Below are 143,512 nucleotides of genomic sequence, written 5' to 3'. Positions count from 1 at the left end.
TGCCCAAGACGGATGTCCCAGTTAGAAGGGAAAAAGCAAACACCATGAATCCATAAGCTCAGACCCCATGACTTGAATATGGTCATGCCCATTGCCTTCTAGAATGCTTTGAGAAGTCCCAGGGACCCTGTTCTTGGCTCTGAAATAAGAACGTGGTATTTTTAAGTGGAGGCTTGAGTGACATTTGGTGCAGCGATTCTCTTTCTGTGGAAGAAACTTCTGCACTGTTTTAAAGTTGGATGTTAGCTAAAAAATGTTAGCTGTGCTGATTGGGGGACCTCGTGACCTATTTTTGTATCCTTTGTCCTAGAGAAGGACTTTGATCCTTGCTTTCTGGGTAAATAACACTTATGTAATTCCCAAACCCTGGCTTCTTGATTCTTTCCCCGTGACCGACCTAAGCATTGACAAATAGAGATGTGTACCCACTAACCTGGAAAACTGTGACCTCCTGACATTTTTCTAGCCTTGTCAGCAGGGCTGAACCTGTCTGAGGGCTGGGTACAGCTGACAGCCAGACTTGGGAGGACCCCAGCTCTCCACACCGAATCTAGAGACTGTGTGTTTTTTATTAGCCTAATGAGCCTCTGCAGTTGGAGGGCCAACAGGCTACTAAATGTCACAGAGCAAAACTAGTCTCTCAGGGCCTCTCTTGAAGTGAAATTAGCTTAACTCCAGTTTGGTCAAAAATGTCCTCCAGGAGACAACTGAGCCTACTAAATTCATATTGGTAAATGCATTCCAAATGGGCTCAAACCAGGGCCTCCTTCATGCTAGGTATGGGCTCACTAAGTTCCATGGCTGCTTACTGGATATGTGTTTTCAAGAGTAAACATGGCAGGTAAGTAGGTAGACTTGACGTTCACTTGAAATCACCTTATTGTGATTTCCTTGTTCAGGTCAAGGCCTGGGATTTTGGTGTCTGAGAGGAAGAGGAAAACTTCACATCTTCTCTGTAATGAAAACATTTTCCACCAGATGAGCTGCATGCTGTACACATCATACTGAAGAGAGAGAGCAAGGAAATGCCTTTTTTCTTTTTCCTCACCATGCACACACAGTCCACCATCTTGACCACTGTCCTGAATGCTGGATTCTGTTTTGGGCAGTAGTCTGTTTACACAATGAGCTAACCTTCTCACAGAGAAGTGCCAGAGTCCACAGTTGTCATAAAAAGTTATCTAGCTGTGTTGTCTCCTGCATTCACAATAAGAATCCTTGCTACTGCCAACAGAGAGAGACAGACAGAGAGAGCCAGCTGGAGCTGGGCATGGTGGCTCATGCCTATCATACCAGAGCTATAGAAGCAGTGCGATCAGGAATTCAAGGTCCTCTTTCACTTCCGGTTGGGTTCAAGGCCAGCAGGTCAAGCATGAGACCCTGTCTCAAAAAAGAAAAGAAAGAGAAAGAGAAGCAAGCCTGGCCCAGGGACACACACACAACACTCAGGAGGTAGAGGCAGGAGGATCAGAAGGTCAGAGTTCGAGGCCAGCCAGTAATATATAAGGCCCTCTCTAGGATAAAAAGTAAAAAGAAGGCCCAGATGTGTGGAACAGGACCTCATAGCTCCCACCTGTAATCCCAGCTCTCAGGAGACCAAGACACGAAGATTTCAACAAGTTTGAATTCCAGGCTAAGCTAGGGTCCAGGGTGAGACCCCATGTCAGAGGGAAGAGCTCTGCCTGGCACCCCAGCTGGTCCTGACTGAAACAGACTTTAGTTTCAAGCTCTTCAGGGTGCTACAATATTGGCCAAGCCTCAAGAATATTTATTTAAACCTCAAGACTAAACTGGTGTCTGCTTCCAGTCAGCCTCTCTCTCTGGCTGTACAAAACTTCCATGATGTCAGCTAAATCATTTAACTTCTGTTTCTTCAGTTATAGATACTGGAGTTTTTTTATTTGTTTTGGTTTGGTTTTTTTGAGACAAGGTTTCTCTGTGTAACAGCCTTCACTGTCCTGGAGCTGAATTTGTAGCCTAGACTGGCCTCAAACTCAACAGAGATCTGCCTGCCTCTGTGTTGGGATTAAAGGCATACACCAGCTGGGCAGTGGTGGCCCATGCCTTTGATCCCAGCACTCGGGAGGCAGAGGCAGGTGGATATCTGTGAGTTTGAGGCCAGCCTGGTCTACAAAGCGAGTTCCAGGACAGCCAGGTCTGTTACACAGAGAAACCTTGTCTTGAACAACTAAAAACAAAATAAAATAAAGGCATACACCACCACACCCCACTAAATACTGTTTGTTTGTTTTTTTAAAGACTTATTTTAAATTATGTTTTGGCATATGTGTTTACATATGGGTATGTACACATGAGTGCAGGTGCCCTTGCAAGTCAGAGGCAGTGGATCCTCTGGAGCTAGAATTAGAAATGGTCCTGACCCAAGTGCTGGGAACATAACTCAGGACCTCTGGAAGAGCAGCAAGTGCTCTTAACCACTGAGCCATCTCTCCAGCCCCTGTATGTTTTGTTTAATCTCATATTTTAGTAACTGCTTACCAAGAGAACTTGGCTTGGGGACTCTTTTTAAGTTTAGTTATTGTGTGTGTGTGTGTCTGTGTCTGTGTCTGTGTCTGTGTGTATTTGTGCACCACGAGCATGCAGAGATCAGGAGAGAGTGGAAGTGTTGGAGCCTGCAGAGACCAGAGGAGGACATTGGAGCCTGCAAAGGTCAGAGGAGGACATCAGGTCCCCGATGCTGTAGTTATAGGTGGTTTTGAGTGTGAGTTACCATAGGGATGCTGGGAACTGAGGAACTAACTGATCCTAGGTCCTCTTCAAGAGTAAGTGCTCTTGAACACCAACTCATCTTTCCAGCCCCATAGAAGTTGATTTTGGTTTTGTTTATTTGTTTTGTTTTTTAAATGATGTAACAAATATATTTTCTTTTGGCTTTTTGAGGCCACAGGTACTCTGAAATGTACCATGTAATACAGGCCAACTTAAACTTTTGGTGATCCTTCTGCCTCTGCCTCCCAAGTGCTGGGATCCCAGAACTATCCTACCATGCCTGGCTACATAACTTGTATTACATGTATAACATAGACCTCCAATCATAGTAAGAGTTGTTTTCAAGAGTACTAAGTTATTAGCAACTAGGTCCAGAAACTCAATCTGCTTGCTGTGCCTTGGATTAATCATACTTGGTTGCTACTGACCCCTAATAATGAAACCTTCAAAAGACTTCTGAAAACAAAAGCCCAAACCCTAGGGTGTCAGAGGGGAAAGTGCTTAAATATGGTGAAGTGTTTTCTATTTTCTCTGGGCATGCTTACTTTGAAAATTGAGTAAAAGACAAAAGACAAGGAGAGAGAAGAGACTAGGGTAAGGGGGGTGGCTTGAAAGACTCGTGGGACATAAGAGCCAAATGAGGTGTTCCTCCTGTTCTGGGACAGGATTTCTGTTCTGGAATTCGTCTGCCTGCTCCCAGATGGAGTCAGTAAAGGTTAACTCCTGGCGAATTTGTCAGGCCCTGGTTCTCTTTGTGTCTCCGTGATTCTCAGTGCACTTTGGAATCAGAGAGTCTGCAAAAGCTGTTTTGCACACATGGTATGAACCCATCTAAGATAAGATAGAAACAGCCAAGCCAGGCATGGTGCTTCACACTTGTAATCCCAGAGCTTGGGAGGCCAAGGCACTAACAGGAAATGTGAGTGGCCATTCCCAAGCCTGGTCTCTGTACTGGTTACACAGGTATGTTCGGCTTTTTCTAATGCCAGTTTTGCTTCCCCTGTGTGCTTTTCTGTAGATAAATTGTATTACCTATAACTGCTAGTGCCATCACTTCTTAAGCAACAGTCATGTATTTTATGACTTAAGTCAGGACCCAGACATGACGTAACTGGGTCCTCTTGCACAGGGCTGCTAGCTAGGCATCAGCAGGGACTGTAGTCCTTTCCGAAAGCTCGGCTAGGGAAGAAGCCATGTGGTGGTTAATTTACGTGTCACTGAGCCACAGGGAGCCCAGACTGAACATCATTTCTGATGTGTCAGTGAATATGTTTCCAGAAGGGATTAGCATCAGAACACAGCCTTCCCTGGTGAAGCTGGGTATCACCTCGTCCTTCAAAGGCCCGATGGGCAAAGAGAGGAGGAATCCACGCTTTTGCTGCTTGCCTGCTGGTTGGAACTGAGATGCCAGGCTTCTTCAGCGCTTGGGCTGGCGTTTACACTAGCTGCTCCCTCCTTGGTTTACAGGCCTTTGCTGTACAAACAGTCCTGGCTTTTCCAAGTCTCCAGCTTGCAGACAGCAAGTCAGGGTTAAGTTTTTGGGGTTTGTTTTGCTTTTGTTTTTTTGAGACAGTGTTTCATTGTGTAACCCTGGCTGTCCTGGAACTCGCTCTCTAGACCAGGCTGGCCTGGAATTACTAGAGATCTACCTACCCCTGCCTCCCGAGTGCTGAGATTAAAAGGATGAGCTAGCTGTCACTACTCTCCGGCAAGGGTGACTTTTTCACCTCAAAATCAAACAAGCTAACTTTTTCTTTAAAAGATTTCGTGTAGGCCAGACTGGCCTCAAATTCCTTATATAGCATAGAATGGCTCCAAACCCCTGAGTCCTCCCGCCTCCACTTCCCAAACTGGGATTGCAGAAGTTCACCACCATGCCCAATTTGTACTGTCTTTGCCATTATCATTATTATTACTGTTTGTACGTGTGCCTGGGTACCATCATGTGGATGTCGAGGTCTGAGGACAATTTCATGGAGTTGGTTCCCTCCAAATAGTATGTGAATTCTGGGAATTGAACTTAGGCTGGCAGTCTTGCTTTATCTGATGAGCCTTATCACCAGCCCCTCTCCCCTCCCACCCACCCACCCCACCCACCCCCGTTTTATCTTTTTGAAACAGTCTCGCTCCATAGCCTAGGCTCAGTATGTAGCCCAGGCTGTCCTCCACCTCTTGGTGATCCTCCTACCTCAGTGTCAGTGCTGGAGATATAGACATGAACCACCAAGCCCAAACCAGTCCCATTCCCCCTGAGAATCCTGACTAATGCAGACACTTGCAAGCTAGCAGGAACACTCACTGCATTCTTTTCTCTGGTGATGCCCAGAGGCAGCTCTCAGCTAATGACCACAGAAGTCTGCCCCACAGGACAGTTTAAAGTGCGAGCTTGCTTCATAAGACCGAGCTGAGAGGGCTAACAAAGAGATGTGAGTAACAGAGAAGCCACACTTTCGTACTCTTGTCTCACAAGCCTGTCACTTTAGTCCCAGAGTCCCAGGAGAGGGGAGATGATCTCACAAGGGACCGTGTGAGAGCACAGGGCAGAGCTCACCAAGATCCCTTCAGAAGCAAATGCTGCCTGGCTTAAAGTCTAAACAACAGGAAGGTTATATCCAGTTCCCTTCCCCCACACAAACCTCTGCAGACCGTTAGGAGCTGCTGCTCCTGAGTGCCCTCTTCCCAAACCTCTGCTTAAGGTAACAGCCCCACTCAGACCAGCAGCTGGAAAGGGGCCAACACAATGCAAAGACTAACCCCACACAAAACTGACAACACTCTCGATAACGAAAGCCACAATTAGTCCAACCTTTTGGTGAACACGTACTGTGGGGTGCCAGGCAGAGGCAGTAGCCAGGTGAGCTTGGGGACTCAAGCACCTTAAACTGTAGGCACTATGCTGAGACATCTTCCTTCATGGTGTGGGTGTTCTTTCCTCCTGCTCTCCCTCCTTGCTTTGCCTGAATGCGCACATGCATGCACACACACCCACATGCATGCACACACACCCACATGCATGCACACACACCCACATACATGTACTTTTGTAATCTCCTGTGTGACTGGGCTCATCTCAAACTTCTGGGTTCAACTAAGCCTGTAGGCATGCGCCACCCAGTGTGACTGCTGTGTCAACATAACTTTTTTAAACACATTTTTTTGGCCAGGCGCTGGTGGCGCACGCCTGTAATCCCAGCACTTGGGAGGCAGAGGCAGGTGGATCTCTGTGAGTTCGAGGCCAGCCTAGTCTACAGAGCTGGTCCAGGACAGGCTACAGAGAAACCCTGTCTTGAAAAACCAAAATAAATAAATAAATAAATAATTTAAAAAACACTTTTGTTTGTGTGTGTGTGCATGTGGGAAGGGGGAGCGGATGTATGCCATGCTACCTGTACAGAGGTCATAGGACAACCTGCAGGATGGTTCTTTCATTCCATCATGTGTTGCATGGGGATTTAACTCAGGCTGAGGCTTGCCGACAGGCACCTTTATGCCCTCTCCTGCAGTTTTTGTTTGCTTGCTTTTAGATTTACCTATTTTTATGTATATGAAGAGTATTTTTTTGCCTACGGATGTTTTTTGTTGTTTGTTTGGTTTTTGTTTGGTTGGTTGGTACAGAGACCAGGCTTGGGAATGGCCACTCACATTTTCCTGTTAGTGCCTTGGCCTCCCAAGCTCTGGGATTACAAGTGTGAAGCACCATGCCTGGCTTTGGCTGTTTCTATCTTATCTTAGATGGGTTCATACCATGTGTGCAAAACAGCTTTTGCAGACTCTCTGATTCCAAAGTGCACTGAGAATCACGGAGACACAAAGAGAACCAGCGCCTGACAAATTCGCCAGGAGTTAACCTTTACTGACTCCATCTGGGAGCAGGCAAGATTAAACAGACAGTCAGACAGATAAATGGAATTGTTGGTGGCCCATGTGTGTGATCCCAGCACTCAGGAAGTAGATGGAGGCAGGAGTTTAAGACTAACCTCAGCTACTTAGTGAGTGTGAGGCCATCCTGGATTAAGTGAGATCCTGTCTCAGAAAAGGAAAGAAATTAAAATAAATAAATAAATAAATAAATAAATAAAAAGCTATATGCAAACAGTTCTACAAAGAACCCTGTGTAGCCAGTAGGGTGGATTACTGGGTGACAGTACTTGCTTCACAAGTCTAAGGACCTGTGTTCCATCCCCAGAAGCCATGGCGGAAGGAGAGATGATAACTGTTATCATCTGACTTACAACATGTATATGCTCATGCATGCATGCATGTGCGTGCGCGCGCGCACACACACACACACACACACACACACACACACAAACTAAATAGAATGAAATTTAGAAAAAAAAAAAAAAAAAAGAGTTCCCTGGAACTTTAAGCATAAACTATAAACTTTATTTAAAGGAAAAAGTCCTGTGAAATCTGTCTTGGTCACCACTGCACCCCTTAGAGGCAGTACAGAGCCTGGCTGGCAAACAGGAAGCTTCTGCAACAAAGCACATTTCTACCATTAACAATTGACTGAATAAATGAATAATTATTTCTAGGTAGTATATCACTGTGGGCTTTCTCTCTCTCCAGGTCCATGTCCCAGTTATCCTAATTTTCTAACTGTTCTCCAGTGAACATGGATTTCTTAGGGAGGAAATATAGAGGAAGCTTGGGGTGTGGCTCTGGGATGGAGAATTTACCTGGTGTGCTTATGACCCTGGGGTCCCTAGGAAGCAAGGCAGGAAAGAAGGGAGAGATGGAGAAAGGAAGAGGGTGAAGGGAAGTTTGGGAGGACAGGAGGAAAAAGTAAAATAAGCGGAGAAAATAGGGCCTGGGCTAGGTTTGGTGGTACATGCCTGAAACCCCAGCACTTGGGAGTTACAAGTAGGAGGATCAAGGCCAGCCCTGGCTACAAGACACCCCGTCTCAAAAACAAAGGTGAGGGATGTGGGGGAGGTGTTGAGGTCAACTATAGCAGGAGGATTCCAAACCTGGTCCCTGAATAAGAAGTACAGAGCTCCAGGTAGGGTGACTGGATTCCCAGAACCTCCTTGATCTGATGGCTGAGAGACATGAGATCCTATCTGAGAAGCCCAGGGCTCCAGCAGCCTGCCATTGCATTTCTGGGGGTCACAATACATTCCCTGCTGTGGTATGTTTGCTGGAGGAAGGAGAGAAGCATGTCCCAGAATAGCTTCGCAAGGACTCTAAATGATTCATAAAGAGCATTTCCCTTCCTGCAGAGGCAAGCCTTGGGTCTTGACTGTCTCTTTCAGGCTGCTGTGGAGACTGCCTCTCTCCTACCCACCAGATCCTTCAGACGAAAAGCCCTTTCTCGAGAAACTGGCCCTTGCATTCTTGTATCAAAATGCATATTCTTTCCAGACAGGGACTAGCCCACCCCAATCCGTGGATGCCGAGGAAGGGCCAGGAACAGACAAGCACATTCAGATGTTTCGTTGACCTTGAGGCAGTTAACTGGGCAGGTCTATCATGGGGAGCATCGCAGAGTTCTGGAATGAAAGAGGCGAGACCTTGGAGAGCTGTTGAAGCGGTACAGCTTTGGTCACCATAGTGACTTCATTCTGAAGCCGCAACCCTGCTGGTATTGCTTCATATTCATTCATAATAAGACCACCCCTGAGTTCTCCGCCCACTGGGGAAGCGAGTACCAGAGGCGGCCTTGGAAGACAGGAGACTGATGCAATGGGGCCTTTAAGCAGTGTGGGTCCAGGAGAATAAGGCGGTCCTCTACTGGGCAGAGGGGAAAAGGTCAGAGCCGGGAGGGAATTCACCTGCCTCTGGGTCCCCCAGCCTCTTCATTTAGAGGAAAAGCAGACTGTTACAAGGCTTTCAGCTCTGGCACAGCCAGGTTTGAAGCAGAAGCCCTGAGCCCTGGCCTACTTCTCATTGCATTTGGTCACCATGGACGCACAGGACCCTATAGATTGCCTGGCTCTTGGCCTTCTGTGCCAAGCTGGGCTCATACTTACCAGGATTATCACTGAAAGTTGGTGGCAATCAGATCACAAGCCCTTCATGAATACACTAGACTAGAACTTCTGTAGCCAAAGACCCACACATCTGACACAAATTTGCAAGTGAATTAGCTCATTTGATCATAAAAATGATAATGTTCTTTTAAAATGAGAAAACTAGGGTTGGGAATTTAGCTCAGTGGTAGAGTGCTTGACTAGCAAGCACAAGGCCCTGGGTTCGGTCCTCAGCTCAAAAAATAAGAAAATAAAAAATAAAAAAGAGAAAACTACCTGTACGTCACAGTAGGTGAAGATGCAGGTCATGATAGTCCAAGCCTGTAATCTCAACATTAGGGAGGTTTAGGAGGATTCGGAATTCAAGGTCATCCTCAGCTACTTCACCCAAGAGGCAGCTTCAGATACAGGAGACCCTGTCTCAGAAGGGGGTGGGTGTGAGGGCTGGAGAGAGAGATGGCTGGGTATTTAAGAGCATAGAGCTGCTGCCCTTCTAGAGGACCTGCATTTGATTCCCAGCAACCATTATCAGGTGACTCACAATTGCTTGTGACTTAAGCTCCAGGAGGCTCAGATCCTTCCAGCCTTCATGAGCATATACACACACACTTAAAAAATAAATCTTAAAATTTTAAATGAAAAGAAAACATATAAACTGAAGCAATGACTTGGCAGTCAAAGCATTTTGCCTGTGAGAGTTTGGATCTCCAGAACCCACTTAAATGCCCACTTAAGGGCTCAGGAGGTAGAGACAAGGATTCCCCAGAGCAAGCTGGCTAGCTAAAGTATCCATATCTGTTGCCCACTTAAGGGTTCAGGGGGCAGAGACAAGGATTCCCCAGAGCAAGCTGGCTAGCTAAAGTATCTATGAGTTCTGGGTTCAACTGAGAGACCTTGTCTTGATGAATAAGGTAGAAAGCAATCAATGAAGACTCCAGAGATCAACCTTGGGCCTCAATAGGCACATGCTCACACATATCTGCACATGTGCCCACATGTAAGAGAACACTCTGAGACACAGCCACAAAAAATCAAAAACAAATAAACAAACAAAAAAGCCCACAAAACAAAACCCGAGATTTGGAGTCAGGAACAAATTGGGATTACAAATCTTCAACACAGACACACACAGAGGAATCACAAATCTTCAACAATACACACAGACACACACACACTTTGGGGGACAAAAAAGAAGTATTGTAAGGCCTTTTCACAATATGTTTTTTTCCTTCCTGACAGTCTTCTTATGTAGGCCAGGCTGGCCTCAAACTTTACATCCTCTTGTCTTGCCTCTACCTCTGGGGTGGTAGGATTACAGGCCATTAGGCCTAGCCCAACGCTATTTTTGTTGTTGTTGTTGTTGCTTTGCTTGTTTGTTCATTTGGTTTTGAGTCAGAGTCTCCGGTAACCCAGGCTGGCCTTGAACTCCTGGTACTTCTTCCTCAGACTCCCACATGCATGATCACAATGGGCTGCAGCGCCAATCTTCACTAATGAGGAGTGTCGCGGTAGCGCCTTCATCCAGGCAGTGACTTTGGATTCTCTAAGCTGATGGGGTTATTTCCTTGCTGTATGACTTTACACAAGTTATTTCACTTCCCAGAGTCCAGCGGAACGAGCTTCCTAAGGCAATGGAGGAGATCACATAAAGATGTGTGTGTGAATCAGCATTGGGAAGTGGATTTAAAGTGGTTTCTATTATTGGAAGAGTTGAAAGTGGTTTCTTTCTGTAACTGCAGGGGAGGGGATGACTGATCTGCATCCTACTCAGCCTATGGTTAGACCAAACCCACCCCAAGGTCTTCCCTTTACGTCAGGACAGCCAGGAACAAACAGAACAACTGAGGGGGTGACAGACACATCTCAAGGAAAAAGAAGTTCAAAGATTCTTTTTTAGAGGTGGATTTTATTTTATTTTATTAATTTAAAAGACTTCGGGGGTTGGGGGGGCCTGATCTGCCATAAGCAGAAGGTAATCCTAGAAGGTAACACATAGACACACACAGAATCACACACACAAAAAGAAGTATGTAAGTGCCAGGAGAATACAAAAGGATACTTGTATCTTTTTTAGCCGTCAGCTAAATACAAATGAAAATTACAAGGACAGTATACCTATTGGATAGCTGTAGAACAACAGCAAAAAAAAAAAAAAAAAAAGACACAATGGATGGGTTGACTGCACCATTCAAATGAATGCTCTGTCTATGTAAATCCACTGAGACGGAAAGCAGTTGGGTGGGGGCCTAAGACTGGGAGAGAGTTGGAGACAGTGAAGAGCAGCCTCTCTGGAGCCAGTCAACTCCTCGCTACATTGCCAGCCACCTTCTTACTTTCTATTTTGAGACAGGGTCTCACTACGTTATCTAGGCAGGCCTTGAACTTGTGGTCCCCTAGCCCCAACTTTCAGAGTAGATATTGCCTACATCATCACATTATTCCTTGCCCATGTGGGCAATTTGTGTAACTTCTTGCTATCTCCTCTTTATCTTTTGGATGGGATGGAGAGTAAATATGGTTTCCCCTCATGGCAATGAAAGCAGTCAATTCATCAGTTGCAGATATTTCTTCATAGAGCCATGAACTAAATAGATAGTTTGGGCCCAAATCCCTGGGAATTTCCCATACAACATTCTATATCTACCTGATTGACAGATGAGAAATGAAATTGCTCATTGATGGGGCTGGAGGGAAGCCAAGCTGCATGTAGAAGGTCCCTTGAGTCTCTTCATAGGTTCATGGCTTTCCCTCTGAGGAACTCCTCAGCAGTGGAGCCAGCAATCAAGGCGACACAGGGGGCTTGGGAACACCCACCTCCCTAGAGCTCACTACCAATCTGAAGGCCACCAGAGGAGGGGATTGTTACTGTCTAGGGGTCTTGATCAGGTTTGTTTTCTCTGTCAGCTAAAGAATTCAAAGGCAGGAAAAATCCCAAGTGTGACAGGTAACAGCAAGGGGGGGGGTGGGGAATCTCAAACACAGTAGACAGCAGCACATTGAATCAGCTGGTATTGTATCTTGTATTGTTGAGTTTAGTTAGAAGCCTGCTCTTTTATGAAGGGAAACCGAGGGGGAATGGATCTGGGGAAGAGGGGGATGGGGTGGGGGGGGGGGGAACGCGGCTGGGAGGAGTGGAAGGAGGGGAATCAGTGGTTGGGATGTATTGTATGAGAGAATAATCTATTTTCTTTCTTTTTTTGGGGGGGATGGAGGACTGGAACTCAAGACAGGGTTTCTTTGCCTTGGCCATTCTGGAACTAGCTCTGTAGACCAACCTGGCTTCAGATTCACAGAGATCTGCCTGCCTCCACCTCCCAAGTGCTGGGATTAAAGGTGTGCACTACCACCACCCATGGGCAGAATCTATTTTCAATAAAAAATAAAAATAAAAACAACCGAGAAGAGTTGGGGATTTAGCTCAGTGGTAGAGCGCTTGCCTAGCAAGCATAAGGTTCTGAGTTCGATCCTCAGCTCAAAAAAAAAGGAAAAAAAAAAAAAAAACAGAAAAAAATTTAAAAGGCTTTTTATTGGGGGTGAGAAAATACACATATACAGCGAACACATGGAGAGAAAGACTGTCCACAAAGTAGAGGGGGGCACTCCAGAAGCTCAAGACCTGCCTCTCCTTGAGGTCTGGGTATTTTAAAGTCTTTGAAGGGTCTTCCTCCCTAATTTTGGGTTTGAAAAGCCCAAATTTACTGATTGGCCTGCCAGCTGTAGTGTAAATATGCCCCGGTCTGGCTTTGAACTTGCTAAGCCAGTTCATTGGCAGGGGCCCCCCGCTGTGGGATGTTCTATATGTTAAATGTGTTGCTCTGATTGATTAATAAATAAAACACTGATTGGCCAGTAGCCAGGCAGGAAGTATAGGCAGGACAAGGAGAGAGGAGAATTCTGGGAAGTGGAAGGCTGAGTCAGGGAGACACTGCCGTGAAGAGAAGCAACATGTTAAGATACCAGTAAGCCACGAGCCACATGGCAAAATATAGATTAATAGAAATGGGTTAATTTAAGATATAAGAACTACATAAGAAGCCTGCTGCAGCCATACAGTTTGTAAGCAATATAAGTCTCTGTGTGTTTACTTGGTTGGGTCTGAGTGGCTGTGGGACTGGCGGGTGAGAGAGATTTGTCCTGACTGTGGGCCAGGCAGAAAAACTCTAGCCACAGGAACCTACTTGGAAAAAAAGCCCACAAAGCCTGTGTTTTAAACTTCTAGGCTTTTGCCTTAGATCAGGAAGGTGGGAAAAGGCAGCAATCTTGGAAGTTCACCATCTTCATTACCTACCTAGTCATGGCCCTCTCCATATCTGTCTGCCTATTAGGGAATCAGTCTAACTCTAATCACTCAGTATGGCTAGGCTTAAGTCAGCTAGCTGCCCAGGATCTGAGTCACACTGAGGTGAATAAAAAGAGGATCACTGCACTGGAGACCTGCATTGGTCCTGGTTCAGCTACCAGACAACTCTGTACTTGGGACCCATCTTTTTTTTTTTTTTTTTTGGTTTTGGTTTTTCTATCTGTGAAGTGAGGCATAGGGATATTCTGAGATCCCTGAAGCATTCTAACACCCATATCCCTGCCATAGTGGGTACCACTTATTGATGCTGTAGCCAGCCTCAGCAACCCTTTGAACTCATGGTTCTCATAGTCTACCACCAACAGATCCAAGGTAGCACTTACAAAGTGGCATCTTCGAGCCATGTGTCTGAATCAGTTTGTTTGTAAGGCCTACCCAACTCTGTTCTGGGTTACTTCTGAACCTCTAGGCTTGTAATCACAATAGAAAGGGGAGTTATAAGAACATGGACATGAGGGCTGGAGAGATGGCTCAGCGGTTAAGGGCACTGGCTGTTTTTCCAGAGATCCTAAGTTCAATTCCCAGCAACCATATGGTGGCTCACAACCATCTAAAATGGGATCTGATGCCCTCTTCTGTCATATAGGCATACATGCAAATAGAGCACTCATATACATAAATAAATAAATCTTAAAAAAAAAAAAAAAAGAACATGAGCACTAACCTGACCTGGTGGCACCAACCTGTAATGCCTGCTATTAGGGAGCCTAAAGCCAAAAATCATAGTTCAAATCCTGTCCAGGCTACATGACTTCAAAACCAACCTGGACTACATGAGTAGTCCTTGCCCCATAAGAACAGATTCCTGATTTCAATCCTCAGTGTTGTGCAGTAATCTTTTTGTACACTGTGAAGATGTGTCAATCTGATTGGTTTAATAAAAAGCTGAATGGCCAATAGCTAGACAGGATTTCTGGTCAGAAAGAATGTTGGGAAGAAGAAGGCAGAGATGCAGGAGACTCAGAGCAAGCAGGGTGGGCAGTATAGAGATGAGGGAATAAAGCCACAAGGCAGAAAGTAAATGAACAGAAATGGGTTAATTTAAATTATAAGAGCTAGTCAGAAACAAGCCTAAGCTAAGGCCCAGCTTTCGTAATAAAAGAAGTCTCCATGTCTTTATTTGGGAGCTGGCTGGCGGGTCAGAGAAAAACTTATACCTTAGAACCCAAGTTACAAGAGAAAAAAAAAAAGAGTCAGGTGTAGTGACAGGGGTTTGTAAACCCAGCATGAGGAAGGTAGAGAAAGATGGGTCCTACAACTTGCTAGCCATCCACTCTAGCCTATTTGGTGATTTCTAGGCCACTGAGGGACTCTCTCAAAAATAAATAGATAAGTAAAGGGCTCTAGAGGAGTGACAGAGATACCTGAGTTTGTCCTCTGGCCTCCATGCAGGAGAGAGAGAGAGAGAGAGAGAGAGAGAGAGAGCAAGCGAACACTGGGGATACAGCCCAAGGGTAGAAGATTTGCCTAGCATGTGAAAGCCCTAAATTCAATCTCTAGTTATGCAACCCCACCTCCACCCCATGTGTATGTGCACACACACACACATACACACACACACACAAACACACACACACACACACACACACACAAACACACACAGAAAGAGAGAGAGCCAGGTGTGAAGGCACATGCCTGTAGTCACATGCTCATAATCCAAAATAGAGACAGAAGGAACAGGAGTTCACAGCTAGCCTTTGTCTACATAGCAAGTTTGAGGTTAGCCTGGGCTACATAAGTTCTTGTCTCAAGCAACAACAACAACAAAAACCCACAAACCCCTCAAAATAAGAGAAAAAAGTCAAGGGCTAGAGTATGAGAGGGGCACAATAAAAAAAACTACCAGCAGAGTTTTTATTGTAGACATGAGACAGACAGAGAATGGCCAGAGGCATCTGGAAGAGTCTAGAGCAGAAAGAGAAAGAAACAGCCTGGACATGGAGCAGCCATAGATAGAGAACAGAGAAAGCACAGTGAGAATAGCTAGAGCAGGGGTGGGGTGAGGGGGTGAGAGGAGTGAGGGGGATTGGGGGGGGCAAGGACGGTTAGGGGAGGTGAGAAGGGAACCATTATAATGAAAACAAATTGCTATCTGGGAGGAGAGACTGCCTGGTAAGGAGAGAAGGGCTGGGATGCTAGTGTGGACTTTAAAATGTATCACAGGTATTTGGGATACTGAGGGAGCTTGGAGGCCAGCAAGAGCTTTGGTGTGCCGATAGGTGCCACAGTTCGCCATATGTCCCTTCTGCCAGAGGGAAGGGAAATGACGCCTTGGCAGATGAGAACAGGTTTCACAAGTTCCTGAGGAAGGCTGGCTTTTATGTAACCACCAGAAATCCCCCTATAGTCCAGGTTGAGTTCATTTCTGGTTATATGGACTGCTTTTTGGAGTTTGGGGAACTGGAGTTCCCTTTGGACCTGACAACCAGTTAAGAGAGAGTACTGCTCTTGCAGAAGACCAGAGTTCGATTCCTAGCACTCAGGGAGGAGGAGGACTGAGGCAGAGCTTCCAACGGAACAAGAGGAAAGGAAGGAGGATACAAGGAGGAAGGGTTTGAACCCCAGGAGTACCCCGAACCCCATTGTCATATCCAGCCTGAAATCCCAGCGCGTGGCAGGTGGAGGCAGGAGAATCAGGAGTCAAGGTCATCCTTGGCCAGCCTGAGCTATAGGAGACCCTATGCCAACACAAAACCAAACACAAACAAACCAGCTCTAGTGGGGAGAGGAAACAGGACTGAGCAGAGAGGAAAAAGTTGAATTTCCCTGTAGTTGTAAGAAAGGTCCCTGGGGAGCCTGTGCTGACTTTTCTCCAATTGAAGAACCTCTCTCTCATGAACCGGCATGTCGACTCTGTCCAGTTAAGAGCAAATCCTGCAGAGGGACTCAGTTGAGCTGCCCTCCACAGTGATTCCAGCCGATGATGCTGGAGGAATAAGCGAGTCAGCCCAGGAGCCGTGAGCCAGCTGCACTCCCCACAATCTACTGCTGAGGCCAACACTGCTGATCAATTATAGCATTGTCCCTCCCAGCCAAGTAGGGCTCACAGTTTATCCTCAAGACTGTTCTGGTTGCTTTTAGAAACACTTGATATGTAGTCCAGACTGGCCTCAAACTCGTGATCAGTGTACAGTCACAGGCACGATACCACATGTCCAGCAGGACCCCTCCCAGTACACAGAGCAGCCCTGTGCTTCAGATGCTACCCAAATGTTCACAGTGTCAGGGTAGAGAACCCCTGGGTAGAGCCCGTGATGGCGATCTGCAAGTACCAGGCTTCAGTCTGACCACCATGGAGAGATGAAAGGCAGCGGGAACATGTGAACCATTTTACACGTTTCCTCGAGGCCTTCAGGCAGACACTGAAAATTCTCAATCAAATCAGCAGCAGGGTGGCTGGGTAGGAAGAATAGGCTGGAAAGATACTACTAGATCTGAGACGCATTTGGAGAGGCTCCTGGTGGATGCAGCCTTGGGATTTGAGAGCTGTGGGGGGCAGCTCTAGGGTTTGGTGGTCAGCTGGGGGGGAACCCAGGGAAGATCTAAGGAAGCACTTACCACAGCTATTACTGAATGCCTGTGTGGAGTTAGTCTTTCTTCCCCTCACCTAGACTGTAAATTCTGAAAGGACAGACAGCTGCCCTGCTTCACAGCCCTGCTTTTGGCTTCATTCAGTGCCTAAACCCACAACACTTTGTAGTGTATGAATGGCTTGGGCTTTGGGATGGTGCGCTTCGATTTTGCACTGATATACAAACCAGAGGGGAGAGCCAGGCACTGTGGTGAGTGCCTAGAAACCCAGCACTTGAGAGGAGGAAGATAGAGGGGTCTGGAGCTCAAGGTTATCAGGGTTCATGCTTGTGATTCTAGCAATCCACTTGGAAGGCTGAGGCAGGAGGGTTTTAAGTTTTAGGCTAGCCTGGGATGCATGAGACCTCGTTTCAAAACAAGTAGCAAAACAAAAACAAAACAAAACAAAAAAAACAGGTACTTGCAAGAGGCAGCTTCGCAAGATAGAGTGATAGCCACCAGTAGCTGATTGTACACTAACATGAATGTACCTAGTAGCACTGAATTGTACACTTCAAAATGGTCAAAATGAGACAGGCTGGTGGATCCCAATTACTAGGGACTGATTCAGAAGGATATAAAGTTCAAGGCCTGCCTGGAAAACAGCGTGAGTCCAAAGCTAACCTGAGCAACTTGGTGAGATCTCATCTCAAAATAAAAAGCTAGGGACTGGAGAGATGGCTCAGTGAGTAGGCAGCTGCCCTTCAAGCAGGAGGACCTGAGTTAGAATTTGAATTGCAATTCCCAGAACTCAAGTGAAACCAGGTGAGGGGGAGATGGGAAGCAGATGGAATCGAATAGAAGCTGTGGTCTAGAGGCAGCTGGTGTAGCATACACAGCCCAGCACCATAAACAAGTGATGCTCTACCTCAACAAGGTAGAACACGGGAAATGATTCTCAAAAGTACACACACACACACACACACAGAGAGAGAGAGAGAGAGAGATGAAGTGAAAGAAGGTGGAGAGTACTTACGGTGGAGCACAGGGCTAGCATTCACAAGGCCCTGGGTTCAGTCCCTGGTACCACGTGTCTTAGGGCTTATGTTGCTGGGGAGAGGCACCATGACCACGGCAACTCTTTTTTTTTTTTTTTTTTTTTTAATTTATTTTACGTGCATTGGTGTAAGGTATCAGATCTCCTGGAACTGGAACCGGAGTTACAGACAGTTGTGAGCTGCTGTGTCAGTGCTGGGAATTGAACCCAGGTCCTCTGAAAGAGCAGTCAGTGCTCTTAACTGCCGAGGCATCTCTCCAGCCCCACGGCAACTCTTATGAAGGAAAACATTTCATTGGGGTGGCTCACTTACCAGTTCAGATGTTCAGTCCATTATCGTCGAGGCAAGAAGCATATGGACCTGAAGGCAGACGTGGTGCTGGAGCTGGAACTGAGAATCCTACATCTTGCAGGCAACAGGAAATGGACTGAGACACTGGGAGGTATCCTGAGCCTAGGAAACCTCAAAGCCTGCCCCCACAGTGGCACACTTCTTCCAACAAGACCAAGACTACTCCAACAAAGCCATACCTCCTAATAGTGCCACTCCCTATGAGATTATGAGGCCAATCTACATTCACACTACTACACCCTGAAAAAAGAAAAGGTTAAAATGGTAAATTTTATATCACACCCACTTTGCCACAGTACAAATAAGATGAAATGAGATTAGTTTACAAAACTTCTTAGCACAGAGTCAAATGATCGTCATTATCAATTTTCCTGGGGCTGTGCTCAGTGGGAGGACACTCTAGAAGTGTCTGTCTAGTCAGGAAAAACCAAGAACTAATGGAGCAGCAGAAGCAAGCAGGGTTGCATGTGGTCTGGGTAAGGGGTTGCTCCACTGTGGAGGCAGCATGGGGAGCTCCTGTAGGCCGGAAACCATCTGCCTAGAAACATGTACCCAGCTTGTCGGCTCCATCCACCCACCTGGCTGAGCCTTAACAGCAGGCCTGAGGACCTGCTCTTTGTTTAACACAGGGTGGGGGCGGGGAGATCACTGAGGTATTTGCAGTTGGTATCTTACTATTGACCTATTCCGCAGCTGCTAAACCATGGCTGTGCTTTGTTTGAACCCTGCAGGGCAGACAGAAAGAGAAAAAAAAAAATCAGTGAGCCAGGACTCAGGCCTTAATTAGTGTTTTCTGCCTGTGACAAAAGAGCCCCAGCCCCTGAGCTCAGAGGCGTCTATGTTGCATGTCGCCTCTGTACATTCTGAACATGTTGGATTTTACAAGAATGACCTTTACGAGTCCCTTAGCCCAACCTGTTCATTTCTCAACAAAGCCAACACATAACTGGCTGAGCGCCAGTCCTGTGATTGGGGTAGGTTGCTTAACCTGGGAAGCCTCCATCCCCCAGCAAAAATAAGGTCCCTCTTAGGGAACTTCTGGTGAATGAGGGCCCATGAGATTCTGGTTTGCTTGTTTTGGAGACAGGATGTCACTGTCCCTTACAAGGAGCCGAGCCCTGAAGTTTCAACTGGAACTTGGGCTGGTGATTCCTCAGATCACCTCTATGCCACCAGGACAGACACTGAGCCTTCACTGAAGCTGGTCTGTGTGCATTTGAGTAACAGGCACCTAGAAGCTGCTTCTGCTCCAAAGCTCTAACTTCTCACCTGGGCACAAGAGGTAACAAAAAGCAGGGGTAAAGCCTGCCTCCTCTTAACGTCCCTCTCTCTCACTTTTGGATCTATCACCCGCTCAGTTACACTTGGACATGATAATTATTGTAAGGGTGTCTAAACGCCAGAAACACCTCTTCAAGACTGAGAATGTACCGGTAAAAGTAACCCCACCAAGGCATCTTCCTGTCAGGCCCTACAACGCCCGGTCCAGACTCCTAAAAGGATCCTGAAGGTTTCCAGGCATTATCCTAAGCCAGCAGTCAGCTTGGAGTCTAGCATCCCCAGACTTTCCCACAAGTTCTGCCTCCTAAGCAGGAAGGATCCAGCTGTGGGAATGAACTGGTCCCTTTCAACAATAAGGACTTCTTCAATCTTCTTGAAGAAACAGAACCAAGACAGTATCAACCAGATCACACATCAAGATGGCTTAATTCCCTCCATGGCTCTGGGAATATCAAGGAACAATATAAGAATAGGGTGGGTGAGCTGGGTGGTGGTGGCACATGCCTTTAATCCCAGCACTTGGGAGGAAGAGCCAGGCAGATCTCTGAGTTTGAGGTCAACCTGGTCTACAGAGCGAGATTCAGGACAGGCACCAAAACGACACAGAGAAACCCTTGTCTTGAAAAACCAAAAAAAAAAAAAAAAAAAGGGGTGGGTGGGTGGGTGGCATTACAATTTGGCATAATTAAAAAAATAAATAAATAAGAGTAGCCAGTCAGGATGGTGCAAATCTTTAATCTAGCAGTCAGGGGGCAGAGGCAGGCAGGTGGATCCCTGTGTGTCTCTCCAGTCTCAAGATGTGGCCTTCCCCATTTGAGTCTCTATGATTGGCTAGCTGCTCAAGGTCTTCACAAGACTAGAACCATCAACATACTGTTATGGAAGATGGAGGGACTGAGAAGGGCCTAAACTTGCTTGAGGATCTGTGGATGGTTAATGGTAGCTGGGGGAGGGAGGGTCATTTTGCTCAGTCGCTAGCCACTGGTAAGGTGTCCATGTTCCTGTAAGCAACCCAGTGAAACTCACCGGATCACATACACCAGAAAAGACGTAGAAGGAGAGGTAGTTGTGAAGAGGACGGGATCAGCAGTGAGCAGTGGGAAGGGACACTGAAGGGTAATCAGTGAATATGATCAAAATGCAACATTGGGTCTGTGAGTTCACAGGTAAAGGTGCTTGCCACCAAGCCTGATGACCTGAGTTCCATCACTCCCTGGGCCCATGTGAATAGAAAACCAGCTCCTGAATGTTGTCTTCTCAGTTCCATGTGCAGTCACACCCAGATAAAAAAGTACCATTAGCCAGGCAGTGGTAGTGCACGCCTTTAATCCCAGCACTCAGGAGGCAGAGCCAGGCAGATCTCTGTGAGTTCAAGGCCAGCCTGTGCTACCAAGTGAGTTCCAGGAAAGGCGCAAAGCTACTCAGAGAAACCCTGTCTCAGAAGAAAAAAAAAAAAGGTACAATTAAATCAGGTGACCTTTAGTCACAACATTAGGGAGGCAGAGGCAGGCAGATTTCAATGAATTCAAGGCCAGCCTGATGAACATAATGAGTTCTGGGCTAGCCAAGTCTACACAGTGAGACCCTGTCTCAAAAAAAAAAAAGAAAGAAAAAAAAGAAAAAACAACAACAGAAAGGGAACATCTCCATACAAAGCAATTAGAAATATTTTAAACACATGTATTGAAATAACAAATTGAAGCCCAGTATTATGTGTAATTAATAAATTAATGAAGAATTTTTTGAGAGGTTGAACTCACAGAGATCCATTTGTCTCTACCTCCCAAGAACTGGGATTAAGGACGTGGGATACCTTGCCTGGCTAATGAAAACATTTTTAAAACAATTTATTTTATTTGTGTGTATGCGTGTGCGTGTGCATGTGTGTGTGCGTGTGTGTGATGAATCTGGTCCTCTGGAAGAACAGCATAAAAACATTTAAAGGAAATGTACACCCCTTGCCTCCTGCCCCAGTGTCTTCCTGTATAAGCATAAAGCCCATGCCAACATCACAGAGACGAGCTTGGGGGTCACTAAAGCCCTTCATCTGTATTTCCCAGTGAAGTCCCACTGCTTACATCTCCATTGCTTCTCCTCTCTCTGCTTTTCACCACCCCTCCCCCACCCCCTCTCAGGTTGGCCTGGTCATTCCTGGCCTGTATATATGAGGTTGACCTTGAACTTCTGATCCTCCTGCCTCCGTTTCCTCAGTGCCACCGCTCCTCATTTCTGTGGTCTAGAGACCAAATCCGGACCTCCATGCTCACTAGGCCAGCGCTCCACCGAAGGAGCTTTTGCCCCAGCTCCTACTCATCTCTAACTGGCACGTGAGGTACAGTGGCCAAGGCGAGACTGTTGTAAGTCCCAGAGCTGGGCTTTGGCCTTAAAATTCCAGTAACATTTCTTGTTGGTTTTGTTGCCCTCCTCCCCCTCACTAGAAAGAAGCTTGAGCCCACTCTGCCCAGTAGCTAGACCTGTGGCAGACATACATTGTTGCCATATAATGAATGAAGGTTTGGAGAGTCAGTGGGAGTCTAGAGTCACTCTGGGGTGTGACCAAATCAGTTTTCTGCCCACTGCCATGCAGCTTCCCCTATTAGACGCTCTAGGTAAGAGGCAGTAACAACTATTGAGAATCCACCAGCCTAAGAGAGGGTTTGAGACTATATAAACCAAGGAGGAGTTCATATTCCCAAGGCCGACAGAAGAATAGGAAATAAAGCTTTTTTGTGGTAGTAACAGATTTACTAGAATCAATGCTGGTAACCGAAGAGAAGCCCTGGGTTCTAGAGAAAACCAGCTTCCCCAAGCTATCTTCCAGCTGCCGCTTGGGTGCTGTGGTTCATGTGCGTATGTACACAAGCGTACATGTACAGAATAAATGTAAAAAAAATTGGCTGGGCGGTGGTGGCAGAGCACGCCTTTAATCACAGCACTTGGGAGACAGAGGCAGGAGGGTCTCTGTAAGTTTGAGGCCAGCCTGGGCTACATAGTGAGTTCCAGGACAGCAAGACTACACAAAGAAACCCTGTTTCAAAAAAAAAAAAAAAAAATACCATTAAAAAAAAATAGTAAGAAGCAGCCATCCAATAGTGAAGAAATGCCAGCTGACACTGGCTGTAGTGAAGGAGACCATAAGAGCCTGGAATCCAGTCCCTGTCAACAGGGACCTCTTGTCTTCTAAGTGACTAACATTCAACATTGCCAACCAATGCTGTGTGGATACACAGACCCAATGTTGGCAACTCTTACCATCTTTCTTTCCAGAGAAGCCGTGCTGGTTCCAGAAAAGCCACAGTACTCAATAGGAGGCCAGAGGACCGCTTGCTAGACTTGGTTCTCTCCCTATACAACATAGGTTCTGGGCTCCATCAACTCAGGTAGTCAAGCTTGGTCGCAAATTGTTTATCTGCTGAGCCACCTTACCAGCCCCCTTTTGATAGTTTTAAAGTCAGGTCTCAAAATATATATAACCTAGCGTGCCAAGGAACTCACTATTTCTTTTTTATCTTTTTGTTGTTTCTTCTTTGTCTTCATGTAGCCCAGGCTAGCCTCAAACTCATTATGGAGTCAAGGCTTTGACCTTCTGATCCTCCTCCCTCCTCCTCCCTCCTCCTCCCAAATGCTTTCTTTTTGAGCTGAGGATCGAACCCAGGGCCTTGCGCTTGCTAGGCAAGCGCTCTACCACTGAGCTAAATCCCCAACCCCCAAATGCTTTCTTATTTATTTGTTTTGCTGTTGTTTCTGAGGAAGGGTCAGCTCAGGCTGACCATGTATGTAATTGCTAAATAGTCAAAGCTGGCCTTGAATTCCTGATCCTCTTGCTTCTTTTTCCAGAGAGCTAGGATTTCAGGTGTGCACCAACCATGCCCGGTCTTATATGTTTTGTTGTTTGGTTTTCTGGTTTTGTTTGTTAGGGTTTGTTTGTTTGTTTTTATACTTCATGTGTATGAGTCTTTTGCCTGCATGTATGCTGTGCAAAGGCATGCAGTGCCCTTGAAGGCCAGAAAAGGGGTCAGATCCCCCTTGGAACTGGAGTTACTGACTTGTTTGCAGCCATGTGGGTTCTGGGAATCAGTCTTAGCCCTCTGGAAGAACAGGCAATACTCTTTACCACAGAACCATGTCTCCAGCCCTTATTCCTGTTTTTTGTTTGTTTGTTCGTTTGTTTGAGACAGGGTCCTCTGCTGATCTGAAACCTATTACAGAGCTGAGGTTGGCTTTGAACAGACCTGTGGGCTACACCCAGCTTATTTTCTTAAAACATTGTAGCCCAAGCTGGGCTGAGGTTCACTATGTAGCCCAGACTGCACTTTAACTTCCCAAGTGCTTGGGTTTACAGGTGTACCCCTTCTCCCAGTTCTCAAACCAACCTTTCTTCCTTTGCTTTTGTTCCCTATTCCTTTAAAAATATTATGATAATTGTGTGTATGATGCATGTGTGCATATACGTCAGAGAAGAACTCTACGTAATGCAACTTCTATCTCTTGGGATTCTGGGGCTCGTCAAGATTGTGCAAGCATTTTACCCAAAGAACCTGTGAGGTCCAACAGAGACTCCAATGCCCCAAACTCCAAAAGGCAGTCCAAATATCCAGAAATGGGCTCAACCTGGACTTTAGGGGGATTTCTGCTGTTCAGATCAAAGCCAGCACTCCTCAGGAACTTGTGAAGACAGTTCTCCTCTACCAAAAAGAGTCGTTTCTCTTACCACTGGCAGAAGGAACAGATGGCTCCAGTTTCCAATATAACAAGTTCCTGTTACACATTTCAAAATCCACACTGGCATCCTAGCCCTTGTCATCTCCTCCCTACCCTAAACTCCATCCAGCTCATAGACTTCCCTCCCCCCAGCTTATAATTCTGTCTCCTTAGAACCCTGTTTCTTCAGCTATACCTTCTCTGTCTATCTCCCTGTCCCTCCCTGTCTCTTCCACCCACACACTGTCTCTCTGTTCTGCTCATGTCTAGGTCCAGTCTGCTGGCCATGTTCAGCTTATTACTTTGTCTCTCTGCTCTACCTCTGACTGTTCTCTCTCTCATATCTACAATATAAACCTTCCCCTTAACTATATCATGGAGCAGTCATGTCGTCAGGTTATACAGAACCATCTTGCCAGCCTATCTCTGTTGTAGAATATTATTGTAAGGTGTATTACTTTTGTTTATGTTGCATTTGTTGAACTCTGTGAAGCTGTGTTACCATGCCTGTCTAAAACACCTGATGGTCTAATAAAGAGCTGAATGGCCAATAGTGAGGCAGGAGAAAGAAATAGGTGGGGCTGGCAGGCAGAGAGAATAAATAGAAGGAGAAATCTGGGAGAGAGAATGTTAGGATCCTGCCCTCACTCCTGCACATGCACAGCTCGGGGTCTTGCATCTTATGTCATCAGAGGGCGTTGGTGACTGCATACATGCGGCATGGTCACAAAATCTGTGCCTTAAAAGCCGGATGCAGACCCCATCATCTCTCTCTGCTCCCCCTGCTCTGCTCTGCCCCCTTCTTCCCCCACCCCACCATCTTTTCCTCTCACCAGGCCTGGCCCCGCCCCTCACCCCCTTTTTCCTGATAATAAAGCTCTGAAAACTAACACTGGGTTCTGTCGTGACAGTGACCTTTCCACACAGTAACCAGCCCCACCACCAGTGCCATGTATCATCCTTTCAGAGAAGAGGTAGCTAGAGAAGGAGGCAGACTCCAGGGGTCAGCCACCCAGCTACACAGCAAGACACTGAGTAATAATAAGATTTACAGAAAAGTAGAGCCGGGCAGTGGTGGCGCACGCCTCTAATCCCAGCACTTGGGAGGCAGAGGCAGGTGGATCTCTGTGAGTTTGAGGCCAGCCTGGGCTACAGAGTGAGTTCCAGGACAGAAAAACCCTGTCTTGAAAAACCAAAAAAGAAAAAAAAAAGAAAAAAAAAAAGAAAGAAAGAAAGAGAAAGATTTACAGAAGTAAGAGAACAGGAAAAGCCCAGAGACAAATGGTAGACAGGATAATTTAAGGAAAGCTGGCATGAAACAAACCAGGCTAAGACCGGGCATTTATAATTAAGAATAAACGTCCCTGTATGATTTATTTGGGAGCTGGGTGGCGGTCTCCCAAAAGAGCAAAAACAAACAAACAACACTCTCTTTTGTTTTGTTTTGCTTTACTTTGTGACAGGCTATCATCTATCCCAAGCAGGCCTGGGATTCACTGTTACAGAGGGTCTTCACCTCCTGAATGCTGGGATCACAGGCCTTCACCACCACACTTGGCTTATGGAGATTGAACCCAGGTTTTGTACCTGTTACGCAAGCACACTACCTTCTGACCTACGGCCCAGGTCCTTAAATTATTTTTAAACAGTAGAAAGGACAAACACACTATGTTCTGGCCACACTATGTTGTTTTGCCTGCATGTGCGTATGTGTGAGGGTGTCTGGTCCCCTAGAACTGGAGTCACAGACAGTTGTGAGCCTTCATGTGGGTGCTGGGAATTGAACCCAGGTCCTCTGGAAGAGCAGTCAGTGCTCTTAACCACTGAGCCATCTATCTAGCCTGTGGATTAGGGTTTTGTTGTTGTTGGGTTTTGTTTGTTTGTTTGTTTGTTTTGTTTTGTTTTGTTTTGTTTTTTTATGTCCTGTAGAGAGAGAATAAGGATGAAAGGGAAAAAGAAAGGAGGCTGGCTGGAGCCCCTGGGAATGCCCCCACAAATTCCTGTTCAGTTCCCACTGAGCATTTGAAAAGAGTGAGGGACTGCAGAGAGAGCTGACTTCCCATTCAAGCAGACGCTTTTTTGAGTTAACTCTTCCTTTCCTAAGGCACAGTGCTCTGGGCTTTAGGAGTGTGCTAGCAGGTCTGAACAGGATGCTGCTGTGTAGGCTGGAAGCTGAGTGGCTCTCCCTCCCAAGTCCAGAGTGGAGGGTGGGGTCTGAGTTGGGGGAGGAGCAGAGACAGCAGAGGGCTGGTGGACCTCAGCCACACAGGAACTGCACTCCCTGATCCTTCTTCCGGCTCCCCAGGAACCCCGGAAGTTGTGACAATCCAGCCTGTGTCAGGGAAAGAGTATGCAGTTGGTGGTTGGTGTCATGCCAACCTGGCCAGTGGCCAGGGCCCAGAGCTTACTGGAAGGAGCATAAACAGGGAGCCTGGTGGCCAGCTGTGATCCAGAATCTTCCAGCAAGAGCACTATGGAGGAACACCAAAGATATCCTCTCTTTGGGCATCAGCCAGGTTGAGGATGGATTTTGGGCCTCCAGAAAAGCTGCGATCATGGGAAAGTCCAGATGAGCCCGATTATGAGGGGCCTTTTAGCTCTTACCATCTGAAACTCTGTGGTTCAGCTTTTCCCTCTGTGGGATTCTCCATGTCAGGCATATGTGGGCTTTCTTTGCCCAGCACCGTCTGCGTTCCTTGGTTAAAAAGCGGTGAGTTAAGCTTTAGAAAGTAATTCCCCCATTTCAGTCCCTGTGCTCAGTAAGAGGCTGCTGACCTTGACTTGCAAATCTTGGGCTCTAGCACAAGCCTGTGTGCCAGGCCCAGCCAATCAGCAGATTATTACTCCCCTCCCCCTCCCCCACACCACCCCAAATCCAATGAGCCCAAGCCCAAGGAATTTTGCTAGAACTCTTGGGAACAATAAAATTGCCTGTAATTACCTTGATGCATACTGGAAGTACTGGAGGCCATTCGACCCTGTCCGGGAAGGAGTATGCCTGAGAATGGAGCCATGCAAGAGAAACTGTCTGCCATGAGTTAGAGGCTAACCTGGGCTACATAGCAAGCCTCTTGTCTCAAAAACACAAAAGTGTGAAGATAGCTCAGTGTTTGATCAGTTCCCAGTAATTCCAGTGCGGGGAGGGGAGGGGAGGGGAGGGAAGGGGAGGGGAGGGAAGTAGTGCCCTCTTTGACCTCCCTGGGCACTAGGTACGAACATGATACACATACTTTCATGCAGGCAAAACACTCAAATCATAAAAATACAATAAATAGCAACAAAACCCAAAAGAGTTGAGGCTGGGGAATATAGGACATTTGGCAAGTGCCGGCCTAGCTTGGATGAAACCCTATGTTTGATGCCCAGCAGCACTTAAACCAGGCATGGTGGCACACACCTGTATTCTCAGAACTTGGGAGAACAAGGCCTGGGGTACATGAGACCTTATCTGGAGAGAAAAAGGGAGAGAGAGAACAAGAGAGAGCCTAGTTTAGTCCCGCATGCCAATAATTTCAGCAGTCAGAAAACCCGGGCAGGAAAAGCATGAGGCTAAGGCCAGCCTGGGTTATGGAAGGAAGTTCCAGGACAGCCTGAACTGTGCGACTTTGTTTCAGTAGGAAAAAAAACAAACAAACGAAAATGGTGGTGTTGAGGAGATTTGAACTGGCTGGAGCTCCTGGAGCATCCGGGCGCTGTAGTCGCTATCTCCAGAACTTCACAGGGGAAGGGTCCAGAGAGCATTACTGTGAAGTGAACATTATTTTGAGCAGAAAGCCTTTGAATTCCTGGGACTGAACCAAGGGCCTTGTGCAGAGGGGGTTTTGTTTGTTCATTTGTTTTTGAGACAGGGTCTCATTAGGCATCCTTGGCTGGCCTGGGACTTCCTATGTAGCCCAGACTGCTTGGAACACACAGAGGTCCAACCACTTCTGTCTCTGTCTCTACCATGCCCCATAAGTTTGGTGCAACATAAGCAAAAGCATTCTATCACCAAGCTACTGAGCTACATCCTGGCCTGAGTTCCTGAAATCGTGTATTGTCTGAAAGCAGAGCCGTCCCTCCAAATCATAATGTCCCAAAGCTCTTCCCAAGAGCAACCAGAGAAAATTGGCTTTGATCTCTGGAGACTGGAACTCATCACATTCAGACAGATATTGTCACAAAATTATCCTCCCTATCTAGTCAGTGAAGGGCCCATTCCTGTTCCTCTAAGTCAGAGGCTCTCAACCTGTGCGTCTGGACCCCCTGGAGGGAGGAATGACTGTTTCACAGGGGTTGAATATCAGATATCCTGCATATCAGATATTTACATTCCAATTCATAACAGTAGCAAAATTACAGTTATGAAGTAACACTGAAAATAATTGTAAGGTTGGGGGTCACCACAATACAAGGAGCTGTATTAAAAGGTTATGCATTAGGAAGGTTGAGAACCACTGCTAAAGTGCTCTTGGCCTTGACCCCTAGCCTGTTAGTTATTTAGGAGGCGCTCTTACCCCTTGAGGAACACGTCCTGAACACGACAAATCCACAGAAGAGCTGTTTATTAATATAGGATAGAAAGAGAATGTGACAGGCCTGTGTGAAGCACACATGTGGGTGAGGAGACAAGACAGAGAGGAGAGAGAGGAGAGACCTGTGCAAAATGGCGCCGGCTTTTTAAAGAGTGGGCCTCGCATGCGTACTGTTCCGCATGTGGCTACTCCACACATGTGCGTAGATTACATGCCCACACATGCTTTATGCAACCATGTAAAGCCACAGAGTCCTAGCCACGCAAGATGTTCTGACCTGGAAATGGCTATTTTGAACCGGAAATAATTAGGCGGTCCACCGGGCAAGCCCAACCTTGTGGACATGTTGTGATTTTCTATCATGGCCTCTATGAGGAGGATATTCTATAGGCCCTGAGCTCTAATTAAGTCTATCATTTTTCTCATTTGAGGTAAGGATTGAACACAGCACCTCATGGATATTAGACAAACTCCACCACTGAGCTACATCTTAATCCCCTAGCTACCCTCTCTCTTTCTCTTTAAGATTTCCGGGAGGCAGAGGCAAGCGGATCTCTGTGAGTTCGAGGGCAGCCTGGTCTACCAAGTGAGTTCCAGGAGAGGCACAAAGCTACACAGAGAAACCGTGTCTCAAAAAACCAAAAAAAAAAAAAAAAAAAAAAAAAAAAAAAAAAAAGATTTATTTCTATCTTAAGTACATGTTTTTTTCTGAATGTGTATATGTATTTCATATACACACAAGTGCCTTTGGAGGCTAGAAGAGGGCACGCACTGGAACTGGGATTCTAGACAGTTGTGAGCCTCCATGTATGAATGCTGGGAACTGAACGTGGGTCCTCGGCAAGAGCAGCTGCTCTTACCCGCTCTCTTAACCCATCTCTCCAGCTCACTAGCTACCCTCTTGAGTCATATTTTTCTGTGAACTTCTGTGGGCACCAGGTTAAACTTGTTTGGTTTGTTTGTTTCTCCTGCCAATCTGTCTTTTGTCAGTTAAATTTGCAGGACCCAAAACACTAAGCCTAAGAGGGTAGAGGCAGCCAGTGGTGGCACACACCTTTAATCCCACACAGGAGGCAGAGACAGGAGAATCTATGAGTTCAAAGCCAGCCTGGTCTACAGAGCGAGTTCTAGGACAGTCACAGTTACACAGAGAAATCCTGTCTTAGAAAAAAAAACGGAGTTGGGGAGGAGAGAGAGAGAAATTAGAGACATAACCTAGAGAGATGGCTCAGCCGCGAGAGCTCTTGTTGCTATGGCAGAGGCCCTGGGTTCAGTTTCCAGCACCCACATGGTGGCACACAACCATCCATAACTCCAGTTCCAGAGGCTCATAGACATACATGTGGTATACATTAGACAACATACTCATAAAAAATAAAAATAAGAGCTGGGCGGTGGTGATGAACGCCTTTAATCCCGGCACTCGGGAGGTAGAGCCAGGTGGATCTCTGTGAGTTCAAGGCCAGCCTGGGCTACCAAGTGAGTTCCAGGAAAGGTGCAAAGCTCCACAGAGAAACCCTGTCTCGAAAAAAACCCAAAATACATACATACATACATACATACATACATACATAAAAATAAAAATAAGTAGAAAGAATGTGAAGGCATTTTTTTCCCCTTTCAACTATATGAACAGAAAATTCCCCTTCTCAGAGAAGTTTCCATGACTGAGACCAGGCTGGCCTCTAACTCAGAGATCTGGCCTCCTCTGTCTCCTCAGTACTGGGATTACAGGTGTGAGCCACAATGACCAGACCATGTTGGGGGCTCGAAAGATAGCTGACCAGAGCACTTGTCACACAATTTTGAAGACTTGAATTCAAATCCCCAGAATGCATATAAAGCCAGAAGTGACAGTTCACACCTGTAACCCCAGTGTTCCAACAGTGAGAGAGGAGGCAGACAGGAGAGTCTATGGAAACCCCAAATGGACCAGCCTGATGTGCACAGGAGCAGAGACTGCCTCCGACAAGGTCAAAGTATACAAGAATGCCATGACATCAGAATACGGCCCCCCTCCCTTTTTTCCCCCCCTCTTAAACTTTTCATTTTGAGACACGATCTTGCTAAGATCTACAGGCTGGCATTGAATTTGTGAACCTCTTGCCTCAGCCTCCAGAGTAGCTGGGAATTCAAGCCTCTGTACCACAAGGCTCAGCTGAAGGTTAATAAATGGCCCTCAGGGTTCTTTACCTTTATCCAAGTCATTTCCTGTCTTCATAGGCTGCAAAGGGTTCACGCACAAGGAAGTGGGGAATATCAATATCAGGGGAGTGTCCTTGGATCACAGGTGTATACCACTCTGTCTTGCTTATTTATTTATTTACCTTTGACAGGGATGGTTTTTTAATTATTATTATTTTAATTATTATTATTATAATCATTATCAATACTATTATGATGATTTTTTTTTTTTTGAGACAAGATCTCACTAAGTAGTTTGGCTGGCCTGAAAAGTCACTGTGTGCACACCGCTTTCCTCAGGTATGTGTCCTAGCAATGACTAAATATGTCTAACACATCTCTCTTCTCCCCTTTCCTTCTCCAAATGGTTCCACCCCCTTTTTCTTTGGCCTACTCAACCAGTGACTGGCTGTGTGTGCTTCCCAGTTTCAAGGATGGCCTGAGGGTGAAGGGTATGTGGATAGATAGGTCAAACCGCCCAGTGTCCCATATGGTGCGTCAGCAGAGATCCTGGCCTGACGACCCAGTATGATTTGGATCAGCCTCTGCAGAAGCTGGAGTCAGACTGACCCAGCTTGAATCCTATCTCTGCTGCTCTGGGGACCTCGGAAAGGTCGCTTTATCTCTCCCAGCTTTTGTTTCCTTGTCTGTGTTACCAAGACAATAATAGCTCAGCTCCCATCTCTCTGAGGGAAGTTTTAAGAATTAAATGAGGGAAACTCCTGATACTAAAATATAAGCATTTCACAATCGCTTAGGCCAGTTGATCTTCATGATGAGCCTGGGCACTCGACACTATTTTGCCTCCTTTATGGATGAGAAAATTGAGACAGAGAGACTGATGTGCTTGGAAGCAGAACCCTGGGTGCCTAGGGATGTAGCTTGTCTAGTATGCAGTAAGCCCAGTGTTCAATCCCCTAAACCATACAAAACTTCCTGTGGTGGCACATACCTATAATTATATGAAGCCTGCTGTATACACTTAAACAGGCTAATCTTTAAAATAAATTATTAATTTCTGTTTGTTTTTGTTTTGTTTTGTTTTTTGTCTCGAGACAGGATTTCATGTGACATAGTCTATCTTCAAACCCATTATGTATCTGAGGATGAATTTGAACTTCTGACCCTCATGCTTCCGTCTTTGGAATGCTGGGATTCCAGGCAGGTGCCAGTATCTCTGATGTTTGCTCTAGTGCTGAGGGTAAAATCCTAGGCTTCATACATACTAGATAAGAACTTGACCAACTGAGCTACATCTCAGCCCTACATAAACTATTAAGTGAAAAAATGCAAGATTAAGAAGAGTATGTTGTAGTCAGTCTTTCTTTTTTTTTTTTTTTTTTTTTTTTCTCGAGACAGGGTTTCTCTCTGTAGCTTTGGTGCTTTTCCTGGAGCTCACTCTGTAGCCCAGGCTGGCTTCGAACTCACAGAGATCCACCTGGCTCTGCCTTCCAAGTGCTGGGATTAAAGGCGTGCGCCACCAACGCCCTGCTATAGTAGTCAGTCTTTCTTGTCTTTCTTTAGACCACAAGTCCGCAAATAATGAATCGGAGATATATTATTAATTATAAAAGCTTGGCCTTTAGCTTAGGCTTGTTCCTAACTAGCTCTTATAACTTAAATTAACCTAAGTTCTGCCACACGGTTTCTTGACCTCTCTTTCATTCTGTAAGTCTGACTTCCTCCCTGTCTCACTGGGCTCTCCTGTGTGTCTAGATTCTAACCCTGAGTTCCTTTCTCTCTCCAGAAGTCCCGCTATTCTTTCCTGCCTAGCTATTGGCCATTCAGCTCTTTATTAAACCAACCAAAAGGTGCCTTTACAGTGGATAAAAAGATTATCCCACAACAGCATGCTTTTTTTTAAAGTGTGTGTGTGTGTGTGTGTGTGTGTGTGTGTGTGTGTGTGTGTGTGTGTCTGTCTGTGTCTGTCTGTGTGTCTGATGGCTCATGTGCCAAGCCCTGACACCCTCAGTTCCATCAAGAGGCACCACATGGTAGAAGAAGAGAGTGACCCCTGTAAGTTGTCCTCTGACCTCCATACATGCAACTTAGTGCGCAGGTATCCACCCAATGCACAATAAACAGACAAACAAACAAATAAATAGTGTTTTAAAAATAATAATAATTCATGAGCAGGAGTTGATGTCCCTGTTAGACCTGAGCAGCTAGGTGGTCAGAGCAATGAAGAGAAGTGGAAATAACATTCTTTCTGGTGCTTGTCTTTGTTTTTTTTTTGTTGTTGTTGTTATTTTTTGTTTGTTTGTTTTTTGTTTGTTTTTGTTTTTGTTTTGAGGCAGGGTTTCTCTGTGTAGCCTAGGCTGTCCTGGAACTCACTATGTAGAACAGTCTGGCCTGTAACTCACAGAGATCTTTCTGCCTCTGCCTCTGCCTCCCGAGCACACACCTTCTGCTGTGCTTCAAGGGGTGTGCAGCCGCTGCCTGGCAGTTGGGTGCTAGCTCATGTTGGCATACTGTCTCTCAGACCCCAGGCAATGAGGAGTGGCCCTTGGAGGCCAATATCATAGGCCACCTGACTGAGTGTGCTAAGTCAGAGATTCGGTCCTGTGAGATGTTGAAAGGACTGCACTGTCAGGTGCCTGGGAGGCCACCACCACCAGGAGGCTAGGGAAGAACTGAACATCTGTTGGAGTTTTATGTTTTATGAGACAAGGTTTCACATAAGGCAGCTGGCTCTCCTGCCTCGGCCTCTCACAGACTGGGATTACAGGCACGAACCATCGAGTGCGAAGACCACAGGCTAAGTGCTGTTATTGTTGGGCTTGCTTGTGGGTTTTACTGCAAGGGCTTATACACTGTACCTCAGCATGGCCTGCTACTGTGCAGCCCAGGCTGGCTTGAACTTTACAGAAGCCCTTCTGCTTCAGCCTCATGATTATAAGTGTGAACCCCCATAGTCTGCTCCACAGTGGTATCTTTAGCCATTAAATTTTGGTTTGGTTGTGTTTGAATGTTTACTTCTATGTTTCCTTTTCCTTTTTTTTTTTTTTTTTGAGCTGAGGATTGAACCCAGGGCCTTGCTAGGCAAGTGCTCTACCACTGAGCTAAACCCCAATCCTATGTTTCCTTTTCAAAATTAAGAGGGTTTTTTTTGTTGTTGTTTTGTTTTTTCGGGACAGGATTTCTCTGCGTAGCTTTATGCCTTTCCTTGGAACTCACTCTGTAGACCAGGCTGGCCTCGAACTCACAGAGATCCGCCTGGCTCTGCCTCCTGAGTGCTGGGATTAAAGGCGTGCGCCACCACTGCCCAGCTAAGAGTTTTTGTTTTTGTTTTGCTTTTTAGTTTTTCGAGACAGGGTTTCTCTGTGTAAACTGTGGCTGCCCTGGAACTCAGGACAACTTGGGAGCTAGGGATGGAATCGAGGTTGCCGGGCTTGAACTTCTCCTCACTGAGCCATCCCCGAGGCTCTAGAGTTGTTTACTTGTTAAGGGTTTCTTACATGCGGAGAGTGGTGCTCAGTGTTCCGTGGGAAATGTCCATTTGTTTCTCACCAGATTCTGATGAGAAATCGGGGGTTTATAGGAGAATCTTTGCTGTCAAAGTTATACAGCTGTAAACCGGGCTTTAGATTCAAGGATTCAAGGTTGTCACTCCTGGGTCCTGTCTCCAGCTCTCCTCTCCTCTTTAGCTTTACCTCCCAGAGGGGGTCAGGATAGGGCCCCGTGGGGGCGGGGTGGGAAATTCAAAGCCTCTGGGGGCTGGGTGTGTAGCAAAGAGAAAGCCAGACCAGGGTTGCTAGATCTTTGGAGCTTGTTTGTTTGTTTTTGAGTGTTTAAAACAGGGTTTCTTTGTGTACGTAGCCTTGGCTGCTCTGGAAGTGGCTCTGCAGATCAGGCTGGCCTTGAACCATATAGATATGCCTACCTCTGCCTCCTGAGTGCTGGGAATAAAGGCATGCGCCACCACCGCCCTGCTCTTCATTCTTTTTAATTAAAAAAAAAAATATGTATGTGGATGTTTTGCTTGTATGTATGTATATGTACTTCATGTGTGCCTGCTATCCTGAGATGTGAGCTACCATGTGGCTGGTGGAAAGAACCTGGGTCCTCTGCAAGAGCAGCAAGTGTTTTGTTTGTTTGTTTTTTTTTAATTATTTTTATTTTATGAGCATTGGTATTTTGCCTGCATGTATGTCTGTGTGAGGGTGTCAGATCTTGGAGTTACAGTTTTAAGCCGCCATATGGGTGCTGGGAATTGAACCCAGGATCCTCTGGAAGAGCAGTCAGGGCTCTTGACTGCTGAACCATCTCTCCAACCCAGAAAAATAATTCTTAAGTGCAATCTATTCCAGTTTCAATGTTGGGAATTACTTTTTTTTTTTTTAGTTGTTCAAATCGAAAAGCAAAACAAAAACAGAAGACGAGAGCTGGACTAGGAAATCTCTGAAGAGCCTGACTGCGGCATCTTGACTTTCAGTAGAACATTTCACAGAGGGAGACAACACAAATTCCTCTCCCTAGAGACTGGGATGGAAAGAAAACCAGGCAAGGCGGAGCTAGGCATGGAGAAGCTCAAGTTCTCCTAGTCCATCCCCACCCGGAAGTGCTGGGGGCAGCCGAGGGTTCGGGAAGCCAGGTCACCAAGTCCGGGTTTGACAAAGCAGAGCCAGCAGCAATAAATCACCTCCACAACCTGCCTCCTTTCCTGGGCTGTCGGCTTGCTCCCGGGAAGGGACGGGGTGGGGGTGCGGTGCAGCTGGCAGAGCACCAGAAGAGACTAAATTTTAATTGCAATAAGAAACCAGCAACTTCCACCTCTACTCCTACCCCCTAGCCATTTTCCTTTTTCTCCTCCCTTCTTTTTCCATAAAAATGCTGCACCGGCCTCCTCTCCTAGTGGGCCTTCCTCAGCTGAGAGGGATCCATTGAGACTTCAGGCCTGCAGTCCTTCTGATCCCTCCCTGCCTCCCTCATAGTGGGTTCGATTCCCTCCAGAGCTCCAGGCCATTCTATCTTCAGCACGCATGGCTTATTCGGAGAGCCAGCCTGGCTGAGTGCAGCTGGATGATTGATGAGACAAGACACTAGGGCTGCCAGGCAAATGGCAGCTAGCCAGAGATAGGACTCTCACGAGATAGCAGAGCCACCCGGGAGAGAACCTACAGCTACCAGAATATGATGTTCCCTGGGTGGGTGCTGCCTGCCCCTGGATATGCGCCCCTCCCTTCACCCCACCCAAGCCCGGGCAGCTGCTGGTGCTGGCAATGCTGGGCAAAACAGAAAACCACAGGGCCCTCTAAGTCCAGTACTTAATGCACAGTCCTCCTGTAGTGTTTCCCTCCTTTCTGAATGCCAGAAGCAGACCCCCAGAAGATGCCACGGAGCTGCTTAGAGTGGGTCGGGTTGTTTATTACAGTGCAGGTGTTTGTAATCTGTCCACTCATTCATCCATGCGTGCAGTGGGAAAGCTCCAGAGCTCAGCTGCCAGCTGTAAGGCTCGTGTGGTCTTAGAGGGGCAGGCTGGTGTGAATACAGGCTCCAGGCCCTCCTGGCTGTGTGACTTTGGCCAGGTCACTACACCTGCATGAAGAACAGTTTATCTCCACAGGCTTCTGTCAGGCGATGCAGGTAAATTGCTTGCAACAGAGCCTGGCTTGTGAAAGGTCTATGCATGCTTTCATTCACCCGACAGCCCATAAGCGTGGGGGGGGGGGGGGGGGAGAGGGCTGTGACGTGCCAGGCTCTGGTGCCAGCGTTGCGAACAAGTCAGAGGGGGTTTGGGTCTCAGGAAGCTTACCTTTGAGAGGGAGAAGGCTGAAGGTAAACACATGACTGAATGAACAAACAGGGAAATGCAGGCGGAGGGAGGAGACTGGAGATGAGAGGTGGTGAGCAATAACCTGGAGGTGCAGACCACCATGTGACTGGAGCAGTAAAGGGCAAGAGAGCTCCGGAGGTTGATAGATAGATAGATAGACCAGAACCCCGATAAGCCAGAGCAGGGCAGCTTGAAGGCAAGGATGAAGATGTTATTTTAAGCACAGTAGGAAGTGAGTGCGCTTTAGTTTTTGTTTTGCTTTTCAGCCTGCACAGTTGAAAAAAAAAAAATGAGTTGCCAATATTTTAAGCAGGGGAGGATAAAAAGAGGGAAGTTGGAAGCAAGTGTCTCAGCAGCTACTGTGGTGGGGTAGGCGAGCGGAAAATGACTTCCCTTCCCTGCTAGTTACCTTGGCAGAGCTGATCATTAAGCTGACACCAGGCAGAGGAACAGGGGAAATGCTACATTTAATTACATATCAGGTAACTGACAGCCTCTGGAACCACAGAGGGGAGCAGGGGTTTCCAGCCTTTGAAGGAGAGAGAGATGGCAAGAAGACAAGGGGATGTGTGAGGAATAAAGGCTGCATTCTCATACAGACGGGTCTTCCATGGAAGAGTCTCGGAGTGGCCTTGAACTGAGCAGGGACTAGGCTGTCTGAGCATGGTGGCAGAGCCAGGGCTGGTGGTACATGCCTACCGTCCCTCAGGAGAGAGAGGTTCCTGAGCTTGAGGCCAGTGGTAAAGATGATTGTCTGAACCCAGAAAAAAAAAAAAAAAAAGAGGTTTCCAGGGAGGAAATTCATGACAACTAAGTTCTATTCAAAGGATCTTACTATGTGTAATATTTATATTAAACACACATATACACACGCCCTTCTTTTATTGAAACAGGATTTCATTATGTAGCACCAGCTGGTCTAAAATGTGTTATATTGATCAGACTGGCCTCAAACTTGCCGCAATCTTCCTGTCTCTGCCTCTTAGGTTCTGGGATTCCATGTCTGCTACCACACCCAACTATTCTGTATTCACTTTTTGTTGTTGTTTTATTATTACATTTATTTATTTGTGGGGGTGGGTTCATGTGTGCCATAGCATACTTGTAAAGGTCAGGGGACATACTTGTAGAAGCTAGTTCTCAGGTGGGTTCTGGAGATTAAACTCAATAGTTCTGGCAACAAGCACCTTTATCTCTTGAGCTAATTCCATGACGTTTTGTTTTTATTTATTTATTTATTTATTTGGTTGGTTGTTTTTTTGTTTGTTTGTTTGTTTGTTTGTTTTTTGAGACAGGGTTTCTCTGTGTAGCTTTTGGTGCCTATCCTGGATCTCCCTCTGTTGACCAGGCTGGCCTCGAACTCACAGAGATCTACCTGGCTCTGCCTCCTGAGTGCTGGGATTAAAGGTGTGTGCCACCACCGCCCAGCCTGATGTTTTGTTTTTAAAGATGGGGTCTCATGTAGTCCAGATTGACCTAAAATTGGATATGTAGCTAGGGATGACCTTGAACTTTGAACCCTCCTGCTGGCCACCTATTGAGTGCGCCTGTGCCATCATGCTCAGCAGTAGTGAACTATTAACAATCAACACGTGAGGACCATACCATCTTTAGGCAAGCATGGCTAGTGTGGGATGCTCATAGCGACCCTCAGCATGCCCTGATTTCCCCCAGATGCCCTTAATTCAGAGGGTCCATGTATCAATATGATTTGGGAGTGGCATGCTCTGATTTCAGTGGTCTGGTCAGGTGGCATCCAAAGCAGATGATTTCACAGTGCCTCAAGAACAAGACAGGGCAGGTATTTTCCTGAGTTCCTGGGAGGAAGGAAATAAGAAGGTGATTCTGCAGTTTTCAGGTGAGCTGCTCTATAGCTGGTAGCACTGTTCACCTCCATGGGTAGACTGTACCAACAGGGTCAGGAGGCTGGTAAGGACAATCAGTACCTTGCTTTTTGTAGGAGATTGAAAATGGAGGGCTCCAAGGTCGAGGATGTTGCTCAGCTGACATTCGCAAAGCCCTAACATGGTCCTCAGTACCACAAAACCAGGCACTATAACACATGCCTGAAATCCCAGGTGCAGGGAAGAGAATTAGAAGCTCAAAGTGGCTCTCAGCTACCTAGTGAGTTTGAGACTAGCCTGGTTCTGTGATATTCTATCTCAAAAAAAAAAAAAAAAAAATTTAAAAAAAAAAGAGGGCTGAATAGTTTGGAGAAAGATGTCTGTGTACACAAAGAAATAAGAAGGCAGTGATCATCCAAAAGGACCAAGGAGCTGTGGTTGGAAAAAAATGGGGGCTATGTGTGCCATGGAGTGGGAAGAAGACATGGTTCCAAAAGAAGGACCTCAGACCCTGAAGCCTCTTCTGCCCTCTTACTCTCTGCTCCAGCCACACTGGTCTTTCTGTTTTTGGTTTTTGGTTTTTGAGACAGGTGCAGAGGTCTGAATAAGAATGGCCCCTATAGGCTCATATATTTGAATGCTTAGTCACTAGGGAGTGGCACTATTTGAAAGGATTGTAAGGTTTAGGAGGTGTGGCTTTGTTGGAGTAGGTGTGGCCTTGCTGGAGGAAGTGTGTCTCTGGGGGTGGGCTTTGAGGTTTCAAAAGCTCCTGCCAGGCCTAGACCTTTCCTCTCTGGGTAGGGATTGGGATGTAGCTCTCAGCTACTATTCTAGTGCCTTCCTGCATGCCACCATGTTCCCTGCCATGATGGTACTGGACTAAACCTCAGAAACTGTAAGCAAGGCCCCCAATTAAATGCTTTCTTTTTTAAGAGTTGCTTTGGTCATGTGTCTCTTCATAGCAACAGAACAGTGGCTAAGACACTGGGTCTCAGAATAACCCTGGCTGTCCTGGAACTCACTATACAGACCAGGGTGACCTGGAACTCACAGACTGCCACCTGCCTCTGTGAGTGCACCACCACACCCAGCTGGATGGTCTGTTTTGAGCAGCCAGCCATTTCCTTCTGTTTTCTGGATGCTTGCGTGCTTTTTGCTACCTCTTAAGTAACGCCCATCTCACCTACCAACAAAGTCCAACTTCTGTGTCTCCTGTGATCACTCTGACGTAATTACCTCTTTTTAAAGTTAAGTTGTCTAATTCACTGTCTCCTCTTATAAGAATCTGTAATCTTTAAGAAAAAAAAAAAAAAAGCAGACAGACTCCTAGAGAGGGCTGGACTAGACTGGACTGCACAGTGAGAAGTGAAACTGGAGGTTTGGTGGGGCTAGATCCTGGACTTTATCCCAGAGACAGTGGTACTGCCCGTATTAGCCATGGTGATATAGATGTGCATAGAAAGCCTGAGGTGTAAGGGGAAGTGTGCACAGAGGGGTGGGTGTGTCTGTCCGGAGGCTGACGATCCAGTGTGGAGAGGGTGGGTGCCTGGAGGCTAGTTCTGTGGAGTTTGCAAAGAGGAGGAGACAATGGCAATTGTTCAGATCTGGGAGCTGGGCCAGCTGGAGGCTTGGTTTCTTACCGGGATGACAAGGCAAGGCTCTGGAGGGGCTGGGAAGATGAGGGTGTGAGGAAGAGAAATCTGGGGAAAGAGATAAAATCTGCTTCGAAAGGGGGTGGGGGACGACGAAACAAAACAGAGTCAACGGGGCTGTTAAGGTAAAGCCCTTGATGTCCTAACAGTTCAAACCTGAGAGCCAGTGGTGGAAGGAGAGGAGTCATTTCCTAAAAGCTGTTCTTTGGCTTCTGAGGAGGGATGACAGGCTCAGAGCTTACAACTCCAAGCCCCAAGAACTGGATATATAACTCCTGGCTTTAGAAGCCAGAGATTTACACCTCTAGGTGGTCAGGTTGGAGGCTTTGATTCTCAGTGAGCCAGCACCCAGCTCCCAGCAGCTAGTCCATTCTGCCTGAGTTTCCTGCAACAGCTTGTGGCAGCAGCTGCCAGTGGCAGCTAGTGTTAGAGTGTGTAACTTCCAGGTGTTAAAACCTTGAAGGCTTGGCTTTTTCCTGTAACTCTTCCAGAATCTGAGGTAGAGTCCTTCACTTTTGCCTCTCCACCATATTCTTCCTTCTCTGTACTGATACTACCCCTTCCTCTCTGCCTGCCCTCCCCACTCTAGCGGCTCTGTGGCATTCTTCAGTCACCTTCTTGATTCTTTTTGTCACAATGTTATTTCCTGTTGGTGTCTGCTCTACACATGATCACAGTGTGGAGCCAAAGAAAGACTATTTAGGAAAAGCCTTTTTGATGGGCACCAGGGGGAGGCCCAGGGCAGTGAGCTGAAGGTAGGCTTGGAGATAAACACCTGCAATCACACCACTTACAAGGTGGAGGCAGGAGAGTCAGGAGTTAAAGATAGCCTGGGCTACATGTGACCTTTTCTCAAAACAAACAAACAAACAAACAAGAACAAAGAAAAGTGAGGTGTGTAGACTGGTTATGTAGAAAGAAAGGGTGTGCAGATGCACTGTGGGATAGATGATGTGATATGCAAATGAAGAATTGTATTTGCACCAATCACAGCATGATTTACCGATCCACCAATCAGAGGCCCTGCATAGGGACCAATCATAAGTCTTACATGTCAATCTCAGATATTTAAAATTTTATTATTATTATTATTATTATTATTATTATTATTATTTGTGTGTGTGTGTGTGTGTGTGTGTGTGTGTGTGTGTGTGAGAATTCAGGTCCTTAGGCTTGTTCCACAAGCATTTTTGCCCACTGCCCCCTGGTTTTATATATATGTACATAATGTACATAAAATTTACATGAAGTCTTATACATTTATATATACTCATAGATATATAACTAAAAAATATGTACACGTACACACACACACACACACACACACACACACACAAATATATATATAGGTCTCATGTAGCCCAGTCTGTCCTGGAATTCAATATGTAACCAAGGATCACCTTGAAGTTTGATCCTCCTACCTCCACTCTGCAATACTGAATACTGGGATTACTGGTGTGAACTGGATTCATACTGGGTGCATACATTGCTTGGATTCAAACCCAGGGCTTCATGAATGCTAGGTGAGAACTCTGTCTATTGAGGCACATCCCCAGCTTGAATCCTGATTGGAGAATCATTGGCTTCTTGCTGAGGCACTGAGGAGATGCCTCTCCCCCATCTTGAGACCCAAAGGTCAAAGCTTACCTAAAGGTCTCCAGGCTTGTCTTGCCTGGAGGGCCTGCATAGCTGTCTGGGGTGGTTGTGACTAGAGCAGTGCCCTCTGGAGCCGGGGGGAGCTTCGATTGCAGGGGTCCCCAAGGCTAGCAGGTACTCAGAGCAATTGAAAGTGACCAACACAGCCAAACTGCCAGTCCAGCCTCCTGCCAGCAAGAGGCTTCTTGACCGACAGCTGCTCACTCTGGGCTTAGTTAGAGTTTCTATTTCATGATAAAACACTGGCCAAAAACAACTTGGGGAGGAAAGGGTTTATGTCATCTGACGCTTCCAGTTGAGGGAAGACAGAGCAGGAATTCAATCACACAGGACTAGAACCTGGAGACAGGAACTGAAGCAGAGGCCATGGAGGAGTGCTGCTTTGCTTCCTGGATGGCTTGTTCAGATGCTTTCTTATACCGGCAAGTGACCCTGGGGTGGTACCACCCACAATGAGTGGGCCCTCTCACATCAATCACTAATGTATGGAAATGTCCCATTGGCTTCCCTGCAGGCCAATCTATGGAGGCGGTGTCCCAACTGTGATTTCCTTTTCTTGGATAACTCTAGATTGTGTCTCCTTAACAAAATACTAGCCTACACAGCTACCATTTGAAGGTCCAAACAACTTGCTTCCAGAGGCATGGCTCATTCACAGAAACAACAAAATCATATGATGTTTGGGATAAGGACTTAAATGTAACATTCTCAACTGCATTTGACGGTGCTTCACGCACATCCCAGGGAGCTGGGTAGAAGGGGGTCCCTCTGATGTGTCTCCCACATCTATTCTGTGCTCATCTAGCTGTCATAGAGGGGAAAAAAAACCATAGTCAAGAGAGGGCAGTCAACAAGAGGCCAGGCTGCTTTGGGAGCAGAGGAAGCTGGTAGCTGGTGATGGGGAAAGCCTTGACCTTTAAGGCGCAAAGAAGGAGTTAAGGTCTAGAGCCTCCCTGGAGGCTGGGGGGCACTTGGTTCTGAAGCACCACAGACATTTTAAGCACAGATCTGGAGGGCACCATCTTTGTCCCCTTTTTAAGACAATGAAATAAAGTGCTTCCCTTGGGCACACACAAAGGAAGTGACCTTGTCTAGCAGATTTTCTTTTGGGCCACCCACCAGCTCCCAAATCACGACATGGAGACTTGTTATTAGTTAAGAATGCTCGGCCTTACCTTAGCTCTTGTTTTAATCTGTTTCTCTTTATCTCTGTTTTGCCTCGGGGCTTTTTACCTTTCGTTCATTCTGCATGTCTTACTTTCCTGTTTCCTCCCTGTCTGTCTGGCTGATGGCTGCCTGGCTTCTGGCCCCAGCATCTCCCCCTTTCCCCACCTTGTTCTCTCTTCTCTCTCATTCTCTGAGCCTAGATTCCTCCTTCTACTTACTCTCTCTGCCTGCCATCTCTGCCTATCCCTCTACTGCCTAGCTATTGGCCAGTTCAGCTTTCTACTAGACCAACCAGGTGCCTTAGGCAGGCAGTGTTAAACAGCAAGATATCTTTACATAATTAAACAAGTGCAGCATAAACAAATGTAACACATCTTTGCATAGTTAAAGTAACATTACTCAACTTAAACAAATGTAACATATCTTTACACAGTTAAAGTAATATTCCACAACATTGAGCTTCCCAGATGGGGAACCAGTAGTACAACAGTCCAGGGGTAGGAAAAAATTTTTTTCCTTTGACATCACCTGGGAGTGAGGGGACTGATGTATTGGGGTTCAGAGCAGGAAGCAGAGATGAGGATCCAAGCAGAGGGAGGGGAGGATCTATGAGCTCCAGAGGACACCCTTGAAGGATGATTTGAGAAGGATGCAGACAGATCTAGCTGGAAATGCTGAGTGACATGGGAACCTCGAGGGGACCAGTTCCCAGCCACTCCCTTAAAAGCAGTTCTGGTTTTGTTTTGTTTTATTCTGAAACAATGTTTTACTGGGTAGCCTACAATTCAGTATGTAGACCAGGCTGTTTTTGCTCATCCTATCTCTGACTCCTTGAGTGTTGGGATCACAAACAAGAGAGCACACACTTGGCTTTTCCAACTTTTTCCATTATCTCCCCAGGCTCCAGAGAGGCAGCCTCCAGAATTCCTCCAGGGTAGCACTCTCCATTCACTCCACAAGGAAACAGTCTGTATGCTGCTGGATCCCCACAGGTGGGGAGCCAGGATGCAGATGAGTGTCCAGGGCTGCCCTCCCTCTGTTTCTCTGCTTTTCTTTATCTACCCAAAGCAGATCAGAAGTTTCTTCAGAGCCCTGGGAAGCAGAGTGTGTCTTTTGTGCTTTGAAGGAGTGTGTGGGGGTGGGGGGAGTGGGGTGGGGAATCTTTGTAAATCCCTGAGGCCAGGTAACAATCAGACTGCGGAAACCAAGGGTTTTTAGCTCCAGAGTCAACATGGGTGCTGTGCCAAGAACCAAAGCATAAAAGGCAGCGAGGCAGATTCTACAGCCACCTCCCCTTTCTCATGGAGAAATCACAGCTGAACAAAAAGAGGCCGCTGGGCTCCAAGGCACAGTTGGACTGCACGTTATGACTCCCTAGGTCTCCCAGTTTATGTGTCTCCCAGCTAAGAGAGAGACCGCTTCCAGAGCTTGCTGTTCACCACCTTCTGTGTGGCCCCTGGAATGCTGCAGCCTTAGCTGTTCTTATTTAAAGGGAGGGGACTGAACTGCGCTTGATTTTATGAAGGTCCCACCAAGTTGAAGCTACCCCATGGTGTCTTTCTTGGTCTGCCTCAGTGACTTCCCTCTTTCAGAGTCTCCAGGGAGGACCCTGGGTCTCCTCAGACAACATTCTTCCCATGGTGGGCAGGTATGGTTTCAGGCAGAGGTCCTTGTTAGGTCTCAAACTCAGGACGAATGATTGACTGAGGTGTCCATTAGCATATCACATTGGACCTGGCTGCCAGGTTCTCCCTGCATCTCTCAGTCTCTACCTGTTACAGGGTATGGTTGGCATATCCCACCCCCTCGCCTAAACTTCTCCAGCCCAGGGGCTGGGCTGCCCTTCCCTATAGAGTCCAGCCATTTTGGTTACTTGGCCTTTTCATTGATTCTTCACCCCCCTGGTCTCGTGGATTGGCTGTCTCCTCCCTGTCCTTCTCACATGGTCCAGCTCAGTCTGGTCATGTCCACTCTGGACTCTGCCAGAGGTTCCTGCCTCTGGCTGTGCTCTCCCTCATATCTACAGTAACCTTTCTCCTCCACCATACTAGGAGCAGTCATGTGCTTTCCTTGTCACTCAGTTCTTCTCACTCATCCCTTTGCTCTCTCTCAGAGGCTGGAGAAGAATGTTTTGAGCTTGTCTTGTTCAAGACCTCTTCATGGTGACTTAGCTCTGCCATTATAACAAAAGCAGCTGGGTAAGGTTTAAATGCGTAAGTGTGGATGTCTCCCCACAAAACTTCGACTATGAAAGCTGAATTTAGATACTTTCAATTGTGACTTAAAATTGTTTTTTAGGTTTATTTTATGTGTGTGAGTGTTTTGTCTGCATATATGTATGTATGTATGCATTTGTGCCTGTTGCCCATGAAGGTCAGAAGAGGGTATCAGACCTTCTGGAACTGGAGTTACAGATGGTTGGGAGCCACCATGTGGTATTTGGAACTGAACCTGGGTCCTCTGCAAGAAAAAGTGCTCTTCTTAACTGCTGAGCCATCTCTCTAGCACCTCCATTAAATTTTTAAAATTTTATTTTATCTGTATGAGTGTTTTGCCTGCATGTATATATCACATACATGCAGTGCCCACTGAAGCCAGAAAAGGGTGTAGACTCCCCTAGAACTGGAGTTTACAGTTCTAAGCAGCCATGTGGGTCTTAGCAATGGAACCAGAGTCCTCTGGAAGAATAGACAGTGCTATTAACCACTGAGCCTTCTTTTCTCTTTCTTTCTTTTCTTTTCTTTTTTTTTCTTTTTCTTTTTTTTTTTTTTGTTTTTGTTTTTGTTTTTTGTTTTTGGTTTTTTGTCTTTTTTGTTTTTTGTTTTTTTGTTTTTCGAGACAGGGTTTCTCTGTGTAGTTTTGGTGCCTGTCCTGGATCTTGCTCTGTAGACCAGGATGGCCTAAAACTCACAGAGATCTGTCTGGCTCTGCCTGCCTAGTGCTGGGATTAAAGGTGTGTGCCACCACGCCCAGCTCTGCCCCTACTTCTTAAATGCTGGAATTATAGTGAGTTCCACCACCCCTGGCAATGCCATCTGATTTCTAAAATGCTCAAATGTCAAGAAATTTTACTGAAAAAACAAAAAGACAAGAAATTTTACTTTTGTTTTAATTTTTATTTTTCCATCCATCTAAAGCCTTAAAAACTTCTAGCTACCAGGTTGTATTAAAACAGGAACATGGCTTTGTGCTATGGACTGCTGGGCTGGTCTCTCAGCCTTCCTGGAACTGGCTATCTATAAGATTCTAACAACTAGCTAGCTGACAACTAGGTGATGGTGGCACCTGCCTGTCATCCCAGCACCCAGGAGACCCAGAACCAAGGAAGATAAGGAGTTCAAAGTCATCTTCTACTCCTTAGGGAATTTGAGGCCAGTCTGGGTATCAGAGACTCTCTCACATAAATAAGCAACAATAATAACAGCAACAAAAACAAAAAAACAATGTAAAAACATCTTCCAAAGATGCTGATATCCTATACGTATATTGGGAGGGATGAAGTCTGACAACAGGTGGATTGGGTACACAATGCTGTTTTGTTGCTGGTTGTGGCTGGTGTACACACAATGCTGTTTTGCTGATTTTTGCTGGTGTACACACAATGCTGTTTTGCTGGTGTACATACAATGCTGTTTTGCTGATTTTTGCTGGTGTACACACAATGCTGTTTTGTTGCTGGTTGTGGCTGGTGTACACACAATGCTGTTTTGCTGGTGTACACACAATGCTGTTTTGTTGCTGGTTGTGGCTGGTGTACACACAATGCTGTTTTGCTGGTGTACACACAATGCTGTTTTGCTGGTTGTGGCTGGTGTACACACATGCTGTTTTGTTGCTGCTTATGGCTGGTGTATATACAATGCTGTTTTGTTGCGGGTTGTTGCTCTGTATATCCTCAGTAGAACACGGCAACTTGGGGGACAGCATGGTGACCTAGGCCCCACATTTACCCTTTCCCTTTTCCTTTTGCTTTGTGCTGAGTTGTTTTTTCAAGATAGGGGTCTTGCTATGCAGTCTAGGCTGGCCTTGACCTGGTGGCAGTCCACCTGCCTCAGCCTTCTGAGTGCTAGGGTTGCAGACAGGCGCTACCACGCCAGTTTTGCCCCATTTCTTAAGTATGTATGATGAGACAGCCACTTGTGCTAGTTCCCATTATGCACTACCTCCGTCATCTTGGGTAAATGAGATAAAAAATGATGTAGTCCTAGCAGGGCAGTGGTGGTGCATGACTTTAATCCCAGCACTCGGGAGACAGAGCCAGGTAGATCTCTGTGAGTTCGAGGCCAGCCTGATCAACAGAGTGAGACCCAGGACAGGCACCAAAACTACACAGAGAAACCCTGTCTCAACCTCAAAAACACCAAAAAAAAATAAAAAATAAAAAAGTGTAGTCCTATTTTATAGGGAAGAAGCTGAGATCAGAACCAAGTGTTTTTATTTGTTGATGTTTTCTCTTTTTAGATTTTTAAAATAGTGTTCTTATCCACTGAGATCTCTCTCCAACACCCCTATCTATCCCTGACCCCCAACATACTTTTTGCAGTTCTGGGAATGGAGCCCAAGACCTCATACATTCTAAGCAAGTTCTCTGACAAGTATTTTGGTATTTCATTCCAAGTTATTCTGATTTTTTTTCTTCTTTCCTTTTTCTTTTTCATCTTTGGTTTTTTTGAGAGAGGGTTTCTCTATGTACCCCTGGCTGTCCTGGAACTCACTCTGTGGCTAGCCTCAAACTCATAGAGATCTGCCTGCCTCTGCCTCCCAAGTGCTGGGATTAAAGGTGTGTGCTACCTGGCCCGTTACTATATTAACTATGCATAACAATGGTTTCATCTTGACATTTTCATATATATATGATGCATTTGGATCATACCCCTCATTCCTTGATCTCCATTTCTCCTTCTTCCCTAGATGCTTCCTGTCTTCTTCCCAATTGTCCCCCTTCTGTTCTCCTCTTTCTTAATTTTTATTTATTTATTTGTTTGTTTATTTTTTGTGACCAATAGTTCCACTAGGGTTATTTACAGGACCCCAAGTAACAGTTTGTTTATAGCTTTAAAAAACACGTATTCATGTATTTGTGTATGTGTATCTGTGCACTGGACTGCATGCCACATGTATGTGGAAGTCAAAGGACGGAGTCAGCTCCCTCTCTCCTCCTTGTGGGTCCCTGGGCTTGAACTCAGGTCATCAGGCTTGAAAACAGGTACCTTTGCTCCATTGTGCCAGTGTTGGTTTTTCTTTTATTCTTTTTCTAATTTTTAAAATTTTATGTGTACAGGTGCTTACATTTATACCTATGGACCACACATGCTTACCTGGTGCCATGGAGGCCAGAAGAAGAAGAAGGCATCTGACCTTCTGGAGCTACAGTTACAGCCAGTGGTCAACGGCCATGCCGATGATGGGAACTGAACCTAGATCCTCTGTGCTCTTCACCATGGAGCCAGCTCTCCAGCTCTCCCAGCTCTGGTTTGTTTCGGCTTTGTTTTGAGATAGGGTCTTAGTATGCAGTCTAGACTTTGAACTCACTGTGTAGGCTACCGTGCTGGTTAATGTTTCATCGCCTTGACGCAAAGGAGAGTCATCAGAGAAGTGAAGACCTCAACTGAGAAAATACCTTCTGTCAGATTAGCCTGTAATCAAGCCAGTAGGGGCTTTTTCTTGATTAATGTTTGATGTGAGAGGACTAACACACTGTGGGTGGTGCCACCCGTGGGCAGGTGGTACTGAGTTGTGTTAAAAAAAAAAAAAAAAAAAAAAGCCAGTAGGCAGTGTTCCTCTGTGCGTTCTGCTTCAGTTCCTGCCTCCGGGCTCTACTCTGGCATCCCTGCCCTGACTATTCTTTTAAGTAGACTGGAAGCTGTGAGATGAAACCATGCCCTCTCCCTGAAGCCCTGTTTGGTCAGTGTTTTATCACAATAACAGAGAGCAAACTAGGGTTTGGCCTCCACCTCCCAAGAACCGAGGTTACAGACATACACCACTGAGTCCAGCTTTTCCTAGCTGATTTGAAATCAAACCCCAGAATGTGCCTTGGGACATTGTGCCACCAACACCTGGCCCCTCACTGGTCTGATTCCCTTGCTCCCCCCACCCCACGCGCACACGTGTTGTCATTTCTGTCTCTCTAATTCCCCAGGGAGCCAGATCCCCTCTCCTCACTTTCGACCCGTCGTCCTTTCCACAGGTCTTCATATGGATGGTAGCTCCAGACACCTTCCTGGCCAGGTTTTCCCGGCATGCCTACCTGCCCTCCTAGCCCACATCCCATCTTGCCATGTTCCCAGCAGTCACCCCCATCTCTAGAATTGTCCTGCACACACTATTTCCCTTCCATCCCCCAGTAGTTCCCCCAAGGATCTCCCACATCTGGCGCACTTCTGTGTGTAACTGACATTGTGCTGAACACATATCTGATGTCCCCTGCCTCTGTTCTCTCCATGACAGACTGTAATTTGGCACAGAGTCATCCAATGGGCATTTTGCCCTATTGTGTGTCTCCAGCTGAGCCAGCCATAGCAGCTCCAGGGACACAGAATCAATCCTGGACTGAGAAACTCTGGGGACAATCATAAACAGTAAGGCCAGACATGGCTTACGGGCCCGGAATCTGCTGAAAGACAATCTGGGGGGCAGAGGGTGGCTATGGCAACACCAACAAACAGCCCCATCAAACAGCCCCATGCTGTTGGTCCCCCAGTTGAACCGCTTTCTCACCTAGGACTCTACTGGCTGAACCACCATCCTCCTTGGCACCTCAACTCCTTTGGAAAAGCAGAATGCTTGACCAGGCCCAGTGCAACTAAGCACATAGTAGGCTTGAGTATGTGTGGACAGAATGAACAAATGTGCAGAGTTCTGAGGTCAGGACAAAGACATGAGAAGCAGAGTACCCCCCCCACACACCCAACCCCCAACCCCCTAGTCCCAGCCCTGTCTCAGTGTATTTGCTGGCCTGGCTACTTCCTAAAGGTTCATGTACCAAGCCCCATAGTGATCCTTTCTCTTGTCACATTTATTTATTTATTTATCTATCTATCTATTTATTTATTTATTTATTATCTATCTATTTATTTATTTATTCATTTTTAATTAGGCTGGTGATGGTGCATATTTCAGGAGGCTCAGAAGGGTGGTTTCTCCTCCTCCTCCTCCTCCTCCTCCTCCTCTTCCTCTTTTTCCTCCTCCTTAGAACAGAGCATGTTTGAAGAAGTCTCCTGGACCGGCCTCCTGTTTGTGGTACTGTATTCACCAAAGGGAGCCCTGCAGCCTAAGTCTCCAGGCTCTGATAGACCACAGGGACCAATCCCCCGCCCCCCCCAGTGGATGGAGCCAGCTCAGCATCCCAGGTAGGGGAATAGAGTAGGTTTAGGCAGAGGGGACTGGCTTGCATAGTTCACTCTATAGTGGAAGATCCTAAGCTCTTGAACAGCTTGGGGAGTCTATACACAGAGAACAGTGCCTTCTGTCTACTGTCCAGGGCCTCTGTTGATCCTGTTGGTTAACTATGGAGGGATGAGGACCATGCTAGGTAGAAGAAAGATGCTTCCTCAGGGTGCAACATGGAGAAAGTCATCCCCCTCTAGGCTCCCACTGCCAGCTCTAGGCCCCAAATTACTATATATTATTATTACTACCATGCTTAGTTTTGATGTTTTAGGACAGGATCTCATATAACACAAGCTGGCCTCGAATTCAGTATATAGCTGAGGATGACCTGGAACTCCTCCTGATCCTCTGCCTCCATCTCCTAAGTGCTAGGATTACAAGTGTGTGCTGCCATGTCCTACTTTATTATTGTTAATCCTATTATTTTTACTGTTAGCTCTGTGGTTCACACCTAGAACCAAGTACTAGTTAGGCCAGGTACCAATGAGTTCCCCAGAGCTTACTTAGGAGGAGTAAGAAGGCAGGAGGAAAAAAAGCCAACTACAGATCTTCTCCGTCCAAGCAAGGATCCAGGCAAAATGAGGTTTAGACAAACAACAGGAGGGCTCAAAGGGAAACCTGACAGTGCTCTGGGGAAAGAGGCCAGGAATGAGTAGATGCTTTCCCGGGGCCACCCGAATAGATAGGCACTTCTTTGTGTTGTTTTGGGGACACAATCTAGCTGCCCTTTAACTCACTGCAACCCCTCTGCCTCAGCCTCTAAGGTTCTGAGATGATATATCTGAGTCACTGCACCTGACATTTTTGTTTTGTTTTTCCAGTAAGATGGGCAGTTTCATTTGTGAGTCACCATTCAATTGCAAGGTGTGGGGGAGGGGCAAGACATCCAGTCAGATTTCATTTCGAACCATGTCTTCAGGTAGTGAAGCCAGACACTACACCCTCAGTCACTAGACTATGTCTCAATCTAGACCTTATTGACTTGGGAACCTTGTCTGCCGTGTTGGCTAGGTGTTTGTTTGTTTGGTCAACACAAGCTAGACTCATCCTGAAAAACAGAACCTCAATTGAGCAAGTGCCTTCATTAGATTTACCTTTAGGCAAGCCTGTGAGGGGCATTTTCTTTTTCTTTTTTTTGTTTTTTTGAGACAGGGTTTTTTGTGTAGCTTTGCGCCTTTCCTGGAACTCGCTTTGTAGCCCAGGTTGGCCTCGAACTCACAGAGATCCACCTGCCTCTGCCTCCCGAGTGCTGGGATTAAAGGCGTGTGCCACCACCGCTCGGCCCTTTCGATCAGTGTTTTTATCCCAGCAACAGAAAGCAAATTAAGACTTTTGCTAAGCAATATGTGTTCACACCCAAAACAAAACCTGATACTTCCCCCCAGCCTAATCTTTACTTGCCCCATAAGGTAGTGGCATCCCCTAGCTCCATGCAGTGTTCCATTGTGCAGCCTTGTGGAGTGGCCCTGCTGGAGCACACAGATGGTCTCAGAAGCTCTCCCACACTGCCTCAGCCCAGGCAGTGCCTATCTCCTATGCACACTCACCAGGGAGATATACATGGCTTGAAACAGAGTGTTCCTTTGCTAAGAGCCATGCCACAAGCGCTTTCACCAGACAGAGGCCAGCTAGAGCGCGGTCTCACTGTCTGTGGGGACCTGGGGCGGAATACTTCTGCCCACTCCGCAATGGAAAGGGCAGTGTCAAGACAGCATGACCGCACAGCTCCCATTGAGAGCCGGCTACGTGCTGACAGAGGAACCTCCAGGGAATACAGCCTCTGCCAGCTGTGACAGCAGAGCCTGGGGCTGGGTCTCAGCCACAGCGTTGTTGACATTCTGTGTCCTGAGGGCCCGCCCAGTGCAGGCATGATGCCCACAACCCTATTCTGTGCCAGACCTATGGCTTCTCAAGATGACTACTACAAATGGTTCCGGAAACTGCCAGAGGTCCCAGGGAGACAAATCGGCTTCCCATGGTGAACCGTGGATTTGGGGAGGAGCTCTGCAGTGAGCCATGGGGAATGTGGAAAGCAGAGAGCTTCAGACACTTCACAGAAACAGCAGTTCCTCCAGCTGTCTGCCTCCTGATAAGCCCCCCACCCCTGTGTACGTGCGTGTGTATGAGGGTCCTTGGGTCTCCACATTCTGAACATTCACAAGTTCTAGCCTTGTGGGCCTCCATTCCCTCCTGCCAGAATCTTGGACACGTCCTCCTCCTCTTGGCAACCTGGGAGATGCTGAGTGGTCTCCCCCCCCCCCCCCCAGCTGGGAGCAGGAATGGAAAACCACCTAGTCTGTTCTGTGCTCCCCTGCATTCAAATGCTCCCCTGCAGGTCCTGTCCACCTTGCCTTTTTTGTTGTTTTTTGTTTTGTTTTGTTTGTTTGAGACAGGGTTTCCCTGTGAAACAGCCCTGGCTGTCCTGGAATTTGCTCTGTAGACTAGACTGGCCTCTAACTCACAGAGATCTGCCTGCCACTGTCTCCTGAGTGCTGGGATTAAAGGTCATATCTCCCAGCCCCCACCTTGCTTTTAAATTCACCAGGGACCATCTGCATTGTATCTCTTCAGACACAATGTAACTTGTTGTCTGGGCCTCCAGGCCTTGCAGCCACGCCCTATTGATTGTACCTACTCCAACTGTGAGCCAAAGTAACTCTTTCCTTTAAAAAAAAAAATCTTTCTTTTCTTTTTTTTTTTTTAAAAGATTTATTTATTTATCATGTATACAGTGTTGCCTGCAGGCCAGAAGAGGGCACCAGATCTCATTATAGATGGTTGTGAGCCACCATGTGGTTGCTGGGAATTGAACTCAGGACCTTTGGAAGAGCAGCCAGTGCTCTTAACTGCTGAGCCATCTCTCCAGTCCCCGTCCCCCCCCCAAATCTTTACGGGTTTTGACTCCTGATCACAGAGCTTCATTGGTTTTCCAGCTTCCGTGCTCGCTCACTGGTTATAGCTTTTATTCTCCACAAAGCAGATGGAAGAACCTGTTAAAATGGAAGTCAGCTCCTTTTCATGGCACCTCCCAGTTGATGAGCCGTGTTAGGATGAAGCTTAGTATCTTCTTCCCAGCCGCCAGCTGTCCGGAAGCCATTGATGTGGATGAGGGCCACAAGGGTAGTAAGAAACACATGGCTACAGAAGTAGCTGCTGATGCTCTGGGTGAAGAGTGGAAGGGTCGTGGGGCGGGAACAACAAACAAGGTTTTCTTATAAAGCAAGGTGTCTTGACCCACGCAGAGTGTGCCCACTGTTGAGTCAGGCGCATCCTTGTTATAGATCAAGGAGAACTGGAGAGAGGAAGTGAAAGTCTGTTTGGGATACATTATGGATGTCAATCTGAATGCTCACAACTTGATTATTGTTTAAAAATAAAAAATTGGGATGGGGTGGGGAGAAGGATTTTCCTCAACAGACTGTGCCTTAGAGGTTGGGGACCAAAAGAGCTAGCAGAATCTAAAAAAGCTTTCTCTCTAAAGAAGACGATGCCCACCAATTTGTTTATCAGGAAGCCCTTAAACCAAGAAGGGAAGAAACCCAGGACCCAAACACCAAAGATTCAGTGTCCTGTAACTCTGTGTCCTAAACACAAACACTGGCCTACTGATCTGAAGACTCAACACACCAAGAAAAATGAGGAGACTGCAGAATATGCTAAACTTTTGGCCAAGAGAATGAAGGAAGCCAAAGAAAACAGCCTGGAGCAGATTGCCAAGAGATGTAGTCTGTCTCTGCTGAGAGCTTCTACTTCTGAGTTTGAGTCCAGCCAAAAATAACTAACAAATAAGTCTTCAAATGTAACAAATAAGTGATCAGACCTTGGGGGAAAAAATAACATCAGAAAGCCCTTGGGAGACAGTGGCAAAAGCATTAGAAATTCAAGGTCATCCTTGGCTACATAGTACAAATCCAGCCTGGGCTACATGGGATTCTATCTAAAAAAGAAAGGAAACAAACAAGCATGCTCAAGTCAGGTCAAATATGGTGACTCATTCCTTGACTCCCAGCTGTTGGGAAGCAGGAGGGTCCCAATGTTCAGGGCCAGCCTGGTCTACACAGAGAGTTCCAGGCTAACCAGGGCTATGCCGGAATCAGTCAATACATCAGCCAGTCAGTGCAAATCTACTCAAGCCATCTCTGCCCCAGAGCTGTCCGATGGCTGACTTGGTCCTCAGCAGCAAATCCAAAGCCCTGGACATGCCCAGTCCACAGGCTCTCTCTGTAGCTAATCTCCTTTTTCTCTTACCATCCAGCTTCAACCACACTCACTGCCCTTCCATTCACACACTCAGGATGCTACACTCCCGCTGCCCCAGCTTCTGTACAAACAATCTTTGCCTGAACCCCCTCTACTAGCCTTCACTCTGCATCCTCCCCACATGGTGTCTATACAAACATTCCCTGTCAGACCAGGGCCCATCCTTTCTCTCCCAATCTGAAAATGACCTTTTCAAGTATTTGTGCACTCTCTATTGTACACTCCTCCTCCTTACTGGGAACCCAGGTTAGGTTCTGAGCATGCTGGGCAAGTAATCTACCACGGAGAACTATCCCCCGCCTTTTTATTTCATGACCAGGCTCTTGCTCTATGGCCCAATTTAGCTTTAAATTATTGAATATAATCGTCCTGCCTCTACTTCATAGATGCTGGGATTACAGGCGTACATCACCACTTCTCTTTTGAGACAAGGTCTCATGTAGCCCAGTCTGGCCTCAAACTCAGTATATAGCCAAGGAGGACCTTGAACTACTGATCATCCTGCCCCCACCTGCTGAGTTCTGGGGTTACTGACCTGTACCAATACACCTGGCTTCCCCCTTCCCCTGGCTGGTTGTTTTGGACAGCGTCTCACCGGGAGTTGCTGCACAGCCCAGGCCAGCCCCACCTTGCCTCCATCTTTTTTTTTTCCCCTATCTTTGCTGTGCACTCAGGATCTGCAGTTTGACACACACAGTGGTCACTCAGCACGTATTTGTCGAGTAGACAACTGAATAAGCACCTTGATAATCTCTGGAGGTTTTTGGTGTTTTGGCGCTGCATGCCATTGGCGTAGTGTCGCTCACGTCTTGCTCTGTGGTGTGTATGGGCTGGCCCCATCAGAGGTGACCAAGCCAGTGATATGGGTGTGAAGGAGGGAAGAAGCCACTGGAGGCAAATGAAAAGAAGTCCCAGGTCAAGGAAGCTTGGGGACTCTTTCCACCTTTCCACGTGATGCTGAGAAGAGCATGTCCCTCCTTCCAGCTGTCTATGTGGCTCTTTTGAGGGGATATGGTTGTTGTTATTATCAGCTGGCTTCCCTGGGGTAGTTAGTATGTGGTCCTCTTACCCTTAGCAGGCAGGGTTCCTGTCCACCAGGCTAGCACCTCCCCCCGGGGCCGACTGTATGAAGGTGACCACTAGAGGGGGCTCCAACTCATAGTATCTGTCTCCAGGGCTGCCAGCTGCCTGGGAGGGTTGCTATCTTTGTTTCTGAGGCCTTTCTTCCTCTCTCTCTTCTCTCTGTTCCTTCCTGTCCCCAGTCTTTCCTCTCTCCAGGGTTTTCCTTCCTACCTGAATCCCAGCCCTTCTCATCAATCTCTATCAGCACATCTAGGCTGGCCCCACCCTGTGATCAGCCCTAGGGTCAGATACAGAAAGGATAGTCACAGTGGGAACTCACTGTCCACCAGGGAGCTCATAGTTTAACCTGAATCCTGAAAATCCAGAAAGCCATGATGCTTCCTGGGAGGTCTGCCTAGGAGGAACGGAAGGCAGACTTGATCTTCTTACCCAGGGGCTCCACAGCCCTTTCCACTGAGCACCCAACACCTCATTTCCTGAGAGGGAAAGCTGAGGAAAAATAGGACAGCTTTGCCTCACTGAGGGGATAAACTGCGGCTCCAGCCCAAAGTAAAATACGGTGTTAAACGGGTTCAAATCCGCATTCCGCTGTTTAATGAGCTTGGACAGGTTGCTTATCCTCTGAGCTCAATGTGTTAGGGCTGTGAGAGACATGTATGTGAATGCTAACAGTTGTGTCTGGAGTTGTCTATAGGCCAAGGCCACCCACCCAGCTGGGGTGTCAGAACTGGGACCAATTCCTGTCTTTGAACTCTTAGGCTGAAAATCTTCCTTGTAGGCAGAGGCCATAGGAAACAGAATGCCCCCTCTGATTGGGCTCTTTTGGGGACAGGTCTCTATACTAGCCAAAGCACAGGGACTCCTGTCCTCAGGCACATTATCTGTCTTTTTGTGCCATGGATTTCTCTGGGGAGGGTGTTACCCTTTATTCTGACCAGGCTGTACCTGATATCCCCTCACACCCAGCTCGGGTGGGAAGGCAGAAGAGGTGGTTTTAAACACGGCTGGGCAGGGGGGGGGGGGGGGGGGGGGGGCTGTTGACTGGCAGAACCCTCACAGAGGACACACTGCCAGTGATCTTTGGCCTAGCTGCTCCACTTGACCGGCTTGGTCCTATAGACAGACTCTCACAGATGGGAAGTAAAAGGATGCACGATGTTTCCAGCTACCATTTACTTGCTATTACAGAATATTCAAAGCCAGGCATGGTGGTGCACACCTATAATGATAGTTTAGCCTCAGCTACACAGAAAGTTTGAGGCCAACCTGGGCTACATGAGGCCATGTCTCAAAAATGAAAATAAATACCCCCTATTTTCCCCAAGGATCAAGTCTCTGCTCTGCTACCCCCAATCGCCATTGGACTTCTCCTTTCCTCTTTCTATTCTCTTTTTGTTTTTTAATTAGAAGAACCCATTATGTAGCCCAGGATGGCCTTGAACTTAGGGTGATGTTCCTGCTGTAGCCTCCCAAGGGCTGTGATTACAACCCCACACCACCACATCCATGCCTGGCTTTCTTTTTCTCTTTCCCTGTCTCACTCTCACTCTCTCCTTTATCTTTCTCATTCTTTTTTAATTAAAAATGTTGAAAATTAGGGTTGGGGATTTAGCTCAGTGGTAGAGCGCTTGCCTAACAAGCACAAGGCCCTGGGTTCGATCCTCAGCTTCAAAAAAAAAAAATTGGATTTATTCATTTATATTTTTTTGTATGAATGTGTGCTTGATGCCCAAGAAGATCAGAAGAGGACACTGGATCACCTAAAACTGGAGTTATAGATAGTTGTGAACCACCATGTGGGTTCTGGGAATCAAACCTGAGTCCTCTCAAAGAACAAATACTCTTTTTTTTTTTTTTTTTTTTTTTTTTTTTTGGTTTTTCGAGACAGGGTTTTTCTGTGTAGTTTTGGTGCCTGTCCTGGAACTTGCTCTGTAGACCAGGCTGGCCTTGAACTCACAGAGATTTGCCTGGCTCTGCCTCCTGAGTTCTGGAATTAAAGGCATGTGCCATCACCAGCCGGCAAAGAACAAGTGTGTGTGTGTGTGTGTGTGTGTGTGTGTGGTGTGCACATGTATGAGATCAGAGGACAGCATGTGACAGTCTGTTCTCTCCTTCTACCATGTGGGTTCTGGGAATGGAACTCAGGTCATCAGGAGGCTTGGTGGTCAGTGCTTTTACCTGATGAGGCATTGTCTTTTTGCCTCTCCTTCCCAATTTTAGACAGGGTCTCATTCTGTAGATGAAGTTGGCTTGCCTACAGGACCAAACCTATGATCCTTCCACTCAACCACCTGAGTACTTGGATTACAGGCCTGCAGGACCACACCCAGCACCCTTGGGTTTCCTTATTCCAGAACACATGTGGTGAATGAAGGAGAAGCCTTTCCCAGACAGGAGGCCTCACCCTGCTAGCAGCCTTGAGCTCTGGCTTCTTGCTCTTGGAGAAGAGAGAAAGCATTGAGGAGCTTTACAGCACCGTGGGTGGGGCTGGAAGGGGGGGGATGAAAGAGATGTGGCCTTCTGCTTGCTGGCGTGGTGGTTTTGATGGGTTATGACAAGGGCAGGGTCTTCCGCTTGGCTGGGGACCCAAGGCCTCCTAGGGAAGGACAAGATACCAGTAATGATTACTTTGTTACATCGTCTCAGACTAGCTCTCAGGGATCCCAGCCAAGCAAGATGCTGCTAATGAGGGTCAGCCCTATGAACTTCCCCTACTAAGCTCGCACATATTTCCTTTTTCCTCCTGATACATACAGCCCCTAGCTCGGGACAACAGAGAGACCCGTGTATGCCCATCTCCTTATGTATCTAGGCAGACACAGTTCTTCACTTGTGCACATACGGACTTGGCCTGTTAAACCAACAGGTGTGCACACACATATACATATGCACATACACATGCTCCCATTCAGTGCACACTTTCAGAACACAGTGTGTTCAGACAGCCACCCTGATGTTCAGTACAAATTCCCACAGTGGCAGTTTCTGAAGGTGGCTGCCAGCAAGCCTTGTATGGTCCCCACCATCTGTCAAGAAAATCTATTATCCTCCTCTTGAATATTTGTGGTAGAAGCAATGCTCGGACATTTCTGAACCTATGCTTGAAGAAGACTGGGAAGGAGCCATCTAGGAATGAGTCCAGCCATCTCGAGGCTGCCATGTTGGGAGGAAGCCCAAGCAAGTCATATAAAAGAGAGAGGGGAGCCATACTGAGGAGCACTGGGATGTTGGACATCTGAGTGAAACTAGCCAGGCTACTAGTCATCAAATCTGTAGGGTGCACGTGACCATCCAGCTACACCCTGATCAATTTTTTTTTTTTTCCCGAGACAAGGTTTCTCACTGTAGCTTTGGAGGCTGTCCTAGAACTCGCTTTGTAGACCAGGCTGGCCTCGAACTCACAGATATCTGCCTGCCTCTGCCTCCCGAGTGCTGGGATTAAAGGCATGCGCCACTGCCAGCGTAGGAAATGATTTTTTTAAAAATGCTGTTTTAAACCTCTTTTACTTGCTTGTATTTGAAACAGGTGATATATATTCCAGGTGGGCCCTTTGTAGTCAAGGATGACCTTGAACTCATGGTCCTCCTGCCTGCCCCTTTGCTGAGCTGGCATTTTAGGCAGGAATTACCATGTATCCAGGGCTTCATTGTATGCCAGGCAAGTACTCTATCAAAAATCAGCCCTTGTTTATGTTTTTGAAATAGGCATTGTTCTGTGGTTCAGAGTGGCCTGATACTGTTGGCAATCCTCCTGTTTTAGCCTTCTAAGTACTGGGATTACAGACATGTACCACCATGTCTAAATCTGGACTACCCTCATACCATGTGTGCTCTCTCAGAGAAGTACTCCCAAGCTATTAGCCATAAGATGATGTAGTCAGGGAGCCTGTGGAAAGACTTGGTATGCCATTTGAACTTGGAGCCTCCAAAATTATGAACAAAGTAGATTTCCTTCCTTTTTAAGTTACCTCTCTTATTTTGTTATGGCAAGAGAAAAATATAAGAATATACAAGGCAAGAAAAACACATGGATAAACTATTAGAAAGGGCTCCAACCTCTAACATTAGCTCTAGGTGGAAGTAGAAGTCATACATAGCTGAAAATCATAGTTGGCAAGAAATGAGAGGTAAGTGGGAAAGAGAACCCACCTGGCTGCTGCCAGTGGGTATGAGTTTGGAACTCCGTGGCCTCACCTCTGTGAACCTCAACCTCCTTATCTATCTAAGGGGTTTAATGATAGCAAATGGTATTTTCTGATGATCAGATGAGATAAACTATCTCCGATTGCCCTGTGGACTCTGGTATCAGCCCAGAACAGAACTTCAAGTACAAAAGCATCCTTTCTTATGTTAGTGATTCAGGCCTAAGCAGCAGACAGGGGGAGTGTGTGTGTATGGATCTTCTAGGGACAAGGTCCTTTGAATGCCCCTAAAACATTTTGACCTCCAGGTACCCCAAAGAAAGAGAAAAATGGGCGTGGCCAGGCCACTTCTTGGCATTCTCCATATGTCCAATCCTTTCCATAATTTAGCGCTTGCTCTACATAATTACTTGTCTTTGCTTCTGAGCTTGGAGCAATAGTAGTTCCCAATAACTAGAGGCTTAATAGGGCTAAGTCATACTGAGTGTCCTGCAGAATTACACACTGCATTAACACCAAATGAGTTCATTAGAAATTCATTAGGCATGATTCCTGTGGCTGCCACAGGAATTAATCACGGTTAGCCAGCGGCAGGAAAGTGGGTGATGGATAATCGCAGGCAGAGTGGGAAGATCTTTTGGCATCTGACTTTGGCCCAAAGCAGGTGGGTTTTTTTTGTTTTGTTTTGTTTTTGTTTTTGTTTTCCGAGAGTCATGGATTGCTTTAGGTGTAAGTCTGGAGGTGAGGTGCCTTGGGTGTTGCTGGAACTTCTTCACTCTTCTCCTTCTCCCACTGGGGATGGGACCTACAGACACGGAGTTAGGCCACCTTCTCTTTCAGTCCTGATTGTAACAAGCAAACTTAGCACAACTGACTTCATGATGGAAGTACCATTCAGGCCATAAAACCCAGCATGTAGACAGTACCACCTGCCAAAATAAAAACAAAGACCTAATCCATCAAAATCCATAGTTCTAGGAAAGTCTCTAAATGTACTAACCTTGCCTTTTGGCTTCTGTAGTTCAACTTCTGGCTAACTGTTCTTGTTAACTGAAGTATGTCAATCCAAGATATGTTTTTTTGTGTGCTTAAAAGCTCACCCTGAGAAAGGCTCGGGGCCACACTAGGATCTCAGATACCCAGTGTAGTGGCCCGCCAGCTAATAACGACTTTCTATTGGCGTAAACCTGTGTCCGAGCAGTCTTCTCTGGTGGGTAGTCCACAACACTGATGAGCCAATCTGGTCTGCACAGTATCAGTCTGTTCTCTTCCAACACAGTCCTACCATATGTTCCTCAAAGAGCTGATCTTTGAAGATCCAGCAGCCTATGGATCTTCATGGAACTACCTACCCATCAAGGCTACCCTGACCCCAACACACATGTTTCTCCCTAGGCCGATAGTACTTTTTCTCTCTTGTTTTTTTTTTTTTTTTTTTTTGAGGCAGGGTAGCCTAGACTGACCTCTAGTTTGCTATGTAGCCAAAAATGAACTTCTTGCCTCTACTTCTAGAGTGCTGGGATTACGTGCCTGTACAGCCGCTGTGTGGAAGTTAAAATAACAATGTATCTTCATAGTGGATGACAATATGACTATTGAAAACAGTGAAACAGTGTCTTGGCTGGTCAGTGGTGGCACACCTGTTTAATTCCAGCACTCAGTTTGAGACCAACCTGGTCTACAGAGTTCCAGAACAGCCGAAGCTGCACAGAGAAACCCTGTCAGAGAGAGAGAGAGAGAGAGAGAGAGAGAGAGAGAGAGAGAGAGAGTGTCTTGGTGTGATGATGCACTCCTGTAATCCTAGTACCCAGGATGCTGAGGCAACAAGAGGGTTTTGAGTTCAAAGCCAGCCTGGACTACGTAGTGAGAGCTTATTTCAAAATAAAACACAACAATATGATGGCATATGCCTGTAATCCCAGCACTGGGAAGGCTGAGGCAGGAGGATCATTAGTTTGAATGTAGCCTAGGTGTATTAGTTATTTTTCTGTGACAAAATCCATGAGAGAAATAAATAACTTAGAATACAGTGATTTTGTCTCCTGGTTTCAGAGAGCCGCAGTCCATCATCACGGAAAGAACATGGAGACCGGAGTGGCTCATTATGCCGTGGCAGGGGTCTGTGACCACAGCTGTTCACAGGGAGCAAACCAGCACACAGAGGAAGGAGGTCAGGAGCAGTAGTGTGCATAACCTTCAAAGACCTTTCCTCAGTGTCTGCTTCCTCCATCCTGATTCCATGCACTTAAGATTCCAAAGTCTTCAAAATTGTGCCACAAGCTGGGGTCTGGATATTTAAAATGTGAGCCTGTCTGAGATCTATGCAGGAGAGCCAGAGGCGGTGGAAATACGGTTTCCAGATCCAACAGGACTGGTGAGCATATGAACTCACAGAGACTATTGACAGCATGCACAAGACCTGCATAAGCTCAAGGCAGATAAAATCCAAGCATAGAGGTCGGGAAGTGGGCACCAAGTCCCACCCTTAACCAGGAAGCTATTTGCAATTGATAACTTCTGGGAGAGAGAAAAATCTTCTCTTCAATGGAGTAAAATTGAGTGTATCAACTTCATTCCAGGGCAGACCCTGTGTCCAGGAGCAGTTAGTAACACTAACTGGACTCCATGGTTCTGTTGTTGTTTTTGGTGTGTGTGTTTGTTTTAAGAGAGAGAGAGAGGACATGAATTTGGGTGAGCAGGGAAGTAGGGGAGGATCTGGGAACATTTGGGAGAGGCAAAGAGTACCATCAAAATATATTGCATGAGGGCTGGAGAGATGGCTCAGAGGTGAAGAGCACTGACTACTCTTCCAGAGGTCCTGAGTTCAATTCCTAGCAACCACATGGTGGCTCACAACCATCTGAAATGAGATCTGGCGCCCTCTTCTGGCCTGTAGAGATACATGCAGGCAGAACATCGTACACATAGTAAATAAATAAATCTTTAAAAAAATATATTGCATGAAATTCTCAGAGAATAAATAAAAAAACATTATAAAAAGTGAGTCTGGGGCTGGAGAGATGACTCAGAGGTTAAGAGCACTGAATGTTCTTCCAGAGGTCCTGAGTTCAATTCCCAGCACCCACATGTTGGCTCACAACCATCTGCAATGAGATCTGGCGCCCTCTTCTGTATACATAATAAATAAATAAATCTTTAAAAAAAAAGTGAGTCTGTAGGGCACATTCTAGACTCAAACAATAATACTGGGCTACATAGTCAGTTCCAGGCCATCCTGGGTCGCAGCTCAAGTCTCTAGATAGTTGATCTGGGTGGCCACCGCTGGTGGGAAGGAATGTGGTTGGAGGGTTGGTAGGAAGATGATGTTTACTCATGTCAGTTGTTATGAGCAAGGAGAGTGGGGTCAACTCTGCTGAAAAGAGTGAGAGTTGAGCCATTCTTGAGCTGGGATGTAGCTCAGCTGCTGGAGCACTTGTTGCCAAGTGTGTGTGAAGCCCTGAGTTCAATCCCTGGCGCCAGTTGGAGGGTTATGGCTCCTGCTTGTAACCCCAGCACTGGGAAGGTGGAGACAGAAGCAGAAGTTTAAGGTCATCCTCAGCTACATAATGAAATTGAGGCTAGCCTAGGCTACAGGAGCTCTCCTCCCTCCAGCCCCTTTCCCAAAAGAAAAAAAAAAAAGGAGAATCTTGAGGGAGGAAGTGGTTTGTTTAAAGGTCAGACAGGGAAGTAAGCTAGTGGTTAGGGGCTAAGGAGGGTGTGGGGGCAGGAATAAGCTGTCAAGCTAGACATTATCTGCTATATCACTATTCCCTCACGAATAACCCGGGGCTCAGGCAATTGAGTGAATCAGTTGACAAATACAGTTCACATGTCCATGGGAGGATCTGGGATCCAAGGACCTAGGTCCCCATTCCTTACTCTGCATATTCTTCTCAGAGTATTGGTGGCTGTTTGAGACACAGCCTGAGTCCAGGAGGGGAAGTTGGGGGTGCCCAAAAGGAGTAGCCTTAGACTTATTCTTATCTCCACTGGGGTATATTTGTGACGCTGGTTCAATGGCCCCATAAAACCTGCAGTTGGAGTTCATTTACCCTTCTTTGGAGGATGAATGTTCAAACAGATGAACCCCAGAATAAGAGGAAAGATATAGGTGTGGGTGGATGGAGGGTGGCAGGTCAGATGCACCATGGGAAGAGAGTGTAGGTGAGTCAGGCGCCCGGGTGCCAACCTTGTCCTTTCCACACCTCACCACTCCCATCCTGTCCTTGATGGCTGAGCAGCAGTTTGGAAGAAGCCAATTCTCCCCATTTGGGAGAGGTTGGTGGAAAGGGAGCTCAGTGGGGGCTAGAGAGGCCAGCAGTCCCTCCTGCCAGCTTCTCAGCCATGTCTTCTGGCACCACGGCTCTGAACTTTGGTTTACAACTTCACACACTTGTTTAGAGGAACCAAAGAATGAGATCAGCCATAAATGCCCAATGCCTGTTAGCTGTTACTGCCATTGTTATTTCATCATCATTATAATTATTGAGGGGAGATTCTCACATGGCTATGGGAGAGAATGTAAACCACTCTATTCTTTCTGAATGACAGTGGAAGCTATAAATACTTTATTATTTCTTTAAAAATTATTACTCTGTACTTATTTGTGTGTGCATGTGTATGGTGTGTGTGTTGTTGGAGCCCACCAAGGTTTCCTAGTGGCTTTACCCAGCAGGACTGCATAAGAGGATGATTGGGCCATTGGTCTGGGTACCAGGTATTTAGAAGGGTCTACATTTGACTGTATCTAGCAGGGGGGTGGTCTTTTGCCCCTGCCCTTGGCATTGTTATACATAGACCTTTGGAATAAAGTTCTGGGCCAGTGGATAAGGATCCTGGACCACTTGAGGCTATCCTGTGTTTCTGTTTCTCTCCCCTCTATATTTCTAATCTCTTATCCTTCACTCCTCAAGAGTCTCTGGGGAAAAATAAATGTGGGAGCTGGCCTCCCACAGTGTGTGTGTGTGTGTGTGTGTGTGTGTGTGTACATGCCACAGCACATGTGTGCCAAAGGGCAATGTTGCTGGTGTTAGTTATCTGTTCCTATCATGTGGACCCTGGGGATTGAACTCAGGCCATTAGACTTGGTGGTGAGTCCCTTAACCCGATGAGCCATCTTGCTGGCCATAGTTTATTATTTTTTTAAATTAATAAATTATTATTTTTTTAAGATGGTGTCTCACTCTGTAGCACCAGCTGTCCTGGAATTCTGGATAATCCTTCTGTCTCAATCTCCCAAGTGCTTACAGGCTCCACAATGCCCTTCTAGATATATTTTAAATATGACCCTTTTTGTGTGGTGTGGTGGCATATACCTTTAATCCCAGCCCTGGGAGTCAGAGATAGGCAAATCTCTGAGTTCAAGACCAGTCTAGTCTACACAGTGACACCTTGTCTCAGAGTGATTTGTTCCAGGAATATTATGCTTAGTAATCCAGCTCTTTATTTGTTTTCTTTGTTATACAAAACAATAAGGGCCTTGTTCAACATATAGCGCTTTCTATGTGTCTCAGCTGGGTTGGTTCTTCACCTTCCCCCCGGCTCTCACCTCCTCCCTCTAGCACTCTTCCCACTGCACCCTTCGACCCAAGTGTCTGTCCCTTCCATGGCACCCTATCGTCTTCCTTACTGTCTCCCTTGGAACCTTCCCTCCCACCCCAGTCCTATGGCCCCAGATAGAAAGTAAATTATCCATAGACTAGAATGTGACTGATTGATTGTGGTGCTGCGGATAGAACCCAAGACCATGCCCTTGCTAGGCAAGCTCTCTACCACTGAGCAATTTAACATGATATAAACATTACACGTATTGGTGTGTGTCTGTAGTTCCACTTTTTGGGAGGGTAAGGCAGGAGGGTCGGGAGTTTAAGGTCATTCTAGACCACTTAGGGAGTGTGAGGCCTGTCTGGGCTGCTTGAGACTCTGTCTGAGAAGGGGGGGCGAGAAAGGAAGGAAAGAAGGAAGGAAGGAAGGAAGGAAAGAAGGAAGGAAGGAAGAAAAAGAAAGAGAGAGAAAGAAAGAAAGAAAGAAAGAAAGAAAGAAAGAAAGAAAGAAAGAAAGAAAGTGAGGAAAAACTCATTATTGGGATAATGAATTCTAGGACTGGAGACTGAAGAATGGGAAAGCGAGCAGACTTTCATCCGTTTAGAAAGAACTGAGGGTCAGTGAGATGGCTCATCAGAGAGAGCCACTTGCTGCCAGGCTTGACCTGAATTCAATCTCTGGGCCCCACATGGTGGAGACAGAGAACCCATTTCTGAAAGTTGCCTTCTGACACACACACAAACACACACACACACACACACACACACACACACACACACACACACACTCAGAAGAAAGAGAGAGAGGGGCAGGGGACAGACAGAGAAACCACTTAGTCTCAGGTTTTGGGAGTTAGCAACTGTGGTCAATTCTGCTTTGAACAGAAATGATGGGCTCTCATAGAGAGGAAACCCCAGAAAAGGAGAGAGTTTTTATTTGTTTGCTTTTGGTTTGTTTCTGAAACAGGACCTTGCTCTGTAGCCCATGCTGTCCTTGGCCTTATGGCAATCCTCCTGCCTCAGCCTCCCACGTACTAAGGCTATAGATGTGAACCACAATGTCTGGCCGAAACTTTGTAATTAAAGTAGTAATGATGAAGATGCTGATGAGGGCCTTTGTAGATACATTGCACTGCTATTTTTGTGTGGGCCAGGAGCGCGCGCCTTGGGTCTGGGTTGGCCTGGGTGCTTCCTGGGAGAGATGCATGCCTCTTTCTTCTGGGTCACCACATACAGTTCCATGCACAGTGCTTTGGTGAATGAAGATTAGAACTAGTAAACGAAGGATGAGGAGAGCATGGGAACAGGGCACGCTGGGGATTGAATGGAGGGTGGGATGAGCGGAGAGGTGAATGACCACACTCTATGGCAGTCCTGGCCCTGACCTTGCTGACACTGGTAGTGAGGTTGCAGGTGATTTTCCCCAGGGTGAACAACCTTAGGGCTCTGCTCCTCCATGTCCTGCCCACATCATAAAACAGCGAACACCTCCTGATTAGGGGCAGGGCCAAGAAGTGGGGTGACTTTGGGGCTGAGCCTCGGCAGTTGGGAGTGTTTATAAACAGGGACTCGAGCCTCCTCAGGACCAACCTTCTTCCTCAGCTCACTGCTCTCTGTTGCCAGCTCTCTCCCAGCACTATGGCTTTCAGTGGCAAATTCGAATTTGAGAGTGAGAAGAATTATGATGAGTTCATGAAGCGCCTGGGTGAGTTTCTTCATATTCCTTCCCTGGGGCTGGCTGCGGACAACCAGCTCTGGGATAGGAACCCAAACCCTTGGGGTAGAGTGGGACAGAATTCCATCCATCCATCCATCCATCCATCCATCCATCCATCCATCCATCCATCCATCCACCTATCCTCACTTTTGCTGAGTATTCTCTCCTGTCTCTAAGGATAATCAGGATAATCGAAGCTGTAAGACATCCTTTGATTTGAAAAGACTTAGAATCTTAATATTTCTAGTATCTTTGTATCTCCAGTTTGAGCTTGAGGCTCAGACAAGTCACATAGTAGTGATGGATGAATTGCCATTTTTGAAGAGCACCAAGTAGTTGTGAGGTGCTGTGAGAGACACAACCACATTGAACTTAATTCACACAACGGCTCTAAGAGTCAGACCTTATTGTCACCATTTTTGTAAATGAAGACAGTGGGTCAGGGTCCTGCTCAAGCCACGGGTCTTATGGCAGAGCTGGGATTTAAACTGTGTGCTATCTATGTCTCAGACACTGTATTAGACCCGTAGGCTTGCCTGCCTCTGGGGAGGAAATCTCCCTCCCAAATCACAGGGTTATAAGTAGATCCCATGTGGACTCTCTGCTTGTCATTGGGCCCAGGTCTTCCAGGAGATGTGATTGAAAAGGGACGTAACTTCAAGATCATCACAGAGGTCCAGCAGGATGGACAGGACTTCACCTGGACCCAGTCTTACGCTGGGGGCAACATTATGACCAACAAGTTCACCATTGGCAAAGAATGTGAAATGCAGACCATGGGGGGCAAGAAGTTCAAGGTGAGAGGCCCCTGGCTGCCCTTTCCTGTCCGTTCCCCCAGGCCAAAGGCTAGTTTCTCCATTTCAGATATGGCTCCTCTGCTCCCTAGGCTGAGGCTTCTGTCTATAGTTTAGCCTTCAGTATGAAAAGCTTTCTTTCTTGGTGTTTTTAATGCTGGGTAATGGCTGCCATTAGAAAGGAACACAACACTGAGACACAGACAGCTGATGTGCTGGGTGTGGTGGTGCATGTCATTAATCCCAGCATTTGGAATGCAGAGCTAGGAGGTTCTCTGTGAGTTCCAGGCCAGCCTGGTCTACACAGTGAGTTCTAGGACAGCAAGGGATACATAGAGATATGCTGTCTTAAACAAACAACTCCAAAACTCAAACAAACAAATATATAAACAAACATAGTCTAATTTTCTGAGCACGGTGCATGCTAGTAGTTACAGCTCTTAGGAGGCAGAAGCAGGCCATCTCTGTGAGTTCTGAGCCAGTGAAGGCTACACAGTCAGACCTCTTCTCAAAAAGAACAAAAAAAGCTAGGCGGCGGCAGCGGGTGGCACACGCCTTTAATTATATATATAATTCTTATTTTTTGAGACAGGGTTTCTCTGTGTAACAGTCCTAGCTGTCTTGGAACTCACTCTGTAGAACCAGGCTGGCCTCAGATTCACAGAGACCCACCTGCCTCTGCAGGATTAAAGACCTATGCACCACTGCCAGGCCTACATGCTATTTTTAAAAGACCTTAATTGATGCCTAAAGACTTGTTAGGCTTGTTAGGCTTTGTGTTCAATGCTCTGTCTCTCTCCCAGGCCACTGTGAAGATGGAGAATGGGAAAGTGGTGGCAGATTTCCCCAACTATCACCAGACCTCAGAGATCGTGGGTGACAAATTGGTGGAGGTGAGTTTGCAGAGGTTCCTATTATTTCTATTTCATTATTTATTTAACTTTATTTTATGTGCATTGGTGTTCCTACATGCATGTCTGTGTGTGAGTGTCAGATCTTGGCGTTACAGACATTTTTTTAGCTGTCATGTGGATGCTGGGAGTTGAACCCAGGTCCTCTGGAAGAATAGTCAGAGCTCCCAACAGCTGAGGCATCTCTCCAGCCTCCTATTATTTCTGTTTAAAAAAGGTGCTTTATGAGGCTCAGAGATAGCCTGTGACCTGTCTGAGGTCACACAGATAGCACATTGTGCAGGCAGACCCTCTTAGTTGATTTCTAGAGGAAGTTCTCAACCTTTCCTCGAAGATCAGTGGGTCTCTGCCACCCTGCCATGTTTTTTTCTCATAGAATTAAAATACCTCTGATCATGGTGGCAAATGCCTGTAATCTCTGGAGGCCAAAGCAGGAGAATCTTGACTTCCAGGTCAGCCTGGACTAGAGTGAGACACTGATGCCTTAAATCACACACACAACACACCCACCACCACCAGCACCACCACCAGCACCAGCCCCACCACCACCACCACCACCACCACCAGGGGATATATTTCAATGGAAACTATATGCTTACTTGCATAAGGTTCTAGGTTTAACCCTCAATACTGCCAAAATCAATACTATTGAGTTGATACAATAAGACTACAATAAGAATTAGAAAATAAATGTAGTAGTGTTGAAACAAACCAACAAACAAAAAGGTGATCCAAAGGATAAACTGCTTGCCATCAGGTCTGAGGATCTGAGTTTGATTCCTGAGACCCACATGATGGAAGGAGAGAACTAACTCCTGCAAGCTGTCTTCTGACCCTGTGCACACTGTGGCACAGGCACCCACACACATGAAAAGAATAAAGTCGTCTTCTGATCTGGGTGAACACTTGCCCACTGGGAGATTTGATGAGAGCTTTGAATGAAATGTCAGCCAGTGGATCCTAACTCCCAAGGTTCCCAGGCCTGAGGTGTGCAGGGAGAGCTGAGGGCAGGAGACTTGAAGCTTCGTGTCCACAAGACTTAATCTTCACAGGCTGAATCAACCCTCAGTTTGCTCCACTGTATAATGGGAACAACTCCCTGGGGTTCTTGGGAATTATAGATGGGATAATGTGAAGAGGGGCCTGGCATGCAAGAGTCAAAAGGAGCAGTGGTAGAATAGTGGCTAACCTACCTGCAGCCCATCACTCTTGTTCCTGTTCAGCAGATGACCACATTTGCTCTGCAGTGACTCCTGTGACTGACATGAAATCTAAGCCCCAGAAAGCAGTGCATCTGCCTTGCATCTACCAGGCATGGCAATGGTAGCTGGCCTTGCTTCCTCTACACTCGGTGTCACCTTAGGGCTGCTGCCTGGGGGGAGTAGCACTGACTTCTTCTGTTCTGGTTTCTTTCAGATCTCCACCATTGGGGGTGTGACCTATGAGCGTGTAAGCAAGAGGCTGGCTTGAGCCACAAGGCTGGGCTCTGAGGGGCGGCAACCCACCAATAAAAGTGCTCCATGAATGACCATTTCTGACTCCAGAGTTTCTTTGTTGCTGTTGACTGGTGTCTTAGGGGAACCCTTGCCTGAATGGGAGTAGAGCAGCATCCCAGGACGGCTGCACTGACCAAATGTTGGCCCTGAGATGCCTATGGGTTCTACCACAGCAGAGGGAGGTGTGAATGTTCAGTCTGGAGTGCAGTGCTCCCCAACCTTGGGAGCGGCCACGGGGGAACATGATGGCACACTTCCGTGGACACCTTGAACCATCTGCCACTGTCTTGTTTCCAGGCTCCTTTAAAGACACAGTTCAGGGCTAAAGAGATGGTTCAGAGGGTAAGAGTGTTCGGCAAGTGTGAAGACATGAGTTCACACCTTTACCACCTGAGTAAAAAGCCAGGCATGGCTGTGCTTATGCCTATAACCCCAGCTCTGTGGGGAGCAGAGACTGGAGAAGCTTTCGGACTTCATGGCTTCCAGTCCACCTCCATGTTCAGTGAGAGATTCTGGCTCAAGGGAGTAAGACAGAGGGATGGAGCAGAACACCCATATCTTCCTGTGGTTGCCATGTGTGTACACAAACACCACACACATACCTCACACACAGATACACACCTGTACACAAGGACACTGTTGTGCATGCCTGACTGTCCTCTGAGCCAAACAATCGAAATCTTGGGGAGTTCAGCTGTGCCCACTTGCAAAAGGATTTTCCTAGCTGGGCTTGTTGGCTGTTTATAGCCCCTTGTGGAGGGGATAGGGAGGGTCATAGGACCCTTAGAACACAGCTTATCCCTACTGCCTGTTGCATGCAATGCTGTCTTAACTGTGTAAGGCTCTGGGGGGGGGGGGGGCTAGAGGATACTGGTCCCGGAAGACTAGAGAAGGGAGGCTCCATCTTTGAGGCTATGGGGAAGCCTTTATCTCTGCTGTAAGTAACCCCTATAAGTAACCCCTCAGCTATGCTCTGTAAGGTCCAATAAACTCACTGGTTCCCCAGAGTGAACTCTGGCAGAATGGTGCTTGGGTTTGTTCCTGGTACTTAGGAGAAGGGGTAGACATTACCTTGCCTATGTCTCCCCCACCCCTCACCGGCCCCAGGAAGGAATTTGATCAACAGACACAGTTGTCTGAGAAGGGTGACATGATTTTCAACACAGGACAAGCCTATCCTGACTCTTGGTGAGAAGGCGTGGGTGGCAGTTACACCTTTAGGAAGAGCCCTGCCTACCAGGCTCCAAGATAGGGCAGACATGGATTCTTTAGCTCTTACCCAGGGAAACCATTTCTTCAGTTTGGTTGTGAAACTTCTGTCCTTCGGCCTCTGTGTATCCACTGGTACAAAAGCGGCTGTAAGGTTCACCCAGGGCTGTAAGGAAATAGTAGCCTAGGGGACGGCAAAGGTTCTTAGATGTGGCAAGAGAGACTTCCCCAGATGTCCTGGACTGGAACCTGGTGTCTGGGTGGAAGCGCTAGGAAGCGTGGGTAGGAGGCTGCTCACACCGTGGTAGGTACCAGTGCCAGGGGTGAGAAGGATGCTGAAGTGGTGTTTGGGTTTAACATCTGGTTTGTGACTGCTGATGGGAAACTCAATCTGTCCAGGCAATGAGCAGAGCAGGCAGCCTGCTGGTCCCCTCACTAACACAGAGGACAGAACAGCTCCGCTTCCACCATCTTCCCCGCTCCTTTCCAGTGCTCGCCACATCTGGGTATTCGCTCAGCTTCTTTTCCCCCACTAGTTTTTGTTTTGTGTTGCATGAAGCATCATTTAGTTTTATTGTGATGGAAATGTGAGGTCACTTTTCTTTGTGGAGACTCTCGCTCATTCGTCACTGGCAAAGCAAACTGTAAAGAGATCCAAGATGAGTGATGTTGACTTTGCCAGCAGGACTGGTACCCCAGCCCCGAGCTGAGAGAGAGCGCCATCCGTACCCACTGGGGTGCTTACTCCTAACAGTGAAATGACGCAAACCCTCTTGGAAGAGGGACGGGTTCCTACATAAGAGTTGAACTGTCGGCCACGCCTGGTGGCACATGCCTGTCACCCCAGCTGCTTAGGGAGCTAAGGCAAAAGTATTGCAAGTATAAGGACTATACAGACTAGGGGTTCTCAACCTTCCTAATGCTGGGACCCTTTAATACAGCTCCTCACGTTGTGCTGACCCCCAACCATAAAATCAATTCATTGCTACTTCATAACTATAATTTTGCTCCTGTTGTGAATCATAATGTAAACATCTGATATGCGACCCAGACCACTAAGCAAGTCTGAAGTCAGCTGGGGCTAGAAAGAGTTCAAGGCTAGCTTAGACAACTTAGTGTGACCCTATCTAAAAATAAAAAAAGTACAAAGAGGTCTGAGAATGGAGCCCAGAGGCAGAGAATTTGCTGAACAGGTATGAGGCCCTGGGTTTAATCCCCAGTGCTGAAAACAAACAAACAAAAAAGTTGAATTATCAAAGGCAGGCAGGCACACTAAGATTATCTTGGACATACAAATACTGCATGCAGACATAAGAAATAAAGTTTAATTGGGCATGGTGGCACATGTCTTTAATCCCAGCACTAAGAAGTAGAGGTAGGCACCTCTCTGTGAGTTAGAGGCCATTCTGGTCTACATACATAGCAGGCTTCATGCCAGCCAAGGATACACAGTAAAACCCTGCCTCAATTTTTTTTTTTTTTTAACCTAGCACCCATGTAGCAGCTGGCTTATAGCACAGCTTACCAAATGGTCCTTCCTTAAGGCACTTCTTTCATGTAATCTCTGGGCTCTGGTTTTCAAGGCTTCCTTGGCTTGGACAAAAGTTCTGCCCAGTTCACTGGTAGTGTCCCTTGCGGCTTTCCTTACTCTGTCAAGACTTTGCCCATCTTTTCAAGGATAGCGTGCAGAGTCTCCTACCCACCCAACCAACAGCCCATGAATTCCACCGTTTTTGCCAAAACTTACTGCTAATTAAATGAACTAGGTAAGCATTAAATTAAAGGAGTAACTGTAGTGGATAGCCATCCCAGCATTGGCCTGGAAGTTCCAACCCCCATTGAGGCTTCAGTAATGATCATGCCCACAAGGCGGGGCAGAGGAGGGAGCAGAAGACCGAGGATCAAGAGGAGGTCGCTCTCTTGGTTCGGGGACACTGGACGCAGGAGGTAGACCGAGGAGAGTTCTCCAGAGAACACCGCCGGACTGTGCTATACCTTTGCCAGACCCTGCAACCTACCCCTTCATTTGTAAGTTACCCTACAAAATAAACCTCCCTTTTAACTACATGGAGTGGCCTTAATAATTTCACCAATAAGTAACATCATTGTTTCCCCTCCAGACTGAATAATTACTCATAGTGGGCTTGGATAGGAAGTCGCTGGATAACAGAGTTAACCATAATTAGGCTGAAAATCATAAGAGGGGAAGGAAGAAAGGAGAGAGCCGAAGAAGGAATGGAAGTGGGGCGGGGAGGGACAGAGGGCAGGAGACAGGACACTGTAATTGATTCAAAGATAAAGTCAAGGTTTGGAGAGATGGTACAATTGGTAAACTGGCCATCCCCGAAAGCATGAGGTCCTGAGTTCAGATGCCCAGAACCCAAAAAGCCAGAAATGGTGGCATATGCCAGTAACCGCTCTGTTAGGTGGGTAGAGATAAGCGGATCCCTGAGGCTCAAGGACTAGCTAACATGGATAGTTAGTAACCTGAGGTTCAAAGAATATCTTAATAATAAAGGAAATTAACCAGATCCAAAGAATACAGCTTAATGAACCTATATAGTTAGAATTCACATTCAATTTTTATTTTTATTTTTAAAGATTTATTTATTTGTTATGTACACAGAAGAGGGCGCCAGATCTTATTACAGATGGTTGTGAGCCACCATGTGGGTGATGGGAATTGAACTCAGGACCTCTGGAAGAGCAGTGGGTGCTCTTAACCTCTGAGCCATCTCTCCAGCCCCAATTTTTAATTTGGTGTGTGATGTTCTCATTTAGTTCCAAGTTTTTTTGTTTTTTGTTTTTTTTTTTAAATAATAAAAATGAACAACAAAAAAAGCAAAGATACCTGAGGTTGAACTCTGGCCTCCATATGCACGCCCACACATGCATGTGCAATTGCACACACTCACACTAACAAGTACACACTCCATACACAACACATACGTGTACATACACACACAAAACAAACAAACAAACAAATAAATAAAATAAACTCAAATAGTTGACAGAGAAGGAGAAAGTCTTAAGTCTGTGTTGAGAGTCTCCTAGACCCAGGAAATACGTAATCAAAGAACCTCAGCTCACGACTAAGATACATCTGACGGATACAGAAACAGGTCCAGCGCTGGGGAGAGGTCCGCTTAAAGTCATACAGCAGGAAGCAGGGTATATCTGAGAATATTGGGACCGGGCTTCATTCCCTCATGAAGACCACAGTTTTGCAGGTAAATGGAACGAAGGACCAAGGGTAAAGTGTCACCTTGCTGGCCTGCTGGTGGGTAGGGGGTTAAGAACTCTGGAGTTCAAGGCCCCCTTCCGCACGGCCAGGGTTCGAGTCCCTCTTTCGTCACCTAGTAGCAGTGTAATCTCCCTGAGTCCGTCCCTCCTCTGAGCCTGTGTCTTCAGCTGTAAGTGGGGATAACAGGTGAAGGTCTCCAAATAGAGTCGTCACCACCATCATTGTCACAGCAAGTCATGTGACCAATGGGTCAGGAGAGCCTCTGCCACTAGTTTGTAAGTCTTGTGGGAGCGTCACTGGCCATTGCTAATGGATCATCTTGACCCATCTTGTCCCTGTGTTGGGGGATGGGAGAGTAAGGCCTCTCTTTCTTAGCCACAGGCAGGTAGGCCACTAGGTGTGAACTGTGGCTCTTTCCCTTATTCTACTCCAAATTTTTTCTATACTCTGATTTATTATTATTATTATTATTATTATTATTATTATTATTATTATTACTATAGAATCATATTAAAGGCATGCACCACTATGCCCAGCAACAGCTCCTTCTTTGTGAGGTTTCTAGGATGATTATGAGGGCTATTAGCCAGGGCCTGAAGCAGAGTCAATGCTCAGCTAACGCCAGTAGCTGTGACTCCTCCACTACCACCAGTTCTACTGAGAGGCGGAGCTGGAGTCCCAGCTCCTTCTACTGTGGACTGTAACCCTACGTGGAGGATTAAAACAGTAAAAACATACGTGGCAACAGTACAAGGTGTCTAAAGGTGCAACGCAAAATGAATTAAAAATTAAATAGATAATGAACCTGAGGTTTCTGGCAGCCTTTGTCCATGTTGCCTTGTGCAATCTCTCAGCATCCTTAGTTCTGAACACACAACGTGCACACTTTGCACCGTGCATGCCCGCACGCCAATACCACCCACCAACCAATACTACCTGAAATACCTCAGCTCACATTCCAGACCAGCTTCTTATGGATTACGGTGTTTGTACAGGCTTCTTGCTCCTTTTTTTCTTTTTTTCTTTTCCTTTTTGAGACAAGGTTTCTCTGTGTAGCCCTGACTGTCCTGGAACGTGCTCTGTAGGCCTGAAACTCAGAGAGATCTACCGGTCTCTGCCTCCCAAGTGCTGGCACAAAGAATGAAAGGCTTGGGTCACCACACCACCCCTCAAGGTTTCTATACACATATACTGCTTCAGTTATGGGAAGAAAAGGCATGCAATATTTCCCTACCGCCATTCCGCATCATGTATCGAATTAGTCTATCTTTCGGTTGTACTATGTAGAATGTTTCATTTTTAAAAAGTTACATTTGTTTATTAATTGATTGTGACTAGGTATCTAGCCCAGGCTTTTCTCAAATTTACTTTATAGTTATCAAAGATGCCAGTATGTTCTGAAGTATGAAACTTTCAGCCAAAATTTTAACTTTTTATGTAAAAAAATATCTGTAAGGTATATCTATCTTATCAGTATGCAAATCTACGTTAATAAGTCCTAAATTATATGTACCAAAGAGTTTTTTTTTTTTAAAATGAATGTGATTTATTGTCAGTAAATGTCTTATTTGTATGCTTATGCTATGCGTCTATGTACCTGGGTCACACAAAAAATTTCTTGGGTGAAAAGGGCTTGGGGGCAGCAAGTGGGTAAGTTCCACAAGCCCTGGCTTAGGGCGTCACTGTTACACTAAGGAGACAAATGAGCAAGTGCATCTTAGGTTTGAAGCAGATTCATAAGCAATGAGAGCACCCAGGGCTACTGCAGAGTCTTATCTGCCACCCACCAAGACCTCAGTCGGGCTCCTCAACTCCAGAATCTGGCCATCTGGGGTTGGTTCATCCTTTGCTATGGGGGAGAGGGATGGTTTGTCCTCTGCATGTCATTTGTTCAGCAGCACTCCCACTCTCTACCACTGGGTACCAAGAGCAGGCACCCTCAGTTACAGGAACACATTGTATCTCTTGATTATTACTAAATGTTCTCTTGGTCCCAGTGTGACTCTGGCTGCAATTTGCTGGAATGATGGGAAAGGAGTCCATCTCAAAGGGATGAAGTGGGAACAGTCCCGATGAGACAGAGGTCAAAAGCTTTGCAGTCAGGGACCAGACATTTATAGTATGATCCTAGAAGGAAGCAGGCTCTCCTTGGAAAAGGAGCCTGGCTGTCTCCACCCTTCACACAGCTCCCAGCTCAAAGAAATACTATGTAGAATCAAGGTAGGTTATTTGGGGGGGTTGTTTTTTGAGACCTCCACCCCCCAGCCTCCTGAGGGCTAGGAGTAAAGGTGTGTACTCCCATACTCAGTACAACAGAGAAGCTGAGAACTCACAGGGTCCAGATGGCAGCCACGCCTTGCACATCCAATCTTTTCTTGGATAGCTGAAGAATTCTCACATCTGTATTTATGAGGAAGCTGACTAAACATGCCGATTCTGTGTCCCATCCTAATTAGAGAAGACTCCAGGTCATTCTGCAGGTCGTGCATATCTGGTCTGCGGCATTCATGGAGATAGCAGGCCTGGGAGAGCTTTTAAGGCCTTTTCCATGCTTTGTGGCTATTATTTTTGTTCACAGACAGGGTCCTGCTAGGTAGCCCTGGCACCCATTATGTAGACAGACCCAGAGATCAGTCTGTCTGGTGACCATGCCTGCCCCTGGCCATCTCTGCTTTTTAACCTTATCTAGTCATGACCTGGTGTAGCAACGAAGTCTTAAACAGAATACTCACGTCTGTGTGATCCCTCTAGTTGAAGGCTGGAGATGTGACTCTGTGGCTCAGCTTTGCCTAGAGCTCATCTCAGGCCAAAAGTTCAGTGGTCTCCATGGTAACAGATGGGGAGTAAAGCCACAGGAAAGGATGTGTCCAAAGTGAATCCCTTGTTCTTGGTAAACTCAATTTATTTTATCAGCATCCACCAAACCTAGAACCCCTTGCCTCAGTGAATCTCGTGTACAGGGGTTGAATGTTCCAGTTCTCTACCAATGGACTTAGTCCCCAAATGTCCTTCACAGTCTGGTCCTAGTCTTCATGCCGTAAAAATGTCACCCAGCAAGGCATCTGTGCTGGGTGAGTACCCCTTAACCCCACATGTCAGAAGCTCTCACAATGGTTTTCCTGGAGGACAGAGCAGAGGGGCCAAGAAGAGTGGACTGGGACATTCTCCACTATAGTTCTAGCACACACATTGTGGTTTTTGACTTAGGGTCTCACAGTGTAGCTCAGGCTGGCCCTCAAAGTCATAAACCTCCTGCCTGATCCCACTGAGTGCTAGAATTACAGGCACACGCCACCATGTCTGGCTTTTTTTTTTTTTTTTTTAATTTTTTTTTTTTTAATGTATGATGTATGTGTTCCTGTGAGTGGATCCATATCATGACATGTGTGGAGGTCAGAGGGAATTTTCGGTATTGGTCCTTGCTTGAGACTAGGTCTCTTCTAATTTGCTGCTGCATATGCCAGGCCAGAGCATCTGGAGAGTCTCATCTCCAACTCCCATCCTGTTGTCTTAAGTGCTGGGATTGCAGATGAACACACTACTTGTATCTGGCACATAAAGAAAGATGTGTGTTCTGGAGACAGGACCTCAGGTTTTCACTCTTGTACGGTGAGCACCTTACCCACTTAGCCATCTCCTCGGCCCATTTTTCCTTTCTTCTTTCTCTGACTTTTCCTCCTTCTGTGTTGCTGGGGGCTATGACCAGATCTCTGTGCATGCTAGCCAAGTACAATGCCACCCTGTACTCAGCCCTGCCACTGAGCTTCATTCCCAGCCCTTGGAAGGTGTCTTAGCCAGGCAATGTCCTCCTGCATCTGTCTTTGCTATTTGGGAGGCCAAGATGGGAAGATCAGTTGAACCCAGGTGTTCAAGACCAGCCTGGGCAACATAGTCTGCTATATTGCAAACAAAATGCCTTTATTGTTGTAACAAACAACACTTAATCTTATGTTTGAGGAGCTGTATAATAACCACCTCTTATTAGGAGGTACTGACCTTGGTGTACATTATATTGTTGATCATGAGACTCCAATAGGCAAGTACTGTCACCACGCCCATTTTAGTAGGTAAGAAGACAGGTTGGGAGGGGCTGGCCAATTTGTCTTCCAACAGTGACTGACCATAGTTAATTATGTGGGCTCACCTTAGGAACTTATGGTGCTCAGTTACTTGATTAAAAACAAAAAACAAAAACAAATAAAACCCAACTAGTCTAGGTGTGGCTGTGAAGATTTTTTTCCAGGTGTGATTATTTCTTTGATGTGTAACTTCAAGAACAGCAGGAGGTGGGTCCCTTCCAACTAGGGAAAGGCCTTAAGAGCAAAGAATAGGAATTTTGCCTCCAGGCAGCAATAAAGAAACTGCCCAAGTTCCTGGTTTACTGGCCCACCCTGCGAAGTTTAGACTTGACTTGCTATAGTAGCCTCTTTGGCCTGCTGGCATGCACTCTAACAATTCTGGGTTTGCCAGCTTCCACAGTTGTGCGATTCAATTCCTTGTAATGAATCTATTATTGGTTTGCCTCTGGACCATGATTGACTGATGCAGGAGTAGAGTTGGAAGGTCAAGCTTCACGCATTCCTGTTGTGGAATATTATTTTAAGATGTGTTACCTTTTTTTTTGCTGTGGGTCATTTGTTTCAACGATGCAGAGATGTGTTGCAATCTTTTATGTTGCATTTGTTTAACTCTGTGAAACTGTGTTGCTGTGCCTGTCTAAAACACCTGATTGGTCTAATAATGAGCTGAATGGCCAATAGCAAGGCAGGAGAAAGGATAGGTGGGGCTGGCAAGCAGAGAGAAGAAAAAGAAAAGGAGGGAGATCTAGGTGTGAGAGAAGAAGGAGGACTCCAGGGGCCAGCCACCCAGCTACACAGCAAGCCAAGTAAAGAAAGGTATACAGAAATAGAGAAAGGTAAAAGCCCAGAGGCAAAAGGTAGATGGGATAATTTAAGAAAAGCTGGCTAGAAATAAGCCAAGCTAAGGCCAAGCTTATTCTCTATAGGAAACAATAAGCCTCTCTGTGTGATTTATTTGGGAGCTAGGTGGTATGCCCCCCAAAGAGTAAAGAGTAAAAACAACCAACAACATACTCCTTTGCCCAGGGAAGCCCAGTTCCTTCTTAGAGGGAAGGGCTCAGGTCCAGAGCAGCTGGTGTTGCTGCTGATGTCTCCAATATTGTAAAATTTCCCTCACAGGCTCACTTATTGGAACATTTGGTCCTCAGCTGGTGGCATTGTCTTGGGAGGTTGTGGAACCTTTTGGAGTTGGGACCTAGCTAGTGGAAGTAGATCTCTAGGGACCCAGCCTTGATGTTGATAGCCCGGCTCTACTTCCTGTCCCATCTTTGCTCCTGATGCATGGAGATGTGAGCAAGCAGCCTCATACCCCTGCCATAGCCATCACAGCTGTTCTTGCTCACCTTGTCTTCCCTGCCACAGTGACTGAATTCTCAAAGCAGGAGCTGAAACAAACATTTTCTCCTTTAGGTTGTTCTATCAGGTCCTTTTGTCACAGCAATGAGAAAACTCATAACCCCCTTGATCTCTGTAACATCTCATCCAGGGAAGACTCCCACAGAGGTGGGCTGGAGAGAGGAGAGGAAGGGCTGGCCTGCCAAGAGATGTCCAGACAAAGAAGGAAGAGACCAAGAGCAGGTGATGTATTTATTGTAGGACACCTGGTCCTGGGAATCAGGCTAGCTCTGGGGCCCCAATGGAGATGTTTCTCACAAGCCCCAGCCCAGAACAGACAGATACAATAACTCCAAACCAGTTTCACATAAATACAAAGAGGCTGGTAATGGGGGTAGAGGGGTGGGAGCCAAAAACACAAAACATAACAAACAAATGTGCAGGTTCCTATGCTAATTGACAAAATGGCAGCGCCTCATCTGCATCCAGCTCTTTCCTTATTCACTTTCCATGAGACGTTCCATTTGCTCAGAAAAGTCCCATCACTGTCGCATCCGATTCAGCAGCCTATGGCCGCCTTCCTGGCCATCCCTGCTATGGTCTCTTGGCTTGGCAACTGAGTCAAAGAGAACCATGATGGGAGGCAAGGTGTGGTGGCATACAGGGGAGGCTGAAGCATGAGGATCAGGAGTTCAAGGCCAGCCTTGGCTACATTAGACCTGTCTCAAAATTAATGACCCTCCTCAGCCCCTGCTGCCAAAGAAAGAAAAAAGGAAATCAAAATTTAAAACAAAACAAAACAAAAAAAAAAACCCAAGCCTCAATCTTTTCAAAAACAAAACTAAAATTTGTTTTTGTGGTCTTTTGCACCTCCCTCCCAATTCTGATGGGTGAACAGCATGTCCCCTGACACAAAACAAAACCAACCGCAAGAACATCCTAAGCACAGGCTATGAGTCAGTCCTAACATATTGCACATGGTGACAAGTCTTCCTGAGCCCTCCCAATGCAGATCCCCAGACACTGGCTTTTGCTGCAGCAATCCCTTGCCTGTCGATGCTGGTGTCATAGACCATGTTCGGGCCCCCCCCCACTTCTCAAATATTCCACAGTATTATTACCCTTTACTATTGGCCAAACTCAAACAAAGCTGGGGGCGGGTTACCCTTAGCACTACAGCCTGTGGGTGGTAGAGGGAAGTGAGGACCAGTTCAAACCTTTATCTTCCTTTCTACGACAGCCCCCCACCAGGGGGCAGTGATCCAAGTTCAACAGGTGAACCCTGGGGCGGACTCCTCAGAGCCTGGGAGGTACTTTCCCTGCTGTTGTTACCCACCAGTTGCTCATGAGCTGGGTTCGTAAAAGATACAGCCTCAATATGGGACAGACAGTGTGGCAATCCAAACTTTTTTCTCCTACGGAATTTTCAAGTATCACAAAATCCCTGACACAGTATGTAAACAAGATTTTTTTTTTTTTTTCTTCAGGATAGAAAGCTAGATTGTTCTGGGAAGCAGCAGCAGCAGCATGTGAAATCTTGAGAAGGACAAAAAAAGGTTTTGGGTTCAAGAACAAAAGGGCAAGATAGCCACTGTGCCTCAAGGGGCCAGTGCTCAGGCATAAACACAGGGAATGGGACCCTTGGTGTGCAGCAAAGGAGAGAAACACACTCAGGATGGATCTTCGAGGGACACAGAGGATATGCCAGGTGCCACTTCTTTCTTCCTTTCTTTGCTTTTGTTTTTCCAGACAGGGTTTCTCTGTGTAACCTTGGCTGTCCTGGAACTTGCTCTGTAGAGCAGGCTAGCCTCGAACTCACAGAGATCTGCCTGCCTCTGCCTCCCGAGTGCTTGGATGAAAGGCATGTGTCTCCACCGCCCACCGGCCCCTTCTTTTTCAGTGGCATAGCTGTGAAAAGTAGTCTTTGAAAAGTCCAGATGTGCTACTGATCTCTATGCAGTCCTCAATGTTCAAGCCTCTCATCAGGTTTGATGTGCTCCATCGGATCCCCCAGCTCAAGGGAGTGAATGGCCACAGAGTCATGTCTTTGTCCTCCAGGCACTCGTGGAAGAGGTTCCCAGAGAGATGCTGTTGGGTGAGGTATGTCCCTGGATGTTTGCTCTGGGTTGTTTGTTTAAAGCACACAGATCCTCACTATTGCAGGGAACTAGGTTCTTTGCCTGACCTGGCTGAACTCTCCCTCTTAGGTGCTCACTTCTTCAGTCTAGGTCTTCCAGGGTTCTCCATGTGCTCCAAATGTGGCCTAGCTGTCAAAACAACCTGTGGGGAACATATGGCTCCCGCTGAAGTAGCTGCTTCCATAGGTGGCTGTAAGACAGTGCCTGGGTTCTGCTGCCATGGCCATCTGCATGCTAAGGGATGCAGGGACGGGCACAGGACACATATCCAAGGGTTGGAGGGTTGGGTATGGGGTGTGGAGGGATGGACCAGTGTCTCCTGAGAGCAGGGTTCCTGAGCGATGGGCCTGTAATGAGTCCCGATAAGCCAAGCACAAGTCCTGCGCTGGACTCTGGAACTGGGCTAGTGTTGGTGGTGGTTGGCTGAGCACAGGGTAGGCGGGCGGCTGAAACAGCACTTGGGTGGGAGCTGGTGATGTGCCAGGCACCATGGCCAATGCCTGGCTCTTGGCTGTAACTGCGTCCTTGAGGACATTGTCATATGCTCTGAAAGGAAAAGACTCAGGTGAGCCTTGGAGAGAAACAGTCACCAGACACCTGCTTACCTTCCCCGGTAGGTGGGACTGGGAGAATGGCGAACCATGCTATACCAGTCTGTGATGGCAAGCTACAACACAGTCTCGCTTGCTCACCAACTAGACTCTGGCCCTAGGTCTCAGTTTGGAGCTGCTTCCATCCCACAGCCTCTCTGATCCTGTGCAAGATCAGCCGAACTTGTCCCCAGAGCCCCAGTACCAACACATCTGGGCTGTTAAAACCTCAGAGGGTAATTTGGGTCCCATCTGCTTCTGTTCACCTCTTCATTCCAGGACTTGGAGGGTACTAGCACTACTCTTTTAAGTTCTTCTGGGCCAGTTCTGTCCCCAGCTGGGAAAATCCTTAGCTTCTGGACACCAAACAAACATTTGAAAAGAAGGGACACATCCGTTTTTGTCATTTTCCCCCATCTTTTGTTTGTTTGTTTGTTTGTTTTTGTTTTTTGAGACAGGATTTCTCTGTGTAGCTTTGCACCTTTCCTGAACTCTCTTTGGAGACCAGGCTGGCCTCGAACTCATAGAGATCCGCCTGCCTCTGCCTCTCTAGAGTGCTGGGATTAAAGGTGTGTGCCACCACCGCCCGGCTATTTTCCCCCATCTTAAACAAACAAAATTGTTTGGGAAAGTAAAGGCAGAGTCATCGAGAAGAGAGGAGCCTATGGAGTCTAGAACTTATTTGAGCAAGGATTTCACAGGGTGACAGCCGGCAATGACAATCAGGGCTGGGCTGGCGACTGATAATGGAGTAGCCATCAGTTGTCAAAACAAGCTGTGTTCTGACTTGGGGACTTTTTGCTTTTTGAGGGAAGAGTTTCCCTGTGTAGCCCTGGCTGTCCTGGAACTCACTCTGTAGACCAGGCTGGCCTCAAACTCACAGAGCTCTATCTGCCTCTGCCTCCTCAGTGCCAGGATTAAAGACATGCGCCACCACCACCAAGCTTGACTTGGGGACTTCTAAAAGCATACAATTCAAGACACGCCTAGGGAGCAGGACTAACATTTCAGAGCAGGACTCAGGTAGCACAGCCAAGCTGCTCACATTGGGAAGCTGAGAGATGGCTCTTCAGGGGCTGAAGGACTTTTGCTTCTGCCTCCCAGACCTTTGATCAATTAGGCCAGCACACACAGGTCATTATTATCCGCTGGTAGAAGAGGGAGTTGACTGGAGGTAGCCACTTAAGGGCTGTTCTGTCCTGTCTGTCCTCCTCCTGACAGCCATTATAGACCTCTTGGGCTGCCAATCTCTATTTCACAGTGTTAGGTCTAAGATGACCCTTGAAAGGAGGCTGTGACCTCTTAGTTGAAGCCACTCTGGACTAGGTTGGCTAAGTGATCAGCTCAATGAGAGAATGAATTCACGATCGTTCACGAAATCACACTGGACATTAGAAATTAGCCCATACAGGATGGAGTTCAGTTGGTAAGAGTACTTGCCTGGTGGCACACACCTATAATACCAGCACTCAGGAGCAAGGGGCAGGAAGACTGGAAGTTCCAGGATACCCCACTAGCTATATGAGATTGAGGTTAGCCTAGGCTACATGACACCCGGTCTCAATAACGAAACAAATGATAGGGTAAGTACAGACATATAAGACCAGTGTCCCCAGCCCCTCACTCCCGAGTCTTAAAAATACAAAGAAAAATAGGCAACTCTCTAAGCCCCACTTCTTAGTTCTTTTGAGACAGAGTCTCACTACTTATCCTAGGCTGGCCTCCAGCTTTCAAGCCTCCCGTTTCAGCTTCCCAAGGATTACAGTTGCATACTGACATACCCTGCTTTCCACAATTCCACTTCTGTCAGGGGGCATGCTGCTCCTTTATATCCAACACCTTACCTGGGGGAACTAGCATCTGTCCCAGGCTCAGGAACACCGCCCCGGCCCCAAGCGGGCAAATAGAAGATCAATATTTCAGAAACTTAGCCAACCAGGAGAGAACTTACACCAGCAGGATTTCAATACATGTGCTGAGATGCTCCAGGGAGTAGCTGGAGACCCTCTGCAAGTCTCTGGTCCAGTAGGGAGAAAGCTGAAGGCAGATCCTGGAGGCCCCAACACAGGCTGCAGCGACCACAGAAGGCTGGAATTTGTAGAAGATATGATCTGAAAGAGAATTGCAGAGGGTGTAAGCTCTGCAAAGCATCTCCATGGAGTCTCCTGCTTGGTCCACCCAACAGCAGACAGATGAGTCAGTTCAAGGAAGGGCTATGCAATGCTGGCTTTTTACAAACGGGTTAAGAAGAGACCAGGTACCGTTGTTGGATCTTAAAGGTTTTGGTGTGGAGTCTGTGGTTTCTGGCATCAGCCTAGAGGGACAATTTTTTAGAATGTCTACAGCTCCCAGAACACTGTAAAGGTGCTTGCTGATGGGCTACAGACAGAACCACAAGGATCTCTATTCTTTTTTTTTTTTTTTTAAATTATTATTAATAGACAGAGTCTGACTAAAGGCTGTGTGCATAGCAACCATGTCTGGTCCTCAGCAGACACTGGAAATCGGATGAAAAACAAATGAATGGCTGTACAAGTTTGATATTCATAACTTTGTCTAGGTTTACGAAGTAACATTAAAAAGACTAAATCACATTTATTTATGTTACTGTGTAGGCACATGAACTGTCCGATATTCATACTTGTGGAGGTCAGAGGGAGTCAATTCTTTCCTTGTACCAAGTGAGAGTCCGGGATCAAACAGCCCCATCTTTCCACTGAGCAATCTCACCAACCCAAGACATTTTATGTTCCATTAAGACATCTGAAGCTATAGTGAATGGACACAATGAGCATTCCTATACTTTTCAATGATGATACTCAGGGTCCACTGCATTACTATCTGTTATCAATTGCTCATTACTTTCAATTACTAGAAGTTTTGCCTTTGAAAGAATCAATCAGTTAGAGTGGTATAATTATAAGTAGAGTCATCGAGTCAGACTCCCAGCTTCAAATGCTGTCAGTGGCCTTGGGGAAGCGATTTCACTTCTTGAGTATATTCCTCATTTATAAAATGGGAATGACTGAAACTACTTTGAAAAGGGTCTGTTTTATTAGGGTTGCTATTTTTGTGATGAAGCACCATGACCAAAGCAACTTGGGGATGAAAGGGTTTATGTGACTTATATAGAGTCCACTAAAGGAAGCCAAGACAGGAACTCAAACAAGGCAGGAACCTGGAGGCAGGAGCTGATGCAGAGGCCATGGGGCGGGGGTGTTGCATATTGCTTTGCTTCTCCTGGCTTGTTCCGCTTGCTTTGAACCCGGGACCACCAGCTCAGGGATGGCACCACCCACAATGGGCTCGGCCCTCCCCCATTGATCACTAATAAAGAAAATGCCCTACAGACTGGCCTACAGCCCCATCTTACAGAGACATTTTCTCAGTTAAGGCTTCCTCCTCTCGGGTTGACTTGTGTCAAGCCGACATAAACTAGCCAGCACTGTGAAGTTCAGATGAATTCATGTACACAAGGGTCTGCAGGAAGGCACACAGCAAGTGCTCAACCCATGCTGGATAATGAAAAATCATCGCTATCTCTGTTCTGGGCTATTTTGTCTCGTGGTGCGTCCCTGAGCAGGTGCATCCATAGTGTTTCTGACCAGCATCTCTCCTAACATCCAGATTTAAAAGTTTAGTTTGGAGTGCCACAGAAATGCACCTTTAAAGAGTGCTTACTCTACACTCACGGAGAAGGATCCCAACTCCCACAAAACAAGTTGGGCATCCTGCCATTCCCTGTAACCCCAACCCTGATGAGGGCAGAGACAGGAAGAACACTGGTTGGCTGGTTTTCAGCCTAGCTAAGAGCAAGCCCCAGGTTCAAGGAGAGACCCTGTCTCAATGGAATGGGTGGAGAGTGATGGGTCTATGGCTCTCTTTTGGCTTCTGTGTGTGTGAGAGAGAAATTATTGGTTTTCTCCAAACAGGGTAACTTGTGTGTTTTCATGAGTGTGGGTGCACATTTTTTTTTTTTACAAAGATTTATTTATTATGCATACAATGCCAGAAGAGGGCACCAGATCTCATTACAGATGGTTGTGAGCCACCATGTGGTTGCTGGGAATTGAACTCAGGACCTCTGGAAGAGCAGCCAGTGTTCTTAACCTTTGAGCCATCTCTCCAGCACCCATTCCCCCCTACCGGGTGCACACATTGGCAGGTGTGCATGTGGATGTCAGAGGTCAACCTCAGGTGCCATTCCTTGGGAGCCCTCTACCTTGCTCTTGGAGAGAGGGTTTCGTACTGGGACCTGATGTTCACCAATTACACTGGCAAGCACCCAGGATTCACCTGTCTCTGTGATTACAGGTGTAATGTCTGGCTTTCTATGTGGGTTCTGCATGTTGAACTCAGAACTCTGCATGCTTTCACAGCAAGCACATCATCACCTGAGCTATCTTCCCAGCCTCCAAAGGAGTCAACTTACTGCTAACGCAGATGAGGACACTGTCACCTTCCCCCAAACCCTATTTAATCTGTGATGGCAGCTCTTTGGGAACGAGCCACTTGTGAGTTTGTGTGACTTAAGTCGCCTGAAAGGTTCTAGGTTCCCATAAGAAAACTTCCCAGGTGAGCTGCTAGTCTCTGGGTACTAGTGGCTTTTGTGTAAGCTGCTATTTTGTTTATGTGTTATTCTGCAACTCGGGGTAGATATATCCTTGTATTTCTTTGCAAAGGGGGAGTGATATGGGTGTGGGGACTCTGGGCGTGAAAGAAGGCCCTCTCTGGATGATACCCCTCTTGAGCCACTCCATCCCAGGCCCTGTGTTCCCCCTCCTCCCACTGCCTCTGTGCCCTCACCTTGCAGGGTAACTTCCAGGAAGTAGTGGGCATACTCCTTCAGGTACTCTTTGGTCTTTCGGAGGCAGGTGGTGGGCCAGGTGTGGCAGTGGTGGTCCTTCTGGCTGATGGAGGCCAAGAGGTAGTAGTCCAGAAAGTGGGCAGGTGTGGGCAGGCAGAGGTCCCAGCTGAAAGCCTCCAGGAGCAGAAGTTCTGTGGCCAGCAGCTCTTTCTTGGTGAGGGAAAAGTTTTGGCTGCTCAGGATCCTCGTACTGTTTATCTGCTCCAATTTGGGCACACGGTCTTCCCGGTCCTCAAACTTACCTACAGTGAGGCAGAAGCAGAATTTACAGTGGAAACTGAACCCGGGATAGCAAATTTCTCTCCTGGGATATCTGGATGGCGTTGGCAAAAGTGACAGAAAGCAACAGGCAGGAGGAACTGCCTAGGAACAAAAAGACACATTTGGATGGCGAATCTCCACGCCATCCACTGCTGTGTGATCAGGATGAGGCGTCTCAGTCTCTCTGTGGCCTCAACTGTAAGGCTTTTGTTTGAGCCCATGAGAAAATGCATACTAATGCTCAGATAGGTGCCAAGAACATCGAAGGTGCTGGAGAGCAGCCACGGGCAGCTTTGAGGTTCTAGGGGCGAGGTTCCCACATTCCCTGTCCAGCCCTCACCAATTCAGACAGAGTCATACCGGCTTCAAGTCTGACCCCATCCTTCTATGTGCAGAAGAGCCCGTCAGCCACTCTCCACTGTCCTCTATGGGATTCATATTCTAACCATTGTAGTTTTAGTTTGGGTTGCCTAGGACACAGCTTGCTTGGAAGATGAGTTCAGAAAAGAGCAGCAAATTGGGGAAGGAAAGAGGGAAAGGAAGAAAGCCCCAAAGAAATCATTAGGAGGTGCTGCTGTGGACAACGGGAGCCTGACCATATACCAGGGGGTTCTGAGAGACTGTTAAAAGTGCAGGCTTTAAGCCTTGGGTTATAACAGCCAGAAACAGAGGGGCTTCTCCTGCACTGAGGGTCAAAACCAGAAGCTACCAGGAGACACTGTAGGCCCACTTTGTGAGGCTCTGCAGTCTGGAAACCTCCAGACTCAGCAGCACTCCTTTCTGGGGGTACCACTCCACGTCTGGCAGTGGACACCACCACTGGCAGTTCTTCAAAAGCACTGTCTTTTGGCCTTGTCTGCACAGCTCTGTAGCCTGGAATACCCATCTTCATCCCCTCGCTTCACTCGGCCAAGCTTGGTGTCTGTCACCTTCCTTCCAAGTTATTGCCTCCAGTAAGCCTTCCTTCCCCAAGTGAGTCCCTTGAGAGTCAGCTGTGATCTCTGAACAGCCTTAGAGCGTGCAGAGCAGCAGCTGAGCAAATGCGTTGGGAAGGGCACAAGTACCTTTGTGTACCTGCTCATGGCTGTGGCTCTTGACTCCCTGACCCAGTTAGTCACCAGCTTTTCCATCTCCCTGGAAAGGTAAGAAGTACCCACCCACCTGAGGCTGCTCTGCAGACACACCCATTCCAAATGCAAGGATGCCACTGCAAAGCAAAATGAAACTCTGGGCAGCCCAGGATCTGTCTCATTTTAGGGAGCCAACAACGGCACTCAAAGAGGGGAAAGATGGATGGACAGGAATTCAGAAGCAGAGCGGGGAAGTGGATATACCACAGGGAGGAAGCAGAGCCTACTCTGGTCAAGGGCAGTCTCCTCCCAGAGTGCAGTGTGTGGCTGCAATGGTGCTACCTGTGGAGCATGCACCCCCATGGGGAGAGCGGGCACAGGTAAGTGTAAGGGCAAACTGTCCAAGGGGGAGGAGCTTCTTCTACAGCTGCAATCTGGGGCCTACTGGAGTCTGCAGCCTCATATCCAGGCCTTCCTCCTCATCAGTAGGATGCAGTCCATGGACCGATGACCCTCCCCTGTGGAGTGCTCTTTAATTCTCTCTCATCCTGTGTCTTTCAAAGCTTAGCTGAAAGGCCATGTTGACATGAATCACTACCACCCAATTCTAAGACCTCCTGCAGGGAGACAAATAAATGGTTGGGTGGTTCTCTCTGGTCACTGGAATTGAATACTGTTTGTACTTTCTCTGAGGAGTTTATTCCCTGTGGTTTTCTCCAATAACCATATATTTATTTAACTTTTTAAGTTTAAAATTTTTCTTTTTAAGAGTTTTTTTTTTTTTTTGAGCTGAGAATCGAACCCCAGGGCCTTGCACTTGCTAGGTAAGCGCTCTACTGAGCTAAATCCCCAACCCTTAAGAATATTTTTATTAGTCTTTCGTTTTGTTTGTTTGTTTGTTTTTTTAAGATTTATTTATTATGTATACAGTGAGTGTTCAGCCTGCAGACCAGAAGAGGGCACCAGATGTCTCATTGTAGATGGTTGTGAGCCACCATGTGGTTGCTGGGAACTGAACTTAGGACCTCTGGAAGAACAGAACTCAACCTCTGAGCCATCTCTCCAGCCCGTCTTTTTGTTTTTTTGTTTTGTTTTGTTTTGTTTTGTTGAGACAGAATTTTATTATATAGCTGTGGCTAGCCTCGAACTCACAGAGATCCACCTGCCTCTGTCTCCTGAATGCTGGGTTAAAGGTGTGCACAATCATACTCTGCTTTTTAGTAATTTTTTGTTGTTGTTTGTTTTTTGAGACAGGGTTTCTCTGTGTAGCTTTGTGCCTTTCCTGGATCTTGCTCTGTAGCCCAGGCTGGCCTCGAACTCACAAAGATCCGCATGTCTCTGCCTCCGAGTGCTGGGATTAAAGGCATGTGCCACCACACCCGGCACTTTTTAGTGATTTTAATTGTGTGTGTGTGTGTGTGTGTGTGTGTGTGTGTGTGTGTGTGTGTGTGTCTGGCGGGCTCTGTCTGAGTGTAGTTATGTGAACATGACTACTGGTCCTGTCAGGATCCAAAGGGTACCAGATCCCCTGGAGCTGCAGTTAAAGCTGGTTGTGGATTCTGGGAACCAGTCCTCTGCAAGAATATCACACGCTCTTAACCATTTAACCATCTTTCTAGCCCCTAACCCCTTTTCAAGACAAGTCTATTCAGTAACTACAAGAGTGCAACAGACAAGATCACATATTTTAATAATCATTTAAAAGCAGCTACACTCCCCAACCCCCCAATTGCCCAGCTTTTCCGGAACCTTATACAGAACTAAGCTAATCTTGGCAACATATACTAACAGATATGACCCCCCACACCCAATTTGGTGCTAATCATTGAGTTAGCACCCTCCCACATACAAGGGAAGTGCTCTACCACTGAGTCACACCCTTTTCCCCACGAGGGTTTTTTGGGGGGGGCGGGGGGGCATAAAATGGCAGGGTATTCAGCCCAGGCAGAATGGTACACTGTGCTCAGGGTGGCCCTGAGACCCTGGAGCAGCACTGCTCTGGCAGCCAGCCATTTAGCTGGAGGCACCAGCTGATGTCTTCAATCAGATTAGTTTCCTCTGCCCCTCCCTGCTTTTCAAACCTTTCAGAACCTTGCTACCAGGCCTCAGGGGATTAACCCCCAAAGGAGGGGTCATGGCTTAGGGAGAAGGGAATCTTACTTCCCTGGCTCCCTCTACTCCCCATACAAGTGGGGAGGCCTCTTGGGGACCCTCCACACTGCAGGTTACAGGCAGGCAGGGCTGGGCCTGCATCCTCAATGAGTTTGCTCTGGTGCTAGCGGCATGAAGCCCTCCAGGCTGTTCTTTTGTTTATGACTAGGAATATACCCCACGTGGAAAGAAAATGATCTTGCAGAATGGAAAGTGCTTCACCAGTGCCCAGTACACAGAATGCACCATGCCTCACCATGCGGAGTCCTCAAAGGAACCCTAAGCATCCCCAGGGCTAAAAAAAAATAAATAAAATAAATAAAATAAAGATCATGGGAGATTTGGTCTTTATCCCTAGAAGTGGCTTCAGAATCCCTGCTCCTTTTTGCTGGCCACAATGACTTCAGTATACACATTGTTTCCCAACACAGATATACTTAGCAGTCAGGAATGGCTCTGAGTTGCCTAGCAGTGCACGCGCCCAGCAGACATTTCCTCCCCTCCTCCCACAGCTTTAAGTGCTCTAGCCCTTTGTCCCGGGTGCTGCCACCACCAAGCACCATTACACTTAGCTGCTTCCTCCTTATGAGCAAAATGCACAGAAAACAGTCCTCAGGGCTGCTCCCGGAGAGATGCTGGGACCCAAGCGGAAGTCAGATAAAGAAAGGCCAGGCTCTCCTCAACTTCCTTGGTACACTTTCGATTTTCAAACCCTTTTACTCCACAGAAATGAGAGAATGAGGACCACACCTCACCCTTCACCCAGCTGCAGACAGTTGGTCCATACTTACCCTGTTTCTGTGTGTTGTCTATAAAATACGGGCGTTTCAGGTTATAGATGGGATATGCCACTACCCCCAGCACCCTAGCATCTCCTCCTGAAGACATTTTCATACAAATACCAAGACATTAATAACACTAATACACTGCCACTAATGCAATAACTTAACTTCTCTTTTGTTTTTGAGACAGGGTCTCACGTAGCCCAGGATAGCCTCAAATTCACCATGTCATTGAGGCTGTCCTTGAACTCTGGTTCTCTTGCCTCTACCTCTCAAGCACTGGGGGGATTACAAACCTGCATACAATAACATTTTAATGTTCAGTCCACATTTGATTTGCTCCAAGGGTTCTGAAAACATATTTACTATCCTCCTTTGTTTTGGATCCCAGAGCCAAATTAGGTTCACACCAAGAGTCTAAAATCTTTCAGTCTTAAATCTTAGTGTTTTGAGAACACGGAGTCCAGCTATATTTTTAAAGTGTTCCCTGTTCTTGATTGGTTGGATTGTTTCCTTGTGGATAGACACATTTTGAGCAGTGTTCAGGGAAGCATAGAGGTGCCCAGTCCTCCTTGCTGACTCATACTGGGATTTACAGATCTACTTGATGTATCCCAGCAACAGAAAGCCAGCTTGTACTGCTTGGCTAAGGTTCTCTCTGTTCTAAGGAGCTCCCCCTTTGCCCGTGAGATTCACAAGTAGCCTGTGAAGCCAAGGTGATGCCTTGAGACAAAATGTCCTGTTTTCCCCACAACTTTGTCTCACTGGATTGTCTGCCATCCATGGGTGAAGCTTTCCTGGATACATTGTTACACTGGAACAGAAAAGGCTATTTTATATATGTTGTCATTTCATATACATTTTTTTCTTTTAATTTTTTCCTTGTCTCAATTTTAACAGTCAAGAATTCTCTTGACACTGTTCCGAGATTAAGAACAACCATGAACAATAGAGGAACTCATGGTGGCTCCCGAAGGTCGGGTATGTAAGCAAAGGACCTCACATGTCCCATTTTCACACCTGACTGACTGAGTGGCAACCCCAAGGCTGGTGTACAAAGAGCTGGGGTATTCATGGCAGGTCAAACTAGTGGAATAAATGGCCCATTAGTGACAAGAATTCCAGTCCATTGGTCTAAACACCCCACCCTGGCAAAACACATTTACTCTTTCTAAGATAGGATCTTTTTTTTGAGCTGGGGATCAAACCCAGGGCCTTGGGCTTGCTAGGCAAGTGCTCTATCACTGAGCTAAATCCCCAACCCTAAGATAGGGTCTCTTAAACTAGACTAGCCTGGAGCTCACTAGGTATCTCAGGCCTCACATTCATGCAATTCTCCTGCCTCATCCTCTCAAGTGTTAGGATTACCAATGTGAGCCACCATGCCTGGGTTGGCTTAGGCTCATTTTAAAGACATTTGTCTGCATGCATGTATGTGCATCACAAGCATGCCTGGTGCCTTTGCAGGTCAGGAGAGAGCCCTGGATCCTCTGGAAATGGAAATATAGATGATTATGAGCCACCATGGGGGTGCCTCGCTTTTACACCATACAGTGTGGAGCAAAAAAATCTGAAAGCACTGTACTCACTGAGTCAGCCCCTCAGCCCCAGCTTTTCCTTTTAGAGGGGGAAAAAAAAATAAGACTGTGGTTATAAACTAAAAACCACATTACAGGAAACTGACCATTTAAAAATGTACAGTTCAGTGATATTACGTACTCGACAACAGCTGTAGCCCATCACCACCGCACTTCTCCGGAACCCAGCACCTTGCAAACCGGAAACTCTGTCCTCATGAAACACTAGCTCCTGATTTCTGCCCACTTCTGTCCTGGCAACTGCCATTCTTACTTTCTCTATGACTGGGGCTTCTCTAACGACTGGCTAGTCTGTTGCTACTTGGAGCCACAATGAAGCCTCTATCAGAACCAAGAGAAGCAACATTGTTAACTGCTGTTCAAAAAAATAACTCACCTCTTTACTCTGGAAAATTTATGCTATAGGAACAAAAGTTAAAACAAAACAGGAAGAGAACGTGTTGTAATAACCACCGTGAACGCATTACTCAGCTTCAATAATCTGATATTTACCTATCTACATTGCCTCTGAAAGAAAAAAAATATGTTTAATTTCATTTTGCATATATGAATGTTTTGCCTGCAGGTATGTATGTGTACCACATGTGTGCCTGGTGTCCTCAGAGGTCAGGAGTGGGCATTGGATCGCTTGGAATAGGAGTTATGGGTGGTTGTGAGTCACCATGTTGGTGCTGGGAACCAAATCCAGGTCCTGTGCTAAAGCCAAAGGAGCCATCTTTCCAGCCCTGCTAAAAATATTCTTAAACAAAAACACAGACTTAGAACGAGGTTCTAAGAAACTTCAGTGATTGGCCTATCCCTGCTGCCCAGGTTCTGGCACAGTCCTTTCTCAACTGTTCAGGCTGTGCCCAGTTAAACCCCGGCATTGTTTTGTGGTTGGCAGGATGCCGGACTCACTCGAGATACCTGCTGCCCATCCAGTTATAAGCTGAGGCCCAGAGGAGGCCAATGTTTCTTGGCTCAAAAGAACTGGGTTTTAGAACAGCAATGGCTGGCAGTCCTTCCCTCTAAAGGCAACAATTCTGAAAACAGAACCACCTGTCATCAGGGATGCTTTTCTCTCTGAAAAACAGCTCTCCCTCCGCTCATCTGAGAACAAGAACCATAATTGGATCAGGAGTTGGGACTCTGTGGCAACTGGTACCGTAGCAGCTGGTTGCCTCCTGCCCAGCACAGTGTTGATGAGGGCGAGAGGGGAGCTGGGTCAGAGGGACAAAAACCTGCTCCGCTATTATCCTGGCTTGGCCTCATGCCCGCAGGGATCCTGACATCTTTCCAGGTAAATGTGGGAAATACCAAGTAGCAGAGGCAGGGGCTTTACATGGAAAGAGCACTTGACTTCTTGCAGAGGCCATGGTTAGAAAGCCCACAGCCAGGTTGTAACCCTTGCCAGGAAGGTGAGGCCAGGGTCCCAGGAGGGGCAGCCTAAGCAGGGCAGGCTCTCAAGAAATCTTTGAGGTATCAATTTTTTTTCTTCTTCTTCTCAGATTCTACCCTCCTCAGAGGAGAGATGTGGTCACCAGCAGGGGAACAACTCAGCTAGCTCTTAACGGCAGTGGAACTAGTGACCAGAGAGAAGATCCTGGAAGATACTCTCCCTTGAGTCTCATGTTACCTAGCCCCACTCCAGTATCACTGTGTGAATTTGAGCAACTGAGCTGATGCCTCACAGGGCAGGGGAGTGGGCTCAAGGGACATCCCGGGGAACATAACAAAGGAACCCTGGCACATGGGAAGTGCCCAGCGGTGGTAGCAGCTGCTGCTGTATTAGTTACGGAATATGATATGATTTTTTTTTTCTTCATCAAACGGGCAACTTGGAGAGGCCTGTCAGTTAGGCCCAGGTGAACTGTGAGTGTGGTTGCTAATGTCAGAAGATACTTTCTTACAGGTTCTGAAAAGGGTAGAAATCATCCCAACAACAGGCACCTTCAGCTCCAACCCGCTGCACAGTGGTGCTGGTGCGGGAGAGTGGACACTACACCCCCAGCCTCCTTCCTCAGGTATGGCACCTTACACTCAGCCAGTTGGTAATTACCAGGCCCAGAAGGTAGACGTGAGACAGAGGGTAGTTCTGGGTTCGACTCTCTCCCCAGATCCATGTCTTCTCAGGGATGGAATTTCTCCCAGCTAGAGTCTGCCCACCAACCTGGGAGCTATGGGAGGTGGAGGACACCTGGTTCTCAGCGGCAAACACACCCGTCCAATCCCCCCTCCCCCGCTGCATCCAAGCAGGATTAAGTCTGGCTGCTTGCTCCATGAGGCCAGGGCACACATCCTCTATAAAAAACACCAGAGCATAGCTTCTGGCCTAAGGAAAATACTCAACAGATAGCTCTGGTTTTCTTTCACAAATGGTTCCAAAGTCTAGAATTTTCTATACCACAAGCATGGACCTCATGTCCATGGTCCCGAGGCAGCCCAGTTTCCAGGAATAACCCTGTGGGTGCAGGCTTCCCACAGGCATAGGCCAGCTGCTGCCTCTTCCTGTCTAGCCACTGTGCTCCACACTATTTTCACCTTCCATTTCCTTTATGCTAACGAGCAACTGAATTCCAAAGCTTTTCTAGGGAAGACCTCTAAGGTCCACAGGTTTTAGCTTATTCTACGAACAACAGAACTGAAATCAAAAGGGTGACTCACTACCAAGATACTTTCTGTAGTGAACAAACCCTTCAGCCCACCTGAAAAACACACACAACCAACCCCAACCTTTTTGGCTTTTTTGTAGTTAACCGAGGCAGTTAGGAAAGGTGCTTCCTACTCTTCCCCCAAGGGAGGCACAGCCAGCATCTTCCAGGAACTAGGACACAGGCGGAACAATATGTCTGAAAAGCCAATCAGACAACAGCCCAGAAACCACCCGAGGGCATCGTCCTCAGAAGAGATTGGTAACCACATGGCATAGCACAGAGGTCAAAACGCACCGAGGACAACCATAAGGCGTCAGAGGCTCAGCCAGGTCACTTTCTGGCATATGTACTCTGGGTTGAGTATCAACCCCTTGGGTCTGTGCTTTCTGCTCTGTGGCATGGGAATAACAGAGTGAGTCAGGGTAGCACATTGGGTTAGCACACTCAGAACGGCATCTTTCTAGATCTTACTATATCCAGAACTAACCCCATCCTCAGTCACAGATACAACGGCAGTTAGGTTTCTGGATGGACCTTGATAAAAGGGAAAAAGAGAGCCAGGGCCAAAGGGAGAGAAGCACCCCCTCTACATCAGTGTTTGGTGATCTCTGGGAAAGAAAGAGAGCTGTGACAGCCACAGGGCTTGGGGACCAGGCAGCACCCAACCCCACTGTTCCTATGATCCTGCTGCAGCTGGGTACAATATCTGTGGCTTCTGTAAAGATGCTGAGGTTAGGGATGTCCTTGAGGAACAAACTTTCATTACCAGCTGACCTTGGGCTTTGGAGCCTTGGGCATATCTGGCAGGAAGGTGGCTTTGGGACCCCTGTCTGGCTGGGCTGCCTCCTCCCTTAGGAACAAAGAGAAAACTCCCTTCCTTCCCTCATCTCTCTTAAAAGCAAAGCCACTCTGTCGACGGCTGTCTCCAGTGAGTGCATACAGCAGGCTGGATAAATAATGCATGAATGGACCTACGGAAGGACGGATGGGTGGAGGAATGAGAAGGACCACATTTCCGATGGCCTGAATCAATTCCTCAGTCCTGTTCGGGGAAGAGCCTAAGGTGAGGCCGTGACTGGCTGTTTTCTTCAAGAGGAAATTGTGGAAATGCCTCTCAGGGTTTGTGGTGGCATCTAGCCAGCTGGGTCACACACAGGCTTCCCTTCTCACCGCGGGGACGTCGCTGCCTCGGGATGCAGAAATAGCGATGACTTCACCAGGCAGCTCCAGCCAATCCCTGGTTCCATTGTGTCCTACTTTATAAGTGACCCAAATAATTCCACTGACCGAAATCGAGGATTTTAGGACAGGGGCCCATTTGTCACGTGTACAGCTGGCACAGGGTTTTGGATAAGCAGTTTGTGTGGAAGAACTGAGTCCCAGCGTGAATGACACTCCTTTAGCTGCTGAGTAGTTACTGTCCATTCCCACTTGCGGGCACTACCTCTGGACTGCGTCTGATGGGGCTTCTATTAACGACAGCAAGGCTTTCTAGTGGCAGGGCCAAAGATGCAGACACCAGAGGTCCTGGATCCTTTGTTCCAACATCTGCTGGGAGCAGAAAGGAACAGGAAGGGTAACCTGTCCACTGCTTGAGGTTAGGAGGGGAGCAAGCCACCTCCAGACACAGGGATAGTCCTGAGGGCTGATGCAGTCAGTGTGGGTATGTGGCTTAGAAAGCAGAAGACCCGGGAGCTTGCACAACCTGTCTGCTGACCTGGGAATTCTTGGTACTGCCAAGCACAGCGGTCACCCATCAGGCTGAAGGCAAAGGCTGCTGCTGTGGGCCAAGCCTCACTAAGCCATTCCAAGACATTTACCTGGTCCTCCTTCCAATTAACCCAGGTGTGTCTTTTTATACAAGTTATCTACTTCTTGAGCCTTGATTTCCACCTCTGTTACGTAGGGAATTTAACACTTACTTCCTTAGGGTTTGTTTTGGGAATTAAATGAGTAAAAATGTATAAAAAAGGAAAGCTTCACATAGCACATAAACTCAATAAACATTAGCAATTCCATTTCTCACAGGTTAACCCACCACCTACACATTCTGATGATGGGGACAATATAGTATAGTGAAGCAGTAAGACACTTCTATTTTTTTTTTTTTCTTGTCTTCTGAATTTCCACAAGAAACAAAGACCACTCTCCCACAGAGGCAGAGCATCTTTAACTCCTCAGAAGGCAAGGCACTCCTGAAGGGAAGCTACACTCCAGAAGTGGCAGAATAAAACTGCCAGAGAAGGTTCCAGACTGTGAGACTGCTGAGGCCAGGAATATCCTGGCATGAACCTGCTTTCACAAGTGCCCACAAGTCAGGGAACGTCAGATTTTCCTAGAAGAGTCCCAGAAACCCCATCGTGCTGGTGACAAAGAGGAGACTTTTCCTGTCTAGACATCAAAATGCTTGTAATTAGAATTAAGACGCGGAAGGGGAGAGGCAGCGCACGCGGCCCCCCCCCCCCCCCAAGACAATCTTAAAACTCTCTGCCGCTAGAACAAACAAAGCAGTGAGTTCCCATCTCACTGACAGGCCAGCACCCCCCCCCCCCCAATATGAGATGTTTTGTTTTGTTTTTTTGTTTCTGAGACAGGGTTTCTCTGTGTAGTTTTGGAGCCTGTCCTGGAACTCACTGAGATCCGCCTGGCTCTGTCTCCGGAGTGCTGGGATTAAAGGCGTGTGCCGAGACCACCACTCGGCTCCATGAATTGCTTTTTAATATTGGCCAAAACAACCAACCATATTAGCTAGGTGGTGATGGGAAGAGTCTGAAGAGAGGAAAGCTGCTGTGACCAAGGCTCACCCCTGAGGCTAATGAAACCTTTACCAGAGCATCCCAGAAAGCCATATCAGGGCTCTGAACTAGAAAACCCCCACCACGGTTTTCCTGGAGAGCACAGGGTATAATAAACAAGGCCTTCTGGGCTAGTCTTTCAGGATGTCAGCAGGAAATAGGAAAATGGGGTACACAGGTGGGAGTGGTTTAGCGATACATTGAATGTGTAGCATCCGGAGGTCCTAGGTTCTATCCCAAGCCATCAAAATAAAACAACAGGAGAATGGGCGTAAGCTAGTCTAGTCTTGGCATTAATAAGGTGCACAATATGGTCAAGGTGCCAATATTTGGGGCTAGAGAGATGACTCAGCAGCTAAGAGCACTGGCTGCCTCTACAGAGGACCTGGGTTCAATTCCCAGCACCGATGTGGTTGGTAGCTTACAGCTACCTGTAACTCTAGTTCTTAATATATATTTTTTTAAAGATTTACTTATTTATTTTATTTTATGAGTGTCTTGTCTGCATGAATGTATGTGTACCATGTGTGTGCCTGGTACCTGAGGAGGTCGGAAGAGGGTGTCAGATCCCCTGGGACTAGAGTTACAGATGGCTGTGAGACACACTGTGGGTGCTGGGAGTCAAACCTGGGTCCTCTATAACAACAACTGAGTCATCTCTCTAGCTTCCTGACCCTCTTTTAGCCTCCGTGAGCACAGCTAGCCACACAGGGTACACAGTTATTCACGTGGGTAAAAAAAACCCCATACACACAAAATAATGAAATCCAAAAAGACATTTTAAAAGATAGAAATATTCACCACAGAGGGACTCTGTAGCTGAGCCTAGCTCCTACCAGCCCTCAGGGAGCATGGTGCACAAAGGAGGTCCCTGACTCCAGTGTTCTGTATCCTCCCCTCCCTGCTCACAATGCACGCTGCTTGTTCCGAACTTACAGCAAGGGCACAGTGTCTCTTAGAAGGGCTTGCTCTTAGCATGTGTCCCAAGATCTGTTGGTATTGCAGGCCTAAGCATGCATGTTTAGGAGAGTTTTTCAGATGTTGAGCAACTTCAAGATAGGGGCTTAGTTTGTTTTATGGACCACTCCCTATCAGTGACTAGTCTTTATCCAGGGATGCTGTGAACATCACTTCCATTCAGTATTACTTCTGTAGAGTCCACATCATTCCTAATAGGATGGAGTGTGTGTGTGTGTGTGTGTGTGTGTGTGTGTGTGTGTGTGTGTGTATGTGTATGTGTGTGTGTGTGTGTGTGTGTGTGTGTGACACCTGCGTGCGGTGGGAGCTACTGAACACTGCATATTCAATCAGTTGAAATCTAAAACTCCTGGGGGAGTGGGAGCTACAGATCCTCAGAACCCCGGTTCCCGGACAAACAAGTCTGGGCTCTTAACCCGCTGAGGCATTTTGTACAATTTAAGTGCTTCAGGCCCAGACAGCTGACTGACAGGCAGCTCTCACACAAAATCCAGCCCCTGAAATAGCTCCAGGCCTGCCAGCCGGCAGAGATGGGAACAGGAAATGGAAAAATCACCATGTCCCCTGCTTCCTGGGCTATCATGTTTGAGCTGGTGCCGGGATCTGCTCTGCGTGGGCTCTCAGCAGAGAGGCCACCCCTTCCAGGCTGGGTGGCCACCACCCAAATGCCACCGCTGAGAAGAGGAGCTTCGGATGCTGTAGCAGCCCTCGGGTGACACCGGGGAAGGGAAAGATAGAAGACCCCCTTGTGACCCAATCCCTAAAGTGCTGAACCTTTGGCAAATGACCCCCACGGCAGAACAAAGGAGAGGGAGTGTTCCTCCTGCTTGCTTTCCATGAGTTATGAGGAAACAGTAAGTCACTCCCTGTATTTTCAGGGTCTGTTTCCTTTCAGACTTGGGTTTGACTCTGGTAAGAACTCTGACATCTTGCCAGCACCCTTGAAAAAGATCACCTGGAAAAAGCCCACCCCTTTGTTTCTAATGCCTGCATCAGCAAGAGCCTTGGAGGCATCTCAAGCATTCTTAGCTGGGGGAGGGGGTGGGATGGGGTGCGGGAAGAGTTGTGCTCAGTCTCCTCAGGCTTAGTTCTTCCCTGCCCACCACAAGGGATTAAGACTGCTTTCAAGTTTCTGAAATCTTCAGCAAGATCTCCGAAGAGTGGCCTCCTCCCGCTCCGTTGCCAGAGCAGCGACTCTGCCGAGGTAACAGTTTGAGTGATCAAAGCAGGGGTGAGATGCTCAGTGAGAGGGATGCTGGGGTTGTGTGAAGGTGATTTCCTGGGAGAAAGCCAGGCTTTTCCTGTAATCTCCTGAGACCCTTAAGCAGGAGCCTGGCAGGCATCAGCCTTCACTGGTTTCTGCCTGAAGAGACACGACTATTGATTTCTGTTTTAAGGAGCCTGAAAAGTAACTAGGGTCGTTCTCTTCCTTCTCTGAACATCACAGACCACAGAGCCAGGAACATGTGCAAAATGGAAATGCACCCACAGAGGGCCAGCCGCCAGGGCACCCTGGTGAGAGCCAGGGACAGGCAGACACACCACTCAGGTTTGACAATGTATTGCTTAGGCGAGAATGTATTGAGGGGAGTGGTACATGCTTACATACATGTACCACTTGGAGGATGACGCAGGGACATAGAGAGTTTGAAGCCAGCCTGGACTAAACAACAAGTTCCAAGCTAGCCTGTTCAACAGAAAAAAAATTCCTCAAAACAACAATCAAAAAGGATCACCTAGACCTAGCTCTTAGTTCAAACTACACACACACACACACACACACACACACACACACACACACACACACGCACACACGTTTTTTGAGACAGAGTTTCTCTGTGTAGCTTTGGCTGTCCTGGAACTCTGTAGACCAAACTGGCCTTGAATTCACAGAGATCCATCCGCCTGCCTATGCCTCGGAAGTGCTGGGATTAAAGGCGTGCCATGGCTGCCCAGTTGTCAATATATTTTTTTAGGGACTTTTATTTTATGGGTATGAGTGTTTGCCTACATGCATGTAAGTATACCATGTGCGTGCAGTGCCAGAATAAGGCATCCAGTCCCCTAGAACTAGAGTTATAGAGATTGTGATCAGGTCATCGCTGGGAGCCAAATCCAGGTCTTCTGCAAGAGCAGCAAGTTGTCTTAACAGCTGAGCCACCACTCTACTACCCCTGCCAATATCCTAAACATGCATATATGTGTGTGTGCGTGTGTGTTGGTAGTGCTGAGTTTGAACCTGGGGCCTCACACATGGGTAGGCAAACACTGTACCGTGAAGCTATGTCTCCAGCCCCTCACTTGCCCTATGGCCAAAACACTCTACTTGTGGGACAGGACTTCCTCCTACAGACTCATGTAAGTATGTAATGATGCAGGAACAAGACAGTGGCTAACGCTGTAAAGAGCAGGGGGGAAAGTGGGTGCCATCCGGAAGTTCCATCAATGCAGATATCACTAAATAAATGCTGCTGATAAAATGGGGGATCATAGACAACCAAGGGCAAAGACCATCCCCGACAGACTGAAGAGAGTGCTTTGGGTAAGAACCCATTTAGATACACTTCATTCATTCATTCATTCATTCATTCATTCATTCATTCATTCTTGTGTGGGCACATGTACCACACACACACACACACACACACACACACACACAAACACACACACACACACACATGTGGATGTCAGAAGGCAACTTTGTGAAATCAGTTCTTCCCTTCCACCCTGATGTGGGTACTGGGACCCAAACTCAGGTCATGGGGCTTTTTACAAAGTGCTTTCACCTGCTTGCCAAGCCACCATCTCTCAGGCCCCAGTTAGGTGTCTTTATCCTGATGGGTTTTGTTCTTTGTGATGGTCACATTCTATAAAGTCACCCTGAACACTGAACCACTGCCTTTAGGGGAAAGACATGGGGTGAGGTCCCCACAAACCTCTGACAACCACATTTCATCCCTCAGTCAATACATAGCTTACATAACTTTGAATTGTTCCCATTGAACACGCTGTATGGATGATTCATTAACACTGAACTCGGGGCAAAAAGCACAAGTAATGCCTGACAAGGTAACACATGTACCTTCCCGGAGAGGCACAACACAGCTTTCCTGAGCATAGGAAACAGGACAATAACAGCCTTGCAGGACTAGGTGTGGGGCACCTGAGATAGCAGAGTCTTCAATTAAAAACTCACGGGTGTGAGGAAACCTCAGCCCTAACCAGGACCCCAGAAGAATTCTTGTTTACCACAGGAGAGATGACACAAAGGCAGAGCGTGGCCCCTTTCCATCTCAGCTGGGAATACACATACAGGGCAGTTAACAGCTTCTACTGCTCTGCCCATGGGCATGGGTGGAGGCAACAGCATTGATTTTTGCTTATTATTATTTTTTTAATGAAGGCTGGGAGTGTAGCTCAGCAGTAGAGTGTTTGTCTACTCAAGGCCTTGTGTGCAATTCCCCAGCACCAGGGACGGAGGGGTGAGGGGTGGGTGTTGTTAGACAAATTCATAAGTGGCAGAATCAATGAATACTGAGGACCAGCTGACTGTGTGCCAATACAGACATAGACTATTTCCACAAAAATATACCACCTCAGTCAGGTGGAAAATGATAAGCCCCTGTGCAGGTAAGCTACAAGTGACAGACTCACTCTAGGCTAAGGGAGCCTGGCTAAGAAAGGACCCCCATCCAGACAGGGGTCCTTTCCTGACAGAGAGATCACGTGATAGATCTTCTCCTGGGTAGGGGTTAGGGGCTGACATGCAAGCCATTGAAGAACTCTGCCTCATCTATTTAAAACTAAGGTCTGGGGCTGATGAACTTGCTGCCAAGCACGAAGACCTGAGTTTGATCCCCAGGACTAGGGCTCAGGACGGAAGGTGAAAACTGATCCTTCTATGAACTGTCTTCTTCTGACCCCACTCGCCCACATACAATCAGAACTTGACCCTGAGAGGCAGAAGGACCGTCATCCCACTACCCCCACCTTCCATGGCTTTTCAGTGGTCAGCTAGGGGCCGGATGGGCTTCCAGGCCACAGGAAACCACTCAGCAGTGAGTACTGTTTTCCCAGGGAGGGTGTGGGGTCTGGAAGTGACCACGGAAGACAAGAGAGGTCTGTGCACACAGAGCCTGTGGATTGAGACGAAAGAGGGCAAAGAACTGAGAAGCCTGGTGAGGGGTCCCTGGCACCGTGTTTACTGGGGGTTTACGAGGATATGCTAACCCATGGCTTGTCTTCCTGCTAGGAAATGAGAATGCTTTCTCTCTTCCCTCCAATTAGGAAGACACACCACGCTCATCTAGGTCAGGAAGAATAAAAACCAATTTGTGGATATAGACTCTGAGTACAGGGGGAAAGCAACAGTTTGTAAATATATAATTTAAAAATATTATTGTATATGGGTACACAGGTGTGTTCGTGATGTGTATATGCAAGTATGCAAACCACAGTATAAGGTCAGAGGGCAACTTTGTGGAGTGCTTTATCTACATTAACTCCTGAGGTTTGAAAACTCAGGTTGCTGAGCTCAAGCCGTGGGTACATTTACCCGCTGAGACATCTCACTGGCTCTGTAGATTTTTAAAAATTATTTTTTTAATAATAAAAACTTCTTTCTTTTTTTTTTTTTTTCACCATTAGGCCTTACATTGCAGGCCGTGGGATCTTGACACAAAGGCACTGGCCTCTCTGGTTTTCTCTCCCAAGTAACTCCCTCTGGTTCCTGTCCAGGGCTAAGGATTCAACAGTTCAGTTCCTTTTTTTTCTTTTTTGGCTTTTCAAGACAGGATTTCTCTGTGTAGTCCCAACTGTCCTGGAACTCACTCAGTAGACCAGGCTGGCCTCGAACTCAGAGATCTGCCTGCCTTTGCCTCCCGAGTGCTGGGATTAAAGGCGTGTGCCACTGCCTCCAAGCTCAATCTAGTTTTTTGAGTCAGCTCCAGGTGACTTCAGGGTCTCTGGAGTGTTCAACACAGACTTAACACAGATCTGGAAAAGGGGTTCAACTGTGAGATCCACGCCTGAATGTTCACAGAAGAAGCATAAAAGTGACAACCACCCAATAATCTGCGAGCAGAGGATTGGATAATGGGACTGTGTCATCCACAATGGACGCGGGTCAGCAGAAGAGCTGATACGTGCTCTAGCACGAACACAGGGAAAACACTGCACTGTACGATCCTTCCCATATGAGAAGTTATACAGCTAGAAGGCCGGTTAGTGGCTGCCAAGGCAGGGGAGGAAAAGGAACGGCAAACACCTATCAATCAGGACTCAGTGCTGCATCACTGAGCTACACCCTAGCCCTCTTTTTACCTTTTTTCTTTTTTTGTGAGACAGGGTTTCACTAAGTTACCCAGGCTGGTCTTGAACTCACTTGTAGCCCAGGCCAGCATTGAATCTGCCTAATCCTCCAGAATATTTGTGATTTCAGGCTCAAGTTGCTATGCTCACAAAGGATTTTTTCTTTTCTTTTTTTTTTTTTTTTTGAGTAGGATTTCTCTGTATCCTTTGCTGTTCTGGAACTTACTCTGTCCAGGTGGCCTCCAACTGAAGAAATCCTTCTGCCTTTGCCTCCTGAGTGCTGGGACTAAAGGTGTGCACCACTATCACCTGGCTGGGATTACTTTTAAAGGGATAAAAACTGTTCTAGAGCTAGACAGAATGACTGTACACTAGATATCATGGACGCACTACATACCACTGACCTGTACTCTTTACAATGGTTAAACTGCTGAAACTGATATTGTACTAAGAATTTTACCTTAAGCATAAAACAAATGAAAAAAATCAAGCTGTGTGACTTTGGGGTAAGTGACAAAGCCTCTCTGAACCTAAAATAGCAGGCATATGACATCATGACCACACACGCTGGTTGGGTGGACCCTGAGGTGGGCCTATGGAAAGAGACCAGGACCGAATGAAATGGGCCTCTTGTAATAGTTGTTAGGATGTGCTGGAGCAACTCCCCTGATGTTTGGAAGTTTCCATGTTGTCAAATAATCCTTTTAATTAAGTAACAAAAACACCAAAAAGACAGTTGGGGAATGGAGGCTGGGTAAGTTGAAAGATAAAAAAGGAGGATGACCCTATTCTATAGTATTTTGTTTTTGTTATTGAGATAGGGTCTCACTATATAGCCCTGGCTAACTTAGAACTCACTCTGTAGATCAAGATGGCTTTGAACTCACAGAGATCTGCCTGCCTCTGCCTCTACCTCCCCAGTGCTGGGATTAAAGATGTGTGTCACCATGATGTTTATTGTTTTGGATTTTTTGTCTTTTTGCTGGGTGTGGACACTAGGGCTTTGCACATGCTAGGCAAATTCTCCACCACCGAACTCTACCCAAACCCTGTATCATATTTATATTGTGAGTCTATCCTGTGTGGAGGTAGAAGATAAATTAGTCATGGAGACTAAGGGGCCACTCTGCCATAAGTTGGCTGCCCTATCACCTAAAGTTCTGCTTCTTTTATGAACACCTCAGGACCCTAGGCAGGAAGAGAAGTTACATCTATGCAAAAGCCCTAATCTGGAAACGGCTTTATCAACCTCAGATTTGCAGTTGGGGAGATGACTCAGCCAGTAAAGAGTACCAAGGTTGGATCCCCAGCACCCTCATACAATGCTGCCTGTGGCCAGTGCTGTGGAGGTGGGGACAGGAGGATCCCTGGGGCTTGCTGGTCAGCGCGCGCGCGCGCACACACACACACACACACACACACACACCCCACACACATTATCTTAAAAAAAAAAAAAAAGCAAACCCTTTGAATTCACAGGTGGGGACAGGGAGGCCAGGTTTTCTTATCTCAGAGTAATTTGACACTGAATCAGTAGAACTCCAGGCTTCCCTGGGCAAGGTGACCCACCCTACCTACCCCTGTGGCTGACAGTGAGCCCAGGAAAGAGGGGAGGGGTGAATAGGATTTCAGGCTGTCACAGGAACTTTTCTTTCCCTGAGCCCTGGAACATATGGCAGGTGTTCTGAAAACTCCATTTCTGCCTCCCCAGGCTGGCTGAGGCCCATCAACATGTGGGGGGAAGGGAGGGGGCGGCGTCTGCCTCTCCATCTGGAAGGCCCTCTTCCTCCACCATGGTAACAAACAGCAGCACAATGAAGTCTCCAGTGTGAGCCTTACATCCTGGCTCCCCAGACAGACACTGGGGGAGAACTCCATGGCCCCAAGGAAATCGAAGTCTCCTGCCCCCAGCAGGCCTTGATGCAGTCCACAGATCACAGAAGCAGCAGGGCAAAGGCCATGGTGTACCTGAAACATGATGCCTGTGCTGCCCTTCTCTGATGGAGTCATCTCACAGGCCTCTGCATCTCTTCTTGAGATGATAAGATGCTACAAAAGGCTGGGCTCTGAGCAAAATTAGCTCCCACTGATAACTTGCAAATTCTAGCTGGTCCAGATTAGAGACAACTTACAATAGGGTAGAGGTCCTAGGGGAAAATAAGACAGGGTTTGGGAAATTTGAAAGCTACTCTTCTGCCAGGCACTGTGGCATATGCCTGTAATCCCAACACTGAGGAGGATCACAAAGTTTGGGGGCAGCCTGATCTACACTAGGGTTACATAGCAAGATCCTGTTTTAATAACATAGGTTTTTGTTTTTTGTTTTTTTTAATGACTCTGAGACATGTCTGCTCCTGGCAGTACCAATCTACTTCAGGGATGATGGGCAGTGAAGAAACTCCATATGGAGTTTATTTTCTTTGTGGCAAAAGTCAGCCACTGTGCAAGAAAATGCTCTTGCCTCGACTGCTAACGGTATGCTGTCCAAATGAACAAGCAGGACACAAAAGAAAGGACAGCTGAACCTTGCCAAGACAAGGTAGGACAGCCCTTTAGAATATCCTGCTTCACAGAAAAGTCTGTCAGATATGTTAGGCCTGTAGGCCAAAGATGAATGTACCAACAATGTAGAGGAACCTTGGGTGACTATCCAGGCAGCCAGCTGTTTCTGTCATTTCTCACATTTTTTGGAAGTCAATTGCTTGTACTTCCTGCTTACTCAGTTAAAATTATTTCCTTCTAGGGTCTCTGATGGAGTTGATAGTTATAATTTTCCTAGTTAACAAATTCAGAAAAGAAACTCACTAAGGAGGTGTAAAGTGTACAAGTTTGAAAGACATCAAAAGATAGTTTTGGATTGGTAATACAAGTTAGGATAGAAAATGAATTAGGCACAACATTTTGAACTCACCAAAATAGGATAAATAATGGGGTATTTTCTCTAAATTTGTCAAATGTTTATGGACTGGACATTTCTAATTAGTTCTTGACTATATAATATATGTAGTTATTGTATTTACTGTATATAGTTTTTCTTATACTAGTTATAACCTTTTATTATTTTAGACAAAAAAGGGAAATGTGGTGATATATTGTTTGTAATATAGGAAATAAAGCTTGCCTGAAGATCAGAGGACAGAGCCAGCCACAGAGTTAGCCACAGAGATCAGGCAGTGGAGGCACACACCTTTAATCCTAGCACTTGTGAGACAGAGGCAGAGATCCTCCTGGATTTCTGTGAGTTCAAGGCCACAGTGGGCTACATGAGATTAATCCAGTCTAAAAGAGAAACAGAGCCAGGCAGTGGTGGCATGTCTTTGATCCCAGCACTAGGAAGGTTGAAACAGAAGTAATATGGCTGGGCAGAGAAAGGACTATAAGGCGGGAGGAGATAGGAACTCTGGCTCTTTCAGGCTGAGGAGCTGGTGAGGTAAGAGGGGATGGCTGTGGCTTGCTCTGCTTCTCTGATCTTTCACCTTTCACCCTGATATCTGGCTCCAGGTTTTTATTATAAGACCATTTAAGATTCATGCAACAGGGGGAGGTTTCCAATAGGGGTGGGTAGCCCAAGTTCACAAATGCAGCAAGAAGCAATGAAGGAAGAGGTCTGTGATGGGACAGAGCTTCACCAGTGTGCCAGCCATCCAGGAAGTGCTGAGGAAAGAAGACACAAATGCAGAGGGGAAAGAGCCTGAGGTCTGGCTGTTATACTGAAGCTCTTGGTCTATCATAGAGTGGTTTCTAAGTAGCAAGATGACATTAGCAGACCTCTGTGGCCAGGAGCTCACCCAAGCTACAGTACCGTGATAGAGCAATCCTCACTAAGAAGGACAGACGGCCAGGGATCGGCTGTTTTCAGTGAGGCCTCTTTGGAAGGTGTAGGCCCCACAAGGAATGTGCTCAGGCCTGGTGGCTACATCATGGATCCAAATCAAGCAGTTCTACCTCTAGACACCTCTAAACACAGTGAGTGCTAGGGCCCATTCAGAGTCCTCATGGAAAGAAGCAGGAGACATGAGGTCAAGGACACAGGCCTGGCATCAATCAGCTATGGTCTCAAATACTGTCTGTCATATACTAGCTGGGCAACCCAAAACAAGTTTCTAAGCTTCTCTGAGCCTTGATCACACCAGTTACCAGGACTGTCTTCTAAAGCCACTATGCAGATTCATCAAGATCCAACTGTGAATATCCTTATTTGCTGTGGAATAATCCTTTTGTATACTGTGAAGCTGTTTTGCTCTCATTGGTTTAATAGAGAGCCAAATGGCCAATAGCTAGGCAGAAAGAGGTTAGGCGGGAGAGCCAGACAGGGAGAATGCTGGGAAGAAGGGCGGAGTCACTAGTCAGATACAGAGGAAGCAGGAGATGAACATGCTGTGCTGAAAAAGGTACCGCCACATGGTACAACGTAGATAAGAAATATGGGTTAATTTAAATTGTAAGAGCTAGTTAGTAACAAGCCTATGCTATTGGCTGAGCATTTATAATTCATAAGTCTCTGTGTGAGTATTTGGAAGCTGGCTGGCAGGACAGAAAACCCCACCTACACTTATTAGTTTCTCTGGTATATTATAGATGCAAAAATTATTGGCAGTTATTAAGACAGTTCCCATCCAGCAAAGGATGAACACGGAGGCCATGGGAAGTGTATGGAAATAAGTAGTGGTTTAGCAGCAACTCAGCTGCCACAAGTAAGTTTCTACGTACTTGCCAGCAGGAGGCAGGAGACGGCCACAGTATACAGCTGTTTGGAGGTGGTGATGTTGTATTGGTCCATGAAGTGGTCCAGCAGGTAGATGGCCAGGTGCCGGGCTGAGGGGCACAGATGGCAGTGTCTGCTCAGCAGGGTCAGAATGTCTACAAAGAACCGACGGCTCTTCAGGAGCGGGGAGTGGGCTCGGAAGGTAGGCAGCTTCAGTTCCTGGAGGAAAGTGAACAGAAAAGGGTCAAGGACACTGAGACCCAGGGCCTGCCTGTGGATTGGCAGGGGTGGGCAGCGGTTCCCTCTACGTCCTGCTCATTTGTTTCAAACCTCAGGTGGTGGTGCTTCTGTTCTAGAAACTCTAGACCTGTTCCCATCCACCCTCCCTAAGCACAGGCCCACAAGTCCCATCATGATGACAGAGGAAGCCAGGCATTTCCCGAAGAAAGGTGCTATGCCTATACTTAAAGCTACAAAAGAATGGTGGCTTACAGGCAGAGACCCATATCCAAATTCTGATTCTATTGAGCAGCCAAGTCACTTCTCTCCCTTTGTTCTTCTTCAGTAGCCAAGGTTTAATGAGAATGTGTGCCAGATGTCTAGCACATAGAAACCTCTCTGGGTTCTCTGCTAATTCCCTCTGTGTATAGGATTGTGAGTGATTGTGTCCCCGCACCCCTAATTTGGGAAAAAATAAAAACAAGACTAAACTAAAAGGTGTTGTTGGGCATGACTGTAATCCCAGTACCCAGGAGGCAGAGGCAGGAGGATGGCTGAAAGTTTGAGGGCAGCCTGTTCTACACAGTGAGTTCTAGATAGACAAGGCAACAGCAAGGACATGCCTCAGTAAACAAACAAATACATTTGAAAGACTAGTTCAAGGAACTAGCAAGTCCTGTGCACCATGATCACTCATGGTGGACATTTTGCCTTCTGTCTCCACCCTTACACAGTTTCCCACTCCAGGTTCTGAACACCATCATTCTCCTTTCTCATGGTACCATCTATTTTGTAATTTCTACACTGCCATGTTTTCTGAATTTATGCACTGAACACAAGAAAAACCAGAGAAAGAAATATTAAATCAAGAATGTGTTTTCAGTTTTGAGACAGGGTCTCACTCTATGGCTCAGGCTAGCTAGAATGTACCAAGCAGCATGGCCTGTCTTGAAATCAAGCCACTGTCTCCGCTTCCCAGACACTGGATTTCAGGTGTAAGTCATCAAACCTTTTTTAACTTATTTTTATTTTATGCTTATAAGTATTTGTCTACATGTATATATATGTGGTGTGTGTGTATATGTGTGTGTGTGTGTGTGTGTGTGTGTGTGTGTGTGTGTGTGTGTACATTCCTGGTGCTCTAGGAGGCCAGAAGAGGGCATCAGATCCCCTGGATTAGTTTCTTGTGAGCTGCTGGGAACTGAACCTGGGTTCTCTCAAAGAGCTGAAAGTGCTTTAACTGCTGAGCCAACTCTCTAGCTCCCCACTTTCGTTCCCCACACCCACCCCAAGTAGCTCAATCAGGCCTGGAACTAGTCACCCTCCTGTCTCAGCCTCCCAAGGGCTGGCATTACAGCACCACCACAGCCTGCTCCAACGAAGATTTTGACAATAATTTTTTCTCATATACTTAAGGTATTTGCCTTTTAATCAGGGTAGGTTGGATATATCTGTTTAGGAAACATCTCCATGCTCTTGGCTTTGTGCTACTTTCCTGGTAGAAACTCTGGTGTTAGGAGAGCAAAGTGGAGGAAGAGAATGGGCAGATGGAAGCCCAAGAGAGGATGAGGCAGAGGTCATTCATTAGCCTGTGCAGCCCAAAGGCTTCAGGCACAGAACTAAGGGGGACTGAACGCTGGCACAAGCTGCTGGGCTGTCCATAATGTGTCTCACTGGATCTGGAACATCACCACCATCTGGTTGCTGAAACCACTGAGACTGTTTTGTTCACAACCCAAACAGTCCCCGTTGGTCCTTGGGCCTGGACCTGTGGCATTCTGGGCTAGTTCAGCTCTCACGTGTGGCTGAATGTAGCATGTATACTTTTCTATCTCTCACACACATACAAATCTTTTTTTTTCATTTTTCTTTATTAAGACATTTTCTACTCCACATACCACCCACAGATGTCCCCCTTCTCCCCCCTCCCCCCCCCAGCCCTCTCTCGCAAGCCACCCCACATCCCCCAAATTAAGGTCTCCCATGGGGAGTCAGCAGAGGCCCGCACAGTGAGCCTAGGCACCTCCAAGCCCCTTCCCACTGCACCAAGGCTGCGCAAGGCGTCACACCAGTTACCGTGCTCCCAAAAGCCTGCCCAACACATACAAATCTTATGGGCATTCTGTCAACTAGGGAAAAGGAAGAAAAAACGGGAAGGAAACTGGCAGACAAGGAATTATGAGGACTTCCTAGTAACATTAAGCAAACTGGTACCTTCATTCTGTGTCAGCCCACCTCTCAAATGGTGCTGAGGATCAAACCCAGAGCCAAACACATGCAAGGCAAGGCCTCACTACTGCACCCAGCACATGCCCCTCTAACCCTTTACTCAACCAGCTGCAGACTAAGACTAGAAAGCAGTGTCTGCTCATTCATTCACTAGAGATAGGAACTCACTCATTTCACTCAGTAAGCATCACGAACCTTCTGCATACTAGGCACTATTTTAGGCTCCAGGGATATAGGTGAATTCAGTAAAGCAGATTCAAACCTAACTGTAGGATTTGAAACTGAAAAACTCTTAAAGGGAAACCGAGTAGATGCATATGACTTTAGATAAGGCGATGGTTTCTTAAAAATGATTCCAAAAGCTGAGACAGCAGAGAAGAAGAAATATAAGGTAGATTTTAAAATTAAACTTTCATGCTGGAGAGACAGCTAAGCAATTAAAAGGGTTTGTTCTTTTCCCAGATAATCTGAGTATGATTCCAGCCCACAGTCCACAGCCACCCGTGTAAATTCAGCTCCAAGGGATCTGACACCTCCTTCTGCATATACACACACACAGAGAGATACAAAATAAAAACAAATCTTAAAAATAAAACAAAAATAGGCAAAGTATGGAAAAGGCATGTCTCTAAAGATGATTAAAAATGGCTAGTAAGCAAATGAAAAGACACTGAACATTGGCTAATCACTAGGGAAATACAAATAGAACCACAAGGAAATAATACTTCACATTCCTTGGAGACGGATGTTACTTAAAAAACAATGAGCTGGGCGGTGGTGGCACAAGCCTGTAATCCCAGCACTCAGGAGACAGAGCCAGGTGGATCGCTGTGAGTTTGAGGCCACCCTGGCTAGAGTGAGTTCCAGGAAAGGCTCCAAAGCTACACAGAGAAACCCTGCCTCAAAAAACAAAACAAAACAAAACAAATCAATCAAACAAACAAACCCAACACCAAAAAGCACAAGTTTAAAATAAACAAGTGTTGGTGAGGACGTGGGCAAATCGGAACCCTTGATTCCGGGTAGTGGGGAAGTCCGATAGGACAACTACTGTGGGAAGCACATGGCAGATCCTCCTATTGCACCCAGTCACCACAGGAGCCAGCAACCCCAGTCTTTGGTAGAGACCTATGAGAAATGAAAGCATGGCGTCACCACGTGAAAGCTGCAGCTGCATGATAACCATACTCCCTACAGGGAGGGAGGCCGTTCTGGCAGAAGCTTGGGTTCAGATCTCCCAGACCTCTCTTCTCTTCTGGCTTGTCCTCAGAGGTCAAGAGGTCAGCATCAGCTCTCTCTACAGCTCTAGAGCTTTGCTCGTAGAAAGTGCAGAGAGCCTGAATAAATTCCTTCCTGTCTCTTGGTTCATGTGGGAAGAAAACCAGTTTTTAAAAAAATCCCTTAATCCCAAGGCTTTGCTGAACTAGCAAGAGAACCAGAGGCCAGAAGACTTTCAAAATAATGGGTTTCATTCTGACATTTTTCCTATGTGTAACGTTGTATATTGCTGTGTATGTGTGTCTCATTTAGTTTAACCAGGGCTATCTGTGTGAGCACCAGACTGGAACTATCCATGAGAGCCTGGCGGGGTCACCAGTGGGTACACAGCTGAGCGCAATGACTTTCCCTCTTCTCCAAGGCATCAGGAGTAGCCAAGTGCCCACCATCTTGGAGCCTTCAGCTGTACCTTTTTGCAAAAGGATTATGCCAGCTGGTTGTGTTGACTGTTTATACCCACTTATGGTCACAAGCCCCTCCCCTGAGTATCTAGCCATTCTCCACCACTCTTGCATACAACCCTGCCTCAACTGCACATGACTTCTGGGAGGGGCTACAATATACAGGCCTGGGGAGTCTAGTCTTGGTGATGAAAGCTCTCACCTCTGCTGGGTCAAGGTTTCCCAGGTGTGGCACTCACGCCCCTTTAAGCAACTCCTCTCCTCTGTGAGGAAGACACACTCATTTGGTTCCTCCAGGATGGACTCTAGCTAAGAGCTCAGGTGAAAGGATAGACCAACTTCTTCCACCAGGAAGGGATTTTAGCAACAGCAGCAAATTCAGGAGAAAGGGATAAGGCTCTCTGAACCTCTCCTCCATTGTGCCTGACTGAAAGGCCCATTCTTTCTTTTCTTTTCTTTCTTTCTTTTTAGATTTAGTTATTAAGTTTACAGTGTCTTGTCTGCATGTATTCCTGCAAGCCAGAAGAGGGCACCAGATCTCATTACAGATGGTTGTGAGCCACCATGTGGTTGCTGGGAATTGAACTCAGGACCTCTGGAAGAACAGTCAGTGCTCTTAACTTCTGAGCCATCTCTCCAGCCCCCTGACAGGCTCATTCTTGTGCAGACCCAGTGCAGGCACTGGCAGCTGCTTTGAGTTTATAATTCCGATGGTTCTGTGTTACCCAGTAAATGGCTTGTTTGTTTTTTGAGACAAGGTCTCAGGTAGCCTAAGATGGCTTCAAATTCACTGCACAACCCAGGATGACCTTCATCTCCTACCATATCCACCTCCCGGGTGCAGGAATTACAGGTCTGAGTCACTATGCATGGTTTTCTTTTTCTTTTTTGAGGCAGTCTCTTACAATGTAGTCCAAGCTGGCCTCAAACTTGCTAAATTGGCCCAGGCTGACTTCAAACTCTGCCTTAGCCCGCTAGCTTCTGGGATTATGTTTGTGAACTACCATGAGCAGATCAACATTTTATTTTTGAAATCATGAAGATATTTTATTCCCAACTTAAATTAAGGAAATGGCCTGCCAATGTTGCATGTTTTTTGTCTACATTATTTGGTGGATTCACGTGCTACTCCTTTAGGGCAGATTCCAAACCCTAGCACCTTAGTGTAAATACAACAGCTGGATGCCAACAACTAACTGTTGAGGAACTGGAGAAGGAAAGCATGTTCAAGGTGCAGCTCTAGATCTAGTAGATGTCAGGAGACATCAGAAAACGAAACACAAGTTTTTCTTTGGTCTTGCTAGTCTGGAACTCACTATGTAGCTTGGTCTGGTCTGGAATGTTCACCCCCCACCCCCATCCCCGAGCGCTGGAATGGCCAATGTGTGCCCCACTTGGCTAGAGAGACAAGTCTTGAAAGGAGTCTAAGAATTTGCTTCTGAAGATGCAGCAAGGGAAGGTTGTTGGAGCTTCACAGTATCTGTAAAGCAGAGGTAACATCTAGTGGTTAAAAGAGCTAGGCAGGCCAGGCGAGGGGTGGTGGTGCATGCCTTAAATACCAGCACCGGGGAGGTAGAGCCAGGCGGATTTCTGTGAGTTCAAGGCCAACCTGGTCTACAAAGCAAGACCTAGGACAGGCACCAAAACTACACAGAGAAACCCTGTCTTGGGGTTGGGGATTTAGCTCAGTGGTACAGTGCTTGCCTAGCAAGCGCAAGGCCCTGGGTTCGATTCTCAGCTTAAAAAAAAAAAAGGAAAAAAAAAAAACCCTGTCTTAAACAAACAAACAAACAAACAAACAAACAAACAGAAAAAGAGCCAAGTAGGCCAGGCAAGCAGTGGTGGCACACGTCTTTCATCCCAGCACTCAGGAAGCAAAGGAAGGCAGATCTCCGAGTTTGGGGCCAGCCTGGTCTATAGAGCGAGTTCCAGGACAGCCAGGGTTACATGGAGAAACCCTGTCTTGAAAACCCTAGATAAAGCAGACTGGGAACGTGGGTAGGATATGATCTAAGAAATCTGTCCTGCCCTGAGGACAATGAGGAGCCGTAGAAAGGTTTAGAGAGAGGCGTCTTCCATAAGATCTCTGCACCAGCCCAGTACTGGGCTCAAGGCAGGCAGTCGCAGCAGTTGTGTAGGGTTGCAGCTTCGCCAGCATCCCTCCCGACCTCCAGCAGACCCCACAACCCAGCAGGCCGCTTGGGGATTCCCCTAAGCACCAGGCTCTAAGTTCAGGCCATTGGTGTCTGGCAAGCTGCAGCTGCCATATTAGCCTTTGCCAAATGACCTTTGCCTGGGGCTATGCTACCCCCATCAGGGCAGTTCAGCCACAAAACACAATCACATAGAAGAGTTCCTGGCTTCTCTCCCTTGGAGTTCAAGGAAGTGAAGTTCACCGCCTTCTCCATCCCCCCCCCCACTCAAGAGAGAAAAGAGAGCTCCATATCTGTCCTCATACAGGTTCCTGGGAAAAGGCTCTTTTGCCTCGAGCAGCTTCTGGAAGAGGAAACTCAAAGTACACAGTGCATGCCAAGGAGCAGGGAAGAGAAAGGCTTTCTAGAAAAGGCTAGGCACCGGCTGACAAGACCCTGGCAGCCACAGCTAGCTCTTCGAGATGGCTTTCCTACTTCATCCTGACCCTCAAAAACTTAAATGTCATTTCCTGAAAAGACCCCCTGACTTCTATTGTTCCAAATGGGGGTCTCCTTTCTTCCTCTCCTCACATGCAGCTTATCTACCCCCCCCCCCCACACCCACGTCGGAGCAGTGGTTTTATGTAGCTCACACTGGCCTTAACTCACTACTATGTGGCCAGAGGTAATCTTGAACTTCTGATCCTCCTGCTTCCACCTCCCAAGCACTGGGATGACAGATCATAAGCATGTACAACCACAACTAGTTGATGTGATGTTAGGGATCTGGTATGCTAGGCAAGCACATTACCCACTGACCTACATTCCCAATGTTTGTTCTTCATAGCTCAAATTCTGCTTATTTACGTGCCTTCCCACTCAACAGCAGATTCCAGACAGCCAAGGCCAGGTGCTATATATACAGTTTGCCCCACACCCAATTCAATGGCTGACGCACAAGCAGGTGCTGAAAAACGTATGTTGAGAGAAAGAATGGTCGTCCTTCCTCACGCCAAAAGATGTGTGGAAGCAGCTCTGGCTGGGAAGCTGAGTTCTACTATTTACTAACCTTGGGTACAGAATTCTGACTTTCAGCGACCTTGCCTGAGAAATGCGGGTCATGTTGCTATAAATTTAACGTATTTGGCACAGACCAGCCATACAAGTGAGAATGGAGAATGGCCCTTCCCTAGAGCTGAGTAATCAAACTCCAGATAAGTGGGGGTTTATCTAGTGGAAGGCTAGAGGACTCTCAAAGGAACTTGCTTTGCGTAACACACGGAACAAAGTTTTCTACCTTGGGGTGTGTGGACAGCTGGGGTCAAGGGAACCTCTGGAGAAAAGGACAGCTGTCTATTAGCTTGCTCTGCAGGGCCCCCAAACCAAATGGAATTAGTCATGCCGAGCCTGAGTTTCTTCCTGTTCCCCCAGAGAAGGGAGCTGCTACTTTGGCATCGGAACAGCAGTGGAGGGCTTGCAGCAGGCTCGCCCTGTTGAGTTTGAAAGTCCAGCTGATTATGTTGCTAACCCAATTAGCAGGGGAGAGGCACACATTACGCGGCTTTGCCCTCAGGACCTGCATTCTTCATTCCCCAAGCACTCTTGACCTAAGCCTTCTCAGGCTGCAGCAGCTTGAGTACAGGAAGCAGGCCTTGCTGGCGAGTGGCCTGGATTTCAGGGACAAAGGAGCAGCATGCCCAGGGCGGCTTGCAAAGCTCTCTCAAGATCAGGCAGGCGCTTGGCAGGCATCAACAACCAGCTTGGCAGGGTGGGCTGCAGGAACGTGGCCAGGCTGGGTGACCTTCCTCTCGTGGCACTGGTAAAGCCAGCAGCAAGGTTGCAAGGGAGGGGGAGGGGGCTGACAATAGGGACAGATGGATGGAAGGCATTACCAGGCGATCCCCACTCCCCAGATGTTGGCCCCTTATCACCTGAGCCAGGCAGGAACGCCTTCTGTCCCAGGTGCATGTAGAGATGAGCAGATGGAGGCCAGGGACAGATGGCCATGGTCACCAGAACTCAAGGAAATGTACCTCACAAAAACCCGCTTTTGTTATCATAGCCAGTTTTTGTTTGTTTTTTAATAATTGACTAAATATATATTATTAAGATACACACCAAAATGTGTACAGTGGTTATCTGGGCAGGTAATGAAATGGCCTGAAATAGTGAATGGTTTTTGTTTTCAAGCTTTTCAATACTGTCTAAATAAAAAAATAAAAATAAATCAATATGTAATTTTATAATTCAATTACTGGATTTGTAGCTAGAAGAAAAGGAGAGGTATGGAGAGGGCTAGGTCATGACTGTATTGGGGCCAAACTCAAATGTTCTCCCCTCGCCCTTAATCAGCTCTTCAACTGGGAAGCTGCCACACTTAGCGAACATCCAATTGCACCCCCCTAAAATGCATACAGCATGCCAATGTCTTCCTCAGTAGTTTCCTACTACTGAGTCATTTTTGTTAGGTTTGGTGTTCACTGATAAATTTTAAGATTTATTTGTATTTTTTTATGCGTGGGTGTGTGCCTCCGTGAGTTTATGTGCACCATGTATGTACAGTGCCCTTAGAGGCCAGAAGAGGGCATCAGATGCCCTGGAACTGGAGTTAGAGGCAGTTGTAAGCCACCCAATGTGATTGTTGGGAATTAAACCTGGGACCTCTGCAAGTGCATCAAGTATTCTTAACCACTGACTCATCTCTCCAGCTTTTCACTAAAATACCCAAATGATCCCACCCCTGTGCCCCCCACCACACACACAGGGTTTCTCTGTGTAGCCCTGGCTGTCCTAGAACTCAAGAGATCCACCTGCCTCTGGGATTAAAGGTGTGGGACCACCACCAGTTCCTTTATGATTCAGAGGGATTCATTCAGAATAAAAAACAATGGATTCTGTAGAGTTTCCTTTATACAACTTTCAGAACATAGGATCACACACAGCTTCCTGCTTCTCCCTCAGAGCCATTTTCAATGGCTGCATGTGGTGGTATCCTGTTCCCTGAAATAAACTTATCTGGGGTCAGAGAACAGGACGGCCACAATATTAAACATGGAGATAGGCAGTGGTAGCACACGCCTTTAATCCTAGCATTTCAGAGACAGAAATACCTCTGGATCTTTGGGTTCAAGGCCATATTAGAAACAGCCAGGCTTGTTGACTCACGCCTTTAATCTCAGAAATCCAGCCTTTAATCCCAGGGAGTGAGGGCAGAAAGTAGAAAGGTATATAAGACGTAAGGACCAGGAACTAAGTTAGTTAAGCATTTGGCTGGTTAAGCATTCAGGCTTTGGAGCAACACAGTTCAGCTGAGGATGAGGACTCAGAAGCTTGCAGTCTGAGGAAACAAGACCAGCTGAGGAACTGGCGAGGTGAGGTAGCTGTGGCTTGTTCTGTTCCTCTGATCTTCCAGCATTCACCCCAATAACTGGCCTCAGGTTTGTTCTTCTTAATAAGACCTGTTAAGACTCCTATTACAGCTGCATAGTATTTCATGGCTTTACACTGTGAGCCCTGATTTTAGAAATGTAGACAGCTCCTCTTCCTTTGGCCTTCTGTTGTCCCAGTGTTCTTTAGAGAGACCTTCCCCAACCTCTGTCCCATATGACCGCATCCCAGGAGTTTCTCACAACCGGCAGGTATTTCTAAACAAAGTGTTACCACACAGTAAGGACTAATGAATACCTATTGAATTAGTGAAGGCATGTGTGAATCAATGAATGGAATGCCTTTGGCCTTTTATGCTCTCCTGTTCCCTCAGGCACTCTTAGCTCTCTTGCATCCTTCTCTTGGTAACCAATGTGGGGCTGTCATGGCCCACAGAGGGACTCCCCCTTTCTGTGACACAGGGGCAGCACTTCTGAGACAGGAAGAGCCAGCCATTCAGAGGGAAGTGGAAGGGGTGATGTCAAGTCAGGTTTGATTTCTTTAGAACCACTGCTCCTGGGGCCAGGGAGATAGCTAGCTCAGAAGGTAAAGGTGCTTGCCACCATGCCTGATGATCCCCGGGACCCACACTCTGAAAGATGAGAACCAAGTCCTGCAAGTTGTCCTCTGACTTCCACACAGGATGCACACATCTATGCACACACACACACCTACACACAAGTGCATACACAAAGCAAGTGAAAAATAAATGCAATATATATTTAAAAAAAAAAAAACCCACCGTTGGAGAACCAACCTGGGAGTCCTCCAGTACAAAGAGGGTAACCCCCCCCACACACACACACCAGGGAGAGTTCAGGGAAACAAGGATACATCAATCATAACCTGCACAAAGTCCCCACACTGAGGTACATATACAGGCAGTGGGGATGCCTGGCCAGGTCTGCAAAGATCACAGACACGTGCCCGAGCCCCTTCGCCATCCCTCCTGCACAGTGGCACTGACCCCGGTTGAGTAGCAAATTCTTCCATGTCTGTGTTGAACTTAGAAGTGCACTAGTGTGTGGGGCCAGCCCCAAGTGCAGGGGCACAAGACGGGAGCCAGAGCCAGCCCTGTAGCTGCTCAGCCACAGAGGGCAATGACTCCCTGAAACCTTGGCATCTGAAGGTCAGTGCATTCTGAAGTCCAACCAGTTACCACTAGCTTCCTCTATGGGGGTGGAAGCGACACCCCCAATTTTCACCCCTGGTGTCCTGGTCTACATTCTTTTCTTCAGACAGCAGCTTAAACGTCATTTCCCTGTCAAGTTTCTGTCAATCACTCCCTAAGCATCTCTGACTTTTCATCGGTTGACGTCCACGGGTTCACTCACTCTCATTGCCCCTCCCTGACAGGCTATTAGCAGCATGGGGGTGGGGATGAGGCTCACGTCATTCAGCTTGTGACCCCAATACCTGTTACAAAGGAGATGCTCAACAACTTCCCGAAGCTCCTATTTTTGAGAACGGCACACACTAGTAGAACTGCATAGGCAAGGGCAATCTCAGCGCTCATCTCAGTGGGTAACTGTAACACGCATGAAGACCAGCGGGGAGGTCTGAGAAACCGGGTGAACTGGAGTCTAGAGAAAGAGGAAGCATTTTTCCTCAAGTATAGATAGGACAGGTGCTTCACAGAGCCTTGTGATCCTCAAGAAGAATTATAAGTACAATGACTGACAGACATGCATGAAAATATAATGAAACCAACCCATTATTTTTTATGTACCTAGATATATTTTGTGATGTTTTTTAGTTCTAATAAAGTGTATGAAGGATTTATTAGTATTAGAGAAATTTCGGGTTTTTTTTTAAACTTTAAAAAGAACGATACATTATCTACCTAACAGACCCATCAAAGGCAATGTTTCCCAATGTGTGTTCCCTGAAGGCAATCAGTCCTGTGACATGCTTCCTAAAGAAAATGGTTCCATAGGCCAGTTCGGGAAACAATGCACACCACACTGCTCACTCCTAAAGTACCTATGAACACAGTGCCTGAAACATTTGTAGGGTGAAGAATCTTTATACAATTTGGGGGAACTGTACATTAAATTTATTTTGCCACAGAATACCACCACCTCTTTTTTGGAGGGGCAGAGTGACAACATTCCAGAAAGCCTGGACTGAAACAGAGCTTTAGGGTGGTTGGCTGATAAGCAGCATGTGGGAAAGGGAAGAAACTCCAGAGCGTCCTCAAGGCGGGACTCTGGCGAAAACCCCTGCTTCATAGTCTGATGAGTCCTTTAAATCCAGAGATTTATGAAAAGCTGGCTGAGATTAAGAACCGCAGCTTCCACCTGCCAAACTGCCTGGGTACGAATTTCCCCATGGCCATGATACTAGCAGACCGAGAGGTGTCTTGGCCCAGCAGTAGAAGCTGGTATGAGGAAGCCCCAGGCAGCCAAGGGTTCGGTGCCTACCAAAGATACAAGAACTAGCATCAGGATTAAACACACAGCTGTACCCCATCTCATACATAACACTTTATACCTCACAATCCTGGTGGCTTCCAGTCCTCTGTAAACACTGACCTGCCTCCCCCATGGAAGCCCTGTGTGTTAACAGCTTGATAGACTATGAGACATGCCACCTTAAGGCAAGAAAGGACAGCACCTTTCTTGTTGCTCACTGAAATCCAGCTCCCAAGCTTCTACACCTCTCCTGGGACTTCATGTGTGTTTGGAATTTCTCAGTATGATAAACAATTTTGCATCGTCTTCTGGGTTCTACTGGACATTCATACAGACAGACTTAAACACAACATTTGGAAGCCTATGTATTTATCATAAAGCAAGAGGTGAGGAAACACCATGTGCAACTAGTGACCGACAGGAAGTGGAGACTTGCAAATCTCAAAAGAAAACGCAAGGAGAGGGAGGGGGAGGGGCTTTTCAGAGGCCTCTGAGCCAGGCCCCAGCCTCCCCTCCTCCTCTCAGCCTACTGCTTCAGCCTGAGGAGACAGACAGTTTCAACATTCTCCAAAAGCCAACAGTGCTGGTAACATCCCCTTCTGCGGAAGTTGGGCCTGACTTCCTTCCAGCAGGGTGAGAAGTCATGCCTGTGACATCCGTCACTGGCCCCCTGGACTCCTCAGCAAGTGGCAGATGGGTCAGTTCCCCATATCTCCTCATTCCCGAGAGCCACAAGTCGCTGGCCCTCTAAGCAACACTCAGTACCAGGCCCAGCTACAGTCAGGGCAGCAACCACACACCACACATGCCCGTTCGCCCCTCACTGGTCTGCCATCCTACTCAGACCCCTGAGTCCCCTCCTCAAACACCCCCATAGATAACATTCAGGTCTCCTTCATCACACCCCCAAGGTCTTCGAGTCAGCCAGCTTCCTGATATGAGCACATCCCTCATACCTCCTGGATGGAGGAGACTCCTCATCCTCCTACACCCTCTTATCTGAGGTCACACCAATGTGACCCTGCTTCACTGCTGGCTTTCTAATTGATCCAGTCTTACAGCTCTCTTCTCTGGGTCCCTCCTCCACCACCTCCTGCTCTTTCTCTTCCTCTCGACCCCCCTCCCTCTCCCCTCCCTTTAACAGCCAGGCTCACCCCCTTCTCTCTCTCCCTCCGCACCTCCCTCTCTCTGCTGGGGAGTAAACCAAGGTCTGCACGTGCTAAACCATCCATCCCTCTGTGAGGCCAGTCAGCATTGCTCTTCTCCTGAGGTCCCAGAAGCACCTCACAGATACTCCTAGCTCCCGTCACTCATCTGCAGATTCCTTTTATGGCTTCTCCTAGGCGCCTTAGTGAAGCCCACTGTGGATCAACAGGAAATGAACTCCCACCATTACTTCCCAGTTGGGACTATTCTCCCCTGCTCACTCACTCCCGAGTCTCTCAAATGACAGTGAGTTGACCACATGGGTCTCCTGAAGGCTGACTTACAAATAGCGGCTCCTCCCTAGGCAGGGGTCAATGGGGTCTCCTTTAAATTCATGTCGACCTAGAACTTCAGGATGTAAGCTTACTGGGACACAGAATCCTCCCAGGTGAACTTAAGTTAAAATAGTGGATAAGGACAGTTCCCCTAGAGAAAAGAAATAGGGATTAGAGCAAGGGCTCAGTAGCTAAGAGCACTTGTTCCTGCATGGGATCAGGGCTCAGTTCCCAGAACCCATACGGTGGCTCACAATTATCCATACGTTGAGTTCCAAGGGATCCAATGCCATCTTCTGACCTCCAAGAGCCCCAGGCACACAAGTGGTATACAGACATACATGCTGGTAAAACACTCACAAACAAGATAAAATAAAATTTTCATCTGTTTGGCTTCTTTCAGACAGGGTTTCTCTGTTTGATAGCCCTGGTTGTCCTGGATCTCGCTCTGTAGACCAGGCTGTTCTCGAACTCACAGAGATCTGCCTGCCTCTTCCTCCTTAGTGCCGGGATTAAAGGCATGCGCTGCCATGCCTGGCAGATAAAATAAACCTTACAAAAACAAAAAAACCTTTTTTTAAAAAACACAAAACAGACACACAGAAAGAAGACAAGGTAAAGGGAGACACAGTGAAAACCTTGCTAAGACAGAGCAGGAACTGGAGAGACTGGACTGGAAGTCCAGGAGTACTATGGACCGCCATCAAGCACCCGAAGCTGGGACAGGCAGGAACGGAGCCCCTCTGAGAGCTGACGCTGTGATTCAAACCTGTACCTCAGAACCAGGAGAATACATTTCTGCTGTGTTAAATCCCCCAGCAACCCTACGAATTACGTTCTCTCTCCAACTCCCAACTCAGGGAATCAAGAGTTCAGGAAACTGCACCGGTCTGTCGCTGGACTCTGCAAGCCAGTTCAAAAAGGGTAAAGGTCTCTCTCTACATTCAAATCAGAGAGCCTCCGAATGCTTCGTGTGCAGTCAGCTGAGGGGGAAATCAAAAGTACCACATAAAAGGGCTGCTAGGAATGTTTGAGCAATTATTTCTTCCTCCTCCCCCTCTTCCTTCCCTTCTTCAGACACAGTCCTCCTCTATCCTAGGCTGTCTTCCAATTTGCTATGTGTCCAAAGATGACTTTAAACTTCTGATCCTCCTGCCTCCACTTCCTGAGAACTGGAATTATAGGTATGTGCCACCATGCTGGTCCCCCCCCCACCCCCCCCACCCAGACAGGGTTTCTCTGTAGCTTTGGAGCCTGTCCTGGACTAGCTCTGTAGACCAGGCTGGCCTCGAACTCACAGAGATCCACCTGCCTCTGCCTCCTGAGTGCTGGGATTACAGGCGTGCACCACCAAGGTGAGGCCTGCCACCATGCTGTTTTATGTGATGCTGGGGACAAAATCTAGGGTTCTGTGCACGCTAAGCAAGCACTCAAACAACTGGTCCCATTCTTTGTCTCTCCGAAGTCACTTCCATCACCAGATGAAAATATGTGTACTAGGCATTCGTTCGGCAGTGTATGGCAGGTGCCCTGTAAGGCATCCAGTAAACACCAAGCGACTTCCTTTAGTAGGCAGTTTGTCTTTCAACATTACTAGACAGGGTTTCCTTTTGGGACTCTCCAAGAACAATATTTGCTGTGAAAATGCTGGACATACCCAGCTATGGGTCCCCTTTATTCCAACCAGGGAGCGACATGCAGCCTTTCGCTTCTGTGACCCTAATGCCTAAACCTAAGGGCATGCACACTTCCTGTGCTGGTTTACACGCCACTCATTACCTTGGATGGCTACAAACCCCCTGAGAACTGGGGTCCAATAACCGTGAGCCAGCACGCCTGTCTCACACGCTCCTCACAGCTCTCCACATGCTTTGGGGATAAGGTGTAAACATCTAGGGAGACCAGCATCCCCGAAACTCTCTCGGTCCATCCCCATCTTCCTCTAAATCACCAGGGATAGTCCTCGTGGGGCTCGTGCTTTGCCTGGCACATGCTGCCCTGGGCCATGCTAGAGCAACTCCTCCATACTTGTCTCTACCTGCCCTCATCTTTCAAATAACATTCTCTATAGCTTTTCATTACTCCCCAGGCAAACCCTCTCGCCTATTGTACAGGGATGGTGTGTGTGTGTGTGTGTGTGTGTGTGTGTGTGTGTGTGTGTAGCCATATTGCACTTCCAAACTACCAGCTTTGTGGTCTTGGTAAGTTATTTAATTCTCGAAACTTAGCCCTTCCCATCTGTAAGATCCCAGGGCACTGGAGAGGGCTTAGCAGCAGAATGGAAACCTAGCTCTTAGCAGACAGCTGAGCACTCATTAAATGGTGGTTACTACCTACGGGTATCAGCTTGTGTGCACACAGTAAGCACACATTAAAGGTATACTGTCACTACAGACTCGTGTGGACATTAGCATATAGCTGTAAGTGGTTTTATAGGAATGTCCTTAGGTATGCTAAGGTTCTCAGGCAGGGCAGATTTGGGGATATGGCTTCCCTGGCAGAGCATCAGGATAGTGAGTTATATATGGAGCTCATCAAATGCTGCAGATGAAGAGGTTCCATAGTGGGCCATGCTGAGTGCTGTAAAGTGAGGGCTGTCCAAAGAGATATCTGAAGTTTGCTTTCCCCAACTCAGGGGCAGCAAAGCCTAATGTGGATGCCTTGCCTTCTTCCCTCCCAATTAGAATCTCCTCCCTGGGAAATATTTCCTCCTGGGTGGTCCGCATCCTCGGCAAGGTGTCCCCCATTGATCTGATGAGATCTCCCAGAAACTACTTCATGGTTGGGTTTTAAAGTAACCACAAGAGATGGGCAAAATTTTTTAAGATTCTAATTTTGGAAGGCGAAGGCAGGAGGATGACAAGTTTGAGGTGAGCCTGGGCTACGCAGTGACTCTGTCTGTAAATACACAGAACCATGAGAGAGCTAAAGCCCGGAGTGCTCAGGGTGACGGAGAATTCTCTCTGCGGCTGGGTTCAGGAAATGTACACAGAGAAGAGCATGAGAAGGCAGAAGTGTGAAAATGTTCATGAAATCCAGGCTTCATTTGCAGCTCGGTCAAAACCAAAGTTAGTGGGAAAGGAGCCTGACGCTAGCACAAAGTCAAATGCTTTGGACAACACCCACCTTCACACCCAGCCCGGGGATGGCCCAGGAGTCATCTGGTTGAGGGGAAGTCCAGGCTGTGCCACCCCTAACTGCAACCCTACACTTGTAAAATTTCGCCCATCTCTTAATACACGGGGAGGTGCTTAGTCTTACTTCAACTTGATATGCTATGTTTTGTGGACATCCATAGGAAGCCTGCCCTTTTCTGAACAGAAACCAAGGAGGAGTGGACTGGGAGGTGGGAACAGAGCGGGGAGAAAGGAAGGGACTGGGAGGAGAGAAAGGAGGGGAAACTGAGGCCAGAATATAAGTAAAATTTAAAAAAAAAAAAAGGTAAGTCTTGAGACAGGTGTGGTGGCACAAACCTTTAATCCCAGCACTCAGGAGGCAGGGTGGATCTCTGTGAGTTCGAGCCCAGCCTGGTCTACAGAGTGAGGTCTAGCACAGTCAGGGGTACACAGAGACAACAACAACAACAACAAAGCTGTGTCTTGGCTAAGGTGGAACTCCAGGGACAGTTGGTGACAAGGTTTCACAAATCTAACTTTCCTATTTACTGAGGGCCTGAAGTACGCATTTAAGGTCTTGAGGCTGCTTTTCTACCAGTATGACAGAATTACTAGTACCTAGGCTGTGTGCCCCTCCTGACTGTGGTAATGGGGAAGTTCAAGGAGGCAATGTGGGCTGTAATGCACAGTCTTTGGTTGCATAAGGCGTGTGTGATGAGTACACACTGGCAAGGACCCCTGTGCAATAGCACACCCTGCTCAGGACAACAAGGTGCAGTCCTTGCCCTCAGGAGCTAACCACATGGAAGGGAGGCAGGGGCAGGTGGATCCCTGGGGGCTTCCTGGCTGGCAGTGTAGGGAACAGGTGAGCTCCAGAATCGGTCTAATGTCTCAAGTGAGCAAGGCATAGTGGTACAGGCTTTAATCCTGACATTCAGGAGACAGAGGCCAGTGCATCTCTGTGAGTTCAAGGACAGCCTGTTCTGCATAAAGAGTTCCAGGCCAGCCAAGATTGCATAGTGAGAGACTGTCACACATACCCAAAAATGTAAGAAGTGACCGACTTAGATAACACCTCTCCCACCATGAGAATCTGGATGAGGCAGGCAGAGAGAAACAGACAGAGGAGGGGAATGCAAAATAAATTTGTCTAAAACAACTGAATGGGTTAAAAAAAAAAAATCAAGGGGAAACAAACCCAAAAACAAAAATCATAAAGGTTAGCTTCAGAGTCAGAGGTGCTCAGAATTGATTGGATTTTTTTTTCTTGTGACCAAAATTATCAGCAATAGAAAAGAAAAGATAAGGCTGTCTATGAGGTCTACTCTAATGACTCCAGACTCCGGCACCATCTGCTCCAGCGACCTGCATGAGACCCCGAGCCTCAGGATAATTGAAACTCTGCTTCCAACGCATCCAATTACTGAGTGACGGCCACATGCAGTACACTGCAGTGCCAGGGTTAAGAGGGGGCAAGAGTTTTCCAGCAAAGGCTCCCGACAGTCCCTACCCAGCCCCTGACAGGGTCTTGGGCCCGTTCCTTACTACAGTTGGAAGGAAGTTCATGGGCCCCTGAGAGGCCTAAGAGAGTGCCCTTCCCCATGCCTTTGTGTTTTGGGACATTCTCACTCTGGGGTGAGACATCTCTTTTTAGCTGATCCAAGGGCACTAAAATTTTTACAGGGATTCTACCTGGGCTAGAAATGTTAGTTGTAAGCAAGCTTCATCACCATTAATAGTAAACATTGCTGTACCCTCTTGAAAATTTGACTGGTGACAGGCAAGGTGCTTACAATTCTATTTTGTCATGCACAACTTCATTTTAGGAATTTATCCCTAGACAGGCAGGCAGATAAGGCTCATCACCACAGTGCTATAGGCAATTAAGTGATTCACTTGAAATAACACAACAGACATTCAGGGGAAAAATGGCTGTTCAAACTGTTATAACAGACCCCCGAAAGGCAAAATGGCACAGATGAATCACAAAAGCATCGTGTTAAGCTGAAAGGCAGAGAAGAAGGCATATGTGACTCCATTTATACACACATGAAATCATAGAAAAGACTAATCCTAAGCTGTAGGAGGAAGAAATAGGCTATGGATGATCTGGGGTTGGGAGCAGGATTAGGTGACTGAGAGGAACAGGAAGCTTCCTAGGTTCAGGTGACATCCTGTTCTGATCATGCTAGTTACATGTTTATACACATCCTTGAAAACTCACAATACACTGTAAACAGTAAGCAAACTTTATACCTGTGCATCCTACTATATGTCAGCATGTCAGTCACACTTGAACTTGACAAAAACAAGTAAGCATTGGAACTTAATCCTACAGCAAAGAGAACAGTCAAGTCATGGTACAACTATAAAGTAAAGCATTGTGCACGATGTTGGCAAATTCTTAAAGACACAGGCTAGACATGGTGGCATGTTAATTTCAGAACTTAAAGGCTACAGCAGGAGGATCACAGGTTCACAACTAGCCTGGATCTTTTTTCTTAAATGTGTGCAGATGTTTTGCCTGTGTGTATGTTTGTGTGCCAAGTGAGTGCAGTACCCAAGGAGACCAGAAGAAGGTGTTGGCTTCCCTGGAACTGGAGTTACAGATGGTTGTCAGCTACTATGTGGGTTTTGGGAATTGAACCTGGGTCCTTTGGAAGATCAGAGCAGCCAGGGCTCTTAACCACTGAGCCATCTCTCCAACTCCTCTTGTGTTTATTTTTGAAAATTTCTAAACAGACAAATTCTCTCTCTCTCAATCTCTCTCTCTCTCTCTCTTTCTCTCTCTCTCTCTCTCTCTCTCTCAGCAAGTGCATGTGTGAGAGTGTGTGTGTGTGTGTGTGTGTATGTAAACCTCAGTGTCACCTCATTCTGCTAGGTGCTCACATTTGGGAAAATCTCTGGCTGCATTTCCTTTGCCCAAGGGGATGATACATGACTTAAGAAGACAAAGAGCAAGTCAAGGGCACAGGCTCAGGGCCAGCTCCAGCCTTCCAAGCTCTGCTTTCCTTTAGCTAGTGAGTACAGGCTTCCCCAGCAACCAGGATGCCAGCCCAGTCTTTGTATCACATGCTTCAGAGGCTGGAGGGTCACAAAAGCACACATCCTTGTCTTCTCGCAGGGACAGTGTATGGTCCAGAACTCAAAAGAGTTGGGCTTCCTCAGGACAAGAAGCATTGAGACAAAGTCTCCCCTGGGTGCTATGTTCACACTTTGGTAACCTAAGGCCTGAGGTCTCACGTGAACATACATTTTATCCTATCCTCTTATGAGAGAGACACTTACAAGGAATTGAGCCTCATGGTAGAGGTTGGTAACTCCAGCTAAATGGGAGACTAGGGGATCAAAATTCAGGCTAGCCTGGGCAACTGAGGAAGACCTTGCCTCAAATTAAAAAGTGAAAAAAGAAAAAGAGGGCTGGGGATGTAGCTCTGTAGTAGAGCACTTGCCTAGGATGTGTGAGGTCCTCAGTTCAATTCCCAGTACCACCCCCCCACACACACACACAATGAAAAAACAGATGCGATGCACTGGGCTCAGGGGCTGCACAGCTGGACAGCCATTTAGCCCCCAGCAGCTTTCCATCCTCCTTGGTCAGTCTTCCACCCCATTCCTATCCGCATCCTGGGCAGCCCAAGTCAGCTCTGCAGCTCAGACAGCAGGAAACACTCTCCGTGTTATAGTCTTCGGTACTTTCACTTCCAGGAAGGGGCCGCCAGGACAGCTGCTTAGAGCGACACTGAGGCCAAAGCCATGAGACAGCCCTGCTGCTCTGGCAGGTTAGGGCTGGTCAAGACCAACCCTAGACAGATGCCACCGTCAGCGGTGGCCAGGACATCTCACTGGAGAACGGGGTGTGTCTCAGACGTATGGAAAATTGGCCCCCTGTGTACAAAGGGGTTCAGAACTCAAAAGAGAAAAGGGGATGGAAAAGTCAAATGGACAATAGCCAAGCTGGGCTCTTTTGTTTAATGGCCAGTTTATTTTGTTCTTTCAGGGATTCAACTTAGGGTCTCAGGAATACTAGGCAAGAACTCTGGCTGAGCTGAATTCCTTACCTTTATATCATTACTTACTTATTTATTCATTCATTTATTTATTTTGTGTTTTTGAGGCAAGGCATTCCTCTGTAGTCCAGGATGGCCTGGAGCTCTCTTTATGTGAGGCAGGCTGTCCTTAAACTCACGACAGTCTTCCTGACTCCGCCTTCTGACATGAACCACCACACCCAGCTGTCCTCTGCCCTCTTTAAACTTAACTTTTGAGACAGGATGTCAGTAAGTTGTCTTGGGCTTGCCTGAAACTTGCTCTAGGAAGGCCTTGAACTTTCAATCCCCCTGTCTCAGCTTCCTGAGTAGAGGAACTGAAGTCCTAGTCAGACTTTTGAACATGGACTTGGGTCACATTTTTCTTTTAGGAGACAGACACTCAGGCGTGTGTAAAGAAACAAAAGAAATTTAAGACAGGTGACAAGAGCCCACTGTGTCTACCCAAGGGCAGGCAGTGGCAGAGGCCATGTTTCTTCAAGGCAAGAGTATCTTACACAGGTGAGGCCCCAAGCGTGGCCAGGATCCATCAAAGAGGGTGTGCTTGACAACAGCCCTTCTGAATGCCCGGAGTGAAGCCAGCACCTTCATCTGGAAGCATCCGAGCGGGGTTTAGGAAAAGCATAGTTCCTTGAGACCATGGCATAGTGAAAGAGACTACAGTGTCTTGGACAACAGAGCTTAAATCCCCTTCTGGCCCAGCTTATGTTTCCACTCCTTGCTAAAACAGGTTTTCAAAAGTAACTTTAAGATAGTTATTCACTCTGTGCCTTACAGGTTCCCATCTGTAAGTGGGCTGAATTCCAGCACCGGAACCAAAATGGAGGATAAACAAGATAATACATGGACAGATGCTAGCAAGGTGTAAAATGTATAGTAAGTAGAGCAGCTGTAGTGGGTAGCCATTCCAGCTTTGACCTGGAAGTTCCAACCCCCATTGAGGCTTCGGTAATGGCCACGCCTACAAGGCAGGGCTGAGAGAGGATGCTGAAGACCCGAGTTCCGGATGCGGGGGCTCTTTTAGTTCCGGGACCCTGGATGCTGGAGATAGACCAAGCAGAGTTCTCCAGCGAACACCGCCAGACTGCGCCACGCCTTTCCCAGACTCTGTAAACTATCCATTCATTTGTAAGTTACCCCACAAAATAAACCTCCCTTTTAACTACATGGAGTGGCCTTAATAATGTCACCAATAAATAGCTGTAATAGTTTCATCACTGAACAAAACCTTTGTTGTCGCTGTGTAGGAAGATAATTGTAATAAATACAATCATAAGCTACTAAAAATGTCCTTTACTAATCCACTGGTTCAAGACATGGTTCTGCAAAGCTGGGGACATAGCTTAGTGGGGGACACAGCTTAGTGGGAGAGTACCTGCCTAGCAATCATAGGCCCTGGGTCTGATCCCCAGCAATGCAAACAAAATCAAAGTAAATAGAAAGTCTCACATAGGCAAGGTCTTCTCAGTGTGCAATGAAGTAGTTTCAGGAAATGTGTCCGATGATATGGCGTTGAACAGATCTCAGTCTAGGGCAGCCTGAGAAGACCCTATGGTACCCCATGACTTCCACTCCAGAAGACAAGGAGCACCTGGTGGAAAAGTCTCTAGGCTGTAGGCTCCTTAGAATCCAGAAAGCTAGATCCACTATGTCATGTCAAGGTGTCGGGGGGAGGGGTCACATTGTGGGTTTAGGAGGAATGAATCCATCCCAAAAACCTCTAAAGTCAGGTATTCATGCCAAGCCTTCATGAAATCACAGGCATGAGGGAGGGTCCTTAAACATTTTCTTTGCTGGTTTTCATACCCTCTCCTCCTAGTTGGAGAGTAAGGGCTACAACCTAGACATAAATCCAAAGGAGATAAGAGCAAGCTTTGTCTATACTTGCTGATCTTTGGGGGATAAAATTCAGGAAGGAAAATGGTTCCCTTGACTGAGGTCTGGGAGAAATTATTCCTATTATCTGAGCTCAATATGTAGTCATTTCTCCAAGGTCACTACAGTGTACTTTGGTCCAGGCTGGGACACCTGCTTCTGTGGCTAATTGTTTTCTTATGACCCCATCCAGCATTAGGTGTCTCGGTAGCTGAGAAGGTGCCTTCCCCATGGTCTGGTGTATGACACTTTAGCCAGCACTATGGTCAGCTCCAGCTGAACCAGGAGCCCCCACCATGCCAAAGACTAGGGATAGAAAAACACTACTGCACAGCTATTCAACAAGTCTGAGTGAAGTCCTCTGGGTTCCTTTTTCTAGACCCTCGGCATGCTGTGTGTATTAGGTAAGGCAGTGGCCCCTGAGGTCCCTCTGCACCATGAGGCATACCTCATGCCCACAGGCTGCTCACAGCCAGGTTTGAAGGAGTAGCTCCTGTATGGACGGCAAAGATCATAGAAAAGTAAATGCAAGATTAGTGAGACACACAGTGGGGATGAGGAAGGTGAGCCTCAAGGTAGGTGCTGTCTGTGCATCCCAAACTTACGTGAACCTATTAGGTAGAAGACTGAAGACTGTATTAACTTTAAACTTAGAAGGATGCATTTTCTAGGGGGACAAAAAAAGAGCTCTAGGTTTTAATCTGATACTCAAAGGGGTATGGACCATTGAAACCATCACTACAACCGTCCTCCATGCCTCCCAGGGGGTCATGATCTGCTCCTCCCTCAGGTTCAGCACACAGGTAAGGAATAAATTTTCCTGTAGGAGCTACAGCTAGTGTGCAACCCACAGCAGACAGGTCGGAGGGGGCGAAGCTAAGGGGCAGTGTGTTTTAGGATTAAAGGGGTCTTCCCCTGGAAGCTTCAGGACCAAAAAGGAGGACCACAGGTGAAACTTAAGGACTTGCTGTGGAACTGAGGTGGCCTGGAAAGGGAGAAGTGAGAGACATTTCTCCAGAGACATTTGGTAGAAAGGCACCCTGCCTCCTTCTCAGTCCTGAATCCCATCTAGGCTGGGTGAAGGTCTTTGAATGAGGCATTCCTGGGTCCTGCTCTCACTAGACACAGGGCTGTTAGCAAATTACCATGTCACTTTCACTTTTGAGTCTTACCCACCAATGTGCACTGGTCTCATGAGAAGACAAACACCTTTTTCTGAGAGAAAGGGTAAGTTAAGTTCTCAAGAATTCAGGTTGATCTCCAACTTGCTATGTAGCTGAGGCTGGCCTTGAACTCTTGATCTTCTTGCCTTCACCTCCCAAGTGTTGGTATTATGGTTCTGTGTCTTTAAACAAACAAACAAACCTGCAATATGTGTGGTAAGCTTGCATGTTTGCGTGTGTGTGTGTGTGTGTGTGTGTGTGTGTGTGTGTGTGTGTGTAGAGGCCTGAAGTTAGCACTCAATGTCTTCTCCATTCAGCCTTTATTTATTGAGGCAAGGTCTCTTGCTGAACCTGGAACTCCTCAATTCTGGCTAGTCTAGCTAGCCTGGTTGCCCTTAGCGTACCTTCTCTCTGCCTCCTGAGTGCTGGAATTACAAGTGGCTACCATGCCTGCCTGGCTTCTGTGTGCATGCTGGGGATTCAAACTCTAGCCCTCACACTTGCATGGCAAGTATTTTATCCACTGAGCCATCTCTCCAGACCCTTAAGATTCCTTTCCTACAGGGATCACTGTCACACTTAGGGACCCCAGGAACTTTCCACAAACCTAAGCCTTACCTGAGCACATATTATATGAAGGAGTCCACTTGGCTCCCACAAAACAATCCTAAGGGGAAAAGAAGACCAGCCACACACTTTCCACATAGCTCATATTCTTAGATTGTCCCCCTTGACTTTTAAATTCCTATAAAATATTCTCCCCCAGTTTAATGAATGGTTCATTTTCCTCATTTTAAACATACAGGGAAGGCTCCATTCTAGACACGGAGGCCCCAGAACTGCATGAGACAGACTTAGGTGGATTCTTGTGAAGCACAGATGTTTGGAATAAGGGGGAAGACAGCAAACTAAGAGTGGACAATTTCAGACACTAGTAAATGCGATCAAGAGAATAAAAGAGGGTGATCTAACAGTGGCGTGGGGGATAATAAATTAGTGGGAGGATCCTATGAGAACGGCTGAGAAACACAGACTACAAATGAATAGCCAGTACAAAGGCCCTGAGGCACGAAGAAGCTTGACATGTTCAAGGGACAGAGAGGAAGTCAGTGTGGCTCCAAGGGAGGGACACAGAGACAAGATAAGAGAGTAGGCCAGAGAGGCTCTGTCAGGAAATCCAGGTAATAGTGTGGACTGGGAATTTTGATTGAATATTGTATTCATTCATAATGTGTATGGACATTTTGCCTGCATGTATACCTATGCACCATGTACACACAGTGCCCACAGAGACCAGAAGAGAGAGCACTGGATAGCTTAGGACTGGAGTTACAGTTAGTTGTGGGCAGTCATGTAGGTGCTGGGAATTGAACCTACGTCTTCCCAAAGAGCCACCAGTGTTCTTCATCATTGAACCATCTCCCTAGTCCTCTGGGAATTTTATTTGAAGAGCAGCAGGTCTTAAAGGAAGAAAGTGACACAATGGAATTCTGGTTATAGGGGAAAAATGAAGCAGAGCATCTGGGCTAAGAGAAGGTAAACAGTCAGCTCAGGAGATGCCACCATTACTAATCTGCACACAAAACCAAGACTTATTTGCAAGGTGTTAAATTTTCCACATTATTGTATGATGCTACACCAGACTCTCTCATCTGATGAAGTGGGGCTCCCACTGTTCCCGAGATGGCAGCTGTGCCCTCTGCAGCCATCAGGAGAGGATGGCTGGCAACAGCTCCACAAAAACAATTGCACAGCCTGTATGCAAACATGCTTTGTGCTTGTCTGGCAACATTCAACAAAGGGTGAGTGTCCAGTGTGTGCCAGGCACTTGGAAAGTTGTCCTACAGTATTAAGAATACATTATTAGAACTCACATGTAATTAAAAACCAAAATCACCCTGTCTGGGAAAGATAATGGGCCGGCCCTTGTTCCTCAAAGACAGTAGACCAGCTGAGGTACCAGTCCCTTTACCATGCAATTTTCACTCAAAACTTGCATCAAGCCAAACACTCTTAAACATCTTTGAAGAGGGAGAAGAAATACAGCAAGAATACAGTCAGCCGTATTTGGAGGAAGTGGGACATTGTAAGTAATGAGATTTGACCCTAAGGTCAGCTTCAAGCCTGGAATGTCTCAGGCAACTGAACTCCGAGTTACATTGTTTCCACAGAGCTTTCTCTTCCCATCCGGCCCTAAACTATGTGCAGAAATGGTAACCACTTGAGGCATGTTCAATCAGGAAGGCAAGTTCCCCAGTGGCCCTCACTACCTGCATTCAGCCAATACTCCTAGAAAAGAACTAAGAACATACTGTTTCACGCACAATCCCTACCTCGTCTGACTCTGCTTTCTGGCCTTGACTTCTGACCTCCAACCTCCAAATGCTTAGTTAAGGTGTGCAGTACCATGACTTGCTTTTGAAAAAAAAAACTATTAGGACTCAATTTTGTCTCCACATCACCAGACTGGAACGTTCTATTCTGGAAAGAGCAAAGTAACATGGGAAAGCAGAGTGACAGAGAGAGAGATCGAGATCAACAGGTAGAGGAAAAGAGAAAAAATAAAGTTTTTCTGTGACTGGAAGACACTAATTCTCTGATATGTCGTCCCCCCCCCCCCCCCCAAGAATCTGGGGACTCTTTAAACAGGACGGCCACAGAAGCTCAGTACACATGAGCTAGAAGGGGGACTCCACCACAGGGAGCCACATGACCCAATAAGACAACTTCTGTCCCACATTGGGCTGACAAACCAGTTGAGAACACCTCTCCCCTAAATTCATGTCCACCTGGGACCTGAGAATGTGAACTTACTTGAAAGTCATATCCTGTCAGAGGTACCGCTTGAAGGACAGTTGTGTCCTGCCGGGTTAGGGTGGCTCCTGTGAGAAAACGGACACAGACCCTCAGGCAGACCATATGAGATGACACCGAGGCAGAGACTGTGAGGAAGCCAAGAGCACTCAGAAAGCTGAGGCAATAGGGCCAGGAATTTGAGAACGGATTGGACCATACAGTAAGCAGACAGCTAGTCTGAGCTGCATCCCAAGACCCTATCTCAAAAACAAGTTGGAAAGGTCATCTCCAGACCCTTCCAACGTCAGAGAATACATTGTTGCTGCAGCATGTTCTCCAGCGTCCAGTACTTTGCTACAGTAGCTCCACTTCCATAGGCACACCAAGTGTCCAAACGACTCTTCCCAGCCCTGGCATAAGAAGGAAGAAACACAGAAGCCTCCAGTCCACTGGGCTTTTCCAGCCTCCCAGTGGCCACCAGCAGCCTGGGGAGGGAGGGCAGGGGAGCCAGGATCACGTTTCAGGCATTCCCACCTTCTACCACAGAAGGACAACCGCAGGGGAATTGCTGTTCTCTCCCTTGGCTTTCTAGCTTGCAACCTCTTCCAGTTAGTGTTTCTTTTCTTTCTCTTCTTTTGTGGCAAGGTGTCACTATGTAGCCCCCCAGTCCTTCCTGGAATTCACCATGATGACTCCACTGGCCTTGAACTTGTGGGAGCCTCCCGCTTCCTCCAGGCCTGGCTTTTAAATTCCAATCAGTTCCTACCTGAACAATGCATTCTCACCAACTACCTAATATTTCTAACTTTACTACTTTTATATAAATTTATTTAGGCATCTGCTTTACCAGTGAGCTAGGCAACAGCCTAGTAATTTTTACCTTAACAGCCATTGCTACATCATTATTACAATAAAGGGAAAAATCAGCATCATGTATGGCATGCAGACCTGATGTATTATGTGTATTTGAACTACACACTGAAATGAGTACACAGTATTTTTTTTTTTTTAAGTCCATTCTTGTACCACTTAAAGGATTCTCCGGAGGTAAACCGAATGGGATAAGATAACTATTCTCCATTTAGTTGCCTGGAACTCTGCTCTCCTGAAAAACCGACTTCAAGTTCTTGGATCTCCAAGTCCTCTCCCTGGAGGAAGATCATACTCCCCCATGAAGGTAAAAGGGCCGGCGCACAAATAGGTTCCAAGAATTCCGAGTTCCCACGCGGGGCATCCTAAAAACACGTACACGAGAGAGAAAGTAATTCTAAATACCCAGTCCGTGCGAGTGACAAGGTCTGGGAAGGACTGACCTTTTCGCGCAGGGTGCAGTGGACGTCCGAGGCGACGCGCCCTTCCCACCACGGCTCATCCATCACCGCCGCAGATCCGAGGCTACCGGGACCTTTGGGCGCACCCTACGAGGACACAGGGCGCTTCAGCGGCCGGAGACACTTTCCCCACCCCGCCTTCGGTCACCCTTATCCTAGTCCGTCCCTGTCCCCGTCCTGGACGGGCGCCCCCTCCTGCCCCGCTCTGCGGAGCCGGTGGTCGTCTGCTGTCCTGAAAAGAGAGCAGTGTACCCTCCCCTCTCTCCGCCCGCCCAACCTGGGGCGATCTAGAACTGTGTGCAACAACTTGCAGAATTTCCAATGTCCCCTTCTGCAAAAGTTGCAAAGTTGCTGGCCGCAGTAGCTCGCCGGGGCTGACTGGGTCACCAGCTCTGAGTCCCCAACTCCTCCCCCGCCGCCCAGCCTTTGTCCTGCTCGCACATCCTGCCCTCAAGCCGGGGCGAGACTCACGCATCGCTGTCCCCGCGTGGGGGGCCGCGGGTGGCGGGTCCCTCCCCGCACCGGGAGCGCTGTGCCCTCCGGTGGCCGTCTGGCCCTTGGCCTCGCGTGCTCGCGACCGGCGCCTCCGCAGCCCGTCCGGCCCGGCCACCGGCGCGCCCCTGCGTGCGCTCGGTCCCGCCGCGGCTCGCAGTTCGGGCCGCCGGGGGCCTCCCTCCTTCGCTCGGGGAATTGGGGGCCGGGCCTCGCGCATGCGCCGCCGGCGCCCCGCGCCCCGCGGGGCGGGGGGCTGGGAATGGCAGTCTTTCTTTCCCCGGCGCTGGGCTGAGCTTCCTGCCCACCCTCCTCCCTCGCCCAGGAGGAAAGCTAGGCTTCACCTTCCCCGAGACTCAATGGGGGGAGGGTCGCCAATCACCCCGCCGGCTTGATCCCGGGGCGGGGGGGGGAAAAGGCGCCACCTGCGCGCGCCGCGCGTGGAACCAGCGGCCGGGACGCCCCCAGAAAGTTCTGACTTCCGCATGCGCTGCTCCTGCCAACCTGCAGACGCTTCCACCTGTCTTCCTTTCTTTTCAGCCTGTCCTGCGATGGGGAGGTAGATTTCCAAACAATTCCCACAGGAGCCCCAGAAAAGCCACCCTTGGTTACGCACGAGTTCCTCCTTATAAAGGGGGCTCAGTGAGTATTTTATTGTGCTCTTAAGCATGCATCCATGCCGAGCATGGCAAGGAAAACAGTCCTTATGGCGGGTTGCAGGATAGAAAGCCCTTTTAATGCACTTGCTTTCAGAACGGTACTTTCTGGAGTCAGCCGTATAATGGCATAGCATCCCGCTGTGCTGATTTTTGTGACCCCCTTTGGTTATTCCACTAACTTGGAATCAAATCCACCACCTACCTGGGTGTTTTTGCCCAGTTCCACAACCACTTAGAGCTTGGCTTCAGGTAATGGGGGCAGGGGATACAAATTGCAGAAATCTGCTGAGGATACCTTATGATTAAATAAATGAGAAAACGCACAAAAGAGGATAACCACCGGGCCCGATAGAAAGTGAACAGTCAATAAATAATTACTACGAGAAAGACTTTAGTTTTTGCTTAGTTTTCTACAAGTAAGAAAACTTTTTTTTTTCTTTTTCCAGACAGGGTTTCTCTGGGTAGCCCCAGCCGTCCTGGAACTCACTCTGTAGACCAGGCTAGCCCAGAGCTCAGAGATCCGCCTGCCTCAGTCTCCTGCGTGCTAGGATTAAAGGTGTTTGCTACCACTGCCCGGCTACAAGTAAAATTTTACTGGTTAAAAATATAATTCAGTTTTGAAAGCCTACCATAGTGGTGCATGCCTGTAATATTAGCACTCGGAAGACTGCAGTTTAAGAACCAGGAGTTCAAGGCCAGCCTGAGTTATACAGAAGTTTGAAACCTGTCCAGGATATATGAGATTAAAAAAAAAAAAAAAAGCTTACACTGAAAAAAGTTTTAGCATTTATGAGCCCTCATAAAAATATAAAATACTCGGGATTAAATGAATGTGATATATGTTCATGAATGTATGCATATCTTTAGACCAATGTGTAAAAACTCTAACACCTCCATGTAGAAATGGATGGAGTTCATGAATAGGTGTGCCAGCAAAGAAAAAAAATTTCACAAGGACAATTGCATGTCCACAGTCACTAATAAACACAAGTTTTAAAAACTGGAGCATATCTTTATCAAGGGTGTTTTTGTGTTTGTTAAGTTTTTAATGTTAGCATAATGACATTTCTCACCTATGTGTCATTATATTTAGTTCTCAATCATTACCCTCTCCTACTGTCAAGGGTTTATTTTTTAGCACAAGACTCCGAAGGTTGGTAAATACACAGTGTTCTTGGAAATGCAAATGCCATTTTTCTGAAAAACAACATAGATTGAAAAGTTTAAAAGTATCATTTGATCCAACTATTCCACCTCTGTGAGTGTGAGGCCAGGCTGGTGGTGTACATAGTGAGTTCTAGGCCAGCCAAGGTTAGATAGTGAGACCTTATCTCAAAAAACAAAACACCCCCCAACACACACAGACACACACACAGACACACACACACAGACACACACACACACACAGACACACAGACACACACACACAGACACACACACACACACACACACACACACACACACACACACACACACACACACACACACTGTGGTAAAGTGTTATAACAAGGAACTAGCTAAGAATGACCTGCTTACTTTGTTGACTACCATGGGAGGCCTTACCCACTCTAAGGAGTGGATGGGGTAGAGTGGGAAGGAGGTAAGGAGGCGGGAGAAGGGGAGGGAGGGGGAAGTGGGGTTGGTATGTAAAATAAATATATTTAATTAAAAAAAGAATGATCTGCTTATGAAGTTGTTTTTTTGTTTTTTTTTTTTAAGAATGACTATGTAATGAGTCAGGGCAGGGTGACATACACAATATCTGTAGTAATCAGGAGGATAGAATACGGCTTTACTATTTTCATACATATTTATTCACACACAAAAGAAATTGGAAATATCCATAGAAGTACCGACTATAATCAGAGTGATAATTGGGGGGGGGCAGGCTAGCTATTGAACCCAGGGATTTGCCCATCCTAAGCAGGCACTCTCATTCCCTACCTCTTCATCCTCAATCCTGGAAATCTTTAATTTACCCCCTGCCAGTATATCTGTGTCTTCTAAATCTCCCACAAGAAACACATACTGCTTTCATAACCACAAAAAGAAAGTGAATGTTATTTTCAATACTTATGTGCTACGTTGTCGGGGTGGGGGCTCCCCTGAACAACACTTTGTGGTGTTGTTTGTGTTTTGCTCACATTTTTTTGAAATCATATTACTTCGTTTTCAGTAATCCCCCTGTTCTGGGTACATGGAAAGAAGAAAGGCCTTGATTCTTCATTGGTTTATTGTCTCCCTTTCCTACACATCAGCTATGAGTTTATCAGGGACGCTCGCTGATAACGGAAGGCGAAACACACACTTTGGGCTTTTCTCTCCGGGCTGTTTTAAGAGGAGTCTAAACACAGTCTCCCAGCCCTCTTTTGTGTATCCTTATTTTCCCACTATCTCTGAAGAGTAAAAACACATTGCACCAATAAACTGATGCTTTTAGAGGTTGGTCTCTGGCCACAGGTGCCCTCAGCAGAGGCGATTTCCTGTGCTGGCCGCTGGGAAACAATGTAGCTGGAGTTACTTCTCCCAGTCAGGCCAAAAGGTTTGGATCATTCAAAAACTAAACTTTTATTAAGTGCTTATTATAGAGCAATGGCCACTTCTCCACCCTCCACCTCAAAAGCTGACCGTTAAGGAATCAAAGGTTTGAAATAAAGAAATCCTTGCTACCTTCCAATTTCCTATGTATAAAGTGAGAAAAAGAAAATCTCTGCCCGTTACAATCTTACTTAGAGGCAAATGAGTCTAGTATTTCCACCGTGTTATTATTGACTGTTAACTCCGCAATAAACTTGCCCTCTCCTTCCTCCATCTGCCCCCTTTCATGTGATACAAGCTCACCCTGGTCCCAGGCCCCATTCTATTGCTAAGGATAGCCGTTAGCTTGTCTCCTTCAAAAGTGACTTGCAGGGATCCAATGCGAGAGAGATGGCTTGGTGGTTGGTTAGGAGTCCTTGCTGCCCTTGCAGAAGACTGGAGTTCAGTCCTCAGAACACATGTGAGGCACAACTCCCTGTAACTCCAGCTCCAGGGGACCCAATACCCCTCTGATGCCGCCTTCTTTTTGGGTACCTGCACAAAATTGCGCGCGCGCGCATACACACACACACAGAGACAGAGAGACAGAGACAGAGAGAGAAATAAAAATAAATTTTCTAAGGATAATTTGACTGATAAGGAGCTGGGGACAAGGCCGAGTTAGAGTGCTTGCCTAGCTTGCACAAAACCCCGAGTTCAATCCCTGGAACCATACTAACCAGTTGTAGTGGAACACACTTGTAATCCCAGCACTCAGGAGTTAGAGACAGGAGTATCAGAAATTCAGCTACATAGTGAGTTCAAGGGCAACCTGGGCTAGAGCATGCTTTTTTCCCCTCAAAAGTGACTGGTGATATGGCCATGGGGTTATGCTCAGATTTCAGGGACCCCAAAAAGACCACCATGGAGACCAAATCCCATATGTAAAAGCAAAGAGGCTTTATTTTCAAGCTCCTAGGGTTTGGTCTCTGTCTGTCTGATGCCGTGGTGAGAGCAGAGAGCCCTGAGCTCAGGCCAGGTAGTTTTTATCATAGCAGAGGTTGAGGTGAGGGGATTTCCAGGGTTCAGGACCCTGATTGGCTGACATTTGTCTAGGGGTATCTGTAAAAACAGAAATAGGTGTGTGCTAGACTCAGGGACATCTGGCCACCTTATCTAATGGTTGGAATATTGGGGATGTCAGGTACTGCCCTTTAGATGCTGGCCCATCCCTGGGTGGGATCAGCTGATGGCTTTTCCTGGGTCTGGGTGTTGCCTGCCAGTAAGCCTGTCACAGAAGCTGTGTCTGAGCCGCTAAGTCTGTCATAGCAGCTGTGTGGTCAAGCTGTTTTAGGGTCCCTCTACAGTGTACACTCCTGTAATCTCATTAGTCATCATACTGAGGCAGGAGGATTCCTATGAGTTTGAGAACAGCTTGAGCCAGATAGCAAGTAAAGGCCAACTAGGGATATATAGCAAGACCTTATCTTACCTTCCTCTATTCTCCAAACCACACACACACACACACACACACACACACACACACAGACCAACCTGTGTTCAGCAACGTAGAGTTTATTTCCTATTTTTCCCTTTACACCAATGGAGCATGCTGTTCACATCCTTCTGCCCCTGTTCTTTCATGACATGGCCCTAGAGCTGCATGGTACCCTAGTGTCTCACAGTGCGGATCCATCATGATGGGCATTTTCTTCTGATGGACCCCACCATTGCTCTTAGCTCTTTGCTGCCATGGCCACACTGTAGAGAATGTCCTGCAAAGGAGCTTCTTCGGGGAAGGTGTTTGGGTAGTGTTTCCTCCAGGTCTGAGGAGCTCATACCGCTTTATTTAGAACCCAAAGTATGAAGGCTGGCTATGTTAATAGGGACGGAAGGAAGACACCTGCCTTATTACAATTTTGGTCTTTAACCAAAACCAAGCAACCCTTTCAAACTGTTTCTAGCCATGTGTTCCAAGGAACCAAGAGTATTTGCCAAATCCTGTAATGATCCTGGCCTAGATAATAATTCTGTAAATTAAACTCAACAATCAAACAGGAATCATAAAAAAGTAGTATTTTATTTCACAAAC

The 143,512-nt window shown here is 47.0% G+C and overlaps 2 protein-coding genes and 1 non-coding gene across 3 annotated transcripts; 2 read left to right on the top strand and 1 right to left on the bottom strand.

Moving 5' to 3' along the window:
• Positions 1–57,093: 57,093 nt before the first annotated feature.
• Positions 57,094–57,168, top strand: Trnav-aac. The gene has a single exon. It is a non-coding gene; the product is annotated as a tRNA-Val (tRNA).
• Positions 57,169–66,768: 9,600 nt separating this feature from the next.
• Positions 66,769–70,137, top strand: Fabp6 (fatty acid binding protein 6). The gene is made up of 4 exons (XM_036194709.1): positions 66,769–66,884; positions 67,518–67,693; positions 68,494–68,583; positions 70,018–70,137. Exons 1-4 carry the CDS (start codon positions 66,818–66,820, stop codon positions 70,069–70,071), a joined length of 387 nt encoding a protein of 128 aa, XP_036050602.1. The 5' UTR covers positions 66,769–66,817; the 3' UTR covers positions 70,072–70,137.
• Positions 70,138–81,795: 11,658 nt separating this feature from the next.
• Positions 81,796–138,411, bottom strand: Ccnjl (cyclin J like). Its single transcript, XM_036197443.1, has 6 exons — positions 138,224–138,411; positions 137,735–137,839; positions 109,848–110,061; positions 87,499–87,801; positions 84,644–84,803; positions 81,796–82,648 (listed from the first exon to the last, which is right to left on the bottom strand). Exons 2-6 carry the CDS (start codon positions 137,795–137,797, stop codon positions 82,228–82,230), a joined length of 1,161 nt encoding a protein of 386 aa, XP_036053336.1. The 5' UTR covers positions 137,798–137,839; positions 138,224–138,411; the 3' UTR covers positions 81,796–82,227.
• Positions 138,412–143,512: the final 5,101 nt, after the last annotated feature.

The sequence above is a fragment of the Onychomys torridus genome, chromosome 8 (genome assembly GCF_903995425.1).
Source record: "Onychomys torridus chromosome 8, mOncTor1.1, whole genome shotgun sequence".
Lineage (NCBI taxonomy): Eukaryota > Metazoa > Chordata > Mammalia > Rodentia > Cricetidae > Onychomys > Onychomys torridus.
This window is presented reverse-complemented; position numbering and strand designations above follow the sequence as displayed.

Excerpts from the sequence above, each read along its gene's own strand:
- Fabp6 (XM_036194709.1), top strand. The coding sequence starts at position 66,818 with ATGGCTTTCAGTGGCAAATTCGAATTTGAGAGTGAGAAGAATTATGAT. Across the intron at positions 66,885-67,517 it reads TGAGTTCATGAAGCGCCTGG|GTCTTCCAGGAGATGTGATT; the intron begins GTGAGTTTCTTC and ends CATTGGGCCCAG. Across the intron at positions 67,694-68,493 it reads TGGGGGGCAAGAAGTTCAAG|GCCACTGTGAAGATGGAGAA; the intron begins GTGAGAGGCCCC and ends TCTCTCTCCCAG.
- Ccnjl (XM_036197443.1), bottom strand. The coding sequence starts at position 137,797 with ATGGATGAGCCGTGGTGGGAAGGGCGCGTCGCCTCGGACGTCCACTGC. Across the intron at positions 110,062-137,734 it reads ACTGCACCCTGCGCGAAAAG|GAACTGAAGCTGCCTACCTT; the intron begins GTCAGTCCTTCC and ends ACTTTCCTCCAG. Across the intron at positions 87,802-109,847 it reads CTCCTGCCTCCTGCTGGCAA|GTAAGTTTGAGGACCGGGAA; the intron begins GTACGTAGAAAC and ends GCCTCACTGTAG.